Here is a 144,179-nt window from a genome sequence, read left to right on the forward strand (position 1 = left end):
TGTTTGAGTCGGACCTAACCTCTGTTAATGCCCAAGAACACGGGTCGGATTGAATTACCCGGCTGCAGCACGGAAGCCGTAACACAATACCTGCAAAGAATTCACCAAAACTGCTGACAAAGCAAAGTTGTGAGCGAAGCTGGAGTACAAAATAAACCCTGCCCTCTGAAGGAGAGTTACATAAGGTGACCAGACACAGTCTTATGCAACTTGCTCTGCTGAATTTGTAATAAAGTTTTCTCCTCTGTCAAATTATGGCGTAGAAAACAAAAGTTCTGTTTTATGTACTCCCAAATCAGAGGAGTATCCAGAGCAAGAAATTCAGTATTTTTATCCACAGTTTATTTATTTGATATTTTCTTAGACCTTTAATTATGGCTGCCTTGTACAATTTACATAAAAAGCTATTTCGGAGTTGGGCTGTGCACAAGCAGGGAGCGGCTGGTTTTAGATTTGCTGAGTTTCGACTCCTCTCAGCTTGTAAATATGTAAAACTGAAGAGTGTTTTTTTATCGAGGAAGCTTCAGTCAATATGGACTAACCCACACACAAGAAAAGCAGCCGAGTCAAGATATATGAAACGTGTCAGAGGTGCTGAGTGGACGTAATGGTGAAGTGCACGGGTTTGATGCCTGTTGCACTGTTGAACTCCTTTTTCAGAAGCCAGGTCTTGGTGTTAAGAGCTTTTGGCTGTAGCCTCCCAGGCGAGCTGTGCCGTGGGTCCAGGGGAAGTGGGAACACGAGGCAGAACATCAGCTCCGACTCAGAACACACACTCAAATTGGCATTATGCATGACACAAGGTTGTGGAGAAGGGCAAACGACCCTCATGAATTTCAAAGCCCTCAAATTTGCCTAAATACATCTGTACTCGTGTCTCCGATTTAATCAGGATTCAAAAACATGAACGTGGACTCGCCCTCAGATCCTTGTGCCACAGTGCTGCAGTGTCCGTGAACATATTCATGAAGCATGAAACTGAATATTGGTATTTCATGTTACTAGACAAGTGTTCAACTGAACCTCTTGTATTCATTGTGTCACTTTGAACCATGAGGTAAATATGAATTAATATCGTTTTATTCTGCTTTATTCCTAATGTTTATAAGTAGAAGGCTGCACAGTTATTCTGCTTTTCCTTCCTATTTGTCTCTCACCTGTGACCTCACCAGACCTTTGACAGACAAAAAGGAAAGCGAAATACCCCAAAAGGCATAACAGACGTGATGTTTAGCAGACAAAGGACAGTTTCATGTTCTGTTCAGTTGACGCTCTCTCATCCTTTAGGATTATAAATGATCTCCAGGTCTTCATGAAAGCTTGTAGGCAGAGTGCTTTCTGTTTTCTGTTTGGAAATATGATGTTTTTTTCTAAGAACACAGGCCCGGCTAGCTCAGTCGGTGGAGCATGAGACTCTTAATCTCAGGGTCGTGGATTCGAGCCCCACGTTGGGCGATGGAAGCTTTTAAGACAGAATTTAAGTGAAAACAGAAGTTGATTGTACCATATTTAACAAGAAAACCTCAATCTGAGCTGATTAAAGGGATAGTTCACCCAAAAATCCCCTCATCATCTACTCACCACTATGCCGATGGAGGGGTGGGTGAAGTGTTTGAGTCCACAAAACACTTCTCAGGGCTAAACAGTGTTGCAGCCAAATCCAATACAATTGAAGTATGAAATCAATTATTAAAACAACAGAAAAAACACAACATGCCTCCATACTGCTCCTGTGGTGTCATCCAAGTGTCGGTAAACCCTGACATTCAACACCATCATCGACACAGTGTGATTTTAGACTAAATGTCCTCTTTTACACTCCTCTGGAGCCACGTTCATGTTGATTTTTCATTTTTCTTCTTTCTTTAGTGTGTGTGCTGCATGCATGCATTAGAACACTCGTGTGTGTGTGTGTCCCCCCGGTTCATGTGAGGAGAGTTTCCTACAAGCCTTTGTCTCCCATCTCCTCCATCTCATATTTATCACTGCAATTAGTCGCACTGCTGAGCATGTAGGCCCACACTGGGCCCACATTTCTCCTCCACTGGAGCCCTGTTTACCTAAGAGCCTGCTGTGTGCACGCTTGTGTATGAGAGACAGAGGCAGAGGAAGACTGAGAAGATGTTGATTGTCATGTTCTCCTGCCTTTTGTTGCATCCTGGATCAAGAAGTCACCAGGTTTCCTTTGTACGAATTGTAGTCTTTTGTCCTCGCCGCGTCTGCGCTCATGTAGAGCGAGCGAGGATATCGCTGACAGAGGGAGCCAGCTGAGACAGGAAGAGAAGGATTGGGGAAGTGAGGGAGGGAGGGGGGACAAAAGAATGCAAAGAACAGGTGGAAAGATGACTGAGGTTGAAACAAAATGGAAGCACAGGAGAGATGTGCCAAAGCCATTTAACAAAGCATCAGCGAGACAAGACAAGCGCAGCGTGTCGCATTGCCTCACTTCAAACTCCACTGGAGAAAAGAGGAGAAAAGGTCCATATTTAGCTTTTGAACATATGTTGTGTATCCACAGGAGCCAAGGAAGTGAAAGTGAAGCCAACGCCCCGTGCACAGGATGTATCCATATGAAGGTGAGCGTTAAGGGTACAGGGGGTGAAGGAAGGGGAAGAGGGCAAAGGGAGGAAAGGTTGAGAGAGATAATAAGATGGGGGAGAGGGGAAAGAGAGGAGATGACAAGAAATACAGAGAAAGAGAAGAAAGAACCAGATAAACTATTAGGAAAAAAGGAATAAGCATTTAAATAGAACAAATGATTATATAATACATTCATTACTGCAAAGCACTGACACTGACTTGCTCGGTCAATAAGTACGTGTATCGGCAGGATCTTGATACCGTGGCTCCGCCCCCTGATCGCTAATGCACAAACTCCGGCTCCAGACGAGGTCATTGACACAAGATGGCAGCGTTTGAATCAGAGATATTCTGGCTTCATTTCTGGGTAGTGAGAGGAAGTGGCAAAAGAAATGACTAATTGTTTTTGTGGTTTGTTGTTGTGTTTTTTGTGTGTTGTTGTTGTATTTTTTGTGATTTGTGATTATGTTTTTTGTGTTTAGTTGCTGTGTTTTTTTATTTGTCGTTGTGTTTTGTGAATTGTTGTTTTGTTTTTGGTTGTTTGTTGTGTTTTGTGATTTGTTGTATAAAGATGTTCTGTGCAAACACACTCCCAGTTTATTAAATGATACAAGTACCAGATACTTTTACATTACAATTCAAAATGTCAAATTACACATGGATGAAAACTATTGCTGTGCACGCACACACACACACACAAAGACACACACACACACACACACACACACACACACACAAAGACACACACACACACACACACACACACACACACACACACACACACACACACACACACACACACACATACATTAACACACACATACCCCTTGTCATTCCCAGCATTATCACCTGTGAATACAGAGCGGAGGCGCAGCAAATAGACGTGTACTTTACTTTTACGTGACTGCATAACATATGTTCAGGAGAGAGAACATCTGCCACAGAACAGGGAGGAAACACACGCACACAAGTCCAACACGTAGCATGATACAAACCCCTGAGAGAGTACAACACAGTGACACTACACATTCCCAGCTCTTATTAAACTAATAAACCAAGGAAATCAGCTCACAGTGTCCCTTGAAACCGTGTGACTAATAAAATATCTCCGAATATTGGGTGTCCGAAAACACCCAATATTCTACGTTCAAATATGAATAAATCCATTCAGGCGGCCAAATTGGATTTTATTTTGAGTGTAATCGTTTCAAATTCAAGTAAATTGCCTTTTTATGGCAGAAGTCAGTTTTCCCATTTTATTTTCTTACCAGAGGTTATGTATGTTTTATAATACAACACATAAAACCCATCAACATCAAATTGTAGCAAAAGATAAACAATTTACAAGAAGTAATTACTTGCTGTCAGGATGTTGTTCGGATCGTTTTGTCTTGTCAAAACTCTACATCCTTTAATTTCCTCTATCGCTCTTTCTTTTTGATAGAGGAAGTTGCTCTAGAGGCCACTTAATGGTTTTTAGTAATACAGGGAATAATAGTTGTGGTTGCAGATTCTGCAGTAGCTGCTTCAAACGGACCAAAAGGGTCTGACGACTGATAAACTCCATTATAACTTCATAGATTTTCCATTATGAAAACCTGTAAATAAAGGAGGAAAAATGTCTGTAACGATTTGGACGATAAAATCTTAAGTCAAGGTTCAATTAAAACACTTAATGGAGTTTTCTCAGATTTCTCTCTTGGCTCAATTTGTTCCACTAGTAGAACCGACAAGATCTACTCTAACCGACTGTAGAGTAGATCTGTTCTTCTCTTACACAATCCTAAAGATGTCGGCTACCTTCATCCATTTTGTCTTATCTAACTGACTAGAGCTAGAACGACATGAGTTTGAGTCTGGATGGATATTTCAGGGCTCTTCCATCCATCGTAGGTGGGGCTTTGTTGATGGGAAGAGAGGTGGGAGGGTTGGAGTATTCGGAGGTAGGTGGTTGAGAGAGAGAGAGAGAGAGAGAGAGAGAGAGAGAGAGAGAGAGAGAGAGACTATTTTGGGGTTCAGGTCTTTTACCTCTGCGAGAATTAATCTTGACTGAGAGTATGTTAAGGTTCCTATATTGGCCAGCGAAGACAGATGGTTGGAAAGAGGTGTGAAAGAAGTCATCCTTTTCAAAATCCCTCAACAGAGGAGGTGGTTTAAGGAACCAACTATCATTCCCTTACCCAGAGAGCTTATCCACAACTCATTTGACCCCATTAAGTCACACAATAGAAAGGTGGGAATACGACTTATAGCCATTCACACCTTGACCAAGGGGACCCCAATGACCCACTAGTTGGCGGGGGGGGGGGAGGAACGACCTACATGTTGAACACAACGACTTACAACATAGACCCACAGAGGTTAAATACCTGAAACCTCCCACTAGTCAGTTCAAACTGAGGAGCTGAAACATCTGCAAGAAACACAACCGAGTCCATGTGCACATGTGCAATAACCTGAAGATACCACAATCTTCACAGATTGTTAGTTGTTAACCATATCCTCTAACCACTCCTCATCAGTTAGACAAACTTATACCTCAAGGTGTGAATTTAAATACTCGATGGTGTTCTTAAAGTAAGAGTTGATTGAAGAAGAAAGCCGACCGAACAGAAAACATACAGACGAGAAAAAAAAGAAACTCTCCAGAAGCTCCTTCACAGACCTCGATACAAGCCGTTTGATAAATTCATCTCCTTGAAGCGTCCCGGCGTCAGCTCCTCTTCTCTGCCCATTAGCATCTGCCCTCACCTCCCACCACACGAGCATCAAAGCCACAGACATCAAAAGTGTTACACAGCCACTCATTTGAATGCACCATGTTTGATTTGAGTCATGTCATCGCCCCTAAAGTGGCTGAACTCCTAAAATCTGTCAGGACCACACCAGATCAGTGGACATCAGCAGTCTACAAGCACAAGTGCATTCACTTACACACATTCAACTTAAAGGTCTTATCCTCCAGTGTGGTGGTGGAGACTTTAACTAAAGAGACACCAAGCATAGACAATTCATTCAAATCAAACATACAACAGCAAATCAAAAGCACAACGACAAATCACAAAACAAAACGACAAATCAAAGAATACAACAACAAACCCAAAAATACAACAACAAATCACAAAACACAACAAATCACCAAACACAGCAAATCAAAAAACACAAAACACAACAGATGTTGCTCCGTAGGTGAAGCATATAACCTCATTGTCCTGTGGTTTTTCTGCAGGCTGCTGTGGAGCCTCTCCGCCAGTTGAGGGTTCTCATTTACACGCAGAGACATGAATCTACGCCACTTTCACTCCAGCCTGTGTGTTTACATTCACCACAGAAATGGATTAGTCACGTCACAGGATTGGTCACGTCAAGTGGAAAATAATGTCACGGACCAATCAGCAGGGAGCGTTTGGTTCATGACGTGACTCATTTCCTCTCAAATCCCTGCGATTAGTGTATTTGTCCCATCAGGTGCAGAACGGATTGATGTCTGAGAGAAATTAATGATGTTGACATTAAAAAACTCTGCTCTGTTCTGTGAAGTGGTAACAAACATGTGCTTTAACCTGAACTCAGAGTTTTATCATGTGGGTGTGCGCGCGCGTGTGTGTGTGTGTGTGCGTGCGTGCGTGCGTGTGCTTGTGTGAGAGTCTCATAAAGTGGACCTGCTCTTCGTTTGAGGTGAGAGTCAGGTGTTTGTCAGTCTGTGCTGTATTTTCCACTTCAGTACACATCAGTGCAAATGCCATTACTCATCAACTTCATCCCCGAAAACACACACACACACACACACACTTGAACACAACACAGTTGCAACCCCCTGCACTCGTGGTCACAGATCCTCCAATGCACATACTCTGTGTACCTTCATGTAATGTAGCTGTTTACTCGGGTGAAACCACTGTGTTAATGCAGAAAGAGAGAACGACATTTAAAAATTCCATCAATCGATCCAATTGTATTAGCTCATATTCACAAATCACAATTCTGCCTTTAATCCTCAGCAACAATGAGGGACAAAAACCATAGAAATTGCAATTTGATTGATTGATTAGTACAGTTTTCTACAAAATAAAAAGTCTGTCAGATATGAAGGGAGCAGCTATTACTATTGTACTGATAGAGGTTTTGCTAATAATATTAGTATATGTGAGCAGCCATATTGTATATCTAATCAAACTAGTTGTAATCTAATCCACGATCAGCTGCCACCACGATTACGATTCGCAATTCGCCATCAAAAATGAATCTGAATACACACAGAATACTGTGTTAACACTAAATTGTGCATCAACTTTACTGGTATTTCTATCTACGGCCAATTTCCCCCTCTGCTCATTACATCCACGCTCCCTCGCCCTTCTTTGTATCTCTCCCTGCCTGTCATCCTTTACATTAGTGCTGCGGAGAGTAAATCAGTGGGGAACTGGAGGTCGGCCTCGCTCAGTGTCCGGCATCGCCTGTGATGTCTTTGCCGGGATTGAGCACGGTGCTGATTTGCATGATTACACACAGCAGCAGCACCAGACAGCCGCCGCTCCATTAGTCACTGGGAACGCACACACACAGGATGGGAAAAGTGAAGACACATAAACGTGGACAAAAACACCTACACGGAGACACGCTTGAGTGCAGACAAATACTGAAGAGTAATGTCGTCTGACACGAGGATGACGACACACACCCGGACACACGAACGTGCATTGTCCCGGTGGTCTGAACCCTTGAATCTTCTGTCACTCGGAGCCACGTTGTCCGTTCGCATAGGGGCCCACCTCGTTGAACCTCACCGGCTCGTCCGTATAATCCCTCTGCTGGGTAAGCATAAAAGACAGTGCTGCGGGCCGCAGAGCGTCAGTGGACAGGTACATGACTGATCTCTGTACAAGGAAAGAGGGACGATCGATACCGAGCAACTGAAGCTCCTGATCAATGAAAGGCCAAAGGATTCACGATGCAGAGGCCACCTCCCAACACCCTCCCATTGCCTTACAGTGTGAGCGCTGCACATAAAGCTTCTAAGATGTGTGTATAGGGATCTGCACAGATATAGATAGACATACACTGATATCCTTGCTGTCATTGGAGAGCGTGAGCGTGTGTGTGTGTGTTTTACTGCCTCCAAGGTGCCAGGGCAGCCCACCTTTGTGAGCACAGCCCGGATCAATAACTGCTGGGCAAATTTATTGCACACATGGCTCGTTGGGCTGGGGACGGGGGCTTGTGGTCCTCCAGGAATTATAGGTTTGCGTGAGATTTACACCTTTGGGTCACTTGGTGTAAAACATGTGACGTTGTGAAGCGCTGTGCAGCCAAAGGCCTGGACTCATATGGTCTAATCTGATAGGTCCAGTGAAAATGAGATAGGGTGCCAAAAACCTGGAGCACCAAGAGGCAAGTTGATGCATGAGGGCGTCACGTGTACATGTGTGTGATCGTGTGCGACGTCCCAGGTTTGCATATCCTGTTGGAGCCCCTCACGAGCAGTCTTTGAAATCAGCAGATTGTGCATCACTCCACTTCTATTCGAGCCGTTCTGCTTTTGAAGTCCAACAAGAGGCTTTTATCTTGTTATCTTGTTATTTCATTGTATCCCCCCGCGCCGCGCCGCGCTTCGGCCCGAGGGGCGCAGCAAAATCCCAAGGCCCTCCCTCTCGTCCGTGACACACACAGCAGAAAACAACAGCAGGAGAGAGGAGGAAAGGAGGAAAGGAGGAAAACTAAAAGGGCCATTTTATGTTTGAATCAGAACAGAGAAGGGGGGTTCCAGTTGACCATAGACTGTGATGAGGAGCCTAATTAATCACATACATAATTAATGGGATGGAAACATGAGGAAGGGGGAGAGGAGATAACACTGCATCATCAGCACTTCCTTGTTGGGAAGTTAAGAGGAGAACGCTGGTGTGTGTGTTTGTAACAATCCTATTGTGTTTGACCCACACACACACAAAGCACGAGTTTCAATAACGAAATTGAAACGATCTGTCAACTGATGAACTTCATAATATGACAAAACATGCCATATTTTATCATTACATAATTTATCATCATCCTTTTCTTTCCCCTTTTTGCTTTTTATTGAAATAAACATGTACACGAAATAGTTGTGAATAAATATATACACCGGGCAAGAAAAGCAAAAGAAAAGACAAAGGGGATATTATGAAAATCTACTGGCCGCCATGACATTTTGTGGCTGATCCACAGATGGCAAATCAGATTTTATATAATTCCTTTAACCTTATTCTTCTATTCCTTAAGAATAACCATCACAAGTTTCCTATGCTCTGTTTTTTCAGAACAAACTCGACCCCAGTGGACTCAACAAAAATGACATCAAGTTGTCTTTTAACCCCTTTGAGCTGAGACACCACCCTGATGGAGCCCATATATTAACGTCTGGCAACGTTAAATCAAATATATAGACATGTAACTAAATTCATCTATAAGTAGCTCCTCACTGTAAAAGCACTGATGATAACGAAATAATCTATGAAACGTCTCTGGGTCTGTAACGCATCAGAGCGTGATCAATAATGCTTCAGCTCTGATGGACAACAGATGAATCGATCTGATGTCAATCGACCAACAACAAGTTGTCGATACCAATGAACCTTAGAGAACAATTATCCCTAGATTTAAAAAAAAGAAGAGCATCATAGATTCAGTCTGTAATGAGATCTGGGATCAATAACTAAATATAGGGGATGTTAATGGTCTTCCAATGATGCTGGAGCTCATCACGCAGGGTCACAGGAAGAGTCTCAACATGCAGCTCAAAGGAAGCACATGTTGGTTTGTTATCTTTGGCTTTACCTTCAGTGGTCATTGAAAACGAGTGTCTTCTACAATGATGCTCTTTTCATTGTTCAGCCAGACTTTGGTGGGAACCGTCATTTGTTCTGCTCCAGGTCTCTCTCCCCTGCTGCCTGTGTGCCGGCACACACAAAGGCAGCATTACTTTCATTTCACCTGGTGCATATTTCAGTGTGCGGCGCGACCGCCGGTTGTTATGGTACAAATTAGGCAAGGTCAGCTTGAGCCGTTGCCATGGAGACAGGGTTACATCAGGGGATGAGAATATGTGTCAGTGAGCGCGTTCTTGGCGGAGCTGAGTTGAAATAGATCCTCATCCACACATCACATCCTCATATCACTGTTTATCTAAAGATTCTTTTAATCGCAGAACATCCTTCAGAAGTATGCGCTCATTATTTTCTACAAACATGTTCCAAACTCTGGGCATTCTATCAGCTTCTAAAAAATAATGCAAATCATTTTGCAAAAGCATTCTTCCCACGTTTTTTCGTTTTTTTTTTAATCCTCGTCATTCTCTCTGCTTTCAGAGCTTTCAGCGAGGGGGACGGTACAGGGGGACAGGCTTGTCCTCACTCCAACGCCCACAAAAAGGCTTTTGATGCTCAGGTGGGAGGACTGAAAACACTCACTGGCTGCCACCCTGGTTCCTGGCTGCAGGTGGCTGAACTCGGGCCAGAACCGCCAGCCCCGCAGGAAATGAACAGGGGAAAGAAAAAGAGAACATGAAGGAAGAGATGGTCGGAGAGAAAGACAGAGATAAAGCTGCCCGGGCTGTTAATCATCGATTCGGAAGCCCATTCCTGTGGTGGAGCCATCTGCTGAGGGAAGGAGAGAGACAAACAATGATCCACCCTGGCTCCATCGCCACTACTGAGAGTTTTGATTGTATAGGTGAAACTGCTGAATGCCTCACTGAACCCAGACAGTCTAAAAATACACAGGAGCCGAATCATAGAAGCGAACGTGTAATGCAATGCAACCTGCAACAAATCGCACCTTTGTGAAACCGATACTGTTCAACTTCAGTGGAAACTGTATTAAACTAGAATTGAGCGCACACGTCCACCAACGGTCCCACTTACATCCAATCAAGCTGAACCATATGCACACCCTTATAAATACCAGTGCCCTTCTTCCCATCAAGGTCAGTGAATTATTCCCTGAGAAATCAGTGAAAATGTTGAAATATTCCTGGATTCGCCCGTTCCAACAAGTTTCATGGGAATCTGTCCATCACTGTTTGTGCAGTGGTGAAAACATAATCTCCCTGGTGGAGGTACACAGGAGACGAATCAACTCTGTGGTACTATTAGAGGTGTAGTTCCTGGTGCAGTTGCATTGATCATAATCAAGTAAAGGCCGTTTGTCCTCATTGTGCTTCGCCGATAACCTTCATCATGCCAAACAACCTCAAAGACAGACTGTCCAGTTTGTAAATTGGCCATTCAGAAGACGGAACAGATGGACACAGGCGTCCTGTATGAAGAACTGCCATATGAACAACTTCATCAGATACTAATTGGAATGAAACCAGGGGATCACACTCAAAACTCTGCATATGGCAGGCTGCTGAAGAACAACAATAATTGGATCTGTGTGAATATGACACTTGTTTATTTTGTGGCGAAAGCAGCAACGGCTGAATTGTGAAATCCACTTTGTGAATTTACTCCACATCCATTGTCTTAAAATAAAACCTAAAGCGAATCAGTCTGCATTTATCTGCTGTGCATACATTAGTGCGAGTGATTTATTCTGCATGAAAATCTTCTCCTCCACTTTATTAAATCCTTGCAGCCACCTGAAGGCAGCACGGCACGTTAATAAATCTGCAGCCTCGGAATTGAGCAGCCCGCCGCTACACACAGCTGTCCACTTTGTTTATCTTTATTAAATCACGTACCCTGTTAAAAAGTTACACCACACAATGCTACACACATCAGACGGGTCCGTGTGCAGACTGTTTTGGTTTTAAGTGGGGGCCGTTGATTACAGCAGCTCGTTAATTCGGTGCATCATTGAATCATTTGTTACTTTACTGTTTGCAAAGGCGGATTTACAGGTTTTATTCTTGCGATGTGCAAATTCTGTTGTGACACAAATTTACAGTGTGAAGTGAGATACAGTGGAACTAAAACAGGGCTGGATTGATGTGGTCATACAAACAGCCTCATCAAAACGTTTATATTTACATAAAACATATATTATTGAAGACCCACACAATCTGTCTCCGGCTGCAGATTTGAGCTGATTGTGCTGCTCTGATTTGCTCAGAGTGGATGTATTCATCACCACACCCTCTCCTTTATCTTATCCAGCCCGGTTTTACACTTTGCACCGCTGCACCTTCATGAACCAAAACAGCAGGTGAACTTGGAGAGGTCTGCGGTCAAGGCCCTGCAGCCGTTGAGCCTTTGCTGTTAAAGTGCTTCAGTAGCAACACATTCTGAGTGTGAAGGGAAATCTTCCCGTGTAAAGGAATGAAGTATTTCCTGGAAAACAGATGATATCTTAAGTATTTACTCTCAATACCGGATGCATTAGGGAAACCAGGCTGATGAGCAGAAAATTTACAAGTACAGCCGTCAGCAAATCTGTGATGTCCTTGCAAAAAGCAGTATTATAATCTCGCCAGGTCACAGTGACGCACGTACCATTAGTCTTCATGTAGAGCGACTCTAATGGACAGACATATTTAAACCTTGTCTCATCTCGCCATCGGTCTGTCTCCAGGGAAGCCTGAGCGGCCTCTCAGAGATAACATGCACCTTTCTCCAGTTGTTATCTTTCAAGCTTCCCAACTCAACCCTGCTCCTAAAATGTCCATAACAATGAGTAGGAATATGTGTGGTAACACCATCATGTACGTGTCCATTTTGCTGTAACTTATATCTTTTATTTTTTACAGCCGTTTCCAACATGATTGATATGATTCTGCTGTGAAATATTTGTTTTCAGTGCATCTACCTTCCTCACACAAACAATGGTGACACTGAAGTGGAACATTTGTGCTGACGTCCATGACCAGAACGAACTGGTCACAATAAGACGCTCGTGTCCGGCCACACAAGCCGGTGGAACGCTGCTACCGCCTCTGGGTATAACGGGACAGATTTAGTAATTAGTACTGCATGTGAATGGTGGTGGTGGAGGATGTTCAAGCCAAATACGCTGACGGGTACTGGCTGCACCTGATAGATTGAATTAAGATTAAAAACTTAGTTGGATTTGTATCAGTGTAACTAACGCAATGCTGCAGTTTGAGCATTTCTACAACGCCAAGGATTTCTAGTATCACTACATCACCTGTAATAACATAGAGAAATACACCGGAGGATGGAGAATTAGAGCCACAGCTGTGCAAGGAGCACTCAATAGGCACCAGCTCAGCACAAATGGCAGATGCCTTTAGGGGAAATTATACACCCCCCTCAGAACATGACTGACAGCTGACACAAGCTGTGTGTGTTGGAGTTTGGATCATTAATCAGACAGCACGTCGACAGCACTGATGAATTGCCTTCTCCACTGCATAATCTACACGCAGCCTTCCCTCTCCAGCTCCTCTCGAGATCGACTGCGAGTCTGTGTGAAAGAGAGTATAAGTAGAGACAATCTGTCTCCATTATTCTTTCTCACCCTGGTTGTTTAGCGTCACATCAGACTGACTCCCTCCATCTCTCCCGTTGTCTCCTACTCTATCACTTTTTCATTCAACCCCCCCTCTTTCTCTTCAGCTCACTGTCTTCCTGTTGTTTCTTCCTTCTGTTGCTCCGCTCCCTGCGACTGCTACCCTGGGGAGATGCTCTCCTAATGACATGCTGCAGAGTGCGTGCTGCAGAGGGAACGGGATGCTAACGTTGACACTGTTTTAAGTCATTACTCTCTGGGTGTCGTCCAGGCTCCCGTGTGTGAACGAGCACACAATGACAGGCTCAGCGTCTCAGGAAATACTGTATCTGCACTGGTGTGCACTCACTATGGGGATTTGGAGTGTCGCTCAAACGTTGGTACACACTGCCTCCTGCTGCTCAGTGCTGCAAGACAACGTTAATGTAGCCCACTGACACCACATCCTGCTCCTTAACAAGCATGTCTGCTGCTACCTGGTGCCAATGTATCTGCCCAATTGATGCATGAGTTTCCAACCCGGGGGCCTGCACTTCACGGTTCATTGTTCCATATTTCAACATCAATCCTTGAAATTAACAGACCGTCTGAGGCCCACCTGCCACATAGGTGCTCTGGGACAGAGGGGGGGGCAAATCATTTTCACGGGAGGCAAATCTAGGGCAAAGACAGAGCAGGGGTCACAGCTGGGCCACTCCACCTGCACAATCAAGCATGGTTATGTGCAACTGACGGATGATTTGCTTGTGGGAGTACACAAATACACACAACTGAACTCCTCTGTTGACAACAGTGTGTGGAGCAAAAATGTGCCACACAAGTCCAGAAGCAGATTGTTTTAATTTCAGGCATTTTCAGGAGAGGAAATGTGACAAAATGAAGCCGTGTCTGCAGAGGTCCTGAATCAAGTGGGATAATTACATCAGTGGGAGAGAAAAAGGTTTTGCATGTGTCCCTCGTGGTGAATCCTGTGCAGGGTGTTAAGTTGGAAACCTTCGCTTAGGGCGGCGAAGGCTAAGGAGGTAGGTCGTCCACTGACCAGGTCAGCGGTTTGATTTTCAGCTTCTCCAGTGTGTATTGTGAAGTGTCCTCGGGCAAGATACTGAACTCCAAATTGCCCGACAGCTGAGCCGAGTGCATGAATGCTGTGTGATAGAGAAGGAGCTGCATATAAAAAGTGCTGTATGTGGTCGATTAAACTGGAAAAGCACAACATAAATACAAACCATTTACATTAGCCAGAGTGCGTATTCTGGAAAGGTCTGTACCAAGGTACAAACATCTGCCTCTGGTATGTCCACAGAGTTTATGTTTGGATGAGAATGAAAAGAAAAAAAACTTGTGTTAAATTAAGAATTCAATTAATTAAGTGTCTTAGTGACAGACCAAGATGTCAGTCAGGTGTCAAACGTTATTTTGGCAAAGTGTAAACCAATGAGCCAGAAAAACCTGTTAGGTGGCGTTCACTCTTCACTACGATTGTTTCTCCTGTGTCAGGCATTGTTGGCACCAAGGGAAATAGAAATGTTTTTGAGCAGACGTGAATTAGTTATATACTATTACCTTTTTCAGCATGACAGCAGATTGCATTCAGAAAGTCTGGAAGCATAACCACGACTTTGCTATTGCTTAATTGAGGAGTTTGATGATTATATATCCGTCAAGGCAGGAGGCTTTGAGCCAGGATACAGTTCACCTTTAGCATCCACGTCTCAATGTCTGCAGTAATACGATACTGTCACAGGGCGCCAGGAATGAGAGCTGCTGCATCATTTTTTACTTCTGCTGTGATAACCACAGACCTGTAACTAGGCTTTTTTTCAAGTAAAAACAAAAGCCATTGTTGAGCAAAATGCCAAAATGGCTCTTAGTCAAGTTTACAGTTTGAATAAAAGGTATCGGTCTGCAAAAAGGGCAGGAAATGCTTTTCTTGTTTCCCTTTTGATATTCTCTATATCTATGATGAATAAGCATCAATCAAATCCCAACGAGTTGCACTATTTAGTTGTAGATTAGTACAGTGGTATAAATTTGTTTGATTTATTCCAATGTGATAAAACTGTAATTATTATACTAAACTATAATTATACTCATGAGGCCAGAATACAGAGTGTAAAAGAGAATATTTAGTTTATCATCAATAATGAAAATCAAGAATGCTGAAGTCATCAGCAGACAGTACATGTATCGACCCCACATCTTTACAAGTACTTGATCTTGGGAGGAAAACTATTGCAACATGCTCATTGTGGGAAACTTGAAAAGAGCAAACGCACAACATACTGAGCTGATCTCTTGTAGACAGTCCCACTGAGGGGGGAAATAAATAAACACCACTTTGACAATTTTTTTCTTTTTATTCATCAAGACAAGATGGACATTAAAAGCAGAACAAAATTAAACAGATCTTCAGTCTTCAAAACCCTTTGATCAAAATTCAATCAGTATATTTTACAGTAAGGGGACAAGAGCAATCAATGTGAGCTCTAAAGTGGAGGAAAGGAGACACGCCCTATCGTCGTCTAACACTGTACATGCGCTTTCTGTTAAAGACGAGGTCAAGTGAAATGGAACCTGACAAACCAAAAGAAACTCACAAGCACGATTTTATTTCATTACCACTAAATGCCAAGAAACAAGGAGGATGTGTCAAGATTTCCAAAATAAGAAAAAGAAAACAAAAAAAAAAACCACACTGAGCTTCTCCTCTAAGTTTGGTTTTTAACTAAGTGATGTCGGGCTGGTGTCTAGACCAAAATACATCAGATGAACCACAACTACCCTCATTCAGCCAAAAGATGCGTAAGGTAACATAAAAGTTTATGTAATTCTTTTACTCTCTTCTCATTTACACGTGTGTGTTTATGGTTTGGGATAAGCCACTACACATCTGTGGTTCACCTTGTTTTTAAGCAGCGAAGTGTCAGGTTCAGGGTAAGGATGGATGCGCTCTTCCACTTCTTCCTCCACCAGATATCCCAGCTTCCCCTGTCGAGCAAAAAAAATGTTCACAAAATGCGATGTTAGCAAAGGACCCGCAACATGTGTTTGTAGCAACAACTGCTGCTTCTGGAGCAACAATAACATCGACATGACTACTAGTCAAATAGGTCCCTTAGTTAAGTAACAGGGGAGAGAGCAGAACATACACAAGAGACACTGCTAATGATGCACAAGTACAATCTATTCACTAGCACAGTGGACTTCTGAAGAGCTGACTGCATTTGGCCAGGATATCCTGCTGTCTTCTAAATATGTTGCTGTATATTTTACTTTGATTGAAAGTTTGAACAATACTCAAAGTTCTGGTCACTACCATATTTATACAAATTTGTGACAGAACTGTTTGATATTCACTTTTCCAATCTGAAAGTGCACATGATGTGTTTTATTATTGTATCTAGTTTACAATTAAATATATTACCACATTATCCTATCAACTGAAAAAATGTGACATTGAAATATCCTTGAAAAGGTTTAAGCCCTGAACAAGACACTGTGGAGAAATGAACACATCAGTGACAATTTCAGCTGTTGGCGCAGGTATATCAAGCAGGCTGTCTGTGCATCTCAGCGTTTTAAAAATGTGTCTCTCACATTTCTATCAAATGACATTTTTCCCCCAAACTTAACAAAACTGTTTATAAAAAATATACACAATCAAGTTGCCACGTTCATGTTTTGGAGAAGTAAAGAATTGTGTTTCTTTTCTGACAGGCAACAGCATTCAGAAATGGATGTGGGTAGAGAAAGGAGTACCTGGGGTGAGTACCTGCACAGTTTGACAGTCAGAGTATCCATGATTTTTAATTTGCCCTTTTCTCATGTGGTCTCGCTCACAACACCAACGCTGTGTGAGGTATGGAAGTCAGCTGCAATTCATTCGATAAACCCTACCCTCCAGTTAGTTAGTGACGTTAGGCCCCCCCGGTGCTATAACACCCCACACCCCCAAACACACACTGCATGGCATGATCAGGCACAATAAGCTGGACAAAAAAAAATCCATCGCATTGAAGTTAAGATTCAGCAAAAGAAATTGCTTGTTTTTCCACATACACCTTGGAAAAAGGCTAAAAAAGTATGTCTGAGTTTACATATGAGAAAGCCCAAACCCCATGATATATGTGGAGATGTATAAAAAATATATATCATATATATATATATATAAACAAACATGTATAAACACCCTGGTTTAACCTTCTCCCTATCAAGTAAATATTACTACATTTTCCTACTTAAAAGGTGTAAAAAAAAAAGACAACAAAATAAATAAAAACAGGTAAATACAGGCAGGAACTTTTGATTAGATATGTTAATACTTTCTTTTTGCTGCCATTTTGTCCAAAGACAAATATACATCTATAAGGATTAAAAAAACCGATACAAAACGAGGGGTACCTCCGGGCATGTTTGCTCAGGACTACACTGGCCTTTCCCTCTTGGCTTTGTGTGAATGTTTGCTACCTTCTTCTCATTCATCGGGCCTAGTCCTTCATCTTCAGTGCATACTTATGATGCACTATTTGAAAACAGGATAAAGATATATGCACATAGTACATAAGATAAAATCATAGGCATTGAACTGAACGTACACAGGGTGGGAGAGAGGGGGTGGGTAGGGGAGATGGGAGAGGTAAGGGGGAGTGGGGGTGGGAGGGTGGTGGGTTTGGGTTGAGAGCCAGAAGGAAGCGAGGAGGAGGACGCACTTACCTGAGCCTGATCTGAGGTCCTATCAGATCAGTTTTAATTGGACTGAGTGTCACCTTCAGAATGGAAGAGTTCTTGCTGGCCATTGAGCAGAGGGGAGGAGGCAGAGGCGGCCGCCTCGGCCTCCATGGGTTCCGCTTCTGATGAAGCCTTGATGGCAGCTGCATTGCCGTCAGAGTGCTTGTCTTTCTTAGAGCTGCTCCTCTCCTCTGTTGCCTTACGGTCTGAGAAAACACCACAACAGTATTTTTCTCCTTGATGGACAACTGTTAAGGATTTGGCTGTAATAGCTACAGCTGTTACAAACTAATAATTAGGAATCTGTACTTATTCTAAGACATGAAAACATAAAAATATCCAAAGGCCCCACCTTTGTCTTTCGATGACCGATCTCTGTCCCTGTCCCTCTCCTTCTCCCTGTCCTTGCTGCGGCTGCGGTGACGGTGAGATTTGCGCTCGGGGCTGCGTGACCTCTTCCTGTCACGACTGCGGGAGCGACGCTTCCTGTCTGGCCGCTCACGGCTGCGCCTCCTCTCCCTGTCTCTATCCCGGCTCCTACAGGAAGAATGGAAAATGTATTTAATAAAAAGAAAAAAAAGAAATGCATGGTCAAGTGATAAAAGAAATAAAATGAACATGTGAATATCCTGTATGATGAGGAACTGAGGGTGTTGGTAGCTCTTGACTGTATGATTACATCATAAATCATCTTTTGTCACCTAAATCCATTTCACTTGATTATTTCCATTACAAAATCAAGCCAAGAGTGATTTCACACACTAATATTTAGTTTCGTTTGTAGATAAACAGCCATACCTGCTGCGTTTGCGTTCCCTCTCCCTCTCCTTGTCTCTGCTTCTGGACCGTCTGCGATCACGGGATCTGCTCCTTTTCCTGTCCGATGCCCGACTGGAGTGGCGGCTGTTGGAGTGGCTTCGACGGGCCCTCCTGTCCCTCTCCCTGTCTCTATCTCTGTCCCGTTCTCTGTCTCTCTCCCTCTCCTTCTCCCGCTCTCTCTCTCGTTCCTTCTCCTTCTCGCGCTCCTTTTCCTTCTCCTTCTCACGCTCCTTTTCCTTCTCTTCCTCCTCTTTGCGCTTTTTCTCCCTTTCCTCCCTCTCACGCTCGCGGTCTTCTCTGTCCTTCTTGACCACTGGGTTTTCACCTGGAGGCTCTTCTGAGCGGCGACGCAGCTTCTCCTAGGCGTACAAGAATGATACAATAATGAGCTTAAACAAACACGCTGTCCTGGTAGAATAACCTGTCGTGCATTATTTGTACATGGGATAGAAACGATGTAGCACTGTGTTCTCTTGCAACATTGCCAATACTCGGACGTAAACAGTTCATGGATTCAACTTAATGTGACATTAGATTGGACTTTTGAAGTCTGTTCACCAAATACATATATAATTTCTCGCTCTTTTTGAGTCCAAAAAATTCTAAACAAGAATCCTCAAAATTAGCCACAATTCTGTCACTATTAAATTGGCTTTTTTTCTTTTTCTGGTCTCAAAAAAGATCCAACAACTTATAGTATACAAAATTTATACATAATTCACATCATCATCTTTTGAGAGGTCATCCTGTTACCTTGAGCTCCTCTACAGTGGATTTGATCTTGGCATAGCCCATGTGCTGCTTGCCCATCAAGTGGTCGTCCACTCGGGACTGGGCATCACCCACAATGAGGAATGCCCCGCACACCTCACACACCTCCATCTGCTTCTCCTGGGCTGCAAAGCTTTCAATGGTCTGGAAATAAAAAAACACAGAAATGATATCAGACATCTTGCTTGTCCACACATTATTCTTTTGGGACAAATCTGAATTATGATTTTTAAGAAAAATATTTCAGCAAGCCATGCTGAATGTTAGTTCCAGCCAGCTTTGATCATGAAGCTTGTTTATCGACATGTAGACTTCATGACCTACTCTCCCGATCATTGTCTGTGGGCAGATTTGCCTGAAGTTAGGTGACTCACCGAGGGACTGGAGCTGAGCAGCTCCCTCTCCTCCTTCAGCTGCTCCACCAGCTTCATCATCCCCTGGGCCTCCTCCACTCGGCCCTCTGACCCCAGCTCCTCAATCTGTGCAACGGCAAAACAGACCAGTGAAATCACAATTTTAAATCACAAAGGAATATATTAACATTGATAACTAGACAATGATGATTTCGATTGATGTTTTATAAGATCATCACACACGATGTGATAATGTGTGACAAATGTTCAAATTGCATTGTGGTCTTGCTTCGATATATTCCAAGTTATCAATCTAATGTGCACTTAACAATAATAATAAAAAAAATAATATAAAATCTATGCACCATTTTCAAATTTACTACAAACCTGTGCAACCAAGTCTTCAATCTTCTCTGTTAGAACCAGACTCTTCTCGTCATTCTTCCCTGATGGACCAGGACCCTGCAGGAATACACTCACTTTATCTCAAGTACCACCACGTAAAACAAAACAATTCCACTTCGAGCTTACATCATAAAAACTGATCTGAGTACATTGAAAATTAGTTTTTTCCATCTTACAAGAAAAACTCAGTTATAAGAACAAGTGACAAATCAATGTCCTAAAACCAAAGCACTGACCCCTGCGTTCTGCTGAGCCTGGGAAAGTGCCAGTCGTGCATGCCCTCTCCGAATCCGCCGTTCCACCTCTGCCAGGAGCGACTGCAGATAGCGCAGGAAGTCCCGTTCGTAGCCCTCCTTCATGAACCGAGAGCTCTTCTCATACCTGGATGTGTTGGGTTAGGAACATGTTACAAAGAGGAAATATCAATTCATACACACAGGATTTCTTAACCCACAACCCAAACTTACGTTTTTCTGAGATTTTCATCGTGGATCTTCTCACAAGGACCTGGAGAAATGATTTGAACGTTTTTTTAATCTTCAAAACACCACAGGTGCATCTGTCAGCTCCGGCTTTATTAAAGATCTTTATAGTTGTTTACTTACCCAAGTCAGAGCGGGTGTTGGTGAACAGCTCTGCCGGACAGAACCCACACAGATAGTATCGACAAACCTGATGAGAGAGAGAAGATAATCTTGACGTTACAAATAATATTTCTACCTTTAAAAAATATCTCTAAACTTAGTGTTGCGATAGATCTGCACATAAGGCACAATCCCACCCCTGGCGCTTATAGAATCTTGTACATTTAATTTTTGTTTCCTATTTTCTATATTTCTACTTGCACAAGTACCCCACAGCATTTATGTCGGTTAGGGTGTGTTATGTGTGAACCCGCTCGGCAATAAACCACGATTCTGATCACATTCCAAACTTCCGCTAATTGCTAAATTAACTTTTTAACGCAACTGAATTTAACAGCAACATGTTCACGTGTAAATGTCAAATTAGCAAATAGATACTAGCTCCACAACCCAAAGCACGAGACAAATATATCCAACAACAGCTGTAACTCAATGTGCATCAGAGCAACAGCCACAACGCTTCAAACCTCATTGTGAGCCAATTAAACATTAGCATTAGCTAAACTGACACTAGCACGAGTGTCAAAAAGTCGGAAAAATAACAGCTTGCGTTAAAAATGTGAGTTATTAAGAAAGTAAAGCACAACACACTCAGGCGCATTGAGCCTCGCGTCCCTATATAGTTTCACTTTGAGCATCTTTAACCGGCTAACCGTTATGCTATCCCACGAAGCTATGCTAGGCTAACGTTAGCTCGGACGCCGACTTACGCTCTCGTCGTCCCATCGCACGTTTGATCGCTTCTCGTCCGGGGCCAAGTTTCGATCTCGGCCCATCAACTCGTCGAGTAGCTGGGCTGCTGAGAGCATGTTTGGGGCCGGGGAGAGTCGCCTGGGTGGTGAAGTGAAGCGGTTGTTTCCCGAGGAGCCGGATCACACCATCTACTGCGCGCTAAGCAGCTCTGGTCAAAATGGCAGACGCCGTGACAACAACGCCCCGCGCATGGCTCCCCGCGAGACCTCTGAACCGGAAGTACAGCGCGCGACCACGCGGACAGGTTCACGTCATAGACTGTATATAAAACCAGTTATCAGTTTTTATTAATACTATGAATCCAGAACCCAGCTCAGGTATTTGGTCCTGACTAAAACAATCTGTTCACATTCAATGACGTGGTTCCCCACAGTTGATTGTCTTTTGATTGATTGTTTTTGTTTTATTCAGTCACCAACAACACATTGTAGAATAAGCATACACAACAATTTAAACACACCTCATGTGGTGACAGAAAAGAATATGCAAAGAACATTATTCTAATTAGTACACAATGCAATAATTTTGTAAATCGGAAAGTGAATCACACTTTTTCAAATAAATATATGCATTTCTCCAAAATTTCAGCCCCGGACAAGACATGACATGGGCAAAAATAAAAAAAAACGTCAAAGGCATCACGACAAAGGAACTGAGGCATAAATTAAATACATCAGTGTAGCGGAATGAGAATAAACTTGAAGTAAAACATAATAAAACATATATAAAGGCAGGCAGTGGCAGGCATTTCTCTAAAAAGTTTTTTTTTTAATCATACCAGTTTTATTGGTGCATTGAATAGACTCTTAAAATCCCAAAACATGAAAAAATCCAGAGGATGGGTGAGACTTTAAGATCCTTGCTTTATGTGTGTGGGAAGTTTATTGGTACGTTTGACTTCATTATGGTAATTAGGGGAAACAAAAATGCGGAGCGGGGTGAGAGGGGGGAACGAACGTTTGGGACGCACGGTTGTTACATGTAAAGATGTCCCCCTGGTGAGGCAGAGGCAGCAGCTCGCCGACGGAGCTCTGACACCGCGGAACAGCCGTGAGTGAGGGTCGGCAGCGGGACCAACAACACAAATAAACGGCGACGACGGAACCTGCCGCATAAAACACACCAGACTCCGACCAGCAACACGAACAAGTTCCGTCAGCAGAAGCTCTCCCCCCCCTTCTGCTATCCTCCCCTCAAGCTAGCTAAGGGCTGAGGTTAGCCGGGCAGCTAATGTTAGCGAACCACTTCCACCGGACCCGTGTTCCATCGACTCGCCGGGGGCTGATTCGCCGTGACAGCCTAATCCGAGAGGCTTCCGTGCATCCTATGATCTCACGGCGTTAGTCTCCTGCGCCAAAATGTCCACCGCTTCGTTGGATCGGGAGTTACAGGAGCGGCTGAGAGAGGCGTCCGCCATCGGGGACATCGACGAAGTGCGGTCGCTGGTGGAGAGCGGAGCGAACGTCAACTCGCAGAACGAAATAAACGGATGGTGAGTGTTTGTTTGTTTGTTTGTTTGTTTGTTTGTTTGTTTGTTTTGAAATGAGCAAACGTGGGCTCCACTGCGCAAGTCAACAAGTGCTGGTGTCTGATTTGTGAATATTCAGTAGTATCCTATTAACCGGAACAAGGCACCGTCTCTACTCCTTATCCAAATAGCAAATACATGCCCAGTTTGATTGTGTTTAGGGAATTGAACAAGTTTCAAATGTCATTTTACAAGGTGACTTGATTATCATCTGACAATCATACATTTATTTTACACGTTATTTAAACTTTAGCTCAAACAGTGTTCCACATGCAGCACATCGCACGAGCGCTAAATTCGAAATATGTGATCAACTATGTCATGGGCCAAACCTTCCAGGTAAATGTGTAACGTATCTTGTCTGTGCTCATTACCAGGCGAGTTAAAATAGTTTGGCTTAGTTCTTCAGATCTTTAAATGCTGAAGTGACTATAAGTCTTTTATTCTGCATGAAAGTGCCACAGATGCAGGTGCTGACTGACTCCAGGATAGTTTAATACACATCCTATGTGATGATGGGTGGACCCATGGAAATGTCATGTTCAAAATCATTCAAAAAACGTTTAAATATTACACAGTTGAACTTAAATATGTTTAGGTAGATCTTAATTATGTTAACATTCATGCTTAAAACATTATTTTAAGTGAAATGTTTTAGTGGCATGAATAGTCTGTTTTCCCGCGATATTAGATGTTAGCATGCTGTAATTAAACTATAAACAAGACTAACGTGGAACTTATAACTGATGATCTAAATCTTAGCTTGTTGAAATCTGCAGAACCCTGTTATAGATAATTAGAGTTACAGTCATTTTATATAAACATATGTTGCGACGTTTGGGTTATTAAACTGAGTTCTCTCTTCAATAATCCCATTAGGACATGCCTGCACTGGGCATGCAAGAGGAACCATAAGCACATAGTGTCCTACTTACTCAGCTGTGGAGCGGATAAAGAAATCCTCACGGCTAAGGAGGAGCTGGCCTCACAGCTCACATCCAAGCCAGAGATCAAACGACTGCTAGGAGGTAAACTGCACATCTCTCACAGCCTTGTAACAACTTTGTAATACTTTGACATGTAATGTTCCGGTGGGTGTTGATGCTTTATCTTTGTTTATAGCTGTTTGCAGCTTTTGCAGAGTCCCAAAAAGTTTTTTTGTTATTGCCTTGGATTGTTTCTAAAGAAATAATCCTCTTGTTTCCCCTGCACATTATCGCCACAGTTGAAGTTGAGGTGGAGGAAGTGCCTGAAGTCAAGGAGTCTGACTTGCCAATCATTCCCCACTACCTGTCTGACCCGCCCTTCATGTTCTCCAAGATGGATAACAAATCAGAGGTCCTTTTAGCACAACAGATTTTACAGAATGGTTCTGAAGAACATGCTGAGGACACACACAGTGATTCAGCCTCCCTCTCTCCAACCCATGAGCCTCAGAAATCCCAGAGTCAATTCTCTGACGACTCTCTTCCTCCTTCAAACCTCGCCGCCCACAGCCAAGCCCTGACCGGGGAATTCATTCCTGTGACTGAGCAAAATGGCGTGTCACCCAGTGCGGCCTCATCCCACAACCACACTGTCGTGAACTGCAGGGTGCCCATGGACCTGTCAGTCGAGCCACACCTTGTCAACCACGCTGACCACCCGCATGCTGTGGGACACAATGGCACTATGTGCTCACCTCCGCTGGCCTCACCCAGCCCCAGCTTGGCCAGTAACGGCGGGGTCCAGGCCCCAGTGGCCAGCGCGAACCCAACCATGAGCAGGCAGCAGTCGATCCCACAGCAACTGAGCTACGGCCAGGCCGGTGGGACCATGCCAGCTTTCCAGCCTTTCTTCTTCACTAGCACCTTCCCTGTCAACGTGCAAGGTGAGAGAGAAATCCTATGTTTTATTATCTCTAACCCCCTGTCCACACATACAGACTGTAGACTGACAGGATACCATTCACTGTGAATTTAATCCTTGCACGACGGTGCCACTTAAAATCCATATGCATGTACAGTGGTAAAGCTTCTGGTAGACTCCGCAATTCAGCCTTTTATCTGTCACATCTAAGCAGTTACTTTTCCTCAGGTTAGCGACTGATAGAATCACACGAATGCCAACACTCTTGTTAGCCTGTGCGTTTGCAGCCAACTCGTCAAACCTGAAAAGGTTGTTAGTTGCCTAGATACAGCACTTCTCACTACAATGACTTAAATGTCACAGACTCACAGGCAGAGACAGAAAAAGTCTGTACAATCAAACAGTATCACAGTTGAGAATGGTCCAAGCAGGGAGGGGTAGATCAAGTTTTACAAAAATAATGACACAAAACAAGTATTTGTTTTGGAACGTGCATAAAGGTGGAGAAACATCATTCATGCCTGAGTTATCTTGTGTATTAGACATGTCCTTCATAAGCATTAAACGATTATCATTCCTCTTCACTCTTCTTCTTCTCCCTAGAATTGGTGTTGAAAGTGCGAATCCAGAATCCCAGTGCACGGGAGAACGACTTCATTGAGGTGGAGCTGGACCGCCAGGAGCTCACCTACCGCTCCCTTCTGAGGGTCTGCTGCCGCGAGCTGGACATCAGCGCCGAGCATGTGGAGAAGATCCGCAAGCTGCCGAACACCATGTTGAGAAAGGTATGGGAGAGAAGAATGCATCCCTGACATAGGTTGTTGGTCAGTGACATGAATACACAAGGTAACATTCAGTGTACTAACAACTTATAAATGCAAAATAGGTTACAAAAGGCATAACTTAAAATATATCGATCTTTCAGATGAAAGTTTTAATCTGAGTCGTAGGTCAGTGAGATCTGAACTCACAGACTTGATACACTTAGATTCCATGTGACTAACTGACGGTATATATATTTATTCATCATCATTACCATTGTCCATTGTTATAAATGCAAATAAACGTGCATGACAGCTGACTCCATGGAAACATACTTCCTCTTGAGATCCTCCCAAATCTTATGGGAGCTATATTTTTAGGGACAGGATTGTCTTTTAGTGAGACAGAGGATAACATAGCTTTGTGTAAAAACACTGTGTCCTTAAGGGTTTAAAGTTATTCAGTCTCTGTCTGACTCATGCATGAACACTGACCCAGCTCTATAATTAAGTTGTTTGCGACTCACTTTACCATAACACTGAAATCTCCTCTTCCCTCTGTGTACACTGCGTTTGTGTCATTATCCACGGTGACTGACAAAACAAGACAAAACTGAAAGCATAAAGTCTGACCGCATGAGAATAATTGTAAAGGGGAGTTTTTTTGTGTTAATACTGCAATTAACGATCACTTTCAGTTGATTGATCGGTCTGTGTAATGTCAAACAAGTGCCAAATTATAAAGCAACACGATTGAGTGAGTCAGTGAAGGTGTTTTGGTCGATAAGATAGATAAAATATAAGACACTGCTTCAACATTCCTTCTCTTTTCAATGTGCCATAAAAGAGTGAGACTGTGTATCATTTTAAATGGACACTCTATGCTGTTGATTTTAAACTAATGGTTAGTTCAATCTTTTTCCCTCCCGTGTCCAGGACAAGGACGTGGCTCGGCTTCAGGACTTTCAGGAGCTGGAGGTTGTGTTGGAGAAAGCAGAGGGCCTGTCCCTTTTCTCTGGGGCCGGGGGCCTAACAGACAGACCCTGCTACAACATGAAGGCCTCCCGCCTCACCTACTAGAGCTGCCGCAGAGCCCGAGGTCTCTCTCCTGTAGCTCCCCACAAGCAACTGGTTGCCTGCCCACGTCCCTTGTTACAGCTTTGTTTAGGTTAGGTGTTTTGCCTATTTTCTAACTAGGATTTATTTTTGTTTCCCAAGTTCTGTAGCTATTGTCCACCTCCTGTCCTCCTCTGGCCCTCCTGCCGCTTTAGTGTACCCAAACAGTTCTAAGCGATTACTGATGCATGGTATACTCGATTATGTGCGAAAGTATTTGGGCCCCTCTCTTTATCTCCTCCTACTGCCCGCTTGGTGCCAAGGCTCTAATGGGACAACAGAGGGGGACATTGGCCTTCCTTCCGTATGGACTGAACTTGAATGGGATTTTGCAATAGCCTTACATGGACACATCCCTATACTGGCTGTGATCTATGGTCACAGTGGAAATTGGCCTGTCGAGGATCGGGAGCAGAGGACGACCGGGAAGGATTTACATAAACTCTTATTGATAAGCTCTTCATCAGTCCACAGAACAGGACGGGTGGCAGCACAGTGGACTTGCACAAGGCGACTTGGATTTCTAAGAAACTGACATGTAGAGTTATCAGATATTCCTGCTGGCGAACACACGCTTTCATACAAGCTCTAGGCATAACCCTCAGTGTCTTTGCCTGCAGGGGGCATCCGTTGCTGGCTTAGTTGTTAGGGTGGAGGGAATCTTTGGACTTATAGTACTTTAATTTGCTGACCACACATACAGAATGCTTTAACCTGTACCCACACGCGAATGGAAACATTTGAATAGGAATATTGATTCCCCTACATATTGAAGTACTTCAGTCGTACACTGTGTGAAAGGAATAATTAGTTTTTGTTAGAATTATTCCCTTGTGTCTTTTCATGCAAGCCATTTTGTTTAAATAGTTATAAAGCACCTCTGCTTTGCAGGGTTCGTTACTAAATTCAGTCAACATAACATTTTAACTGTCACCTGTGAAGTATTTCGTTTCAATTTTTGAGTCATGTTGATTCTTTCGTATAGAGGGCCCATACATTTGTTCTCCAGAGTAACAAAGGTTCAAGCTCCCAGCGAAGGTCGTGTACGAGGCTCACACTTAATTTATTATATAAATTAAGCTCTGCGTCGTATATTTTTGTCTTGTCTGTGTTAACTGTAATTATAATCAAAACCAAAAACTAACTTAGCCAGCAAAGATACTAACAGCAGAAAAATACTATGACTGCTTCAGAAAAGAAAGCAGCCTTAATAAGATTGCCTTTTCTTTTTTCAGCGAAGAGGAAAGAAAAACGAAAGGATCTTGGTTTTACGATTGAGTGCTTCCTTTTTTCCTCTCAACACTAATATACATTACTTTCTCTGACATGTTCACGTCCGCTGCACTGAGTCACTGAAGGCGACATCAGTATATATGGCTTCAGTTTGTTTGTCGAGGCCACTCTAGTTCTAATATCTTCTTGTTTTTATTAAAGAAATAATTAGTTTGAGTTCTGTCAATGTTTTCTATGTATTACTTAAATCGGAGGCGTTGCTGTTCGTCTTAGATGGAGACTGACAACGTGAATATTTACACCCACGAAAAGAAAAAAACATTCTTCTACTATATATTAAGAATTGAACAGCTGGTTATGTTGTTTATGCTGCTTCCATCATCACGTTCTATTCCTTTAACTCTCAGTGCTGGGTCTCATTCACTTTTAAGCAGTGCACTAGGCGCTCAGAATACATCATACAATCAAAAAGTTTCTTACCCAGTGGTAACTGTTTACTGTTCAAATGTATACCTGATGCTCTTACTGTATTTGTATTTTTTCTGATATGTTTTTTATTAATTTGTATAATTTTTCTTAACCAGCTTAGGCCTGTTGTGTTTTGTGTCAAATAATACTGTCATACAAGCAAGAGTTTAACAATGGGGTGAAAAGTAAAGTGGTGAGATGCTATTGTTGAAGCCAAGTGCAATGTAGAGGGGGGGGCGTGTTTGCAGGAAGTTGCTGTGAGGTGAAACGACTTATTTTATGTCCCCAACTATTTTAAATGCTTTAAGAGAAGTTGAGCCACATGTTCAAGGTAGGGGCTCGGTTGGAAGGAGTGAGTGGATGTGGGGGAAAAATGCCCCCCCCACCCACAGGCCGTGTGGTGCCCTGGGTGAGCGAGAGCAGCACGTTTGAAATCGTTTTTTATAGGATCATGTTTTGATCGTGTGGAAAGCAGATGACTAACATTGTATTTATGGGGTTGCTTACTGTTCTAGAACAAGCAGAATACAGTTTGACTTAACCTATGCATTCAGAGTCTGATATTTTTATATACAGTACGTCCTGTGTACTTGCAGAACTAATCCAAGGCACTGTTTGAGTTGTGTGTTTTTGTTCTGGAGACCTGTATCTGTTCTTTGATAAAGCATGGTGAACGACTTGATCTCTTTCCTCTCCTTCTCTCAAACGGGCCTCGAGTCCTGTAAAAACTTACGTTCATCAGACTTATGGATCCATGTGAACAGTGTCTGGCTTTGAATGAAGGCTTCTGTGTCACGTCATCCCTGCTGGTGGTGATCTGAAATATGTGTTACAGCTGATGGCCACTAGAGAGAGCAGAAGAGCAAATATTGGCATTAGGTGAGCCGTGTACTACAGTACCAGAAGTTACTTACCATTTAAATAAGAAGATAGTTTTATTCTGCTTGGCTTTAATTGAACTACTAACAAATGTTCTAATATTTGCTCGTCTCATCTTTATACTGAAATGCACCAGTGTCTCGGTGCCTTGGTCCTTGCTGTGCAAGATGATGCACCTTCAGCACTCAGCTCATTAGAGTATATAGGATCTTTCAGAGTAAGCAAACATGAGGCCTCGGTTGTCAAGTCGCCGACTCAGGTTTCAGGACTAACTGACGATGCAAAACTCTTAATCAAATTCGAACAATTCATGTGCAATCATAAAATAAAAGTATTTTTCTCCAGTTGTTGAGGGGGATGATCTTCATTTGTGTGTCAACATCTGTTTGAAAGTGATTTTTCCCTGTTTTGAATGAATCATTTCAAAACTAAAGTGTAGCATTCAAAGGCTGATGACATATTTACATTAGATCCTAACTATACAATGATTCTAATAAACTCCTCAATAATAAACGTTGCCCTTGACTAAACTTTCTGCCCTTGATTCCACTGCCGATGGGATATGTTGTTGTATATCTGCTATAATGCCTACAATTCCTCCGGGATAAATGAAAAGGCAAACTCCTTAATTTATTAACTCAAATTAATAAAGTCACACAGTAGATATCGACATATCACTTAACCATACACTGCATTTTTCTCTTTTGCCACCGTGTATCAACGAGGACGTCACCCCAGTGCTTTTAGTTTGAAAATCAAATATCCTTCAGTGTTTGTTCCAGCGGGATTTTACCTGTTTGATAAAAAAAAAAATACCTTAAACCAGGTAAAATAAAGTTGATATTGTTAAATACATTCAAATATATCTGTAACTGCTGGAAAATCAACCTTTACTTACTGATACATGTGTTCGGCGGTTGATTTAGACTTCCTTTCAACTATTTATTAAACGTGCCAGTTTGTTTGCTGCATTAATAACACACACGAAAGAAATCTGGAATCGTTCCACATTTCGAGGCTCAGTATTGTTGTCCGGTCCAGCTGTAGTTGTGTCTTTGTCTTGCACAGCGAGCCGATGTCGTACATCCTGTGATGAACTTAACTAACACGGCCTGTTGTTATGTTCCAGTTCTGATTTAAAGAACATAAACAACACCTAAGTTATGGTCATACTGAGCTTTTCCGTCTATCTGTGAAATCCACAACCTCTTCGGTGAAATGAGTGTTCATGTGGTGAGCAGATGTTCAGCTGCAATCTGGAGCGCACAAATATTGCATAATCTGTGCAGAACAGCGTTGAGAAGGTTAAACGTGTGTGTATGTGTAATCTAAACATGGGGGCAGAGGAATGTATGGCAATCAGGATATATGCATTTTGCTGGAGGCCTGTGAATCCGGGCATGTATGCCTGCATGTCTGTCCACCGGCATGTTGGCTTGTGTGTCTAGACGGGGGCTGAAGAATCAGCTTAGGGCCCTGCTGTGGCTGGACGTGTCGCTCTCCTTTGTTCAGGAGTGAGACACTCATAATAAGCTTAGTATGAACAGTCATAACACGTCCATTGTTCCGAACCAGCTCCGCCAGCTTCCCAGGCCTCAGGCGTGGGCCAGAGAAGCTGTGGACCTGCATGGTCAGGAACCTCTAAGAGCATTTTAGCAATGGAGGCAGAAGGCGACGTTCCCCGCAGGTACGTGCCTCGGCCGATGGGCTTGGACTATGGCCCGCGGTGCAGTTTGTGCCCCTCTCCAACAGGCATAATGCACAAAGCCAATATACAGAGCTACTTATTTACAACACGAATGCATGCATGGCACCGTAAAGCCACAAAGATTAATGCTGAAGTAAGATGTAGCTTTAACGTATAGACCCGGACAACCCGTGATTGATTCGTACTGTGCTGTTAGTCTGGAGTATGAATAAAGGAAGGAAAGAATCCATTAGATGATGCAGTGAAGCTAAAGGCTTGTTGAGTCAAATTTAAGGATATTTAGGACCAAACTAAATACCGGGGTCATACAGATGTAACGTACATAGGGGAAGCATTTCAGGTCCTTGAACTCTAAGTTGGCAGAAAGTCACTTGTGTTTTTAAACCCACATTGATGTTTTCACTGTCTCATCACACATACACGGAAGAAGTTTCCACATGGGTGACAACAGACTTTAGGGAGTGACACCTATTTCCTATTTAAAATCCTGTTTTGTCCAAAGGAAAGAAGTGACACAGGACCTGAGAGACAGATTAGGTCACTTTGTTCCTTGTCCCTATAACACATTTCTTCCAGGATGTGAGGGCAACAGTCGGAATATTTTATGATTTATCTTTATCCATAAACTCTCTGTTTCCTGTTGCACTTTTCTTTACATCTCATGTCTTGTGGCCTTTTGTTTCTTTTATCACACCTTCCATGCTTTAAATAAAAATGCCTTGTTTAACTTAGTTGAATGATGTTGTGTTTTAGGAATGAATATTATATGAGACACTAAACCCGGCTTTATTTTTATGAAAACCTCTTAAACTTGAGAGAATATGCCGAACCAGAAAGTCTGCACATAAAGTGAAATGCCACACAAACTTCTTCCATCCTCATAGATTTTTTTATCATTACAGTAAATGTCCTCACAAGTTGTAAACATGAAAAACATCCATATTGCACGGTAAATAAACATAAATGGAGACGTCACGGGAGCTCCATAGTTGTTTTGGACAGTGCTCAGAAAGATGGCGGGCGAGGGGGCACAGAGGAGGTCAAAGTCAAGGTCTGTTTTTCAGACAATACACGTCCTGAAGGCAGATTGAGCGTCGGAGCACCCTGCGTGGGGTCCTCCGCGTGGCTTTATTCAACATGGGACGTGCCCTGTGGCCCCAGCGTCGGCTATGCTGGGAATGCAGGGTCTCGAGGGGTGAAGGTTAAGGGTGGAGGGCCAGAGGGGGCGAGTGGGAGAGCAGACACTGAAAACACAGCTTGACTATGTTTGTGCATTTGCATACATTTGAGATCTTGCACTTTGTGTGTGTGTGTGAGAGAGAGAGAGGGAGAGAAAGATGATGGATATAACCTGTACCACCAGTATCTGTCTTACTTTATACTTATACTTAAGTACTTTATATAGATGCAGGTACATGAAGAATACCCGTGTGTGTATGTGTGTGTTTTCAGAGAGGGCTCACAGACAGCAGACCAGACTGGGACTGCTGGGTTCGGCCTAGAGAGCAGGGCCTCTTTGGTCTCAGCAGGGACTCAGCTTGGGAAGCACAGACTCCATATCAACACACACACACACACACACACACACACACACACACACACACACACACACACACACACACACACACACACACACACACACACACACACACACACACACACACATTACCATTGACAATGCTTTGAAGATTAGGATTTTTTTCAGTTAGCGTGGCATTTGTGTCGTAGACTGAAAAATGCGAAATACTGACTTTCTGGAAATTGTCAATCAGATGGCTACACCTGTACTGATGACAACTCACTGTCCTATCACAGTGTATGTTGCGTTTTTGTGCATATTTCCATTATGGCTTCTAATCCGGGACATTTGACAACGCGTTCCGTACCACGTGCAACAAACTGAATGGCTATTGCATCCAGTGTGGCAGATTTAAAAGTGTTTCAAAGGCACTCTGAAGGAAAATGTTTGGGTTTCCACAAGAGACAACTCAGATAATAGAGGTTGGACGGTAGCAGGGTTTTTGTGGGACAGACACTTGGAGGAAGGTGGAAGAGGAAAAAGAACAAGCAGAAGTAGTACGTAGAAGTCTAAAGTGTACGAGTACAAAAACCTTCACAAAGCATATACAGACTCATAATGTAAACATGTACAGTTTTATATAATAATAGAATGATATAGATTGAACTTTTAGAAGACGCCAAATCCGAACAGGGTCATCGAGTAGAGGGACTGCACTGAGTTTGGCGCCATCTTCTGGACACTGAGAGTTCTGATAAACAGCAGATTGTACAGTAACCAACGTGTAATTTTTACGCATCATACAGCACAATACAAACATCCACATAACAATAATTACATCATATTATAATCCATTATAATATCATGATTATATTATTGTAATAGTGTTAATAATTATTATTATGAGCTGGAATGTAAACTGAGGTTTGTAAATATTGATAAGTGAGAATAAGGAGCTGGGTAGAAAGTGTGACTAAGCTTTATAATACAAATTGTCTTTTAATTTATAGGCAGTAGTCAGTAGCCTTATTTTCGAATGTGCTAAAGAAACTATTCTAAGAGGTTACGTCTAAATTGTAGTTATAGTAAAATTATCTTCTATATGTTTCATTATGGCAAAACATGTATAACATTCCCCACAGCATCTTTGCAAGCTAAGGGTTAAGGCAGCAGAGCTTTACGCACAGGTGTCCCCGACTCTTTTTTTTTCTTTTTTTTTCTTCCTCCTTTAATTAAGTTGATCATAACTGTAACCCAGCTGGGATTTGCTGTGTGACGAGACAGGTCACTGTAATTCATGTAGTTAGATCTTACGTGGGTTTGCACAGCGCAACCTTAATCTCTTGCTACTATTAAACGTAGGGGCGACCGACCTGGAGAGCTCTGCACAGCCACACGGCTCCTGCGCGCTCCCTCTCTCCGCTCCCTCCGCTCCCTCCGCTCCCAAATGTACTTTGGCTCAACTGCAAAGACTTTTCCACAACTTTAATTTCGTGTTAAACTAATCTGCCTCTCGTTGGATTTGTTTTTTTGTTTCCCCCCCCCCTCGGGATTTCCTTCGCGCTGGTTCTTTTACGCGCGCCGGATATGTGGTGGATGCTGTTTCCCCGATGGATTTGGTTTCTCCTGGGACACTGGTACACTCTCCTGCTGCATATGGACAGCCGCTGCGTGGGAGCGATGCCGATGCCCATGTCCGCGGCGAAGGTGGTGTACTCTCATGCGGGCCTGTGCCCCAACGAGCTGAACCCCAACCTGTGGGTGGACGCGATGAGCACCTGTATGCGCGAGTGTGAATCTGACCAGGTGAGTTCTGCTGCTGGTGCTGACGGAGCCTGCTGGGAGTGACGTGAAGTCCACATAGGGCTGATCTCTTCACGACCTCAGGCAGAATTATTTGATTTGATTTGAGAAAAGTGTTTCACAAAAGGGTTAAAATAAAAAAGTCAGACTGTATATCTCAATTTTTTTTCTAAAAGACATTTTAAAACAATGTCTAGCGATGGTTAAATATCCGATTTTGTCTCTTGCAGAGAATTTTTGCACAACTTTCCCGACACTACTGAATATGGAGGTTTTTAATATGGCAATTATTGAATATTTGTCAAGGTTGAACAAACAACCAAAATAATGGGCAACATGAATATTCAGCTCCAACTCCTGTGTGTAATCCTAACGATTTATATGAGGCTCCACTGGAAAATAAAGAGTTCAGATTCCCCTGAATGTTGAACAGCAAAATAACCAAATCACCATCTCCCAATTATTCCTGTTTTTCATTGCTCTGTGCATAAATTACTGCCTGGTGGGATAAATCTTATCCCCTGGGGGGAGGGGGGGTTAAAGGAAAAACACAAGAGGAAACCAAACCAAACAAAAAAAGTCTTAATAGTAATGCAATGTTATATGTTTTAACTTGTTCATATTGTGTCATCGTGGAACCATCCACACTGAGAGCATGCATGTAAAGGACCCTCTTATCCAAATTGAATCAAATATGTGGTACAAAAAGTTTTGTTCCTTTTCCATCCTCATAGGACTGTGAGTCGTTTGAAAAGTGCTGCCCTAATGTATGTGGAAACAAGAGCTGCGTGGCCGCACGCTACATACACATCAAGGGCAACAAGGGCCCCATTGGAATGCCGAAGGGTGCCACCTGCGACAAGTTCATGTGCTCTCAGCAAGGGTCCGAGTGCGACATCTGGGACAGCCAGCCTGTTTGTAAGTGCCGCGACCGCTGCGAGAGGGAGCCCCACTTCACGTGTGCATCTGACGGCATGACATATTATAACAAGTGCTACATGGATGCAGAGGCCTGTTCCAAGGGTATCTCTATCTCTGAGGTCACCTGCAGGTAACATGTTAAGTATTTTAGACCTCTACTTTTTGTTTTTGGTGTGATAAGGTAAAGTTGTATTTTTTTTTCCAGTCATCACAATTAAGAAATTTGAAAACTCTAATTTGTCCGGTGTAAAAAAAACTGTGTGTATACTGTGTACAGATTGTCAGCATAGTATAGTTTTCTGTGTCATGTCAACAGGAGCCTTTGACTCTGATTAATTCCTTTCTTATTCAACCTACCCACAGGTATCACCTGACCTGGCCGAACACCAGCCCAATCCCTGCGGAGACCACCCTCCATCCCACCACTGCCCTCCAGACCACCCTCCCAGCTGACATCCAACTCCCTGCCATACACAGCGGCCCCACCCAGCTGGCTGTTTTTGTCGGAGAGACGGCCAGTTTCCTGTGTGACGTGTCGGGGAAGCCGCATCCGGAAATCACCTGGGAGAAGCAGCTGAAGGGCAAAGAGAACATCGTAATGAGACCTAATCACGTACAAGGGAACGTTGTGGTTACTAACATCGGCCAGCTGGTCATATACAATGCACAGCTTCAGGATGCCGGCATCTATACATGCACAGCCAAAAATGTTGGGGGGAGAGTATCATCGCACTTTCCCTTGGTGGTGATCAGGAGAGAAGTGAAAGGTAAGAGCGCAGACGGGAACAGTACAAACCTGCCTTTTCCAGCCGAGGAGTGCCTGAAGAGCCCGGACACAGACGACTGCGGTGAGGAGAGCATGAGCTGGTATTATGAACCAAAGAGGAACAACTGCTTCACCTTCACTTACAGCCAGTGCAACAAAAACCGCAATCATTTCGACACCTACGAAACCTGCATGCTGTCGTGTGGAGGAGATCTGGCGGCTCCCTGTAGCCTCCCGAGCCTCCAAGGGCCTTGCAAGGCTTATGAGCCTCGCTGGGCCTACAGCACTGACCTGAAGAAGTGCCAGTCCTTCGTCTACGGAGGCTGCGGTGGCAACGAGAACAACTTTGAGTCCAAAGAGGCCTGTGAAGAGATGTGCCCGTTTCCGAAGAACCACAACTGCAAGATGTGTAAACCTCGAGGCAAGATGCTCGCCAGCTTCTGCAAGAGTGACTTTGTGATCCTGGGGCGTGTGACGGACCTGACGGAGGAGCAAGAGTCAGGCCACGCCCTGGTGACCGTGGAGGAGATCCTGAAGGATGAGAAGATGGGTCTGAGGTTCTTCGGCAAGGAACCGTTGGAGGTGACTCTTCTGAACATGGATTGGAACTGTCCCTGCCCCAACATCACCGTGGCCAACGGGCAGCTCATCATCATGGGAGACGTTCAAAACGGGATGGCCGTCCTGCAGCCCGACAGCTTCGTGGGCTCCTCCAGCACTCGCAGAATCAGGAAGCTCCGCGAGGTCGTCCACAAGAAAACATGCGATTTTCTCAAAGATTTCTCTGCCGTCCAGTAGAGTCTTTTAAAAATCTCACAACCGCTGAAAGTCAGTTTCGTTGTTTTCAGATTATTATAAGCTCCAGTGACCTCACCAGCGCGACCGGCTGCAATCACTCATCTGTAACATCAGAGGTTCTGTTGCCTGATTCAGATGCTTTTCTTTCCCTCGTTTGCTCCTTGACAAAGTCTCATAATCACGTGTCATAGTTGATCATCAGTCGTTTTCATCCATGATTTCCTCTCAGACGCTGTGTCAGAACTGTCCTTTCTTATTAGAATCACACCGAGACAGTTTTGCTGTCAACGCCCGAGACACACTGAAAAAGGCAAGTAGAATATAAACATATACCATGTATAAAGTATTTAATCTTCATAACTGTTTTATTAAATGACATTATAGTTTTCCTCTCCTGATGTAATTTCCTGCAATGTCGTCCATTTAGCAGTACGTTTTAAATCAATTAGGTTGTTTGCTTTCTCTTTATCTGGGATCACCCATAATAGACATTGTATAACAACTATTCTGAGCCCTTGAGCTCATGATAATGCAATGAAGCCTCAGTTCATCGACCAGAATCAAATAAGCTTGTTGGTTCCATTTTCTTGGAATCTATTTTGTTTTAATTTACAGAATATGTATGTGTACTTCTCTGCGTCATATTTATTTTTCTTGATCTATTTCTCATTCTTTGAGAGACATATTTTTATTTTATCAATTATATGCTAGTGTTCGGTAAAACCTGTATGGAATAATATGATGGCAACTTAAATAAAAGTAATTTAGAAAATATGACATTGTCCTTGCTTTCTGGTGCTTTGTTGTTGAGGTTTGTCACTGCTCGGGACCAAATTCCTCAAAGACTCATGTGGGCAGTGGATGTTCCACTCTGAAGCCGAGGTTCCTCCATCCATGTCCTCCTCTTTCCACTTGTATTCCACACACACACACACACACACACACACACACACACACACACACACACACACACACACACACACACACACACACACACACACACACACACACACACACACACACACACACACACACGGGGGCCTAGTCTGGCATTAAAATCTGAAGCAGGTCACATTCCAGCCCAGCTGTGGTGGCCTGCAGAGCTGTGTGTTGTGTTGTGTCTGGGTCTGGGGCCCTCGCATAACACACACCCCACCGGCCCTCCATTGGCCTTGTGCGGCCCCTTTCATGTGCAAGAGGCCGGGGTGAAGGGGAAGAGGAGGAGGAGTGGGATGTCGGTTGATTCTCTCTCTTTCCTTCCCAGAGTTGTACACATCTGTGCTTAAGAGCCATAGTAGAGAACAGAGAGAGGGATGGAAGGCGAAGGTCAAGTAGAAATAAGGGGATGTAAACCTCATGTAAAGTCACGTTATAGCTTGACTTTTTAATTTTCTTCATCAACAGTATTAAAAGTATTTTGTAGAGTTTCTAGCTAAGATTGTGGGGGAATCCTGGCTAGTGAAAAAATGAGAACGTGCATGAGTATAAACGTGCACACAGGTGCAATGTCATGTGAGGAGTAAGTCTGGGCTTAACTAAACCATAGGGTGCCTTCAGAATTAAATGCACCAGGACCAGCAGGATGTACAGGAAACAAAACGTAAGGAGTCAACTCACCAGTGAATGTTTTCCCCCTTCCCCCTCTGCCCTCACATCCCCTTCTTTATCCCCCTTCCTCCGCCGTCTTCCTCAACTGTCTGACAACGCAGACTGACATACAGCCAGCCTTCGGCGGCGACCTCTGACCCCCCTAATGAAAAAGAGGCCACCAAGGAATAGGCCACTTTCATTAGAGCTGTTGACAAGTGTTAAGTGACTGGCTGAGCTCCAGACCAGCTCCACGCGGCCCCCTTGATGCTCTGCTCATCACAGCTGGCTGCTGATTCCAGTAACAAGTTCACTGAGAGACCACCAGCCAGGCAGCCTGCCAGACAGACCATAATAATAAGCCAGACACACACACAGGTACAAGAGGGAGGGGGCAACGTCCTCAGTGACACAGTGTCGGTGAAGAACTCGGTGTGGGTTGGTTGGTTTCTCTGAAGAAAACTAAAGCACCTCAGAAATCCAGAATAATTTACATGGTTTCTCAGTAAAACTTCAGCTACAACCATCATCACAGCAGCTTCTCCCCATAATTCTACTGAGCAAGTTTCCAGTTAGTCATAGTAAATGGACGAATGTGCTAAGATTCGCTGAGCATCAAGTAAAAGTGAAAGAGTGTTGGATTTTACAGTTCTTGTGCTGTTGTTTTTCTGTGTGTAGTGCAATCAATGCAGCTGTCCACTAGGGGGCAGCACAATATTTAGCACAGTAGGTTTATAAAAGTAATATTATAAGTGTGTAAGAATACACAGAATAACATAATCATATGTCAGTTTAACTCCCAGTTAAGACACAATCCTGCACATGAATATAAAAATATAACCTCAATACAGTTTTGAGTTTTGAGTGCAAATTATTGTCATAGATGAACACGACTTGCATCAAAAAAAATAATGTCATTAATTCTAAGGCCTAAGAATAAAAACAAATTAGTTTTTTTAAGCTAACATTGTGTTTACAGGACATATGTCCTTCTACTGTGTACTGAATATTGCCGGTTGGAAGAAGAATATATGCAATTTCCTGTTCATTGTTCACACACACACACACACACACACACACACACACACACACACACACACACACACACACACACACACACACACACACACACACACACACACACACACACACACACACACACACAAACACAAACACACAAACACAGTGTCACTCGCCCTACAAATGCCTCCACAAGCAGTCAGCCAGATGGGTTGGTAGATTGCGCCTGATGCACTGGATGTATACTTGCACTTGACGTGTGCACCTTCACACACAGATGCACACACAGTGTCAGTAGCAGCTCTCCAGAGCACAGCTGGTCTGTGTGTTGAGTTAGAATACAAAATTTGCCAGATGGGAAGGGAACAGGCGGAGGGACGAAAATATTGACACTCATAAATTACTATGATAGAATGAGAAATATACCAGCATTAGTGTAGTATGTAAATTCACATACAAACAGGCAGTGGCAAGGGAATGTAATGTGGAAGTTTTTGGTACTACAAAGAAAAACATCCAAACACTGACTGATTTTCTTCTTTAAATCTTACACACAACATCACCATTGCTGTATTACACTCCTCGTATGGAGGACAGGTGAAGGAAGATGATTGGGGAACATAAGGTCTGTATGCTTGCAAGCAGGACACAGTATGAAGGAGATGAGACATAAATCAAGAGGAAAAATGAAAGCAGGAGAGAAGAGAACAAAGTGCAGGAGAAGGACAAAGTGTCGAGAGGGGAAACCGAGAAAGGTAAGGGCACAGTACAAAGGAGAAGTGGACAGAGGGAGGACTTCCATGAGTGAACGATGAAGAGGGAAAGGTCATCGTAGCATAAGAGGTTGTAAATTGTCCAGAAAAGGAAGCTGCTGCTGTCAACTCCCAGGGAATCTGTTTCCCCCTTTATCTTCCTGCTTTCTAAAAATAGTACCTTCTCAATGTAGGGGAAACTAGGACACTGTTACCACATGTCTCTCTGTTACATCTATACCTACTGCTTTACATCTGGATAAATACAGCTGCATAGGTAGGTAGGTAAGGAGGTAAGATAGCTGCGCAGGTGGGAAGGTAGGTAGTTAGGATATCTGTGTAGGTGGGTAGGGAGGAGATCAGGTGTTAGGAGGTTCAAAGTTCAATGTATAAATCGATTTGCAGCCAGGATCGTACAAACAGACAAAACCACAAACTGTAAACAAAACGCCCACACACATAAAACACTAACACATTGGTGGACAACCGATAGAGACATCAGGACATATAGTTTACCATGTGAATGGCAATCGGGACGAAGGAAACCTTATATCTCTTGTTTCTCATAACAGGCACCTTGAGACGGTGACCTGAGGGGGTGATCTTTAATGAAGTAGCCTTCCTAACTGGGTAGGTTGGCGGGTCAGTAGGTCAGTAGGTAGGTTAATAGGAAGGTATTTATCTATGAGGAGGAGGAAGGACAAAAAATGTGGCAGTTCCATAACAACCATTCATTTATAACATTGTCCACACCCTCTTTAGCACGAATAATAAACATGACAGATGACAGTTTCTTGCATTGACGAGGCTGGAACTAAAAATATCTCTTTAAATGTCAACATGCAGTTACACATGCCTTGACATGCAACTGAACGCAAACGCGGTATGATTTCCTTAAGGCTTGTATGAATTCCCACCACTGATAATCAGTACAGGAAATACAGGCAGAACTGCACTTAAAACAAACGACTGTGGAAACCGTTACTGAATTCTCTCAGTCTGTTGAGATCACTCCCACAAATTCAGATTGTTTTTTGCATCTGCTCCATTTGAATGTGTCGTTAAAAACTAGTCTTCATCCAACGTGAGACATATTAATACACATATTCACAAGCTCCCACACATAAATACACAGGAGTATGTATGCATCAAGTAAAATATGTGTATCTTACACACCTACACCTAAATTGTCTGTTAGTTTTAAATTGTTGTGTGTGTTCAAGTGTTAGTTTCAGTCTCTCTTCTTTTAAAGGGGAATGATAGAGAGAGAGAGCATAACATAGAATTTCAAAAATCCAAACAGACACCGGAGAGAGAGAGAGGAAGCGAGGGCGGGGAGTGGCCAAAAAAAAAAAGAGACGGGGGGAGGGGGTGGGGATGCTCGGGACAAAATGTTCTAATCCCAAACCAGCATCACAGAGAGTTACGCAGAGTTCATGCTGTTTCTGTTTATGGGGACGAGGACCTTCATCCTAATGTGACCCAGCAGCGTAGGTCAGCTGCTCTCAGTGACTGTAGATGTGACTCATCCCCATCACCTGTAACTTGGAAAAGAAGGGAGGCTCATGAGAGACAGAAAAGTGTGCAGTACAGTAATGTGTGACTTACAATTTAAAATTTTTGCAAAGACATCACAGGGTCACGGGCTGGAGGTGTGACACATTTAGCCAGGAAGAGGAAGAGGAGGAGGAGGAGGAGGAGGAGGAGGAGGAGGAGGAGGAGGAGGAGGAGGAGGAGGAGGAGGAATGTTCCTCCTGGTAACTCCAACCTTGACTTATGTACATGCCGTGTGTATATCTGGCATCCTTACATTAACCAGTAGAAGCAATGTTATAGGAATCACCTGCTTTGTTCAGAGTTGGACTTCCCTGTGAGGATGGGACTTCAAGTGGTCAAGAGGAAACTGATGTGGAAGAGGGAGAATGGAAGTTGCAGCTTAAATTGTTAGAATCAGGTCTAACGAGTTCAAGACTAACGTTAAACTGTGGCTCTGTTAAAAAGACTTAGACGTCATTAAAAACCAGCATTTATGGTTCAGGAGGGATCATGAGGAATATTTACGTGTTCAGTTGTGTTGTAATTGAGGTCAAGAGATTGATAGGCCTTGTTTTCTTAGCCTTCCTGCAGCAGCCGCAGGTTCGGTTCCGACCCTTTGCTGCGTGTCTTCCCCGCTCTCGCTCACCATTGCACATTTTCGCCGTCCTATCAATAAAGACGAAATGCCCAAAAATATAGAAATCAGACACGGAGTCCAAAAGAATGAATCACCATGTGTGGCTGCAGAGGGCGCTGTTGCTTAGTGAAAGTGTTGCTTTAAGTTGGCTCTTGATTGACCAAAAATACCTTCAAACAGGCTCCTTGTTAAATCTTGTGTTTTTCTTTTTCTACAAGCTTTAAATCCAGAATGTGAACCAAGAGGGTTTGGAGGCTTTCAAGCTGTTATTACATAAGTGAAGTAATGTTTTTGTGATTAATAATAAAGTAATGTTTCTATATAAATGACGTATATATTGCCTGTAGACATAAACTCCTCAGGCATCAAATAACCTGTAGTTCTGATGTGACCACAAAGTGAAACAAAGTCCAGTGCTGCTCCTGAGCACATGCATCAAGTCAACTCTTCTTTCACTGTGTAATAAATTAATAAGTAATAAACATTTATTAGAAAATATACATTTACATACAAAAATAAGACCAATGGACATGCTGTACGATTATAGCCTTATATGCTCAGAATGAACATATCAAACATCTATTTTCTCAGCTCATGTGCTCCAGAGAAGTTTGAACCAGACACCAACCTGTTGTTGTTCATGTGGAAAATATACCAGGCCTCTCTCATTGACACAGATCTCATTTCTAAACAGGCACTGTAAATAGCACTCGTCCTGCTCACGGCCACAATGACTTCACAGCCCCCCCCCCGCCTTGCTGTGGCACCAGAGGGGCCAATGGATGCGGGTCTCTGCTGAAGTGCTATACAGCACTGCAGACACTGGAGGGAGTGTGAGACTGCTGACAGGGGAAACGTTGGTTTGACGGATGGTTTGATGTTTGAGCCGCTGCTCTGAGGTCAGTTTCACGTTGTTCTCTGTGGAGACAAGTGAGTCAGAAGCAGCGATGCTGAATATGTCAAACTTCTTTACTTAAGAATGCAGGTAAAATACCCCTGATGATTCCCTTTATCAAATCCATCACTACCTGTGTCTGCATGCCGTAGTGTGCAGATGCACGGTGCTGCTATAAACCAGACTATGACCTACTATCAGTGGGAGGGAACCGAACAGAACAGTTTAGGGCCACAGAACGAAAACAATGACCTGAAACTCAGTGTAAAGCAGAAGGGAAAAGCAGATTCAGGTAATAATTTTGCTTTAACAGCATTTAGATTGTCACACATGCAGTCATTTAATACATTGACGTGATAAAAACATATAAATCTGATAAAATCCATCTATGAATAAAGTTAAAGCTGAATGTAAGATGCTAGACACATGTTTGGGACTATAGATGTATCTCTTCAAAGAGCGTTCAATGTTTTTTATGTGTATATCTATACACTACAATTATTTCTGCATGATTTTAAACCCACAATCTTTACATCAAGGTTCACTATATAAAAGGAAATGACTTGGTTGATGATTGTTCACATTAAAAGTAGCTTTTATCAATAAGTCAATCAAGATATAATAATTAATCATAACTCAATGGGCACTCAGAGAGCGCATACCTCTACCAAAGGCTAAAGTCCTGGCTCAACCTGTTAAAGAAACTATTCCTGGATCCACCAGTTTAACCAGATTCGCACCAAAAAGTAACGTGTTGCTTCAGAAAATTTCTTGGAAATCGGTTCGTAACTCAACAGACAGACAGACAGACAGAAAGACAACAGCTACTTCAATTAAAAAAAAACCTTAAGCAACCTTTTGCACAAACTAATCGACTGTCTATTTTTCAGTTAACTATAACCCCCCCTAACACACACACACACAAACACAGAAACCCCAGACCAGCTCTCCCTGTTTGTTACCATCTTAGCATTTGTAGCATCTGACTAATGGCCGGCCCTAAGTCCCACACCAAGAACCTAGTTTAGAACAGAGGGTCCTCGGGGTGGTTGAGAAATATGCACATCAGATAGTTTCCATGGTCGGTCATCGTTTTCCTGAAGACCGTTCCACAGTTGTATTGAATTGTATATGTTTACAATCCATTTCTGATTAATCACTGATGTTCGTCCAACCTACTCTTCAAACTGGGACTTGGTCAAGCATTGTTCATGGTGAGAACATCAGTGTACAGAGACCACTGAGGTGTTGCAGTGGCTCCTTCTCACCCACATTAATGTATCTTAAAAGGCTTAGGTGTCTGACCTTATTTCAAAGGGAAACATTACATAAGTGTTCAGTGCTTGAAATGGAAGGAAAAGCCTGAGCCTGTCAGGGAGACAGAGAACGAGAGAGAGAAGTTACGCTCTAACTATTTTTAGATTGCAGTCAGGTTCCTTTCTCCACAGTTTGTGCCTCTCCTCCGCTGCGAGAGAGTATGAATATTAATCAATGCTTTTATCATTTGTTATGGAGAGGCTCCCTCTGTGTGTGTGTGAATGGCAGGAGAGCCATAAACCTATTTTCCCCGCCGCCGTATTACCATATGAGTCGAAAACATTTCTCACGATAAGAGAGCAGGGGGCTTGTTTGAACATAAAAGCCGCCGTGTGGAAGGGAAGCTGGGCTGCACGGGTGCATAATTTGTCCTTTCAGTTTTGTTTGGAGACGGGATGATTAGTAATCAACAGGTAGAAAGCAAGATAAATGACGTCTGCCACAGATGGGCCTTTGTCAGGCAGGAGTGCATGTGGTTGTGAGGATAAATGTGTGTGTTTACTTTACATGTGTGTGCGCTGGCTGCGAAGAAAACGCTTCTAAGCAGACTTCAGTGGAAATCCTCACGTGCAGCTCTCATCTAATCAAGGCCTGTGTGTGTGAGTGTTTGTGTACCTTTAAGTCCTCAACTTCTGACACACTCAACGAGCTGTTTAAAGGTTAAGTCTTGGTTTATGGGCCATGTTAGAATAAGCCTTAGGTCAGGGTAAGGGTCAGGCATTTAGTTTTGATGTTGATGTGGGTGTAAGCGGCCTCTATAAGTAGATTATGCATGTGAATATGCAGCATCTGTAGATGAGGGACGGGATTTTGTGTCAATTTATAGTTTAACCACTCATGTTTGAGCAGGCTTTGGTCGCCCGCTGGTAAACAGTCCACGTGGAGAGCAAAAGAAGCAGAATTACTTATGTGATCTGGACCTAAAACACCTACAAAAAGTATTGTTGTTTGTGTTTTGTAAGGGGAAACGTTCGTTGTAAACAGTGTACGGCCAATGAAAGATAGAGTCTTGGCCTGGATATCTGCTCTCTACACCAGAAGCCCCAAAATGTTCGCCGTTGACCCCAGAGGCTGATTCATCATCAGCTGATCCTCAATAGCCTCCGAGATTGGGCTACAAGGGGCTGGGAAATGCATTATGTCATAAATATTAAAGTACGAACATGCCGGGGCAGAGAGAAACTGAAACACTGAGCAAATCTTGTCCTAAAACAGCAAAGAGAGGGGAAGAGAGAAGAAAAACCAACAGACCGGAATAAAATAATAAGCTAAGACAATTAGATGATGGCTGCTTGAATAAGATCGGCACAGGCCAGGGAGGGATCGCACAGAAAGTTTGACCTGGGATGTGACTATACGCCTGAAGTGTTGCTATGACAACTAGAGCTCCAGCTGAAGTGGGATGAAAAAGTTTTGTGGAAGAGTCGAGAAATAATCGGAGAAAATCATTTCACTTCTTTTCTTTTGCACTTTCTGCAGAGTGTCTCACGACTGCATGTATACTGCAGTGATATAGTGGCTCTTATTCTGTTCTTATATCTTCATCCTGGTAATGGACCACAATTGTCTCCTTTCCAAAGACATGTAGACTAGTATTAGGCTAATTGGAGACCCTGCAATGTGCTGCCGGCCTGTCTAGGGTGTACAGATAATGGAGGGATGGATGTTTGATTCCCATGCCTTAAAAATGTGGCCGTGCGTATGCATGTATATCCTGACATGTACAGGTGATATGATTTTGTCCTTGAGCCTCTCTCCCAGATGCCGTGCGTCAGCTCTAATATCTTTCCTAATGTCAGCTCAGATCCCAAATTTGTCTTCCTGAGCAGACATTAGTTTCCACCTCCGGCTACAGTCGACTTTGATGTGCATTTGGCGCTGGGGAGGGTGGGGGGGCTAACGTGCGCGGAGGGAGGCGATATGTGTTTGTATACAACACTTATGAGGTGCACAGCAGCAGATGGCATGTGCTGTCGTCTGCCAGAGCTTCCAGCTTTCAGTGTGACTGACACACACACACACACACACACACACACACACACACACACACACACACACACACACACACACACACACACACACACACACACACACACTCGCAGCATCTCCGATTATCCCCCTTGAAGTCTCATCTGCTCAGGATATTGTCTCGGGACAGAACAGGAGCTGAAAATGCAGCAGCAGCTTTGCTTTTGCAGTTATTGTAAACACTCTTAAAAAATCTATTAAAGGGTTGCTTTGTCTTTTGGTACCAAAGTATTTTGCAATGCCTTTATATAACTTTGAGTATTTAATGTATTCCTGGAGTTGTTTTGGATGAATAAACACAGGAGGTGGCTGTTGCCTGATTGCACCGTGGCTGGTTTTTTCTCGAGCTCATTTCTTGACCACGAACACTGAAAACCACCATGAACACACCGATGTTTATGTGTTGATATACATAACATGAGAATCCATACCTCCGCCAAGGTCCTACAGTCCTTTTTAATTCAACAAACCTGCACCAAATTACACTCATAGATAATAGTTTCTTAAATGTGACCGATTTGTTGCTGAAAAATCGTGCAATGTTAAAGGAAGTGAAAAAAATATTCCTGGATCTGCCTCCTGATCCGGATCCTTACCAAAACGTACCGGGTTCTTTCCTGCACCACACCTTCCTCCAGTTTTCATGAAAATCTACTGAGCTGTTTTGGTCTAATGTGGCTTGATAAACAAAAACACATATCAGCCAAACAAAGAAATGGACAGGGCTGAAAACAAAACCTCCTTGGAGAGGTAATTATGGAGTATATTCTATTTTGTTGTGTATGATTCAGTAATGATAGTAGAAATATTAGGGTGGGTGTTTTGAGCTGTTAGTGATCGAGGCCCATGGTGACAGGTGCAGAGTGTATTATGGGGTCGGTGAGTCAGTCTGTCTGTGGCCTTTATCACTCTGCTGCATTCATGTAACACTTGTTATGTAATAGAGAAAACACTTGGCTTGGCTTGAAGATACATTGCACAAAGAAAACAGACGGGCATGCACGTCCCTCATCAGCCTCACACATGCTACACATTCACCTCTTAAACACACACTTCTACACTCACACAATGCAACAACACGTGTCCATCAACGCAGGGGCAACAGTCTGGCGCTCGTGCCACCTGCTCCTCGCCGCAGCGCACCTCCACCAGGGTTTATTGTGATACACACCACACACCTGCTGCACTTTTTGCACTTGCACAGTTGCTGTACATTAAGTCTGACGTATGGGCTGTTTATAGCTGATGACCAGTCCCCCTTGAGCAAACCAGGCCAGGTCATAACATAACGTGCATGTGTGTCAAACACGTGTGTGTGTGTGTATATAAATACACACTACCATCACTGCAGAAATATGTTCACGCACACGCACAACACACGCACACGTAAGCAAAATGATAAGAACCAGATTATCAAACCACATGTAACCTCAAAATTAAACAAACATGTAAAAATGCAGATGAGGTATGAGGTGGAACTTTTTCCTGCTAATCAATACAAGTTGCCTCTCTCTCTCTCTCTCTCTCTTCCTTGCTGTCTCCCCCCCTCTCTCTCTCTCTCTCTCTCTCTCTCTCTCTCTTCCTCTCACAGATCCATTGTAATGCAGCACAGAGCACTCCACACATGGCCATGACAAAGGCTGCTTGTACTCTAGTAGACCTTGGGCTGGGCGCCTTTGTAGTGAAAGTCTGTGACCTCACTCATTCCTATTTATTGCACGGACACATAAACACACAAACACACGGCGTCCAGAGGAAAAGCACACAGAGGTGGATGCATTTAGAAAAAGACATCGGCTGAGATGTAATATTGTTCTATTTACAAATGGAAGCTCATGCCCCTTGAGCTGCCAACACACACACACACACACACACACACACACACACACACACACACACACACACACACACACACACACACACAGACAAATACACAAACACAAGCTCACTGTGTCCCAATCTAGCTTTTCACAATGCTAATGGCCTTGGTGCTATGAAAGCTCAGAGCAATATACACAATGCCGGCCCACTCGGCATGTGAGTGAGTAGGCTGTGAGTTGTGTGATGAATGGATCTGTGTGTGTGTGTGTGTGTGTGTGTGTGTGTGTGTGTGTGTGTGTGTGTGTGTGTGTGTGTGTGTGTGTGTGTGTGTGTGTGTGTGTGTGTGTGTGTGTGTGTGTGTGTGTGTATAAAGGAGCCAGGATTTGACACAGCCCTCCACACCGAGCTTCCAGAAAAGGCCATGTTTCAGTATGGTTTTGAAAGGACCTTGCAACCGGGGCTCAAAGCAGACAAACGGTGAACTACAGCTCAGTTCACATCATGTTTAGTTTTTTTATTCAGTGTGTTAAATATAACAAACTAGTAGGGACGTGGTGTCATTTGCAAACGGTGTCAGTTTGTTGATCTATTGGCCCTTTGGTCAATATTTAAATATCTCAACCGCTATTGGATGGATCTTTGTCATTCAGACCCTGTATTTTCATCTGTCAAAAACATTGACTATAATTCCTCCTCAGGATAATAAAAATGATGATAATAATAATAACAACAACAACAACAATAATAACATGCGATGCTCAAATTCCCCCTGGATATCAATTAAAATCGTACAAAACTAATGACATTCCCATCCATCTTGTGTTGAGAGCTAATTAAAATGTCATGTACTAATTAACAATATTTAGAGCATGCAACTTTCATTGTAAGTTGTATATCATTTTACATTTTCAGTTTTTTACGTGTCAAGCAGGGCTCAATTCACCAGAACCTTTCCAGTTCCTGTGGCAAATACCGACATGGTGCTTCAGTGCCATCATTAGTACGGAGCAGTCGACTGTTTTGACGTAACATCGCAATCATGCAGATCAGGGATTCCTCTTGGTTTATCTTTTGGTTTGGTGACACAATGGCTACCTGCACTTTCACTGCAAAGCGTTTTTTGAAAAAGCTTTGTTCTTTGTTCTTTGCCGGTGGAAAATGCCGGCTGGTTGTGGGTCGAGGGCAAAAGCTAAAAACAAAAGATGTGTTTTCAATCCATCCACTCTGGGGCGGACATGACCTTCACTCTAAGTACCAGAGTCCCACACTGTCAAAAAGACAACCACACCAGGTCTGTGTCTATCTCCCTTGGTCAAACACTGACATGCAAAGCAGCTGTGCTGGCAATTGTCAGTGTAGTAACCAGAGAGAGGAACAGAGCAGAACAGGACTTCAGCAATAATGCCCCAGTGGATCTGTCTGTGTGTGTGTGTGTGTGAGGGAGAGAGAGAAACAGAGGTAGAGCCTGCTGAGCCAGGCCTCTCATTATGTGGGATGTAATCTGAGCTTTCGGGGCCCGGACCGGCCCTCCGACTGCGCTGAATGGGGGCTGAGCACTGGCCCCCACTGTCTTTCCTGTGCTTTCACTCTGCTTAGCTCGGCAACTCTGATTATAAACCCGAGAGGGTGGGGTGGGCGTTCTGGGCAGGGGGGCGGGGTGGATCAGGGCTGGTGAAGTTTAGGGATGGTATAGGTTTGATGGTTAGCTCCAGTTTGTGGGTTGTCTGAGTCCGTCTTGCCCGAGCTGTGTAGTTAAGTGCCCAGAGTTTGCAATTTGCGGTTTTATCTGCACAAAAAGAGAATAAAAGTAAATTCCACTTTCCATCAAACTACACGTCTCTGTCATTTCCTGCCATTGGTTATAAATTAAGGATGAAATAAACAAAACCTCAGAAAATAAAATGAGATTCATAAACTGTTGGACTGGCACATGGGCCTTGTGAATCCAATGAAAACCAATTTGCTTTTACAAAGGGACAAAGTCAGTGTGTGTGTGTGTGTGTGTGTGTGTGTGTGTGTGTGTGTGTGTGTGTGTGTGTGTGTGTGTGTGTGTGTGTGTGTGTGTGTGTGTGTGTATCAAGGTGTGATGCTGCAGCCGGGTCTACCACAGCAGGACACATAGATAACCTTGGGTCACCTCACACTAAATGGCTGCACCTGCACAATGAAGATGATTAATGTTCACCTTTATTCTTTTTGCACACACACAAGCACACGTGTCAGGTCACATGCACTGTGTGCAACTGTCTACGTGTGTGGGCGCGTGTGTTGTTAGGGTGACAACCTTGTCCCTGGGAGCTAATGAGGCCTTGCGACCATGACTCCCATGGCGTGATCTGAACTTGATGCAAGGGTTTAGCTAAACACAGCAAGCACACCATTCATTTCCCTTGGTACGTACTCATCATAGGACTACGTATTATACATTTACTTTAACCATTATAACAACTATTTACACACAAATAGTCTGAGAAATAACTATAGTCAACTAAAAGCACATCACCTTCACTGCAAACATAAATAAAAAAGGATGCCAAATAAAACAGCCTCGATGAAGAAGGTTCAAAAAAACAAACCCTGTGAGTTGAACCTGTTTCTCAGTGGCACAAGTGGGTCTCTGTAATGCAGAATGAGTGCAGCTGCGGGTTGTTGTGTGATATGTCATGTATACGTGTGTCTTTGTGTGAACAGAGGGTGGTGGTTTACCCCAGGAGAGCTCCCTGCTACCTTTATCTGCTGCTGTGTTTACTCTCTACCCATTATAATTGGAGGAGTGACTCAGTACCGGTGCTCTCCGGGGAGCAAATTATTAATTTGTAGCCACTTCTGCCAGAAGACAGTTTCAGTAAAGACAAACAGACGCAGAGAGAAGAGAAAGGACTATTCGGGCGAGTGCCTGAGTTATATTAGATATTATACTTATATAAATTCTTTAACTTGTTTCAAAGTGTTTACTGGTCTAGAATAGGAGATTATATGGAGTCAATAGAAGAATTCATCTTCCGATCCTGTTCTCTTATAGTTCTGTATTCTACCTTTGCACTTCAGTGTGTGTGTGTGTGTGTGTGTGTGTGTGTGTGTGTGTGTGTGTGTGTGTGTGTGTGTGTGTGTGTGTGTGTGTGTGTGTGTGTATGAAGGGAGGAGGGTGGTAGTTGGCAACACCCACTGCCTGTGAGTCAGCTGAATCACTAACACTTGGCACAGCATGTCATTTGAGAGAGAGAGAGAGAGAGAGAGAGAGAGAGAGAGAGAAGCTCAAAACACATGGCGCAATACTGGGCGAGCGGGGGGGGAGCTGGAGAAATACGTGTTCCCAAAATCTGATGGGTGTAGCTGGTGAAAAGATTGATGCGGCAGCAGGTGCAGATGTTACCGAGTCTCTAACTACACTCCCACGAGAAACTAGGTTGTTTAGGGGAAATTAAGGATAAAGTGGACCTTTCTATATTTTTAGACTTGGACTCCACTAAGGTGGCTTCACATTGACTCACTATTCATAAAAAAAAGTCTTAATTTATCTCAAATGCTCAGTTATGCTGCTCCTGAGTCGAAACTCTGAATGGAACAGGCAATAATATTCTAACTGACTTAAGCATCATCCTTTTTCCAGTGTAGAGGTGTAAGCCACTGAAAAATGACATTGTGTTAGATTTAGTCTTTCAGTCCCAGTTTTCTATGTTCGTTCATGTCTATAATTGAATGTGGAAAATGTGCTAAAATGCAGACTGAAGTGGAAACTGTCAGGGTCACGGACGGTATTAAAAGATGGACGACGCGTCTCCACTTTTATCCCACTATTCAGAAATGAAGCCAAAATATCCCGGATACAAACTCAGCCATCTAACACCGAAGGCGCCATTTGGAACCAGAGTCTGCACAGAAGCAGTTCAGGATTGAGCCGCTGTTTGAGTCCAACAGATACACGTCAGACCAAAGGCGAGTCAGTTTCAGCTATCAATGAAGACCCCCCCCCATTTATAGCATCAAATGAGTAACTAAAATCAAATTTCCCCCCAAAAATAGAACTACTATAACAAGAACTACTTAAAGTGACAACTAAATTGAAAATTATTTTGACTTTTTAGTTTGGCCCATGTCCCATCCACTAACATAGATGAGATGGGGTTAATGACATGTACTGCAGCCAACCACCATGGGGCGATCAAGACGCTTTGGCTTCACTTTTGATTTATATACTCTTTATATACAGATGGACAAAAGCTAACATTGTCGGTTAAATGTTATTCTGCTGTCGCCAAACAACTGTAGGCGACAGTAAACCTGCACCACTGGTTATTTGTGTGCTGGAGTACATTAACATAGCTGTCGTAAAATATAAAACTCCAAACCTCCTGCAGCTTGGGAGAAAACTGTAGTAGTAGTAGTAGTTGTAATAGTAGTTTGGGTTAATATATGAATGAAATTACATACTTGGCACATGTCTCGCACATGTCATAATGTGATGATAAAGAAAATCTTGGAGAGGGGAGTTTACTGTAGCAGCCGCATCTATGGTGGACATACGGGAAAGTGACAGTGAGATCGTGCATGAGAGCAGACTCCCAGCAGAGAAAGGAAAACATGCAAACACGTGTCGACTTTCACATGCACATGCAGGGATCATGTGTGTTTTCACATCCTCCCGGTGTGCGAGTGTCTGTGTGAGCGTGTTTGCATAAGGCTGATTGTGTCCAACAGCCCACATTCAACCTCTGAGGAGACGCTGTCTGCTCACATTTATTCTCTTGGATTTCTCTCAGGCCTCAAACCAGAACTGATCCAAACCACAGAGGAGAGAAGGAGAGAAGGAAAGTGAGAGTGGACACACACGGCAAGAGAGAATATGTGTGTGAAAAAGAGAGGGACAGGCCTGAAGGACAAGAGAAACGTGGTGTACGAGGGAAAATGTTTATATGTCTGTGTGTCTGTGGGTGGTTGTGTGATTGTACATTCCTGTGTGTCCACCTTTGGCCACCATGTCTTAGAAAATAACAGTCCTGTCGCCTTTTACACCTCCACCCAGTGTTTCACCCTCTCCAACAATACGATTGCTGTTGATTTGCGTGTTTCTATCTTTAGTCTCTGCTGATCAGTGGATGTGAAAGGAGACCGGAGCTGCGGGAGTGAGAAGGTGGGCGTGGCGGGGCTCCAGTGTGTCTTTGGGGATTTTGTGGACGGTCTCAGATGAGCTTGACCTGCTTTTTTTTTGGGAGAAGGTTGTGCAATGCCTTGTAAAATCTGCTCCTGACAGAGAGGTTGTTTTCTGGAAGACCAGGAGTAGAACCATCTCGCTGTGGAAAGAGGGGGTCGGGTGAAATCTCATGATACACAGACTGAAGGCAGGTGTGTCCTTGCTTTTTTGGGGATTCCTGAAACACTTCAAAAGTCCTGTGGGCATGAAAGTTGTTTTCATGCCAGAAGCAAACAAACTGAACAAATGGAAATCTGTATTTAGGCTTCAGGGTCATAAAACCATAAAATGATCTGACATTACATACAATATCATAAGCTCACAGACCAAATGTACAGTATACGTTTGGAAAACAAAAAAGTAAGTGGCACGCAGGTACTTGACTAACTTTTCTCTCTTCCCTCAGTGAAATGTCTCTGACAGGAGCTTGTCCCCTCAAATTAGGAACAGCACTGTTGACTCATGTCCTTATTCTTAGCACACTGCATCAGATGTCCTCTTAGTACAGCTTGGCTGGTGCACTATCTATTTCAGTCGTCCCGTATGGACAAACACAGTGTTAGTGGGAAGGAGGAGGGGTGAGGGGTAAAGGGAGAGGAAAAAGAGTGCAAGAGAGGAAGGGCTGAACGCCAGCGAGAAGCCACATCGGGAAACCAAAGTTGTGGCTTTTCAAATGGTTTCACACTTTACGACCAAACTCCTACAGGGGTGGATAAAGATGAGAGGGATGAATGCAGTTTAACTGGACTGGGAGTAAAGAGTAAAAAAAAGAAAAGGATTAAAATAGTTATAGAGTATAAACAAAAGAATCACAACTTAGACAAACTCAGCTATTCACAATCGGCTGTACACAGATTAAAGGACAAGTTCTCTGGGAGAGAGCGAAATGAGAAGATTGATATAAAATACATGGCAGAAGCAAACAGCCACTTGGCTAAACGTAGCTTAGCATAAAGACTGTGAATGGTGGGAAACAGGTAGTCTGGCCCTATACACAGGTAGGTAACCAAATCTGCCAACCAGAACCTCTAAAGCCCCAAAACCAAATGTAAAACCAATTTATTGTGGTTCATGGGAAGTTACACAACTGGTTAAACATTTTTAAACGTCCCCAATTTTTCCAATTATTATTTCCAAATGGAAAGAAACATTCAACAGGTTTTATTGTCTTTATAGGTAAAATCGGCCCTGTTAGTGTAAAGCTAATGCTAATATTTCCCATGTTTTCAATTTATATAGGTCAATTTCACATATCAGCCATGGAAGTTCCTGTATTTTACTCGCTGCAGTGATGGAAAAGGCATTGCAGCCCAAAACTGCAAAAAAAGGACCAACCTGTCTGTCGGCCCGAAGCCAAAGAAGTACAACCACAGGAGATTAAGAGTCGAGTACCTTTGCCACTTGGCCACAGTCACATCTATAATCAAGATTGATATTCTCGGGTCCAACTCTCAGACTCCATATTGACTTAAATCAATGGGTGAGGGCTTGAGTCCCTGAAACTTCATTACAACAAATAGATCTGCATTTTATCAGGAAGCCTCACATAAGCCCCTTTCACGCTGGAAAAAAAACCCCACTAACACACACTAAAATGTGGCTTTTGACTTCAGTGGGAAAGGGTACAATTACTTTTCATTCCCAGGTCAAATCACAGTGCTGCAGTACAGTAGACGGGTATTTATCACACCCGAGCTAAATTCACATTGTTTTTTTAACAGTGTGAGAACAAGGTGCAATGGAAATGTTGTTCTTCTACGCAACATTGGGAGCTAGATAGAATGAAAAGAAGTAATGGGGCTAACCATCATCTGATATAATGGTGAACAACTCAATTTTGCTCCACCCACTGGTTCTCCACCCTCTATTTGACTCTATTGTGAATCTCTATCATACCGCCGCCACAATGAGGGTCAAGTTAAATGATTCAGCTCACAGCGATGTAGCCATTTTCCCCAAGATCACTGATCATCTATGATTACTGTAAATTCCCAACGACAAAGCAATAATATCACCGTACAGAAAAGGACGTATGTGGGCAGTGCCGGTTACATCGGACGCATCTCTTTCCGTACGTAAAGGCAGCTTTAGGTTTCACTAATGATCACCATGGTCAGAAAAAACTCTTCTCAGATGCTAAAAGTCTTATCAATGTGAATCACCTGCACGGCATTAAACCCTTTAACTGTAACAGCAGATGTGAACTCTTCATGTCAACAATCTTCTCTAATTAGTATATTTCATAGAAGCAGTGTTTACGCTGACTGTATTCCAAGCTTATCTCTTTCTGCACATGCTTTCAGAACTAAATTAAATAAAGACGCTCTTCTGGGAAGACTCACCATTCTCGTAATTTACGAGCGCTCTCTGCCTTCGTCAGAGCGGTGCATGTTTCTCGGGAGAGCCATCTCGAACGGGCGATATTATCATTATTGGGGACATAAACAGAAGGCTCAGCCTCTGCTCAGAAGCAGAAGTTTCCTCTGATAAAACCCTTGGTTGAGTACAATAGAGCAGAGGACCGATAGTGGACATTCACACAGGTCCTTTTGCAAGTTTGCTCGTGATGACGCGTATTTGAAATGTGAGCAGGGCTGCCATTTTCGTTTCTTATTGTGATATGAAAATTTGATGTGATGTTATTTGTTAAATTTACTATAAATTCTTGTCTGATGTTTCTCTCTCTCTCTCTCGCGATTTCTCTCTCTCTCACACACACACACACACACACACACACACACACACACACACACACACACACACACACACACACACACACACACACACACACACACACACACACACACACACACACACACACACACACAAACAAATAGTATATAATCAGTGTCTGCAGTTTCCTGTGGAGGGGAAGGCAGGAGTCTAAATGATGATCTTTATGTTGTGGTTTCAGTGTAGGTCTGCATATGTTTCTATTTTGTGAGTGTGTGTGTGTGTGTGTGACAGAATGTACCCAACCATTACCATGTCTGTTGTGTGTGCCTGTCAAGCCACCATGACTACGACTGGCGCGTCAATTGCAGAGTGGGAGCTTATGGCTTTGGGACAACATTATATTTTCATCTCTGGCTTGACAACAGCATTTACATCCACAGTGTGAAGAAGAGAGGGCAGAGAGAAGCTGTTCGGTTTTATGCGACTCTTCTGTGAATCACCCCGTCCATCGAAGGTCATCAATCCTGACCTCACTGCTGCTGTTTAAAATGCTATTACCCTCATCATAATGACTACTGCTTATAGTCATAGTCATCCAGACAATCACTATGATCACTGTTGTCATCTGTTACATCACCATTATCACCATCATCGTCACCATTAGTATCACTGCATCTACAACACCAGTTGTTCTGCACATCTGCTCCACATATTTCCAACCCAGTGCTCCTCCTTTCCATCTCCTCTTCCCTTTCTCTTATAAGCTACCTGTAGCACAGACCCCTGCAGGGTTTTGCTGATAATAATTTCTCCTGAGACAGCCCGAGCTATTGCCTTCAATAACGACTGCCATCCTGCTGGGAACTTAGCTGGATCATTGCTGTCTTCTATCACATGGGGTTACAGCGCTGCGCTGCCAACTGTCAGCCCACACATGACTGTTTGCCTGGTGATGACACATACACTGCACACCACTGATTCAACACTGTGTGTGTGTCTGTTTGGCTGAAGTCGCTGGGGACGATGCACCGGGCTGTCATGGAGGTCATGGGTGTGGTTTGTACATTCAGAAGTGAGGATTTGTATTTGAATGGACGGCATTGATTTATTCATCTATTTAGAAGTAAAGTTAGTATTTTTTGTTGACTGAAACTTGAAGTCCCCCTCCAGTGAAAACGTTTGGTGTGTATATGGACACTGACGGAGCCTCCTGTCTGTACTTCATGAAGGTTTGCTTATTTTGCTTCTCATAGCTAGATGAGGGGATTGATACCTTTCAAGTTGAGGTGTGTCACATAAACACATGTAAGTACTGACCTATACTGGCTGTTCTCCCTGTTTGCTGTCTTTCTGCTAAGCCAAGCTAACGAGCCGCTGTCTCCAGACACATATTTGCCGTAGAGCAATATTCATCTTCTCAGCAAAGACAGCAAAAAAAAGCTAATTTCCCTAAAATTCAAGAACATAAAGCTCATGTCACCATGGCTATAAAACAGAGATGACAGGGTTAATAGTCTTTTAGTTTTTTTACGAGATCCTAAAATGATGAAAAATAATTTCCGATTGAATGATAATGATACTACATCTGCAGTAACAGTCAATCACAGAATGAATGCTTTGCCTCCTAATTGGTTATTTCAGAGTTCTGTGAAAGAATATGATTTTAGTTTTTTTATTGACAAAGCTTATAAGCCAAAATGTCATCCTCGAGAATATTGGTCAAATTCTGTTTATCAGTGTAGTGCATATTTTCTTTATCGCCTTCTGTCTATATTTGGTCTGTGATGAAAGTCATTTTTTCTGGCAAAGCTGTAATTTCTCACTCGCATTTTTTTCTCTCTTTCTGTCGTCTCAAAGCTCTGCCTATCACTCTTCACTATTTCAGTCCCTCTTCCTCCATCCTCCCCTCTCCCTCTCGTTTCTTCATCCATCCACGTCTCTGGTAACCTCTCCATCATGTCGCCAGTCTATTCTCTCTTTTCTGCCTCTAACTTTCCATCTCTCTTTCCCTCCATCTGCTCTCCTCACTGCTGCTGACGTCTGCAGTAGCCATGGAGCGCGGCCAAGAACGGCCTTAAATCAAACCGATTGCTAATGAAATGCACGCACGCACACATGCACGCACACATGCACACACACACACACACACACAGGCCAAGATATGTGCCAGGCGTACACTGGAGTGTGTGTGCACCCTGATGCATGCACATGCAAATACCACACATACCAGTAATCTTCACAAGCACACATCTACACGCACAGAAATTCAATGAAATATAAGAAAGAGAGAAAGAAAGAAAGGAAGGAGTCACACTGCATGTCTGACAATTCAGTGCTACATATTTGATGAAGGCTCCTGGTGAGCCGCAGCAATATTTTCCTAGCTGAGCTCACACAGAGAAATTTATTCTATTTTAACTCCCCCCTTCTGTAGCAATGTCAAGACAACTGCTATATCACAGGTAAACATATCTCTCTTTGGAGCACCGAGGATATTACACTTTGTCGTAATCTCCCTTGAGAAAGCTCTTTGCTGTGGGAACATCAGATTACACAGAATAACTTTATTACAAAAAGCAAATGCATCCCAATGTGTATTAAATCTAGATTTCTGTCTCCAAATATAGACATCAAGTCATAACAACACTGTTTACTAAAATAGTCTCATACTGGAGGGATTCAGCTCACCTGCTGCTCTTTCATAGAATCTGGAAACTGTCCACTTGGTTGGCTCAGGCTTCAATACTGTACACAGAAAATTACCGTCTGTTCCATATTATATTTTTTTTACCCTCGCATTCTACTCCACTGGCTGCAAAAATCTGTTACCTGACCCACATTTTATATTAAAAAAAATCTAGAATTTTCGAGACACTAGTGCAGTGCCTGTTTCAAACCTGCCTGTTTGGATTGGGCGGTTTTCTCGGCCTGAGGTGAAGCTGGTTAGAATTTTACTTTCTGAAACCGTGAAAGTAAAGTCCAGCTGCAGAACCGTGAAGCCTCGCCCCCCGCTGCAGCACAAAAAGCTGTTCACACCTGTGTGTTCAAAGTTCGGGGAAGCTGGACTCAGTGCGGAGAAGCCTGAACTGGAGAGTAAGGTTGTTATTGCCGAGATGTGCTGGCCAGAGACAGAGTTGGCAAATTTACAGGTGAATTTTCAGTAGCAGAGTGCTGCTGTCCCTGTAGGTCAGGGACGCAGAAGAAGACTTCGCTCCGCAGACTTCTTTTTTAGGCACACTGCCCCACCCCCACCGACTGCAAGTGACTATTCGCCTGTTTATTCCAATGGATGAGCGGTTCTTGAGATATGCGTTCCCCTTTCCAGACAGATTTCTGGAATTAGAAGATATTCATCGCAATGATTTATCCAGATTTAACGACCACAACTGTGCAGTCACTCTCTACCTTTATGCTTTTATACCTTCTGTTTTAATTTTGTTCTTTTATCGTTGCACACGTTAAAGGAACCACTTTAAGAGTCTGTTGAATCGGGACCTACAGATCACATCTCAGTGACGTGACCTGACTGAACCCCTCTGCAGCTTCACCACTTCCATTTCCTCCTGCTCGTTTCGCTGCTGCTGCTGCCGGCTGCCAGAAAAGTCACAAAACTGCCAGTGATCCTTGGCGACGGCTGACAGCACAGCAGGCACTCTATCACACGATGGGATTGGCGTTTTATAGGCCTACCGTGGACTGCCATCAGCCCGAGGAAGGGAGACACACGACCAAGGGACCAAGTATAAATCAGCACTGAAATGTGGCCACTGTTAAACTCCGCTGCGCCACGTAAAGGAGGAGTACGCCTGTGGGGCTCTGCCAAGCAAACATTCCCCGATCATGTGGAGGAGTGTGTTTGGGTTTTACTGCTGAGCTGCTGAGGCCGCTAACATTTCACCACCTCACCGTGCCATGCAACAGCGCTCCTGACTTAAAACTAATTTGAACCATACCCTGGATTTAGTGCAAATCATCAGATAAGTGCACTTGTTTTCCTTTACTTCTTTCCCCTCCCCTAATCATTTAATCCTCCATGAGATAAAAACAATCTTTCTTCCCTCCTTCCTTCCAGGCAAACTTACCGTTCAGCCATTGAGCAAAAAAGAGACAGAGACACCGTATGACCTCCGATTAATCCTGAAGTTCTCCGGTTGTAGCTCTCTGTAACACCGTCATACATCAGCACAGACACAGCTAGTTCTCACTTTTGGACATATACTGAAAATATCCTATAAAGGGTTGGAGAGCAGACATGTTGAGGGTCATTACTTGCAATGATGAATATAGTTAATGTCATTTGGGGTAGACAGAGTTATATTCTCCACCTGTGTGCAAGTGTTAACGTGCCTAAATAGTTGGCAACAGAAGACTGACAATTGGCCTGAAGGGGCAAACTGTTTGCTTGCACCTATATAAACAGTAATTACCTGACATCACTGACAAAAGATTGACGTTGACCTACTGAAGAAGATTTGATTTGATTGGACATGAAATGATTCGGAGGAAAGGGAATTCAGACGGAGGGATGATGACGTTTCTCTATTCTATGATAGTTTTCTTCTCTCTCATTGATCACCATTTTATATTGAACTATATGATAATTGTGTCATGTAGTTTAGTGTGTGATGGGTTCATGTTGGGTGCAGTCCCTGTGTGCTCCACTATATGATACAGATGGAGACAGAGAATGGGACTGTAGATATCAAGCGACAGAATTTTTCTTTTTTTGTCTAACCTTGCTTCAGCTCTGACGTTCTCATGCAACACCACCCACTGAGGCCCCATCAGCACCTCCCACACACGCACTTGTACGCGCACAGCCGGCCTACACACAGGGAGTAGCCTTGAGCATCTTTATTCTGTGTGGGAGAGGCTTGACATCACTGGGTCCACCTGTGTGTACAAAACAAACACTGCAGCATAAACACAGTTCAGTCTCAATCAGAGATGTTAATCTACCCAACAAGCTTTTCAACCTGTAGGACCACCTGGGACGTTTAACTCCACCCCGACATACTGGGTGCATCACTGGTGGGTGTCCCTTACCCTCATTGCCACGGAAACAATAATAAACATCCGACTAGGTTTGGGGAAGATTGCAGTTTTGGCGTTAGACTAAAGCTGTGGGGTCATCTTCTTCAGAGGCTGCATTTGAAGAGTGATTGCGTCACAGTCTGTCTCATTTCAAAGGCTCCGACAAAATGCGACCTGCAAATGCGTCCGTTCATCCCCTAGCAACGAAGGCTTCAACTCATCCCAGAGTGTGCTTCAGTGGCAAGCTGTGTTTCGAATTGATAATGGCGCTGGCAATCTACAAGACCAAGATATCAGATGCTTACAATTTCAAATGTAAGTATCAGGCTTAAACTCATTTTCTCATTGTGTCCAACCGCAGTTCTGCTGGGAGGTGTCAGCGGTAAGGGTGGGACAATGAAGAGCGTCTCATTTCGGTTTGGCCTTTGCAGTCCACGTAGCCCCCAAAGGCAGCGTCCTTCGTAGAGCGCGAAGATCCACGTCCTCAGAAGGAAGTGGCCCCTGAATTGGGACACAGCTTTTGTCACCTGACTTCCTCCTTTGCGCCCCTCATAATCACCATGAAGTTGCTGGAAGTAAAGTATGGGTTGTAATAAGCTGCTTGTACCAGCCACCTATGGGGGTAATTGAGTCCTAATCTCCTGTGTGTGCAAACAATGTCCAGACTTACAACCATATAGACCAAACTTCTCATATTAACACTCGATGTCAACTTTCCAATCAATGTCAACGGGAATTAGACAGAAGAATACACACAAAAGAACACAATCACGTACTATACAACCAATACTTCTACACATTATGTGCGATTAAATAACATAGTATATTGTGCCTATATTTACAGTATATTATATTAGCAGCATCTTGACAAATATAGTAGTAAATACACTGGATGAATAATCTGTTTTATACTATCTGGAAATTAATTCTTATTTTCTATGTAATCCACAATTCATTCCATGCCAGGGGTGAGTGTAAAAATCATTGATTAAATTGATATAAAACAGCGCAGGTATAAAGGACAACAATACTTGTCTTCATACAAGGCAGTGTGTGTTGTAATGTCTGAAGTTTAACAGGCTTTCTATGGGAAACTCAGGCAATAATCTGGTATTTAGCGACATATGATAAAGTGCACAAAGCCGCACTGGCCCAAAAGGACAACCTGTAATACTGAAACATATGACCACAAACAGACCACTCATTCACACAGAGTACACAGTATTAGGCTGTAGATGTATTATGCATCCGAATCAACTATTGCTCTGTAATGTAATGTGTCACTGAGCCTTTTTTTTGGTCACAGTGCTGCCATTTCTTTGAGAGTATTATGTTGATCGGATCATAATGATTGGTGGAAGTGGGGATGTGTGTGTGTGTGTGTGTGTGTGTGTGTGTGTGTGCGCGTTGTGTGTGTGAGATAGAGAGCCGGCAGCACAATGCCATCGACTGAGTGTAACACAGTACATGTATCTGACGGTTGCTTTTTTTGTTTCCCCAAATTGATCCATGCAGCAGCAACAAAGACGTTATCATGATAATTCAAGCTACGTGTGTGTTTATGTAACATGTGATTGATAATGCACTAATGCACTAGTTCTCATATCACTGCCGAGAGCACATGAATTACCAGAAACCAGATTGATTCAGACATTTTTTGGGATGCGGCCTCTGCCCATAATTGATATAACAGCAGGTCAACAGCCTCCTATGACTCATTCTCTCTATTTATTTGTGTTATATGATATTTTTGCATGTGGCAAATGATGGTTTAAGGTAGTTTCATAAGCGAGCACGTCTCACACAATTCAATCAATTTAATGTCTTTAGGGGACTGATTCAAGGACTGTGAAGAAAGGCAGAAACTAAAAATATGTTTGAGGTAATTGAAGAGGCTGTCTTCTAGTATATTTTTAAAAATATGTTTACACACTAAAAGCTGCTGGGTTATTTGTAACCCAGGTATTTTTATAGTGCACCATGTAACTTGACCTGTCCTGACTTATGTAACTTGTCCTCATCGGTGTGCGTCCACATGCATTTGATTACTGGAAAGAGATGATGTTTCATCTTGAAAAGTGATCCCAGAACATAAGAGATGATATCATTGTGACTGATCCTCAATACAATAAGTGTATAAACTATATAACAGGATTGCAAATGACCCCTAAAAGCATTTAAAGTTATAAATAATCTTCACACAGTCAACTTTTCCTCTTGAAAGTCACTTCATGAATGACTTTCTCAGTATTGTTCTACCTAAAACCTCTAAATACATTATTAATGATGGAGAGGAAAAAATAAGAGATTGTTATACAGAGGAATCTCTATCATATCCACCAAGTCTGGCTACATCAAGGCTCTGCACGCAGGGCTCCTGGCTGACAGGTGTGTGCTACATTCCCCAGATCACTGCACAAACTGGGCCATACCACTGTGAGGACACTGGGGGAGGCTGAGGTACAGTCAAATGTGTGAAAAGCAGATGCATATTTCCACCTGACTCGCAGACCTAAGTCTGTTCATTCCATCATCACTGTGTCTGACGCAAAGGAAGACAACTGAGGGACAACAGTGTCTCAGTTTTCAAAGAAAGAGAAAGGACGGCAGATTCTTTTTTCCAGTGGAGGGCGGCCAAAACATCTGCTTGACAGTGGTGGTGAACTTTGAGAACAGCTGCAGGCACTGAAGAGCACATTTTTTGGAGTCCAATGGAAACAAAACTATCAGGCATATTGTGTTTGGACTTATTCCATTTCACTCAAACATTCAAACATATTTAGCACATTTACCTTCTTAGGATATATGATGTCAGCCGCTTCAGATAGCTGTGATAACCACTGATCTCACTGCATTGCACTTTAAGGTTAATGTGTTTGAGCGCACGTCAGAGCTGTGGGAAGCAAACGCTCTCAGGGAAAACTGAAATGTAAATTAACCAGACACGGAGGTTAAGCTGCTTATTGAAGACGTTTTGAAATTTACCAATGCAAATAACGTGTCGTGTAAATGCATGTAAATAAGAGCAGTTTCATTTGCATAGAGGCGCACACCCAACCCAACAGGCTATGACAACTTAGCAACCCAGTCCTCAAGTGAAATTAACCTAAATTGATAAAAGCAGGATTAAATAAGTGTCTTTGTTGGGTCAACGAAACAAAGCCCAGATTCCCGCAACTGGCTTAAAATATTTTTAATTGGGCTCCCAGCTTACTGTTTATCTGACTGAAAGAATTTGTTGTGGGGAAACAGGAGAATTTCTGTTTTGTCATCATTAAGTTTGCAGAGGTTTTGAAAGCTCAGTTTAAATCAGAAAAGCATTTTGTAAATTGAGTTAGTGTGCTACATTTCGTTGAAGACAGTTAAAGAACACATTACTGCTGAAACTTTACATTATGTTTACTGACGATCTGAGCTGGAGGCAGCATGTCAATGAAAAACAGGAACAGACCGAGGATTGACCCTTGAGGGACTCCACGACCAAAAGGGGGAACTGAAGATTGGGAGTTTCTATAGCAACAATTGAGAAAGTTCTATTTGACAGATGCAGTAGTTACAGACTAAGAGCAGACACTTTTAGATCAACCCAGGTTTAGAGATGCTGGAACAGGAGAGAGTGGTCAACTGCATCAGAGTCTGTCAGAATGAGATCAGAGCTGTTATCTGCAGGAAGGAGTCGGTCATTTGTTAAGCAAGGCTGTCTCAGTATCATGTAAAGCTCTGAAGCCAGACAGGAGTTATCAAAAAGGATTTTTGGCACTCGGATGAGAAGCAATAACTTTCTCTAACACCGTGGATAAGTAAGACATTCTCGAAAGAAGTCGGTAATTGCTTCGAGTGAGTGGCTGCAGATCAGGTCTGTGGTGAAGATGCCTCACAGACTTGTTTTACCTTATATTTAAAGCAGTAATGTCAGAGGGAGTGAAAGTGGGGGAGTGTGTGTTCAGGCCTCTGCACGTGAGTGCCCTATGCAGCCTTATTAGTGGGATGGTTGGAATTCCAGAGTCCTGAGTCAGTCAGCGCTGTTCCAGCTGTGGAGACATTTCCTGGCGATGTCAGAACAGGTTCTCTCAGACCGGAGAGGCCCGCTAACCTCAGCTCTCAGCTGCTGTCAAGCGAAAACACTCCTCTTGAGAAGATGCTAAATTCTCGAGTTATTACTTGCAATCACATGCACCATTTCCCCCAGTTTCTTACTTTGCTTCTCTTTTGCAGCACAACACTGACATAGAAATGTGTTAACTTCCCTGCAGCCAGTAAATGATACAGAAATGTATTTTTCGCTGCATGTTTTCACTTCCTGTCCCGTTGATCCTCATGAGCCCGAGCTGTATTTGCCAACAATCCCAACTCCTCGTATTTTAAACAGACGGGGGCTTTACTTTTAGAGCTGGAGAATTCATGAACGCTGTGGACAAAATATTTTATTCCTGCACACACAAAGTATGGGAACAAAGTGTGCGACTCATGACTTGAAGGTACAAGTCGGATGCTGCGTGGCCATTCATCACCAGGGTTTTTTCTTTAATATGTGTAAATGTTATTCATGAAAGTGTTCTGAGGTATAAGTCAGGTAAATCCAGCCTGAATCTAAGTAGACAGAAAATGTGTTTAGAAAGCAATAGCTATTTATTTTTCTTGGTAACAGAGACATGTAGGCTAAAGATAATATGGATTAACTAGTTACTTTAATTTTAATATGTGCTCCAAGGAGTACTATGGCCTCTCTACTGCTTTTTAGATAGCATTGTTTTATTCTTCTAAATTTAGAGCGTGCATCATTTTCTGTTTGTGTGCACGGATAAATGTGTTTGCAGTAATTTGTGTGTGCATGGTTTTCCTCTCTGGTCTTTCCTAGCATGCCCCCGCACCTCTCCTCACTCTTCTTCTAACAAATCAGCCTCTTCTTGGCATGAATACTCTCAGAGACACCAGAAGATTCCCTTGTTGCTATAGTGCCCTTCCTCACTTTCTTTATCACTTGAACACACAACTAGGAAAGTGATGAATAGCAGGTGTCCACCCCCACCACCTCCAAACCTTCCCCAATTTACTCCCCACCATCACTACCAATGCCACAGATCTGCAGATTGCACAGCACAGATTAATCTCCACTCGACAAGATGAGTCTGATTCATGTCGCTTGGACACTATTGAAAGAAGCCCAAGTCCTCACAACTACAGAGGAAAGTGTGTGTGTGTGTGTGTGTGTGTATCATCAGAGAATCATGCATGGTTTAAATGTAACAAATATGTCCCTTACCCCGAGACAAATGAAGAGTAATTTTGGGATGCTGTTTGTTCCTAAAGATAAACCACTGCTGCTAATTTCATTCTTATCTCTAAATGCAGCACATTTAGAAATGTGACTTGTGGTAATAGAACTTTGACCTTGACTATCTTTTCAAATCATGCAGCAGCGAAGAGACGTGATCAGAACTAAATCCCCGACAAAACAAAAGCATATCAGACGTGAGATAAATCGTTATTCCCCCTGATAAGGCAGAACACGTGGACCTAGAAAGCCGACCAAGATAACCAATAACAGCGCAGCCATTGTTGATCACTCCCTGGCAAGGATTAAACTTTGAATATTTTCTGTGTGGCAGGCAAAGGTTAGAGAGTGGTGTGATAGACTGCCCTGGAAACTGAAGCGCCCGAGAGGCGTGGGGAGGGAGGGGAGGCCCGGGACCCATGTGTTTGCTTTTGGGTTCCCTCTGCAGATAAGAGCAGCTGCCGTTTAAAGGGCTGGGCGCGCGAGTGTCTGCTGAGGATATCAGTGTAAAAAGCAAACCGGACAACTCCCACAATTCATCGGAAATTCGGAATGTAGTTCACAGTGTGTGTGGAAGTGTGTACACAAGAAGGGAGGAGTTGTAACAAGGATCCCCAGGCATGCAATGTATCAAATCCTGATCCACAATACTATGTCTACCTACCAATTCCACAAATGTCTGTGGATCGCATTTCTCGCAAACCGTTTATTTACACTTTCAAGTCTATTATAAGTGCAGTGCAGCGTTTTGACACATGTTCAATATTAATAAAAAGCCGACCAGCGCTTTATAGAGGTCAGTATGCGTGTGTGTGTGTGTGTGTGTGTGTGTGTGTGTGTGTGTGTGTGTGTGTGTGTGTGTGTGTGTGTGTGTGTGTGTGTGTGTCTTCGGACAGAGTTGAACTTGTTGTCTTCTATGTCCTCTGATCAACGACAGCAGTGGTCGACAACTGGTCAAACTTTGGGTCAAGATCATCACCAGATTATTTAGATAATTTTATCAATTTGATTTCACCATATTGAACTGAGAGAACAGGCGCTGATCCCCGTCATGGCAACAACTTTCAGAGAATCACTTCCTGATTGGCAATTTAGAAAAGTTGTAAACTTCATGGGTCTGAAGATTGTGTCGGTAACTGAAATAACACCGGTTAAATAAATCATTCAAACTTACACGTGTGAACAGCATTAAGGCAAATTCAGTTTCATTTTATGAAAGACAAGATCTTCACTGCAGATAAACCCTGTTTGATAAACACAAAGTTATCTCACTTCACTTTGCGCCATAGACTGTTAAAAAGCTCTGCACACAACATCCCGGCACATACACAATAAAAAGTGACAGTATATTGCAGAACTGTTCGAGGAGGACTCACTAAGGACAAGGAATAAGTGCACTCTGGAGCATTATCAAAGGCCAAGAAAACAGTCCAATCCAAACAGCCAGGTTTATAATGGGCACAGCACTGTACCGCCAGTCTAGAGCTACAGCTACAGGGTGTATTAACGGAGCACAAGAATATATTTTAATAAATGTGAACTGCTTTTCGTCTGCCTACCAGCAACAGCTCGTGTGTTCCAAATGGGTGTGAGCAACTGTTGAAAGCAACTGTGTCAATACCCTCGACAGTCACTTAAGCCTCGACTGCGAGTCCAGTCAACAAATGTTACCGTTCACCTTAATGTGCGCTAGAGGCGAGCCGCTAAAGGAGTCGGATCTGTCGTACTTGTTGAACTCCTCTAAAATCCTCAAGGCATCGGAAAGGCGTGTAGATTCTTCCACGCTGGGTCGAGATCCGCTGCTTTCCACCGTGAGATACACATGAGGTGTAGTGAAGCAATGTTCAGAGCAAAGCACAGTCCCCCGGCTTATCATTGCTCAATCAGCGCCAGCATGCTTCCAGAAATAGATGGGGGTGAGGGGTGGAAGGAAGGCAAGGGACTGAAAAGCCATTAACTGTATTTTTATTTTTTTTTGCTGAGGAAGGCAACATTACCATACGGCCTTGGCGGCTGGCGAGGACCACAAGCTGAGCTGAACACCACCTGTTTTGATGACAGGCGAAGGGGGTACCGGGGTGGGGTGGGCCAAGGGGTGTGCTTGGCACCGGATTAGTACCAATAATGGCACTGGCAGTGTTTCACTCTCTCTCGGCCCTCACATAACTGCACGCTTACCCCATTCCCTCTCTCTTTGTATCTACTTTGCAGATCCCACTCTCAGTTTACTACTTACTTAGGTATTCTCAGTGCTGTATTTTAATGGCATCCTCCACATCACACTTTCACACACTCTATTTTTATCACTATCTGCCCTCCACTCACACCTTGGGATGTTTGCGTGTTTGGGAAGTAGAGGAATATATATTATGTTATAACATTTTATATTTTAAAATGAAAATTGTATTCTTAAAGGTAGAGTGGGTAGGTTGTTTCTTAAACCCTTTTATATCTTATTTGTTGAATACATCTTCACATACCGATAGCCATCTGGCCCTTGCAGGACTGTAATAAACACAATCATTTCATCCACTGACGTACCTGTCTGTCACTAACCAACTTGCCCGCCTGCACCTCTACAAGCCGCAGAGACGCACGCCGCTGAAGCAGAGACGATAGCCAGAAGTTAGCGCGCCAGTCACAGAGAAGTCGGCTTATAACTGTTGTCAGGCAATGTGCGTTTATGTGGGCAAATAGGAAGGGATGGGATGTATCGGTTGCTTGTTTTCAAAGTGTATTGGGCTCTTGCTAGCTCTTCTAGGATTACCAACCCCAGCTTTAGTGATTCACATGTATTGTAGGTAAGGGTCATTTTGCCTTGAACTTACTTCAAAGCAAATTGGTGATGACAACATACATTCAGATAAAATTCAAATTTAAATGAATTAACGACAAAGGATTTCACCGATATGTTGTATTGATTCTCAGCCTGTGCAGAGCAACAAAACCTGCAGCTGCTCTTCTGCCTCTAACACCATCTTGGATAGTCTAGTACCGAGTTGTGATGTAAACAGTGTGTGGGGCTGAATTAGCTGAGGGTTACAGCCATGACAGGTCAGCAGTCTTTCACAGGGCTGACGTATAACGCAAAAACAAATATTCACATTCACACTAAAGAAGAAAATGAAATCACAACCCATCATCTGTTCCGCACAAACATCCACCTGGGTGATCATACATGCACACGCGCTGTGCCACAGACCAAGATAAACAAAACACGCCCCCCACCACCAGACTCTGTAACACACACGGACGGTGACAGCAGCTGAGATAAACCCCTCGGAAACGCACTGAACTTTACACAGCCCATCGAGCGCAGAGTGTATCAGGGGACACGCAGACAGACAGGCGATGATGAGCCAGCCCCAGTGGGAACATGATATGCCAGCAGGGTCAGGGTGATTTCAGTCAACCGGCTCTGGCACGACACAGTCCAACAGCCTCTCATCAGTAACACAACACAGGTCTGAACTTCAGCACTGGAAGTTCAGACGCTGGGCGTCCAAAAAATGCATTTTACTCTCATGCAGCAGAGTGACATTTTTGCTAAATTCATACTTTCAAAAACTACGACTGAACAGTTATGTCTGCTACCACAAACCCTATCTGGATTTTCAACTTTGCTATCAAGCTAATTATTAGTATTAATCATTACATCATTATTACGCAACAATGTAAATGGCTAATAGTGTGTGTCAAGTTTTGAATGAATGCTTTTAGAAAGAGCTTATTTTAATGAATCAGATTCAGACTTAGCTTCACAGTTTGAACCAGTTCAGCTCAGCTAACTTTCTTTTACTTTCCCACCCCAGTGCATTACAGCTCTCTCTTATTATCTACATGTGTGGATCTCCTTCTACCCTGCATAGTTATCCATTAACAGGCCATATCCTTGAGGACACTGGGTGAAATGTAAGTGGCCAGCTTGGCATTCAGTTACACACTCCAGAACATGTTCCAACACTGTTTTCCACTACTGCGTGATCTGTTTTATTACTACAGTTAATTATGACTCTGCTGACTCCCTGCAGGGAAGATTTCTATTCTGGTCTCCTCTCGAGAGGTCAGAGGTCAGAGGAACTGCACCCTGGAGCTGGGAGGGATTCAGTATATTGCTTACAAGCACTTCGGCATTCTGTTTTTCATCGGAGCAGGTGTCTGCCTAACCTGTCACTCACACATTGTCATGGGCTGGTGATGCAGGGAAAGTTACTAAAAAGCAATTTTTGTTTTTTCACACTCCCCTGAACAAGATGGCATTTTACTGGTACAGAACCAGATCTGTGTTTTCATCAAACAGGAGTTTTCTATAAATGCTTCTGCCTGCAGTACAAGCTTTCTGCCCGTGTGTCTTGTCCTGTGTGCCTCTGAACTGTATGTGATAGCAGAGCAGTCGAGTCATGCATCTGACACTGTCACACTCCCTGTATCCATATGTGTAATGACACTTGGCCCAAGGGCAACTGTTAACCAACGCAGGCTGCACGGCATGAACAAGTGTTGCTGCGGGCTCATGGTGACGCCTGTGAACAAATGTATCTAGGTTACTGGTGGAGGATATTAAATGTGTCGCGGCTTTAGTTCTGCATAAGACTTATTAACATAAGAAAGTAATGTGTAGGACTCTGTGCTAAAGATATCTCAATGAAGCCAAACAGGTGATTAATAATGGATGTGGGTGTATTTAGAGAAAACCTGATTCTCCTGACTTCAGGGGATTTGCCCTGACATGTTAGAAAACCCTTAAATACTCTGATATAATGTCCCTTAAGACCTTTCGCAATCACTTAAACCACAACAACCAATGACAAACTGGAGAAGCATAATTATTTTCAAGCGTTTTAATACAAACTTAATAAACTATCAGTCCCTCTTAACATGTAAGACACTGACTCAGAATACTTTGTTATACCGTTTGTTTTATCAAGTATTGCACAATGTAGGTACAAAATTAATATACGATTACATTTTGTCCATAATATAGCAAAATTCTTTAAACTCTTAACAGAAAATACAACTCTTATGTTTTTTTTTCCAAAAAAAGCAAATATTCTTAAATCCCACCACTACGGAATATTCTGTACACAATCTTTAGAATAGTCAATGTTTTTTTTTTAAAGATGATTCATTTTATAATTTCAATAAAAAAAGAAAACATAAAGTTGCTGCAGCCATCACAGATCACTGGAGTAGTAAAAAGATATAAATGCAATACCATGTCGTAGAAACAATAGATACTCTGATATTTTACAAACTCTGTACTAAATTAAATTATACAATTAGAAAAAAGACCAGGAAATCCCACTTATTTATGCCAATTCCTTGAAAAACTGGCAGCGTCCAGTTATGTTTAAATACTGAAAGAGGCCATGACTTGTGGTGTGTGTTTATATTTTTTGTCTTTTTTTAATATCTTAAAACAGTCACATAAAAAAAATATTTTGTGCTTGGTTGGCAAAAGAAATGACAATGATGCATGTTGAAGTTTAGGTAACCAAGCTTGGACATCTTGTACTACAAGCTTCATCGTTTAAGGAAAACAAAATAAAAAATAAAGTATAACTCAAGGGGGCAAAGTAATTCACCCTCGGGCTCAAGCTCTTATAGACTCGTAACACAGATCTTACAGTTGACAAGTCACTTTTTCCTTTTATCCATGACATTCTGTTCTTGTTTACACTTTTTTAGACTTTTCTTTTTTTAAATGTGCATTTTTGTTTTGTTTCCTCCCCTCACATTATCTCTGGTCGTTTCTGTGTGAAGTAGTAGCTTAGGTAGTACCTTTACGTGTACTAGTTGGCCATAACTGGCTGGAATTGCTGGTTAGAATACTGCATGTTGTTCAAGCTGAAATTCAAGCCATCCATGAGGGACTTGTCGTTAAGGCCACCGTAGGCCGCAAACATGTCAAAGGCATTGCTGTACTGCAACGGGCTGAGGCTGAGCGAGCTGTCCCCGGGAAACAGAGCGCTCTGGCTGCCCTGGCCCTGCAGGCTGGGGAACACAAACTCCTTGGCATTGGGCGACAGGGCCGAGGGCTTCTGATGCTGCTGCTGTGCTCCGAGGCCCAACCCGTACAGAGAGTGCATGGAGGTGGAGATGGCTTTCTGTTTCAGGAGACTGTTCACATTCAGGCCCAGATTGGTGGGAGAGGTGCGTGCCACTTTGTTCGCTGTACTGCTGCCGCCGTTGTTGTTGTTGTTGCGTCCGCTGCTCTTCATCTTAGTGGAGCCAAACTTGGTGGCGGCGAAGGTGGCTGTTGTGAAGGTTAAGGGCTGCGTGGAGCGGGGCATAAATGTGGGGCTGACTGCTGCCGAGTGGCCGAAAGGGGGAGAGGGCGAGCTGGAGCCCGGGGAGGTTCCATTCACAGGCTCGTTGATGGGCATGAAGACCTGTGCATCGGGATTGAAACTGTTCTTGATTTCCTTGTCCAGATCAAGTCCCCCGCTACTAGCTCCACTTTCGTTGCTGTCATCAACGTACAAGACTTTGACGGGCCCTTTCTCCCCGATCTGATAGGACACCTCAAAGGGGTCAATCCACACGCTGAGGTCCTGGGGCAGGTTGTTGCGGACATCTTCGATGTCCAGTCCGCTCTCTTTGGCTGCCTTCTCCACCACAGGGTCCACCTTCTCCCCCACGTGAATGCATCTGAATCCTGAGCCCTTGTATGGCTTGTCAGGGTACCAGTGTCCCTCGTATTTCTGCTTCAGCTGGCGCTCCAGCTCCTCGCCGAAAATGTTGACCCGTCGCCTTGGCAGTTTGTTGTACAGGTACGAGATGATGAAGTTGAGAGCTACTTGGATTTCAAGCTGCATAGCTAACTGCTGAAGTTTACCGGGTGTGTGAAGAACAGGTGTGTCTGACCTTGAGTGTGTCCACTGGTTCTGCTTTGTTTATCCGTGGTTGGCAACACAGATGCTCTCCGTGGCAGGATGGCAAAAAGCAACCGGGACAAAACAGGTTTAAAAGCAAAAGTGCTGGTTTTGTAGAAGTGGTGTCCTTCCACGGGGTGAGATATTATTTTTTTCCTGCAACAATTGGGAGAGAAAAGAAAAAACGTTTAATCATTTGCTTCGAGAGTTTAACATAACTTCACAAGTAGATGCACATTTTAAATCTCCACAACAGATCCCTACAGATCATCTAATCTTTTGAACACTTTAAGCCTTTCATTATTAGGTGTCTGTTTGGAGTTCCAGTGATCGTTGCCATTTTGACTGCTGTGAGCTCACATATCATAAGCCCTCACACAACAGACAGACTCACAGCAAACCTCGGACAAGAAATAAACACGCAGCTGTTGACCAAATAATAAAAGATCAACCTTCTTCCTCGTCTGTCACTGGGCTGTGCACATGTTGTTTATCTGTCAAAAAGTAAGGAGGCACATCCACCTCACACCCGGACTCTGGAATCCTGTTACATAACAACACTGGTGAGCACCGATACAGCAGGAAAACTAATGTGAGGTTGTTGCATTTAATTAAGGAAAGACAAACTGAGGGAGTGCTTTTCTGTGCTGGAAATAATTTGGGGAGGAGATCACTGCTGACAATCTGGGGCTGGTTACACAGCAGCACATTAGTCAGATCCCTTGCTACATTAAAAAAGCAATGTCGAAATAAGGAATATGGCAACACCCATATGTTTGGTATTCTTGCACAGACGAGGAGGAAATACTGAAATGAAATATGGCAAACTGCACGGTGACATTCAAAGACACAGACTGTTAAAGAATCGGAGCTGAAGGAGAGGATTCAGACTCTTTGAATACGTGAATGTGGATGTTTTAAATTTCTATTCGAGCTGCACAGGAACAATAACCGCAACGTCCATCTCCTCCCTCCTGGAAACAGTCGCCTGTAGCAGATTCATCACAGTTGTGACATGGCTACTGGTCTTAATTCGTTTAATTAAAATAAGCAGCAATGTTGCTTCCTGTCAGAAAAAAAAAAAGGTGCAACACGGTGGAGGGACACGTTGTAAATTCAGCAGCACAGGTTCGAGTCCGATGGGAAGAGTGTTTTTTGAAAAATAATATTTTTTAAAAAAGGTGTAAAACTATACACTTTTATCACACGTGCACGCGCCAGTGTGCACGCTCTCTCACACACACACCCCTCCCTATCTGACGCAGCAAATCAGCTTAGTGTGAACAGAACCACAGTAAACACATTAAAACACAACGAACACAAGAGGATACTCACTTTTTGTAAAAAATAAGGATTCTCAGTAGTTCTGAAGTACCGTTAGTGAGTGCAAATAGAAAAAAAAGCTAAGTATAAATACTTTCTTCACATAGAGGATATTATCAACAATAGAAAAAGAGTATTCCAGTACGTGTAGATTTCGGAGGATTGACGGTTTGCTTCGGTTGCTGTTTTCTTTTTTTTAATTCTTTTCTTATTTTAAGGTTATTTGGCGTCGCTCTTCCTCGCTCCTCTTCCTCGGTGTGCAGGCTCGCGCAGCGGCTCCCTCCTACTCGGGAGTTTTGCAACTTCGTCCCACTCCACGCGCGGCGCTGCCTGTATTTATAGCCTCCCTCCGCCGTGGGCACGAGGTGGGCGGTGATGCGGTCCCGGAGGTCAAAACAATACGAGCGACCGCGATTGGTCCCGAAGCGCGAGTCCCGCCCTCGACGCCGCCCTCTGATTGGCCGAGGAGCGCCGTCCATCAGACACATGTGATTCTGAGAACCAGGGGGAGGGACGGCTGTGATGAGCGCTGACGTCACAGATAACTTAGGTCTGTGCTGACAGCAGAAATAATGAATGTTCAGACGGAGATTATTTATTTATAAATATGTTCCGGTTTGAGTTGTGTTGAAATAAACTTTTTAATAATCCTGCACCGTGTTGTTATGTTGAATTGTATGTGTTTTACTGACTAAACCTTATTATCCAGGAACATATCAGCTGCTCTAACACAAGCATTTAAGCACATTTTAAAGTATGCACCATATTACCGACACTAAGATCAATAACGCACTTCATCCATTACAGCCACACTTATATCAAATGTGTATTATTCGTGTGTAACATGCAGGGTGTTGAGTATATTATAAAAAACGTGTTGTGGTTTTAGGTGGACGCACAAACAGGAGATTCCCCACAGCGGAACAATACAGCTGGCAGCCGTGTGGGTGGTGCGGAATGCTGTGCGGACAACACGGGCGCTGATTGGTCCAGAGCGGGGCAGGAGCCCTGCGGTGAGTGGTGGGTCCGTATCCAAGGTGCTGATGCAGGCCGCGCACGTCATCGCTCGGCTGAACGCACGCTGTTGCCAAATTTAAAGTGCAAGGAAACACACCGAGGTATAAATGTATGTATGTGTGTGTGTGCATGATGTGAAGTCACCGCTGCACAATGTCAGTGCAACTTTACATGTGTGTTGGGGGGGGGGTGCGTGTGTGAGGATATGGAAAGAAAAGGTTCAGCACTATGTATATTGTATGAAAAAGCAGCAGCTGTCCCATTATTAATGTTGTAGTTTAATGTAAGAGAGAATAAAGTGAGTGTTATCTTAATTATAATACTATATATGAGATGGAGCGAGAGAGAGGGGGGGTAGATATATAGATAGATAGATAGATAGATAGACAGACAGACAGACAGACAGACAGACAGACAGACAGACAGACAGATAGACAGATAGCCAAGGCCCAACATTTGTATTTTTCCAACAAGATCCATGAACTATTCTCTGATAAATCAACAACAGATCTCGCGATGTTAAAGGATCCGCACCAAAACCTAATGGGTTCTTTCCTCACCAGAACTGCACCCTTCCTCCCAGTTTCACGATACCCAGTCCAGTAGTTTTTCTCTAATCCTGCTGACTGACACTCAAACAAGCGCAGACGAAAACATAACTTCCTTGGCGGTGGTGACAGGAAGGCTTAAGAAAACGTTTTTAAAAAAGTAGATTAAAGCAAATCCATATAAGAAAAAGAACTAATCATAAAGTCTAAAGATAGGACTTTAAAAAAATAGATGGGGATGCTTAATGCCACAGTGTTTTGCATCCATCAGTGTGGAGCCTTATTTTTGTCCTCACAGCAGGTGGTCTTGTATGGGAAAGCAGGCCTGTTGCTGTGGGTATATATCCGCTGACAGCGTGGACCTCCAGACATTCTTCATGCACTTAAAGGCTTGCCAGGCGCAGTCATGTGCTCGCTTGTGAGCTGTAAAATGTGTGCGAAAGGGCTCCCACGGAAAACGCACTGGGGATCGAATGTACATGGGAAAGACGGCACATCCAGGCGAGGGGCAGGGTAGAGGAGAGATTAAATGTTTTGACGTCTCAGACTGAAAGTGGGAGTGGGGGGGGGGAGCCAGCTGGCTGCCAACAACAGAGCCACTTCCACAGTCCTGGCGAGGCCTCGTGGGCTGTTTTCCCTGTAAACAGCTCAGTGCAAGCTGACTGTGTCCTCCAGGACCACAGCCCTATAGACGCTCTCTGATAGCTGCTGTTTACGGTGGCTGGAAACTGTGCACGGCTCTTATGCTCCGTCAGTGTGCACATTGTGGTGTCTGTATTTCCAAGTGGTCACCTGACAGAGCAAGGTCAGCAGCCGTAATGAGCCACGCTAAGACGGCTGCGTTGTCTTAGGGTGTAATCCTCTAATGCATCCTGCGCTCGCTGCCACTTCTGTCACTATCTCTAATCCCCCCCGCCTCCCATCGGTCGTCAGTGGTTTGAATGTGGGCAGTGGGAGAAATTAAGGGAAATGAGAAATTTTACCAAACGCTGTGGCTCATCTTCAGGTTTTATGAAAACCAAACTCAGGAGGGGCGAGCTGTTTCAAGGATTGTTTACACTCAGGGAGTATGACACCGAGGAGGTGTTGGATATCCTGGTATTTAAAGATACACCTCCAAGACATCGTATTGCATAAGCAGCATTTGTCAGAAGACCTCAATCTAACATCCCTGTGACGAAAACAAACTTGACTCCCTGACTCCCCCCCCCGCCCCGACAGCACAGACTGTCCTCCTCCACTGTTGCTCTATGACATAAACATACAGGCTCCTGTGATAGGTCCAGATACATAACTCTGCTCAGCAGCAGATATGTGACGAGGCATAATCGACCTCTTCTGCTTTCTCTCTGAAGCAGCAGGGGAGGGAGAATAAAACATGATAATTGGCAAGGAAAAATTCGAGAAGGAAGAGAAATCACATCGGTCTCTAAGGCTCACACACGGCTGCTTCATGTCTGCCTCGCCCCCTCCTCCCCGTGCGTTTTATCCCTTTCACGCCCCCTCGCCCTCCCTCTCTCCAGCTCGGGCGGAGAGCCTTTGACGTCACTGGTTGTTATTACTTAACACAACTCTGCAGAGCGCCCCAGGCACCTCGTAATAGACAGATGCTTCGCTCTCGCTTTGAAGAGTAAATGAGGTGGCGGGTAAGACACGCAGCGAAGGGGACTCAGAATGGGAGACGAACGCTGTGGGTGCTGCTCTGCCAACCAGTCTCAGTGTAATTTGCTTTTGATCTGTTGAATGACGTATTTGCGAGAGGGATTCGTTGGAAATTAAGATGCTCACGAAAAACTGCGATGTCACTTCAAAGAAAATGTCCAGAAAAAAGTTGAAGGAACCCAAAATCCGATTCTCTGTCTAGCCCTCAATATAAACTGATCATGTTATTATGTATGCTACTATTTGGGCGTTTTCACACCTGAACGTCTTCATATCTGTTACAGTGATCACGTTCGATCCGGTTTGTTTTGGTTTTGCATTACAATACATTTAAGACATTGATTGTTTGTAGACGTGTGGCTGACGTCGGCGTATTGTCACTTCAGCTGGTGCATAAGCTAATGTTTATGATTAAAGTGTAAAGAAAATAAGTAATATTTCATTATGAAACAAGAACATGAATGATCCTGTTCACAGGTTACAAATTATCGCATCAAATTTAAATAAATACATTTAATACAGTCTAAAATCAAGATGGAGGATTTTGGATAAGTAATAACATTAAAGGTTTTCTCTTACAATCGTTGATCTCTGACAAATTGACCCAGTCCGTCCTGTGGACCCAGTGACCACAGAATGAAAAGGCTAATTGTCTCAGTACGGACGTAGATATCGATTCAGCGGGGGAAACAGTAGACTGCAGTTAGTTATGTTACCATGGCAACGCAACACAACACCCAGATATCATCAGCATCACTTCACCACAGCATTACCTGCTAAAACCTCACTGGAGCTTCAGCAGCAGACGGCAGTGAGTGTGCTTCATTGTCCTGCAGCCTTCATTCATTGTACATGCTGATATTAAATGTGAAAAAAGAAACAATCCTTTTCTCTAACCTTCAAATCAGTCAATACCTCATTATTCTGTCTCTGGTACATGACTTGACCGCCCTGATAGAAAATCTCATCCACTCAACTTCACGAGTGACTGAGCTCTTCCTGGTGTCACCGGGGGAATGACAAATTGTACTAGTTCTTTACCCAGTCAGTTGTGGCGCTGTGTAGTTAGCGGCATGCAGCGAGTCAAACGCAGCATACATTCACATGGTGGATTTACATGGCAAAGTACTGTATATGTAAATATGGAGGTTATGTTACCAGTTGTCACGGCAGCAGAGAAGCACCGTGTCTCCTGCTCGGCCGCCTTCGTAGCCCACTAAGGCTGTTGCATAATTCATCCTGTGGCAGCCCACCGGGACAACATCCATGGATCCATGCATGAGAGTATCCTAATATTACCCACCCCGAGCTGTGTAAGATGTCTCACTATTGATTCACGGTTACTTTCAGAAACATGAAATATTTTTATAACGTTGTGTTTTCATTCATCCTGCGTAGGGCTGTGTTACTCGTTGAGCCATAGTTTAAAAGTGACGCTATCAAACGAGATATAGTATGAAGTTGAATCGACAGCATCTGTACTTATGTTGCCCTTGGATAACAGGCTGCTTGAGAGACCTACAGTACATATGGAACTTTTCTATAACATGGTACCCTTTTGTTTATGTTGCATAAATAACCATAGGAACTGCATTCAGCTGCTTCTGTACATTCTTCATCTAATTTCCACCTCACTTTGACCTTGTAGCATTAATGTAATACCCTCTCAGACATGAATAACACAGCAGAAGATTCTCTGCTCAGAAGTGCCCACAACAACTCAGAAATCTCCAGAGCATTCAGGTGAGGGGTGGTGCAGCAGGCAGAGCCAGGAGGTAAGGCATTGATTCCGCTGAGGAGATTTTCACGTGTTTTTGTTTACAGGACATCGACAACCGCGTTGGCAATTATCCCCAAAAACTCCCCTGATATCTCAATCGGTGTCTTCTGTGTGTGTGGCACTGCTCTGTGACCTGGATATGTTTGAGCTCTTTTATTTATTTTTTATTTTTTTGCATCAGTCGCACGTTAGAAATGTCGGCTCACCCCGTGGAGAATCCTGAAAATGATTTCCTGCTGTGCTCTCACATTGGCTCCTCCGGACTTTCTGCAGACTCATTACTCAGGGGCTGGCAGGAGATAGTCCGCAGAATGTCCGGAGGCTCTCACTGGAACATTTGCGTTCACAAAACTCTGGAGTTCAGTGCATGTCTGAAAGCAGCTTGTCAGACACAGACACCCACACACGAATGAACAGGTCGGTACAAGTCAGCTGTCCCAACGTCCCTCAGTGTTGTACGTTCTCATGAATGTGTTGACACCTAGTTTTTTTATAAAGCTGATTCTTCTTCATCCTACATTTCTCCTGCTTTTGTTGCTCCACCATCCACCACGCTGTGACATTATGATGTAAAAGGGAGACAGACGTAGGGAGGGAATCAATAATATGCCTGCATGTGCTCTATACAACTCAGTGCAAGCACACACACACACACACACACATGTACACACCTTAGCCCCCAGCTCTCTTTGCCCATAAACTGTCCCAAATGATAGAGCGACACCTCCTGTGCCTCAAGGACACAGAGGATCAATGTAGCGATGAGACGTGGATAGTCTATGGGCAGATAAGGGAAATGTGCCGAGGTATTTTTTGATTCGTCTGTGCCAGTGAAAAGTAACAGCACATTATGTTGACGACTTGGCATCTTTTATTTTCTCCACCCAATTACTCATGACTTTTTAATGCAGCGTCCTCCATTAAGAGGACAAAACAGCAGGACAGGATGTGACATGGTGTAGTCTGTGGTCCTGTGCATGTTCCAAAGCCCCTGAATGAGACTTGAATAGTTGGTGATCTAAATAAAAGAGAGAGAGAGGCAGTAGACCCTCTGCTTTGTTTTCCAGAGCACATTGTGTTATTAATTATTGACAGTACCCACTTACCACAGCAACAGTATAAACAACGCGTTATTATTGTTGTGGATCCGCACTTACCAAGTAAAAGTGTAATATAGTAAAAGTTTATAAAGAAAAAGGGATAACTACAGAAAAGTTACTTTTTTTCAGCACCTTTACATCTTTGTTAGTGTTGTTTTGTTTTCATGTGTTTTTCTTTTTCTTTGATTGGTGTTTTCTGGTGGTTAGGCGGGTCGTCCACTGTGACCGTTTGATCCCAGGCTCCTCCAGTCCAAATGCCAAAGTGTTCTTGAGCAAGACACTGTACAATTGCCCCCAACGACTGTGGACAGTAGCGCTGCAGCACATAGTAGCGCTGTCTGAAGGTGTGTGAATGGGAGCATGTGACTTAAAGCACTGTGAGTGGTTGATAATACTAGAAAACTGCTGTATGAACACAGTCCCTTCACCATTCTGCCTCGTTTCAATGCAAGAACCAAAACTACACAGGAAGAGTTCATTTGTTTTTTTATGCCCTGGCACATTTTTTATTTGTTTATCAAGGATGAGATGGATTATTCAATTTCCAATATAGTTGCAGTCTCCTTTCAACAGCCTTAAGAGTGCTCCTTGCAGATTCCCCTGTTACTTCGCCTGTAATCATTTATTATTGCATTGAAATATATCCAGACATATCAGTCTGTCACACATCAGAGTGGCTCAAATGTCTCCTAAGTGCTCTCCCTTCTCTGCTCAGTGTGCAGATAAGCACACACGTCACATTTATGAAAACCCAGCTCTCTCTCATATACTCTCAGCATTTGGCATTTTTGGCCTCTGCGAAACATCCCGACATGTACGAGCAAACGTGAGCCCTTCACTGTGGAGAGGACACGTTTGCATTCACATTACACTACGTTTACAGCCAGATGTGTCCTTGACCGCCTCCAAATGTGGCCTGAGGAAACCAGTGAGTCCCAGTAGGTGCATTCACACCTGCATACTCAGCTGTTTACCGGTGATTGGCTCAATCCGGACACGTTTTTTAGGGTCGGCGTGACTCTTCGAGGTGTTTGGGGAAGCAATCGTCTCCTGGTTTAAAGAGTGCATGAGGTGAAAGAATGGAAGGAGTGTGGAAAGGAGGGGAAATGCAGAGGTTTAAAGGACAGCTGCGATGATATGAAGGAAGTAGGAGGGGAGAGGAGACAGTTGTGCCTCCAGGTGCTGAGGGTGACCTCTTAGAGAGAGAGAGAGAGAGAGAGAGAGAGAGAGAGAGAGAGAGAGAGAGAGAGAGAGAGAGAGATATGAAAGAGAAAAGAAATGAAGAGGGAGCTGGTGTAGATGGACTTGAGGCAAGAAAAAAGGCAGTGGAAGAAAATCAAATAGTGAGAGTAAGTCCTGTTCGTCAGCAGCGGTGCAGCCACCACTGGCCCCCAACACATGCATTGATTGCTGAATTGACTGTCTGACCTCTGACCTTGCAAATCTATGCATTTACAATGAATAGGTACTTACAGCTGATTTATGCTCCCGACTGAAAGTCTTGTTTGATGGAGCGACGAGCAATGGTCATCACAATTGTTTGATTCAAAACTGGTGACAGCAGCAGAGGCCCCTCCCACGGTGAGAGAAGTGGGACAGTGAAAATGTCTGAAAGCATCTACCCATCCAGTGCTGAAGTATATAGCAATGTTATGTAATGTAATATTTACCAAATGATGAACATTAATGACAAAACCCTTTCGTAGACACTCTTGTTAAAGTTGTCAACAGGCTTCTAGGTTGTATCTGTAAGGCCACAGGGGAAATTGAATGTAGCCTTCATCTCGTAAGTAAAGATAAGGCTAAAAAACAACATTTAAAATGATATTATAATTTTATTATTCATTCTTTAAACGTGTATTTGGTTTTGGAATTTGCCCGTCTGTGTGAGATTTTGTTTTATGACTAATAGACTCAACGCAAAGTTGCTTGTGCAACGTTAGTTTGACAGAAAACGAGGACATGTCGTTCACAGGCACTGCTGATTTATGTTTTATTAATGGTTATGTTCTCCTGTTTTAAGATGCCGTGAGATCATAATGTGCTGGTTGTGAATGTTTTTTTTCTCTCTGACTAATGTGAAACCTAAGGAAAACTCTCTCTGCTCTCAATCATTGATGAAGCATGAATCAGCCCTTTATAAATGACTGATAAGATATCTGAGGTTAAAATGGTTTAACTTTCTAAGAATACTTCGCTCACTATCCACTGCAAGGCACGGCCCCCAAACTTGCCTCGCTTACGGCCCCCAGATGTACATCCACTCTCCACTGGTCATCGGCGGAAAACAAAACTATTTCTGTTTTTTATTTCCTATAAAGCACAGTCAGCAAAAGCGAGGCCCGATGGCGAGAACACTTCAGACGGTTTTGGGGGCGGTGGCTGGTGGCTGCAGAATCTCAAGTACTTGTCATAATTCTGATTAGGACTGACCCTGAAACGACGCAGCGTGCAATTAGGACTCACAGAGGGAAAAATTAAAAGTAAACAGCAGGGGATCGCTGCCGAGACGTGTGCCTGATAGATGAGAGGAGAAACAACAGAGGAGGAGGAGGACGGAGGATGAAAGAGTAAAAGATGGGGAATAACAATCTCACTGTTGTGTTAAAGGAGCGAGGGAGGGAGGGAAGCTACTCTGTATTCATGGCTGAGGAAAAATACTTTGTTGAATTTGTGTGTTTAACTCCCCCCCCCCACACACACACACACACACACACACACACACACACACACACACACACACTCATAGATCTCTCAGCAGGCCAGTTCCCAACATTCCCTGAATATGTAATCACATCCCATCTGTACACCATTCGTGTGTATGTCTATTTCAGACGCGCATGTGCACTCAGAAATCGATGGAGATGAAGTGGTCATGCACCAGCAGAAATCTCATCAAACTTCAAATGAGATTCTGCTTCTTTAGATCGCTTTATAAACCGTCTCTATTATCTTGAAATGTTCCCATTGTGCTTTTTTTTCCCCATGAGGTTATTCAACTTGTTATAATCCACCCTGTCACACAAGCAAATTACATCTTGAAGCTTTTACAATAATAATTTAAATATCCAGCACAAACATATTAAATAAAAGATGTGCGATGCTGAAGTGGTTTTTCCATTTAGTCGGGAAGGTCACACACTTTGCTCGCATGACACTTGTGGTTCCCCAGTGCACGGCTGTGTTGAATATGCAGATTTGATCCCTACGTATGTGTTTCATGTGTGTGAATACTGTATTACGCTGATATATATTTACATTCGTCCCTATGAGGCACGACATCGAATTATCAGGTTATGTTTTCATGCATTTGTTTGTGTGTCTGTTGGTTAACAGGATTACGCAAAAACGATTAAACCAATTTCCACTTCATTTTGTGGAGGAGTGAAACATGAATCTATTCCATTTTGGTGCAGATCAGGATCAACATCTTCTCTAATCACTCAGAGATTAATTCATGGATCGATTGATTTCTATGTAATTTGAAAAAGGAGAGTAAAGGTCTCAAAACCTTTCTCTTTCTGAGAGCTTTTAGAAATGTTTGATTTGCATTTATGCATAGCCTTGTTAGTTTTATTTATTTTTTTAATTAATTTGTTACTGCTTTAGCTCTGCTGCTTTATCTCTCTCTCTGTGGCTCATTTACTTTTATTCAACAGTCTCGTTAGTTTTAAAACTTTTGTCTTGACTTCATCTTGTTAAGCACTTAATAACATTGTTAATAAAACTACTATAAAAAATATATTATGATGCTGATGCTGATGCTGATGATGATGATGATAATAATGAGAGTATACAAACAAAATGTTATATGGCAGTTTTATACGGCCAGCTCATATAATGTTTTCAATGCTGGAAAGTAAAATAAATATAAAAACAAACAGAACTTTTTTTTTGTAACTAAAAATCTGAAGAATGATTTTTATCAAATTATATAAATGTCATCATCAACACACTGTCTGATGGTCCCTGATATCCCAGTTCCTTTGCCCCTGAGCCTGAATCACGCAGCCATAGCACGAGAGATAAGACTGAGAGCAGTCTGCCTCTGCTGCACCCTGACATCATCTACAATCGTTTCCCTCCTCTCCCAGAACACAAGATGACAGACGGACCCGAGACGGTGCATCTCCTTATCTCACAGAACATGTTCCAGTGTGTCCCTGTAATGCAATGTAAAGCCGCAGCTGGAATCACTCATCCAGCTTCACACACTGACATGTCCCATCTTTACTGTCATTCTGTCTGCTTACTGTTTATTCAGCCAACAATGCTTTAACAACAATTCATCCTTTGTGCTCATGAAAGAAATATTCAATGTTCAAAACTACTATTTGTGGACTTACATGACTGGTATATCACATTCTGTTAATGGCTAAAACAAGTAAATGATTTCTGATGCGTGTTTTGAGGACTGGTTATGCATTGAAGGAGATGGTGGTGGATAACTGTGGCTCTGGGTCTATAACTCTTTACACAAGTCTTTATCTCGGGCTGGAGACTGACAAATACTTACCCTGTGGTGCATCTGGTTGGAGCAGACACAGTGTAGCACATTCATAGTCCTTGAACTGGGCTGGACTGCTGCAGGGTTTCCAGACATCCTGCTCCCGTGGCTCAGCACGACAGGTGTGCATGTGACACACACAGACACACAGGCACACACACGCGTGCTCATGCATGTTAGTGAGGACATTCATTGGCATAATGCACTCCCTAGTCCCTGACCCTCCCCTTAACCATCAAGACGAAATGCCTAACCCGTTTTCTATCTCAACCTGAACTTAATTCTAACCCCTAAAAAAAGTCTCAACCCTCAAACAACCCATTAAAAGTGCGGACCAGCCAAAATGTCCTCACTTTCCCAGAATGCCTTCACTCTGTCGGTTGTAGGCTCAAAATGGTTATCATGAAGATATCTGTTCAAGTACACACACACACACACACACACACACACACACACACACACACACACACACACACACACACACGATGCATGCATAAACTGAGCACAGCACATTAGCATTTCCTTTATTCAGCCTCTGTCCTGTGGAGCCAGTGTTGTGGACACTGAATTGGAGTGAACCAATAATCAGCTGGCAAACTAACTGGTCATGAATGAGAATCAGCAGGCAAACAGAGCTGGATTGTACGACGCAGCAGCAGTGTGTGAATATTTGAATTTTGTACGATGAAGAACTTTATAGTATGGGGGATGTAGTACAGAAACTGGGGGACATATGGACAGTTAAAATGTTTAAAAATGTGCGACTAATTTGTTTGCCTCGTCAAAACCTGGTGCCCACATTACCCACAATGCAGTTCAACCCCTGACAGTTCAGTGCCTCTAGCCTCAAGCAGAGAGAGGAATAATCTCACCACACCCACGGAGATATGTTATATTTTCACACTTGCAGTGACATCACATTAGGTGTTTTATCAGACTTCACACGGCTCGCTCTGAAACCACAACAAGGATTTATGCAACTTTTCACATTTCCATTCGCTCTCCCCAAGATCCTTGTAGCAGACGCTGTTTGGAATTGGTGGCGTTTCTCTTTAAACCTTTTTTCCGTCACCTATGTTCCCTTTTGTCTTATTTGTCTTCTAATGCAGCTGTGCTACAAGATGCACTGTGTGAGCAAGAATAAAAGATCCATCCGTTCCCACATCTTGCTGCTAATTGCGATTTAAAAAGCCAACTTTGGAGTGTGCTCCTCCAAAAAATACCTCCATTCATCAAACTCTGCGTTTACTTCACTTTTGTGTTTTGATGTTGCGACAGAAACAAGGAGCTCTGACCCAACACTCCCACTACAACACTCTGCCTCCTAAATATTCACACCTGCTACCGAGAGGAAGCGCCCAGCTGCTGAGCTTCACACTCACAGGTTTGCATTAGTCCTCTGAAATTACACTTCAGAGACCAGAGGTGCTGCTCGACTCACCGAGTCACTTACAAATGCCCTTTGATCCGGGGGGACACGCATATGGTGTCACTGCCCCTCCCGAGTGTCGGCCACGTCAGTTAGCACACGACAGAGGCAAAAATAAAAAAAAACCCAAAGAAAACAAATATCTCAAAAAGCGGTGTCACACACGAAGAAGACACTGACGAAGATGTCAAGAGAGTTAGTGATGATGAGAGCTGACACCGGTCTGTGTGTGTTGTCACTTCCTGCCTCTGCCTGCTGCCCCCGGCTGCTCCACCTTTCACCTGAATAACGCGGAGGATTTGTTGCTGTTGTGAACGCGTCTGTGCAGAAAGCCTCCTGCTGTGTTGTGCATGTGGGAAAGGAAAAATTTGGGTAAACTCTGTAGCCGATTCTCCAGATTATACCCACAGGTCATATTTGAAAACGGCTTAGGACAGTCGAGTCGTGTCTGTTGTCCTGACCTTTGCTCTATATCACACACACACACACACACACACACACACACACACACACACACACACACACACACACACACACACACACACACACACACACACACACACACACACACACACACACACACACACACACACACACACACACAAATCTTATTTTGACGTAATGGTGCCAGAGATGATATCTTTGGAATACAACTGGTGTCTTCTGTGGGGAAGGTGAGAAGGACTCTGCGAACATGTGACTCATGTCTTGATTACTGAGGGAAGTCACATGAGGTTGATTTGCAGGACTAATGTTGGACTGGTTAAAGTCCAAAGTCTGTTTTGTCCAGCCTCCACCATATGTTGCACAGCTGTTTCTGCGACCGTTCACGTGAGAACAACTGAGAACAGCAACTTAAATTGCCTCTAACTCCTATCAGAAGTCCACCACTAGTACATTTACTTGTGCATGTGTGTTCTTTTGAATTCTTGTATGTTGTGTCACATGATGTTTATTTAATTTCTACCACAAATGAACATCTGACTAAACAATGCTGCTCACAAATCTTTCAAATAGCACTCCAAGAGCCATCCCCCGGAAGGTCCATCACAAAATTGTCATTTCACGTCAACATCCCCGTGTAGGACACATAAAAGCAACTCCAAACTACCTCTGCCGGGTAAATAGGCCCCCAGTGAGGAGAAAATGGCTGCAATTACAGACTATGGGAATAGAATCTAGGAGGTCGATCATCACAGGTATTAAGTGTGAAAGTCTTTTGTGTGCTTTTCTATTTTTCTCCAAATAAAATGTGCCCGTGTGCAGGTATATGCATGCGTTTGTTACGTCTTCTGCATCCGCTTGAACCTCTACTTCCAGCTCAGAAAGCAACAAATGTGAAAACTGCTGGGTTATTCTTTTTTCTTGTAAGATTTCAGCAAATCTAACTCTAGTTTTGCTCTAATTTCAGTTGCACTTTTCCACTCTTTCCACCGGTCATCCATAGTCGCCCGACTCCGGACGTGTTCCGACGAGTTTCCGTGGCCAGCCCCAAACTCCAGATGATGTCTGAATGAGCCCATGAAAGAAAACAGCCGGAGATTCTCAAGAAGATTCACCAGGAGCGAGTAGGTGTGTTGATGACGTTTCTGACAAAAAAGTAACAAACATAAAGAATGCAAGTGTCTCAGGACAAGAAAAGCGGAGCCATACTCATGGAAGACACTGATGATGATATCAAGAGAGCTTTTTGGGATATGGGCTGATGCCGGAGTCGATGTGCTGTAAACAAAAACACGTGGTCTCTGCAGACGCATAACTATGCTACGTCCAGCTGCCTCTGCCTGCTGCATTACTCCTCTGAACGATTCCAACACATCTGCGTTGTTCATGTGTGAAAGGCAAACTCTAAAGAAAGTCCGTACTCAATTGGGGGGACATTCTCCGGAGTTCACGTCCAAAAACAGCTCCAGTTGATGTGATCACAAGTGGACAGCTCTGAGGTGTGAACGTACCCAGGACACACTGAGGATGCATTTGAGATCTGATCAAATTCAGAGGTCTAAAATCAACAGAAATGACAAATGTGTGTATTTTACATTTCATTTTAATACCAGGTATGAACAGGGCCTCAGCTAAATCTGATGAGTTCTTATGTAACAACCCTGCAGCAAAACATCTTCACCAAAGTTCTTTCAAATTTCCTGGGCGTTTTGTTTTGACATTGTAGATTACAGAATTATATTTTATTACACTATTTAGAGGCGACTTCAATGTGTTTTCCCCTTTCACTACTGTAAATCGAGAGGATGCCTCGGTACTGTAACAGAGTGATACCGGCAGTGCAGCGTCTCCCTCTGTCTGTGTCCCTCAGATTTATAACTCAATTACAAAAATGACTGAGCCGACTGGAACATGCAATTCACCTCCACACGGCCGCCCTGTGTCATAAGCGTGTTGACGTAACCGATCGGTTACAGCAGCCGCCCACGACGGAGAGATACGGAGGGATGGGAGAGGCAGGAGCGCAGAGAGAGAGAGAGAGAGAGAGAGAGAGAGAGAGAGAGAGAGAGAGAGAGAGAGAGAGAGAGAGAGAGAGAGAGAGAGAAAGCCCTATTATCCTGATTGCCCCTCAGTATCCAGGAACTCTGAGAGCCACATTTCTGTCACTTAAATTTCACAAAGTGCCTCGCCTCCGTCGTCTAGGGCACATTGTTTGCCGTCACCTCTGCACAAACAAAACTCCCATTGAGGCAGAGCGAGCGCAGGCCTCCGGTGATGTCACAGTCGCCATGGTAACTATTCTCACGGTGCCCCCCCCCTCTCCTCCTCCCCTTTCCTTTCACCCTCTTTGATCCTTTAAATCTCCTCTGAGTGAGAGTGCCATTCCATCTGTCTGTCGCGCTAATGCCTTCTCCTGCAAACATGCAGGCTGCAGTGTGCGACTCTGATGTCGCCGATTCACGAAATCTCCGGGACGCGGCAGAGGTGGAAGAGGGCTGCGTCACTGCGATAGGTTTGAAATGCTGAAAAATGTTTACACAAAACATACGTCACACACGTGAAAAAGCCCGTCACACCCCTGACATCTTAATGTGAAATTCATTTAATAGTTAGAGTTGGGAGGAGGATCAAATAAAGAGAGCAGGCTGCTGTTTGGTATGCATGTGTCTGTTGATTTACGAGGGAGAGCTGTGGAAGGGGACGCTGGACTCAGAGATGGATGAGATAGATGGGTGGTGGTGATTGATGACGGACTCAGCGGTGATGAACACTGCACAAAGGCAACAAGAGAGAGAGAGAGAGAGAGAGAAGGGAGGGGGCAGATACACACTTAAAAACCAATGGCACTATTTTTGTTTTTCTCCTGTTCAGCATCTGAGACGTGATCCACATAACTGCCCCTCCGGCCTGAGGAGGAAGACAGTGACTCAGAGAGGTTTAATTCCAGAAGAAACTGCAGAGAGGGCGGCCCGAAATACTTCAAGGTGTACACTACTCTTTCACTTCATACAAAGATGGTAACCTGGTATATTTGTGCATATAAGGAACGCCAGTGCCCTCAGAAACCCAAGTAACTCCCAGTTCCCAGTTCAGGAAAGTCTGACGGACAAGTGAGTTTTTCCACTGAAGTTATAGCAGAGACCGGCAAAGTCACTGGTAAAGCAAATACGACCCAATTAACAGGCGACCAAAATGAAACATCCTCTCTGGGTTTGAACACAGTTAGAAACCATGTGGGTGATGTAAATAGTATTAACAAAATAGATGTAGTCGCTATAGACATTTAAGTGAAGAGTTACATATTATATCTTTAAGTACTTTTACTTACCACTGGTGCGATAATAACTGTGGTATTGTGGTTGAAGCACACAGAGGTCATTTTCTTTATTATTTCAATATAAGAATTAGAATTAAACAGCTTTACTGTCCACAGTCATTATTCACACATAAATAAAAGTAAGAGAGATTTTTAAAAAGCTGTTTAGTAAGAGCATTGATAATATCGTATCATAAGCATTGTAATGGAAACTTAAAAAAATATTGCATGAGTATAACCAGTGGATTGCACTTCAAGATACAGTTGAAACTGACTTATAAAAAGTCAGATGTATTGATATATACACATTAATATTAATAAAACAGCATTTAAAAGAAGGGCTTGAACCCTCATCAGATAGATCAGCCAAAAAAAAAGAAGGTATTTATCTTGCTGGGTTTTGTTTAATCTAAAAAGTCAGTGTGGCCTCTGAAGCTTGTCGGGGGGGTCACGTCCCACAGCAGCTGATAGTAACGTGTGGACCTGCTGCCGTTGATCACTCTTGATCTCACAGAGACCTGGTTATTATGTAAAAACAAAGATTTATTTTTAGCCCCCCCAGCCCCTCCCAACCCCAGGCTCGGACCCGGTTGTGCTGGTTCCATCATGAGAACATATGGATTACAGGCTGTGTTGCATTACGCAGTGTGAGGTGTGGGTCGGTGGCGTAATATGTTTTTTATATATACACACACACACACACACACACATATAAAATGGTATTATTTACATTTTATCACATGTGGAGTGCAGCACTGTATGAGGGGCAGTTGATAAAATAACTGATATGTAAAGATAATAAGCCAAAGTAAATAAACTAAAACTAAACAATACAAGAGAAATGTTGCAATTAATCTTTGTTTGTTTAGTTTTTTCTGTGAGTGTGAGTTTTATTTTGCTTTAATCGAAGCCTCGGCCGTGTTGACCACACAGCGGTCATTCAGAGGCCAGGTCTCAGTAGCCGCGGTCACATCCAGCTCATGGGTTATGCAACGTGAACATACAATGACCTGGTTAACACTGTTGTACTACAACAAACAATTTTCCTACTGTATTTACACAGAGGTCTATGCAGCATGTGCAAGAAACTGGCTGCGTTGAAATCAGACGCGTGGAAAATGAATGTTCTTCATGAGAGCAGACAGAATAAGAGACAAACAGATAGAATGACAAACAACCGGGGAGGATCTTGCAGTAAAAAAAAAAAAAAGCAGATGGCGAAAAGCAGCACAAAAAGACAAAGCGATGAAGAGAGGGTGCACGGGAATAATAAGGCATGATGTAAACATGGTGAGAGGGGGGGGGGAATCTGAACACACACAGGCAGAAAATTGAGGTGGCGGTCAGCCAAGGGTCGTGTGAACCGAATTTCAAATCTAGACATGAAAAACCTCTGCTGCATTTAAATGAAATACAGAAGTTAATTCCTCACAAGTATTTAATCACCCGGGGCTTTCAACCTGTCGTAGAGTGATGCCTTTGGATTAAGAAACCGGGCGCTACATCCATTAGCTCCACATCCCTCTTATACAATTACATCCACCTTGGAAAACTAGTGATGGGAACGGGATCCAGATTTTTACACATGCCCGCAGTTGAGTTCAGCGATGCATGTGTCCCATTAGCGCCCATTCTGCAGCCAGTGTTTCAGACAAAGTCTCACAGGCTTTGATCAGCCCAATGTCAAATGTGAGACGGAATGCCAGGACGGCCCAGCTGCCCCTCCTCCTACCAGGCCGCTCAATGGTCTCCTTGTTCGGAGCCAGTGCCCTAGAAGTGAGGCTTCGTGGAGGCAGCAGTTAAATTTGTTCCTTTGTGCATAAATAAAAAACATGGATGGATGTAGGGGGGGGGATGAAAGGTAACGAGGACAGGTCGCTGGTGTGTAAGGTCCTTGTGAATAATCAGCGCCGCATACAAACACTGCAGAGCGCAGCCACCGGAGATGGGACGAGGAACAGGAGAGGGCGGGGGACAGGGGGGCAAGTGGAAAAATCATTATCTGAGCACTGAGGGCTGTTTCAGGTCAGATTATTACTGGCAAGGACAAGTGAAGCGGCAGCATGGGGAAAGACGGACAGTGGAAGAGTGTGGAAAGAGCGGTTGACCTTTGTTGCAATGTTTGTTTGTTAAGCAGGGTTTGTTTTGTGGGGAACTGGACGGCCACTAAGGGAAGAGCAGCATTTTTTTTTTACAAGTCTCCTGCCTGAGCTGACAGGCAGGAGAAGGGAAGGAAGGGGAAGCGTCAGACAGGAGGAAGAGCTCTGTTGCCTGTCAAACCGTGGAACAGCTTTGGATTGGAGAGGGACAATGACAGGAGGGGGAGAGAGGACAAACATTGGAGGGGGGAAATTGTCTCGGTATCTGTGACGCTGGTGATGCCAGGTATCTCCGTGCCTTTGGGATCAGCAGCGATCATTATGCCGTTTCTATTCTTGCACATCATGCATCCTGTGTTCAAGGATCCTATCATTATCCTGTTTGCGTGCGTGTGTGTGTGGTTACCTCTCACCTAATGAGTCTGTTTGGAGACGCTCTGATGCAGAAAGTGCGCATGGCCACCCAAACACACAATGAAGTCCTCTCACACGTAGCAAGAGACTGTCCGGGTCAGACGTGTTCTCAACAACAAGAAGATGTTGAGAACACTCAGGCGAGAGGTGGAGGAGGCAGGACATGATGTCTAAATTCTGCTGCAGAAATCTAAGTGTTTTTGTGAACAGGGGTTACCTGCCCCTTATCCTTATCTCCAAAAGCTCTCGAATCCCGTTGTCTTTCCAAGTTGACATCTCCATATGCGCCGCGTGCCAGAAACATCGTAAACATTTCCAATCGCTCAATTTTTTCCGAATATTTTCCTGCTGGGCTCACGCCGACATTTGCCGGACATTTTACTATAGGGGCCTGCCAGAAAATGCCCGGCGCAACTGACTCAAACATTTTCATTCTCACATACAGCCCCTTCTGGAAAGGTTCAGGAAGATGTCCAGACTTCAGTGTAAGCAAAAGAAAAATGTGTATATCAACATTTCAAGAAGAAAGAAAAATCCAATTTGTATTTCTTTCCCCTTTTGCATTTCACCTCTGACACGACGTCCAGCTCAGAAGTATTCAGCCGTAGTATCGGACGTATTCAAGGTTTCAGGCTTTGATGGCCTCAGGCTGGAACACGAGCAGCATGTAATGACAGAGCACGCTCAAGGACAATGGAGGGCCAAAAAAATTGTGGCTTACCTCCAAGGTGCTCACGCAAACCCCCCGAGCAGATACAATCAATATAAAATGGAACTTGGAGCTAAAAATATGTGTGTGGCCGAGCAGCTGCGCGGTGAAATATGAGCGCTGGAAATTAGAAAAGGGTCAACAATAAAGGCAACATTTAGTGATCTGACAGCACTATCTCACATTACTGATGAACCACGGCTCCATTTACTTCTTGATATGCAGTGCATGAAAGCTCTTGATGCACCACTGAAATAAGAGACTCACATTTCCTAGTATATGTCAGATGAACTGGTATATCTACTGAGTGCCATCAACCTGCAGCCATGGGAAACATTATAAAAATAAATTGAGATTTATTATAAAGGTAATTGGAGATGTTGATCTATCTTAGCCTTTTACAGGCCACATTCCCCCGTGTCTTATTTGGTGCACGGTTCGGACCAAAAGAAGTGGTCTTGGTCTTTCACCAATACGTCAGCAGGGATTGGCTGTAGCCACTGGACATTCGACATTGGGAAAGAGGTGGTGTGCATGTTGCCAGCGTATTGTGGGGCTGAAATACAGAGATTAACCTTTCATACCTACAGTCAATTTAGAGTCTGCAATTAACCTAACGGAAACCAGCAACTGTGGGAGGAAACTGGTGTACCCGGGGGAAAAAGCCACGCAGACGCAGGGAGAACATGCAAGCTCGACACAGAAAGACCCCAGCCTGAACCTGGATGGTAAATAAACATCTGTTCTAATTCCATACACAGTAAAAACACTAAACAACCTTTCAGTACTTTGGGAAAAATCAGTGCAGCAAGTGTTTGTTTTTTTTACTCTTGGAGGACTCCTCCCGCAAGCTCAACATAATTCAGTACTCAAAACTCAATAGTGTTTTCCATCAGCAGTTCTGCTCTCTGCCTTGTTCCACTTTCTTGTTTCTTTGGCCCCCTGAGTATTTCCTCCAGCCCCCACAGCTCAGCCAGGATGCTGCATCCTCCTTGACGAATAACAAAAAAAGGGGGGCAACTAAAGAGAAAAGTTAAAGTTAAATATGATCAAAAAATGTGTGTATTCTTAGATTTAAAGATGAAAATGTAACAATACTTCATTAAAACAACTAGAGCTATGTTATATATTTTGTTGACTTTATCCAACATGTTTCCAACAATGTTCAAACGCAGAAAAATCACAGATAACACAATTGCAGATGTAACACAATTGCCCTTTCAATTGTGTTCCACCGCTTTACCCATGACTTTGCTCGTTTCCAGGGCAACAACATATGACAAAGTAAAAATACACTGCTCGCCTGTATTGGTCCCTCGTTATGAGTCAGTATCGTTCATTGTCTTTGTGAATGATGTGAACAAAACTGGAACACATTACCTGAGTTGTGAGTGTCATGGCAGATTTTATTTGGCAATGGTGGTGATGCCAATAACTCCCATGATCCCACGCTGCTTCACAATGTCATTCTACTTGGTCTTTTGTTGCTGTTTTCACTAAGAGACCCTGAACTTTCGTTTCCCATCTTATTTTGAAAGGGAAATGAATCCATTAATCATTATCAGCTCTTCATCCGCAATCGTTATATTATAACACAACATCATCATAATCCATATATGCAACACCATCACTATAAAATATTATATATATATTCTTAATTAATCAATTAAAAACAGATTTTCCATCATTTGTAAGAATAATGTTCTTTTCTAAGTGACACCAGCCTTTGGATGCTCCTGGATGATATAAATGAAACTGAAGTCAGACAGCTCAAATGAAGGATGTACTTTTTCATTCTGGTGAAAGGAAGAGACTGTCAATAACACTCAGGAAAGCCTCGGCTACAGCGACAGGTCTCACGTTACCTTGAGATGGGGGAACAAATGTGTCTTTTTTCATTGGGCTCATATCTGTAACGGCTGAATGGTTTGGACGAACGCCACATATGTAAAACAGCCCGAGGCTCTGAAAAGACAGCAACAGGCTCAAGGAGAAATAATTCATGCAGCGAGAAAGAAAATGCTCCTGTCAAATCTATTCATTCTTTCCCCTTTTTCACTGTGTTTTCTCACGAGAAGAGCAAATCTAAATATGAGTGTATTTCATGCTGGTGATTCCGGGGATGTAAAACAACAGATAATAAGGTGTTGTCTCCGAGGAACTACAACCGACCAGCTCTTTTTTTTTTTTATTAGAAAAACCTTACAATGCCAACTTACTACACACCTTTCCAACACATGCTTTGGGCCAGTTTTCATCCATCTCTTTATACACACACACACACACACACACACACACACACACACACACACACACACACACACACACACACACACACACACACACACACACACACACACACACACACACACACACACACACACACACACACACACACAGTACCACAGGCCCGATAATAGCTGATGAAAGCAATGTTTGATGATGTTTAATACCAACAGCCTGGGAGGGAGGATACTTGAAGTTCAAATAATCAGCCCTGCCGTCCACTACTTCATTCATCCTGGAGACAATTTCATTTATCGCCGCAGCCCAGATACATCACCTATTACATCAGAGTCCACCTCATCTCCAAGGACACACTAACGACCCCATTAAATAAGGATGAGGAATCCTGCGGTGCGTTGCCGCTGCCTCCCAAGTGTGTTTCATTACTCCACGTGTGCGCCCGCATCAGTGTTTGCATGGGCCACGAGACGGCTCCCACAGCAGCACTTAAGTCTTCACACACATTATTACACTTTTCTGTCATCCCAACACTTGTATTTGTTTTCTTCCCACAGTGAACAGCAGCAGTGTCAACAGCCTTTGCACAGAGCGACGAGGATTCCCCCGCTGTTAAAACCCACAGTGAGTGTCTGAAGGAGTAAAGAGAAAGATGTTATGTTGTCATAGACGTGGTCCAACATGGGCCAGGGGATGTGCCTAAAAAGCTGAGTCATTGTTGTCCTCTGACTTCTGAACATATAATCAATACCTCGGGGCATCGGACAGCACACTGGAATTGGAGGCCATTTTCTTGCTCTGTTAAAGTGCCTGCAAGGCACCTGAGGAGTGGCATCAGTTCTGACACCGCGGTGCCAGGGTTTTTCAAGCAGCCGCTGCAAAGCACTTGTGTTGGTCAGCATGAAAAAGAGGAAAGACGAGGGCTTATTTAATTACAGTATCTTTTTACAAACCACGTAAACAAGGATGCAAACGTATAGATTTACTGTATTTTTTATTCGCACTGTGGCAACATTGCAGTTTTCTTGGTTTTCCAGCAAATTCTGACAAATTCACACATCACATTCGACTGCCATCCTGCCACTTGTTACACATTCATAAGGAAATTGAATCAACACGTCTGCTAAGATCAACCACAGAGATGGACTGAATAGTAAAAGAGGCTGCGCTTGCATAAATAGCCCAAACTCCTTCCCTCTTCCCCTGTAACAAAGACAGGCATTCACCATCTTTGGTAGACACTGGTTCTTTCAGACCAGTTCTGGTCATGTTGCCATTCTTACTGAGAGAAAAATGCATTGTAAAAAGACGCAAATGAACCAGGACCGTGCGTGCTGTGTTTTCCACTGTGGGGAAATATTCTTTTCACAGTGAAAGCAGAAGCGCCTATTTTATTTCTCCCCGTGCAGATATGCTGCGGGATTCAAAATGATCCTTCAGTCATTTCTGACCTACACTGTCAGTTGTACACACTCTTGCTGTAGGGCAATGCAAAGTACTGCCCTGACTACATGCTATGCTGATAACAAGTCAGTGAGCAAGCCCGGACCTTGACTCAGATCTTATGGGCGTTAGCCAGCAGAGAGCTGCTTTCAATGCTGGAGTCATCGTCCTCTGGTTGCCTTCTAATGCTCAGATAATAAAGACGATGAGACGTGTCAGAGAAAACAAAAAAAAAACGTAATTTTCATGGTGCCAGATTTCTCTGTGGTCTTCTTCGTAGTGCACATTTATGAATGAACTGATGCAGGCACAAATCAAGGACACATCTGTGTCTGTACTTGGAGGCATTTTTAGGAAGTGACCCTCTACCACACATCCTGTCGACAGAAATATTCTCTGTGGAGGATTGAGCTGAAGCTTGGGCCGATGTTGTGTTTGGACAAGGAGGAAAAAGCCTGTGGCCTCCACATTCACACAATAGAGTCTTTGAAATCCTGCAACACCTTAGACAGGGCGGGACCTGTTTTTTTAATCCTCACGTCCTCATTAGAAACACTAGGAGCTCCACAGCTGTTTATATATAGCCAGCATCTGAGAGACTCTTTTGTCCTAAATAAGTAATTGGATGGCACGAATGCTCTCATTTCCATAAATTAAGCCACAAAGTTTTACAAGTTTGGCAAAGACCCCCTGCCACGCACTCAGCGTTTGAGCATTTTGAAGCAATGTTGTGGTCCAATTAATGTTGGGCTGCACAAACACTGCTGCTGCTGCTGCAAACTCTGAGCCCTGAGGTGGCAATTTGTCTGATATCTTCTCTTATTTCTCATACACAGTCTGTCTGAGCCACTCCAGCCTGCAGCTGCTCTGCTCTTATATATTTTCAGTTGATGACTTCTTGTAAAACTTGTATCTGGACACTTGACGGATTAATCAAAGGCCACAGCACTCTCCCGAAAAGTGTTGGTGATGATGGGATTCCTCCGAGGAGGCAGTGGCAGGTTACTTTCCAGCAAACTAATCTGCATATAGAGGAAGTCGGGGTGGCTGGATTGGTCAGTCAAACTTCAGTGTCAATGTTTTTGTAATCATGACCGAGGTCATTCTCTAACAAACCACAATGTTTTCCTAAACCCAACAAAGAGCTTTCAACACATTCAAATCAAAATTCTTAATTATTCCTGAAGATAAATATGAAAGAACAGCAAAAGGAGTAGTGAGCGAGCAGTGTTGAACAGGCCCTTGCGCTGCCATGCATGTCGAGGGAACAGACAGGAAGCGTATTGACACATCTGTGTGCTGTCGCTACCATCGGATAATATGCAAATGAGTTTGATGTCATTTCTTTCTCATGTGTGTGGCGTGAGAGACATAAAATGCATATTGTGTATCAATTCCCAGGTCTAATATTTGGTCCTAGAGAGCATGCACCAATGTTACAGACCAGACCAATGTAATTGGAATGGTGATTGTGACATGACGGCTGCCTTCTGTTGCCAGTAGGTGGCGCTATGACTGAGTTTTGGCATGCAGATGACTTCTGGCCGGGACTCTTATCAAACATATTCAATTTGGAGCACATTAGACAGTGTATATGTGAGTAGAAACAATTTCCTTAGTGCTGACGAAACATCGAGTCGCCACAGAGGAGCCGTTTGATGAAAACACAATTTTCACAATGACTCATCATCATCGTCTCGAGGTTTTTCTGACAAACATTACAGCAGAAAGTCAAAGATTCATCTGTCGGTGATGCCACAGTCAACTGAGACTCTTCCTGTCGAGGGATTGTTTAGATTTTGTTTTTGCCGCCAGTGTGCAAAGTAGCTGCTGAGTGAGCGCTCTTGGCTTTCGCACTGAACCCCCGGGATAAAATCACTCCATTGCGTCAAGTTGTTCTGTCCACTTGGTGAGGACGTCTGCAACAGCTGCAGGCAGCTGCAGACCCGGACCACGGGTGAGTCTGAGTGAGATGGAGGCAGCTGCCGGGAGGAACAGAGGCCGTGCACTGTCCAGCTCCCAGATAACGTAATGTTCTGCATAGAAGCGGTGAATATACAGCTCACAGCAACAGTCTCTGGCTTTTGTTTGATAGCTAGATATTCACACCAAATTCCAGTCACATACACAACAGGCATGTATGGTGAGAAAAGACTTGTTTGCTAAATTAAAATGAAAGTACATGGAAATCAATGTAAGCACAACCAGCTCTAGTAATGTTTCTCCTTGCAACACAGGCACGTCCATCATTCTCAAGTTAGTATTTTGAGCCATTTCATTTCTCTTCTGCTCCCTGCTACTCTTTCATTGTATGCATCTGCTCCATCAGAGTGTCTTAATACCACTGATTGATCTAAAAGCCACTGTGTGATGCTACTGACGTTTTTGCTGAGACAACAAAGTGGAAAGTAATAACTTTGTGGCAGCATTAAAACAATTCTGAGTACTGTTTTTTTTTTGTAGTAATGATTGTCCCTTAAACAAATCCTGGTGCTGATGAAGTGTGATTGCCTTGCTGCAGAATAATGGAATAGCGTGAAAGGTAGGGGGTGGAAAAACATAATTTGCTAAATGTGCAGTGTGTAGATTGTATATTCTTTGTGTGTGTGTGCTCAGCAATCTCCGTAATTGCATGATTGGTAATGTCACCGCTGTCACCCTCGCTCAGTGATTTACAGTTGCAGCATTAAGAAAGGTGTCAACGACTACAAACAAATGGTCCAGAAGTTAATATGCCTTCGTGCACAACATGCGAGCCATATTTTCACGAACAAATGCTCCGCGTGAAGTAAAACTCTCTTTAATGTGCGAATATCTGCCGAGAAGAGAGTGAGCACGATGGAAAAGTTCAGAATTATAATTGAAACCCCGCAGCAGTGATGAAATTATACCAAAAGGTGCATTGGGCTGTGGTGACTCCTGATAACGGATGTGAGGTTTGGACTGAACTGGTGATGAAGGCAAATAGAAAGACAGATATTTCTTGATTTCAGCACTTTCATTTGTGCATAAATGTGCAGTAGCTGGGCAGCCACACACACACACGGACACACGGACACACACACACACACACACACACACACACACGGACACACACCAACATTTTACTCGAGACTCTCGAGCTCTCCTCTTGTCTCGGATCCAGCTGTAGTTTGTTTGGCAGTAACAAAGGTTGAGGAGTGTTAATGTTTCACTCACTCTGCCAGTCTATCTGCCAAGTTCCTAAAAATGCACTGTAGGGCCTCTTGGAGAGGGGGAGGGGACTGCTTGAGCAAACACAACCTCTCTCTCCCTCCTCTCTCTCTTTTCCTTCCTGACATTTTCGATAACTGCCCGTCATGTGCAGCAATAAGCACTTTTGCCGCCTCGTATTCTCCTCTCCCTCTTTGCTGTGTCAACGCAGCTGACGCATAGCACGCCCGAAAACGTTGAAGCCAATTTTCAGCAGCTCCTCTCAAGCACAAACGCTGGTCACAGATTCAGGAGAGTGATTTTCTAAGTGAGTGAGTTCTCACCCCCCCCTCTCCTCGAGTCTAAACATCAGACCATTCAACATGCACAATGACTGATGTGGTGACACAGGGCCAAACTGAGTTCCTCTCAGGCCCAAGGCTGTTCTGTCAGCCCACCTGAGTCCGACTGAGCAATGGGAGACCCTCTAGGTCTGTTGCCGGGTAGAAGCACATCTCCTCCCCTCGCTGTGATTGGCTGATGCCGTGCTGACGGCCCGGCCTCTTGGATCGCTGGTGTCTTCTCTGAGCTCAGCCGGCTGTCACAAACAGGCAGCGGAGAGCAAACCCTAACAACTGCTCTGGGGCCAGGTATTTGTGATCGGTTGGCTGCTAAAGATAGAGAACAGAGGCCTAGGTCATCTGATCCAACATCTGTCGGTGTGCAACTCCACTCAACTAAGTTTCAAAAGCCAAGTTTACTTTGCCAAAGTAAAAAGTCCACCCTCCCCCCATCTCTATCTTATCTCTGTATAAGTTGACAGATCCTTTTTCCCCTGAGGACAGACCCTTGAATGCACCACAGCCAGAAAGACAGACTCACTGAGGCACATGACAGTGACGGAGATACAGAGCTGTTACGTGTGTTAATCATCCGTGGGAACTTAAACGTCTTTCAGTTATAGCTGCTGTCACGACACAACTGTCCGAGTCAGTTGCTGCGAACATGTCAGCTGCAGAAAGATTCACAGGAGTGGGAGATGTTTCAACATGTGACTGACATGAAACTACAAGAATACAAATATCTCAGGATGAAAAAAATAGCTGCCGGGCACATGGAACATGCCGAGAACGACGATAAGGTCAAAGAGCTTTTGGTGATAAGGGCCGACGCTGGCGTAAAAGTGCCACAAACAAAAAACATGTGATTTCCACAGTGAAATTAATTTGTCATGATCTGCCTACTGCCGCCTGAATGTTCCCTTTATTTTTCTGTTATTATGAAAGAGTCACAGCAGAAATCTCCCGCTGCTTTCTTCGTATGTGAAAGGCGAACTCTGGAAAATGTCCAGGCCCGATTATACGGACTTTTTCTGGAGTTCATGCCTGAAAACTGCTGACGTTTGAATTTCCGTGGCTCTCTCTTAATGGAATACAATTTTTAAGATTGGCAATATCTAAATAACAATAAAGGATGTTGTGACAAACATACACACACATACACACACACTCAAATGAAAGAGTGGATGGCCTGTTAATATATAGTAAGTATATACAGGGATATTCACTTAAATGTTGTGGAAGGTTTCACACTCGTCACAGTAAAAGTAAGAATAGATATTATTTATCATACAGAGACACTCCTCTGTGAGTGTTTTGAATAATACATGTTATTACTGAATATATAACTTGTTGCATGTAAGTTGCCTGTGAGTCATGGTGCTTTATTGGTTACTTTGAAAGCACAGCACTGCATCATATTCAACAGATGCATGTGAAACATTCATCTGTAAAGTAACTGAAGCTGTCAGATAAATGTAGTGCAGACACTTTGTCTTGTCATAACAGGGAAAGTGTAACTAATAACATCAGCGACGCCTCTCGATCCATTCAGGTTCACCCATTACCCAGCATGCACAGCAGGGCGCCAGCTCTGGCCCCCGCTGATTGAAACGCAGTCATTATCAATGCTTTTAATAAGATCAGCGTTTGACAGATCAGAAGATGTATTACTCGACAAACTCTGAGATGTGGGCGTGATTCAGAGGGTCTGAAACCAGGCTATCTGCTCCCTGGCTTCCCCATCGGCTCGGATGTTCAGCATCAGCACTATGTGGTTACGTAATGTAATCCTCCCTCACACTGCTGGACTCTCAGGCCTCAACAGAGAGGGACGGGTTTCTGTGAAGGAGATGTTTCTGGATGTAAACTCTTCACGGCTGCTGCCACCTGCTCCTCCGTCACGACACGCAGCCCACCTCACCTCAGATACTCTCTTTCCTCCTAATCCCTCCTCCTCAATCTCTAATTAGTTGGCATGGGTAACCCTGCAGTCCGTGTCGTAACACAGATGAAAACAGATGTTGTTGTGCTGAGTTTTTAATCTCTCAACATCAGCGTTGTTTCAGACGACTGATAATCACGTTACATCACGCGGTAAATGGATGGAACACATTTTTTTTCCCTCTTCAACATAAACCTCTTCTCACAAAACAGAAATGTCATTTTGGGAACAAATGCTGTAACCTCGTATTTCTTTGTTCTTTAAGTTTTTATATTAATTTTACTGTAAGTATCATTGTTTGTCGTTGTTTCTGTCACGTGGGCCCCGACGAGCTCAGTGAAAATCGTCTTCTTCAACAGGCATATGGTCTCAATGCTGATAGAGTTGTTTGGCTCATGCATTAATAAACAGTGTCATTGCACATGTACATGCCCCACAGCCATCAACAGCTCTGCAAATAGTGAAAGTAAAAATCAAATATTAGAAATGCTGGGAGGGATGCCCGATCTGTGATACACACAGGGAGAGGCGGCTTTGAACAAATGTCACAAAGCATAAAGTAGAAACTGGCAGAGTGTCATGTGCACATGTTGTTGTAGTCTTTGAAATGGGAACCTACAATGTTAAGGCCCCTGAACATGTTGATTCCGTTACACTTTTAAAAATGTCAAACCTACAACATGAGGCGTTTGCATGAATAATTGTCAAATAGATAAATATGGTCATCTTGCCTCTGGGTAAATAACAGAAATTGGCCCAGTTGGCCCTTGCCATGTAAGTGGAGGCTGTTCCCTGCTGATACATCGTCTGTCCCCCTCTACGGGCCTGCTTCCAAAGGGCGCTGCATCGCTCAGCCTGCCACTGGCATGGTCTTCCCCTTAAACTAACACACACACCCACCCACACACACACCTACCTGTGCACACACCACCCACACACACACACACACACACACACACACAGAGAGCAAGGCTGCCAAAGCCGGGAGCGTGGGTTGAAAGTACGAAAGAGGGAGGAGCTGCATCGCCAGGTTGTGGCAGCCTGTGGAACCGAGGCATCCACCTGACTTCCTCACCTCGCTGCACGAGAACAGGCTAAATGAACTCCTTTCGGAAGATTCATCTTTACACAGACACAATTTTACACTTTGACCAATTATACTAAATTGACCAAAGCAGCCACTGTAACCAGGAGGAGAGCATGAGCAAGACGGGTTGAACGATGCAAATGGGAGCTGGTTTGTTCAGACAGTGCGTGTCTGTATTTGTGTGCTCAAGCTGTCTGCACGGCTATCTGATGTCCTTCCAGATACATCAGTTGATCCCAAAAAAGGAGCAGAGGAGGAGGGCCGGGGGAGGAGCAGGCAGAGGAGGTGGGCAGTGGAAAATTTTTCCTCCAACGGCGTCAGTAAAGACAGACGTCCGGACAAAACGCTGCCATGTTTAATGTGCAAGCAATGCATTAAGCCGAGCGGCGTAATGCAGAAGTAAAGCATCTGATCTTTGGTTCACTGGGAGATAAAGCAGCAGTCAGAAATAGTTATGACACTGCTCTCATGTTTTATTCATGGTGGTGTGCGTGCTGTTGCTTTATAAGATGAGACAAGAGAGAGTGTTGTAAAATAAACTCTTTTCATTTTCATACTCACTGAGAGAAACAGCTGCCCTTGTCTTTTAATGGCAGCCCTGTGAGATTAGGAAAAGCATAAAATCTGAGAGCATAATGAGAAAAGGAGGACGAGCAAAGGAAAAAACAAAAATAAAAAAACAACATCAGGTGCTTTCTCAGTCCATCCACCTCCAGCAAGGTCAAAGACGTGGAAAAGTACACATCATTTTCCTTGGCAGCTCGGGGAGGGGTCACCGTTTGTCTTATCAGGTCGGAGCAGACTGCACCGCTGTGCTGTGACCACAGGAGTACACCTTCTCCTCTTCAGCGATACATACATTCACACACACACACACACACACACCCCTGCCCTGAACGTACACTGTCCATCACCTGACCACCTGGCATCAGGCAGCATCTGCTCTTATTCTCAAGCTGAGGAAACACTGAGGGACAGATGGAGGGGTACGGGAAAAAAAAAAAAAACAGGAGAAGGAAAAGTAAACAGCACAGGTGAACGCAGCTGACTATCTTTAATCCATTTTAGATTAAGCCGGAGTAAAGCACATGTGATAAAAAGCACTAATTATTAACCAATGTTTTTGCTCTGAGGGAAGGTCTGACATTTGCACGTCAACGGCCCTGCTCTTAACGTCCGAATGAAACCTTTGAATCATCGTTATTGGAGACGTCCTGCGTTGGAAAGGTCAAGAGAACATGTTGAAGCCGCCAACATGCTGATGGACTGGTGCTTTTTCTTATTGATTCAGATTAAAAGCACCTTTCCTATTGGACATCCATCTGTCATTTGTTACGACCAGAAAGTGGCTTTTCATTTAAAAATGTCAAGGTCTTGACCAGATTGTTGTGTCCGCGACAGAGCATGTTGATGGGACTGTTATTGGAAATTATATAGGAAATTATACGTGCGATCAGCGTGTGTGCTTTTGTGTGTTTGCGTTATGTTGTCAGACATATGGAGCTTAACTGATGTGCACTTGATGAATGGGTAACAGGTGGCAGAGAACATGAGGTTGAAATAAACAACATGCTTCAAGGGCACAACATGTACTGACAATTGTTTACCATGATCAGTAAGTGACTGTGTGTACGTGTGTGTGTGTACGTGTGTGTGTGTACGTGTTTGTGTGTGTGTGAAGGCAGAATGAGAAATTAGGGCTGCTGCCTGCCTCTGATGTCAGAGACACAACCTGGCACTTTAATGTTTCAATTAAAATGTGCAGTACAAGTGATCCATGCAGGAACACTATGCCGCACTGGTTTGTTGCCCCTCACATTCATATCCCCCCAGCAGCCATAGAGATGTAAATCAGTGTAGGTGTAAATACATACACAGGCCGCACATCAAGGGATTCTGAATTCGCATATTTGAATGGACTGTCTGAGGTTCAATTTTCCATGTTGGTGCGATGATCAAAAGATAACAAGATCCGTGGAGAAAAAAGGGGGCTTTCAAACTTTGGTTTTAGCATAATGAAATTATTTAGTGCAGCCTGTTTGGCCTCAGCACAGTGGGAGCATATCACTCTAATTGAGTGCAGGGGGCGGAAAGGCCAGGTCAGGCCACTTAGAGGATAAGACACGAGTTCATCGCTGAGGAAACACAAGCACGTGGTTACAATGCAGGTGAGATGAGGCTCATATTTTAGTCTCAAAAATCGACATCCCACAGTCTCTTCAATAATCCCAAGGCTTAACACTGCAGAGCGTCTTCTGTCCGTCACTGGATGACTGTTAGTCCTAATTGCCTCCTGCCTCTTTGGCTTCTGCAGAATGTTTTCCAGTCAAAGTTTTGCAGAGCCAGATGTGACACGAGCACCCACGTCAGGAGACAGATGCAGCGACACTTAAGGGCTAGTTCAGGACGCCAACTCGAGCCGCGCTGCTCCAATCATGTGACATACATATACCTCACACTACACAATCCTCTATAATACACACCCACCCAATTTGATGGCCTATTTAAGCTGCAAAACTTTCCCATCACTCCCTTTGCTTGCCCCCGCTGCAGCGTCAGTATAGCTGCCAGTTGATATGCGGCCACTGGGCAGCGTTTTCCCAGTGATCACTTGTTACACAGTGTTACCACCAGGGTTGTGTTTTGATTCACTGGACTGTCGGCAGGTCCCCAAAGCCCCAAACAAACAAACAGCGTGCACTTATACTGAGACTGGTAAGGCCACAATAAATAATGGAACACCAGGGGACTGCAAAGTACAGTAACACCACAAACACAGTGCAAATATATTAGGCTTAGCAACATTATTACTACCTATCTGTTAAAGTTAGAGGCTAAGACCAAATGTTACATCCACTGATAACAGCATCATACTGGCCCGCTGCAGTCACTCCTAACCAGGCTTCATGGAAACCAGAACTGTGCAGCTGGGGTACGTGGAAGCTCAAAGCCGAAACTGTAAACCTAAAAGCAGAAGAGTAGCTTTTAGCAATGTTTGTTTGTTTTATGCTTAAATCGTTATTTTATTTGTTGTTTTCTATTTTTTGATTTTGTATGATATCCTTTTCTGTCTTTGATTTGAAATGCTATTGTATTATTTTGCTTGTTGCATTTGATGTTTTGTATTCTCATTCTTTTTTCTCTGCATGAAGCCCTTTGGAACGTGGTAAATAAATAAAATTATTATTTTGATTATGACCATTATGATTGTTATTAACCTTAAGTAAAAGGTTGACAGCTGGTGTACAAGTTGAACAAACCAGTATAGTAATGGAAAAATGATTGATTGAAAATGAAAAAATATGAATATAAATAATGGTTGAAACATCCAGCTCCCGCCACTGCAAGTAGGTTGATACAAACGCAACCTTGAAAATCAACCAACAATGACAATGTAATTGCATTAAAATCAGTGTAACAATGTCCACTTCGGTATAATTAATAGTGTTGAATAAAACTCTGTTTATGGTCCCTCCATAAAAGCATAATTGAACATAAAAAATGTTGTTAAATGTCGAGATAACCAGAGTTCATTTGGTCGCACTGGGCTGGTGCTTCACAGAGGAAAGGTTGTGGAACCAGCTTCACTGATGCTGCCTCAGCTGGATTATAGGAGCGTCAGAGTCGACTGTATAGAAAGATGGCCGACATGACAGCTCCCAGCAATGTCTAAGTCACCCACTACTGGCTGGCTGCAGTACTGGCCATAAAACTTGGCCTCCTCCATGTTAGTGAATGGGAAATTGGCCAAACTAAAATGTCAAAATTTATGTCAAATAAAATCAGAAAAACAGTTTATGGTAGTTCTCAGCACACTGATGTTTGTTCTATTGCTCAAATTCCCTGATAATTCGTTTTGATTTAGTTATTAGATCCTATAAAAACCAGGTGAAACCTCACGATTGACACCTGAGACTGAGTCGTGATTGGCCGAGCGCGTGTATCGGCAGGACCTCGCTACCACAGCTCCACCCCCCTCAGATTTTGGTTCAAAAAGTGAAAGATGGCAGTGTACATATCCAGAATATTTTGGGCTTGTGGAGACGTTTCATCCATCTTTATATATATATATATATATATATATATATATATGTCGTTTCAGATTCAGTAAGATCCAGACAGCCGGTCTGATTGGATGCTGGAGCGTTTCCTCCGTTTCCTGAATAACCCTCAGCACGATCGATCCGGTGACTCATGATCGGTGGACATGCAACAGGGAGGTGGAGCACAGCGACCACAGCCGTCAAAGCATTTACATCAGCTGCTGAATCAGAGGCAAGAGAATTATATGAATTCACTGTGACCTTTAGCATTAAAGTTAGTGTGACATAATAGGTTATGACCATCTGCTTGAATGTGGAGACCCATTTAGGATTGCTATGCATCAGACACAGCTGTGGTTGTTCGGTGTAAATTCATACAAAACATATGGGAGACATAACTATATATTGTAATATTGAATAATTGTGTAACTGTGAAAATATTAGTTAAAATCATTAAAAGCATAAAAGTAGATACGACATGGAGTAAACCAATGGCTCTGCAAGTCTTTATCCAGCATTTGACTGTATGCGTATGATGTAAACATATTATAGTAAAAAACACTTTCAATCAAATTAAACTTGTTACTCTCTGTATAAAGAATTAAAATAAGTTGAGGGATAAAAATAATAGATATTTATCACCCAAAATAGAAATGTTAATTTATGAACTTATTCATATCTGTAATAATTCAAATTTGATGAAGTATACAATTATAAAGCTAAAGTCTTTATATGTTTAGCTCTTACATTTTTTGCCATCCATAAACACACTGATCTCAGACAGCAGGGGCAGAGTGATGGGCTCGCTAGAGGAGAACCAGGACACATATTACACTCCCTATGCTCTCTGCACTCCAGCTCTGATTGATATTAGTGCCATAAAGCACAGGGCCAGGGCACTTTTTGACACGGGCGGCATAAATCCCACAGTATTGAGCTGATGAAAATAATTTTTTTTAAAAAACACTGCTCGCTTAAACACAATCCACCTCTCAACACTGAAAACAGGCTCTTTTTGCTGGTTTAGTCGTTTCTCTCTCGAATAACAGTTTCCGGCATTATTCTATCAGACTTCTGTTCATTTCTGTTTCTCTTTTACATTAGACTTCTGTACATCGACGCCTGTTTCCAACATGGTGACCTTCAAGGTATTAAGGCGTGTCCATCCAATCTTTCAGCCTCTCCTGAAAAGTCATAAAGCACTGCTCCGACACCTCAGGGTGCAATGTGTAGAGGCGAGAGTTATGTGCCGTAAAATAAAAAAAACACATCTAAACATGACTGACTGGACTGGGAGCCCAGCGTGCATGTTTACATTCTATTTCATGCAGGCTTCACACTCCGACAGTGTTTTAAAGTCGTCAGGCACAGACGTCATCACATCGGCGTGCACAGACAATTACAGTTCAGTTAAAATCATATGTTGCAGTATAAACTGAAAAATTATGAAATATCCCTCTTTTAGTATTGTTATTTTAGTGTCCCATCACCCGTCTCTTCGACTGAGACACCGCTTGTGTTTCTCCAGCTTTTGCTCAGCTATCGATGTAAAACAAGTCATTTCTTTAGTCAAACATGCTGTTTGAGGAAGAGTGAGATGGGGCCTGCTTCCTCCGTCAAGATGTCCAACAATGTTTACCCAGTAAAGTCAGTCACATTTTAATCCATTTAGCTAATGTTTGCTCAGCATCACTCAGAATACATAAAACGCTCTGTGTTTAGATTGGAAGGGACGGCGTCAGCAAAGCGCTGAAATCTGCCGTGCAAAATGAAAAGAAATCACTTGCCTTGTTTTTGAGCTGTGTCAAAACAGACAAATATAGGGATTTTTTTTGTGTTGGTGAATATTAATGCACATACGGTAAAAACACATAATTAAAAAAAATAACAAAATGTTTTTAACCTTTATATCATTGTATTTGGGCATTTATTTACTCATGAGCAGAATAGTTCAGCCGCCTGGGAGGTTACGTTTTCATCTGATCGTTAGCAGAATTTTATAAAAACTACTTAAACGATTTCCATGAAACTTGGTGGAAGGATGGGGAATGGATCAGGGAAGAACCTGTAAAATGTTGGCATGGATCCGGGTCAGGGGGGCGGATCAAGGATGTTTTTCAACATTTTTGTAGATTTCTCAGAGAAGTCATAAAAAGTCATAAAAAAATCTGGCCCATTTAGGGAACCGAGATTTGTAAGTGTGTTTGGTGCAGATCCAAATAAAAGTCTAGATCTAAGTGAATTTAAATGTGGTTTTTCAAGGGGACTGTTGGGCCTTGGAGGAGGTTGGCACTCTACTGGGTTCTAGTTTTGCATCAGTGCTGACTTTCTTTAGCACCAGAGAAACAGACATAATCACAGCTAATATGAACAGAATCAAGAGTGCAACCTGGTCGTGGCATTTACTGATGCGGTGGCCGGCCTCCCTCTCCTGTTTACTTTGTCAACACTGCAGACGGTCTGCAGGGATGAAAATACTGTAAGTACACAGAGCTGCAGAAGCCAATGTTCTTCATGGTGATTAATCAACAGTCATTTCTCTGAAAATGTGAGATGCTCACAGTACTTTTCAGATGGATGGTCATGGCTTTGCAGCATTTGTGTTTCACATTCGTTTGGTGTTTCACAAATTTGCTAAGTGCTGATAAAATTACTCTCGCATTACCACTTATTCACAGAACTGCTGCCTGCTTCCATTCAGCATATAACTATAATAAAAGGGGACAGAGAGAATGAGAGAGAGATATCACTTCCGGGGGCTGAATGTTTGCTTGTTTTGAGAGCAAGGGCAGCCTGCAGCTTTCCCCTAAAAGGTTTATTTTGTCCAAAAAGGAAATGAGAAGAGAATGAAGAGAGACACAGGGGGGGAAAGAAAACAGTAACAGAGACTTTTTATGTGCAAAGTTTGGAAAAAAAATTTAGGATATGTGAAAGAGAAATGGAGAAGGAAATCAAAAAGGTAGGATGCTGGAGAGGGGAGAGAGGGAGGAACCATAAAGAAAGGAAGATAGAAGCCGAGAAAGAGAGGAATAAATATGATGTAGCTGTCAGAAGAGAAAGCCACCACTCTCCCTGCTGTTGATGATTTGGCAAGCACCGTGGAGCGCTGCTAAACCGAGGATGGATGGAGCGTAGTTATACCTCCGCTCTGCTGACGCCTACGAGTGTGTAGTGACCCGGCACATGCGCAGATCAAACTGATTCCGTCCAAAACACTGTCGCTATCCTTACAAATTAACCAGGGAGTTATAGGAATAATATATCAGTGGTTTGCAAACGTGTGTGAGCTGAAATCTTCCACAGCAGAGCAAGAAAAGGATTTTTTTTATTTCCAATTTTTGCTCAGGCTGCATTGGTTGAATATGAATCACAGAAAGTGAATGAATTAGAGGCAGAGCCGAGTGAAACTGGCAGGAGAGCCAACTGGTTTCCACTTTAAACTTGGCTTCAATTTCTCTTCTGTTGTGTTTTTTTTTCTTACTCCACTTTCTGTTATTTCAATTCCGGTCAGTTCTCAGATCCACAAACAGCCTCTGAGGTGTCTCTCATTATTACTTTAAACGACATTTGGTGTTTTGCAAAAGTGTAAAAAGCTTGAGGTACCTATTATTGCGGGGCTGAGACGATTTCAAAGATTTTCTGCAGGGTGCTCTGTGACCTACACACCCTTCATGAATTTTAACAGCCCCTTTTACGTATGAGAAATATTGACAGGGAGAGTCAATACAGAATGAAATATTTATGGACAGTGACTGGGTAGAAGGCTTGAGAGGCAGCGCCACCGTATCAGGTGCAGAATGACAGGATTCAATTAGAGCCAACATGTTTCTCAAGTTGAGAGGTGATCATTGAAGGTCACATGCTGTTAGGATTTCTTCGATCCTGAAGGAACTGAGCACCGACGGGTAACGATTGTTTTACTGCGCGTATTGATATTCACTGCAGGTTCATCACGAGAGAGACTTTTCACTTTGCAGGAGCACGTTTTGAGTGGGTTTTTTAACCTGAAATGAAAGCTGCATTTTGACACAAGAGCCAAGTAGTCACCTGACAGGATGCTCGCGGTGAAGGTTTAAATCTTTAAACTGTAAACAACACGCAAAAACAGACAGAAATCCAGCTTGCCATGTTGTCCTTTGTAGATGAAAGACAATATGATCCTCACTGAGCACAGGAGACTGTCGTTCACATTAAATCACACACATCATGTACCCTATTGAAATACACTGCAGTGTGTTCCTGAATGCAGAGCCACAGGAAACTATTACAACAAGGCAGTGCTCTTAATACTAATCCAGTCAATGTTAAAGCTGTTCCTTGTGTGTCTCTGGGATTTGGACTGTTCCTGCAGTTTAACCATTATATAAAGTTACACTTTCTGCAAACTCACAATAGGATAATTGAACAACTCTTTTCTCCGTCTGCCTGGTACATGCACTATAATAGCTTCCAGTGCTCCTTATTCCCCTTGTATAAGCTTGAGCTAGCTTTGGTGGCAGAAAGCATCGAGCTGACCTCAATCCCCTCCCACTGTGGGTCACTGTCTTCCCTGGCAGAGCGGCTCTCTGACTTGTGACACGAAGCAGCAATCCGGCATATTATTAGCCCTGCAGCTAGCTGGTTCCCATGGCCTGGGGCGATTAGCCTTGCTATTCATACCCAACCAAAGCTACTCTCTGGGTCCTTCTCAGTCGCTCTCCTCAAGGATGTGACTGGTCAGATTCTCTGTGCTGCAACTCTAGCTAAGCGGCTGATTAGCACAATTCCGTCAGAGAAGAGTTTACGTGTCCTTATGGGGGTCAACAGTGCACCTGATGTGTTTTTAGTTTGAGTTTTCCTGTTGATATGGTAAACAGCCAGTTAGCTTAGCTTAGACTGGAAACCGCTAGCATGGCCCTGTCTAAAGGTGCAACCACCGAATGAAAATCAAAAGTCAGTGGCAGCACAAAAACAGACGTAAAAACTGCTTCTAACCTGGTTCTACACCAAACAGTTTCACAAATATATATTAAAATAAAACGTAAAATAGGACTTACATTATTACTTATTAATCCCGAAGGAAATTCTTGTTTCAAGATTACAGTACAGAACAATATATAGTAGAATAAATACAGTGAAAAGAATATAAAATGTAAATGAAGGTCTCATTAAGTCTATACCAAGTAATGCAGAATCAGTCCCTATTATACAGTAGATATCAGTACAAATGAGAATAAGCATAGGCAAAGTCACATTGGACAGAGAAACTAATATTTAACTAAAGTGGCAGTATGTAGAAATGAAATGATAAAGGAGTAAGTGATATGTGAATCACACGAGAGCTTTGCTCTATGTCAAAATAGTTTACACAACCAGATAGTGATAAGGCTTTTAGCTGTGGGAGGACAAGCAAAGTGACATTGTGTAGATGTGTAGAAATAACCTGTTTCTGTTGTGCAAGATTTGTGTGATTATGTAAATGCAATTTTCATCAAACTAAACCTGAACTTTCCAGTCCAGGGAGTTTTGCATGATTTCACACGCAAATTGTATACATTTTATCATTTCAATCTTCACCAATTATTATTAGGTTTCACACCGTTTATCAAAATTACAACACATGAAATGAAACCGGACTATTCTCAGCCCCAAACACCCGAACAGCACATCTGACACCATGGTGCATTGATTTTCAATCTATCATCAATCTCTTCCTATATCACATAAAAAGAGGATGCTGCTGCACGCTGAAATCCTATCCTCCCCTTTGGGCTAAGATGTACTGGTTCTTCACCTCAGCTTGTCATGAAGGAGACTGATGCTCCTGCGAGGCATCCCAGAGGTCAGGCTGCACGGCTGCAGCTCAACCTTGGCAGATAAATTAGTAAATTTAATTCCCCCTCTGCCCTGCTGTATGTCTTTTAGTCGTGCAGTTGCGTGTGTGCGTGTGCGTGTGTGTGTGTCCATGATTCTTCCCGCTGTATTTCATGTGTCGGCGAGAGAAAGCAGCAGACACAGATGAGGCAAGAGCGGCCAGAGATTAATTTAGTTTGACATATATGAAATAGAGGTTCACATCCCTGAAGGGAAGGTTTATAAACTGGAGTTTCAGCTACACTGTATCTCAAAAATTGCAGCTTTGAAGATGCATGTGGTCTTGCAGGAGTTGTGTTTTAAAAGACAAAGGAATAAGAAATACTTAATACAAGATATTTTTGAGGCCTGCAAATCATTAACAGACACGAGAGTTTGCACTTCCATGTAACTGAGATTTGAAGACTGAGAGGGAGCAGCTTGAAAAGTGTGGATCACAGAGGTTCAAGGTAGATACAGTACGTGGGAGGCTTCTTCCACAGACATGTCACAACATGGCATATTTCACAAGACGACACAATACCACCAACTGTGACCTATTTGCTAATCAAACTGTAGATGATAATCTCATTGAGGCAAACGGTCGCGTCAGTACACACTAACTTGTTTTCCCAGTTGCTTGCGTAAAATGTTAATTATATTAAGGCTCCTGTGAATTCTCAATGATTTCAATGAGGAAATTCTTGTAGCATAGCAACACTTGTAGAAGTCCTTGAAACATTTGGAAACGCTAGGAAAAAAAGGGTGGTTGGGGTTCATTTGGATTCGTGTTGATGGGGAAATCTGGTACTTGCGAAAAAATATATATGAATACAAATAATACATACAGTATATAGACATAATAATGAGAGCTTGTGTACTAAAAACTCTATAGTGGCAATACCAGTGATCACCTTTCACCCGCACATGTATGTTCATGTTTCAATTTGCTTTACTCGAAATTGCTTCCACTCTCATCCGCTGTCCATTACTTGTCCGTCACTCTCTTTCACACAAACACACTTGGATCTTCCCCGACACTTCATGCTGCTAATGCCGGATGGACGTTGTCATGGGAACTCGTCTTTGACAGTTTCCACAGCTCACACTGAGCAGCAAAGACACAGAAACTCACTCAGGAGGCATGGAAGGTGTCAGGCGTCAGAAAGATATATATATAAAAAAATAATAGTTAAAAGCAGAAGGGCCGAGCGTGACGGGCAGCAGAGCAGGACGGATGAAATCATCGTGACACCGTGACCGAATGATTCATCTGTAGGCTTTGTACTGTCGACAGAATTATTGTTGGCAGTGACAGATTGCAAAATAAGGATTTAGCAGATTTCAAATACGTTAATATGACACATTTTAACATATATGCACATTTCAAATGACTGTGTTGAGGGACCTTTCCTGCATCAGTAAAAAAAACTACAAAAATGACTTCAAGTACAATCTTAAGGAAACAGTTTAAGATTCCTAAGATAAGGTGAAATATCTCTTTCTTGCTGAGAGCTGAATGAGTAGATTGATACCACACTCGTGATAGTTTAGAAGCTGCAGCAGTTGATTAGTTTAGCCTAGCTTAGCATATGGAACAGGGCAAACGGTTATAATAAATACCAACTTAGCAAACAAGATAAAACATGCTAACTAGTGAGCTTTAAAGACGCTGGTAGGTGGAGTTTGGTGCTGTTGGACAGAGCCAGGCTAGCGGTCTCTTCTTCTGCTTCTCGGGTTTATGCTAAGCTAACCACGCACATGGTAGCTTCACATTTATTGCAGCTGGGCAAGAAACCGAATTTCTCAATGAGTCAAAATATTCCCTTAAATCTCATTTATGCAAATAATGTAACCATCGCTTCCCACATACTTGCGTGTGTTCTTTACGATCCCACGATTATTATCCAATACATCCACTAGAGGGCAGCACAGAGACAACAGTTTCTGACAACAATAACCATGGCAACAGTGTAGGAGGTTGTGATAATGTACCTCCCCATGCAGATGCCTGTAATTTCGAACCAACTCCAAAGTCTCTTCCACCATAGCTGAAATTTCTTCATCTATGGTCGTCTCGCTTGAAATATTGGCTACACTGCCCCCACCCCCCACCCATGATTTCTGGTGGCACTGCTCCATTTCGTCCATATCCGTTAGCTTTTTGAAGATGATGTGCGCGGGTATGGATCCAGAGTACGCCCGAAGGACGTCCAACATTGAGTATGAATGAGCCTGAAGACCAAAAATGCCAATGCTCCGACTCAAACCTCTGCACTTTGTAGATTTGTTTGCCTAAAAAAAAAAACAATCTAAAAAGCCTTGAATGGAAAATCAACACCAAATGTTAACTGCTCCTGTCTGACAGCACATTAAAAATCATCTCACTGCCAGAGGACATGTGGTGTTCTCACAGTAAAGGTTTTGCAGATTCAGTCTCCCTGCTGCAGATTTATGACTCCATCTCACCACACGCCTGCAACTGCACCTAGAGATGCTCAGTAATCACATCGTGGTGAAAGAAGCCAAAACATTTGCATGCATGTGTGTATTGTTTGTGTGTGTGTTGTTTGTGTGTGTCTGAGCAATGCACACATTTCGATCCACATCCCAGTGTACACCTTCCTCCTCAATGTGTTGTTAATGAAAACCATGAGTGGGCATAATGGAGCTGGCAGTGGCAAGTTATTTTTCTAGTCTGGCTTCATCATCTTTTTTACAATGCATACGGCATGTTGAATTGCTTTTATAGATGAAATATGATCCTGTCTTAATTTTTTTTTTTTAAAACATGTGGTCAGCAATATTCGGTGTTTCAGGCAGTTTTTCAGAAACACAATGTAGGATATAGTGAAGTGAGGATTTCTTTACTCAGACTTTTTTTTCTTTATCTTTTTATTCCATTTGGTCCCGAGGCGTCCGAGGCACAAACTGTCATAATCTAGTTTTCTCAGCCATCCCAGAGTTCAGGCACAGCAGCAACTGTGGAGCAGAGCATCTGTGCCTGTGGCCTTCAGGTAAAGACGAACCATAATACACAGGAGGACGTCATAAATAAGTTAACAGGGAGATAGTGGGAGACACGTCTGTATTACAGAGTCTGTCAGGAGGGAGGGAGGGAGGGAGGTGAATCCAGGGATACGTTGGCATATGATGCTTCACCACGAAATAACTTCATGTAACATGTTGTGACTTCTTATTGAAAATCATAATTTGGATTAGCAAATGTTGCACAAACACATTATATGAAAAACCTCGTCAAGCGACCAAACTGTCTTTGTTCATTTTGTTTTTTGTACAAGACAAAACAAGCGTTAGTAGGCAAATTTCATTACCTAGGTAGAACCATGCTACCCCCCCTGTTCACAGTCTTTATGCTAAGCTAACTAGCTTCATGGTAGAATCAATAAGAAAACTGAATACACATGAGAGGCACTTTGTGCACGCATAAAAAGAAAACATCTCAGCATCTGAGCTGCACAATAAGACGACCCCTGGAATCTAAGACCCCAATCACAGTAATAATACTGATAAACACTTTTATATTGAAACAGACGGTATAAAATATAGTAGGCACTGTTCTCCGCACGCCTTTACGTTACCTTGACATTAAAGTCACAACTAACCTTGTCACATCAGGGTTCGCTCATCTCCGTGGTCTAGCAAGGACATGGATGTAGTTTCTGGGGGCACATGTGATTTGCAGAGGATGATTGACTTCAGACATCAGACATCAACATGAAACTGTTCTGTAAACCAGAGACTACTATTATTATTATTAATTATAACTTGAAGTGCATTTAGCCTGACCCACAGCGGCTCCATGTTTGCCATTTAAAAACAGCAGCCACAAGAGCTGCTGACACGAAAGGCTCCGTGACAGAAGTCACATTCAAGGACAGACATTATATTAGTTGTTCTTATAAATGAACACATTTGCATTTTAATGAGCCATCCCATAACTGTAACTCATGAAATTGATCGTGTGGAGGAATATAGAACATCTATCACATTTCATTTCTCATGTGGCCCCGCAGGAAGACATGTGGGCTGCGTTATGCATTCGTGAGCGGCGTAATTGCATAAGATTGTTAAATGGCCAGCGCTCGATAATATTCACTAAACAGCGTGCCATTTTTAATGTGCTCATTTTCACTGCTGACCTATAAATCCGATGCCCTCGTACATGCATGCACTGTAAAACTGTGTCTGTCTTCCAATATGTTTTGGCTAACAAGCAGAAAGTATGATTGCAGATGTTCAGTTGAAGGAAATGTGTGAGTAATCTTTCAGTCGCTCATATGATTGAAGCTTTTCGTTGAAACCAGATTCGAATTCTCTGCTTAATCAGTGTTTCTGCGGACTCTGAAAAATTAAAAAAAAGGCAAACATTTAATAACCTGAGGTCTAAGAGTATGTTTGAATGGATCTTAATCATTTAACTATTCTGTCCTCGACACGTTTGCCTGTTCACGAATCGACAGATAGGGAACAGGTGTCAAGAGAAAGTCAGAGTATAGATTCTTTACTGTTTTCTGCTAAACTGAAATATACAAAAGGTCATAACAACTACTGACTGCTCTAAAACAACACAATATATGCACAAACATTAAGCATATAAATAACAGCTACAACATACAAATACCACGTTCAAGTTGTGTGTTAATAGCTGCACATAACATGTGAATAATACACATGAAGTTCACCAGCTTATAGAAATAATACATACAGCAAAAAGCTACCAAAAGACGATTATACGAGAAAACGCCATAATTACCTTAGGCTCAATAACATTAGCAATATTATGTATATATGTATATAAACTACCAACCAAGTACAAGTGTTAATCATACCTAATTGTAAACTGTATATGTACTTACAAACGACAGACACAAACAAAAGATGGAAATGATAAGGTGGCTGGAGCTGCACACTGACCACATGCCACTTGGTAACTACTTCCTGTTTGGAATCTCTGAACTCCGACCTGGCTGTGTCACGTGACTAAAACAACCAATGAAAAGAAAGAAGAAACTAAATAATAGTGCTCTACTCACAAACAACCACCAGGGTAAAACTAAATGCAACTTTTTGAAAGAGGTTTTAGAGATAACGTTACGTTCCAAAGGATTTTCTCTACAAAGCGACTTCACATTACCTTCAACTAGAGGGAAGTGTAACCAATCCTGTGACTGCGATCTCTCGTCATATGTCGTACTTGACAGAAGTCTTAGATTTCGTCCATTATGGTCCTAAAAAGTCTTAAATTTCACCTGTTGCACTCGTGTTTTCTGTCATTTTGCATGTTGCATCCCAAGCTGAGACACACATGCCATCAATGTACCAGAAATAATACGTTTTATTTTACTAATTTAGCCATTTTAGCCCTACACAGGTTAGTGGCATTAATCTAACTGCCCTCTCCCCCAGAGTGATGATGGATACTCCAGAGTCGAGAGCCTCAGGATCCAGGAGGACAGCACCTCACTGAGATCTAGACTGATCGGTATTAACCGACAGACAACTTCAAGACTGAAATGAAGAAAAACAGCAATATAAACAATGACACACAGATTCACAATGCATTTCATTGATTTTCTGTAGACTTACTCTAAGCGTAACCATAATTACTACTTGCCTTACCCCAACAAAACCTTAAAAAATGTCTTCACTTAGAAATGTCATGATTTTGGCAAAAGGGACATGCTTTTTGTAACTGTGTCACCTGCCTCTCTCTCACACACACACACACACACACACACACACACACACACACACACACACACACACACACACACACACACACACACACACACAGAGAGAGAGAGAGATGTCAGCTTGTTGCTGCTTTTGATGATGGAAGAGTTCAATATTTCCACCAGCCTCTCCCCAGAGGTTTCTCCAGATGAACGTGACATAGGAGGGCCCCTGGGAAAGGTCAGCACAGCTCAGGGCCCTGGTGGGGCCACATCAGATAAAACAGTGAGGGATCAGGAGCTATATGTAGCCCACCACCACTGCGACTTTGCTGAGGGGCATCAAGGAGGACTGAGCCCTAGAGAGGTGGAGGATGGAGAGATGACAAGAAGACGGGAGTAGCACGGTAGGAGAGGTTGAGAGGGAAGGGGAGGAGACGGGGGTAAGAGGGAGGAGAGAGGTGGCAGGGTGAGGCTGCAATGGAGCAATGGATGGAGCCCAAGTGTGTCAGCGATCATATCCAGGATATTTTGGCTTCATGACTGGATATTGGGAGGTAATGGAGAGATAAAGCGTATTTTACAATAAGATCTCTTGATTTAATGTGTAAATTTTTTAGTAAACATTGTTTGGATTTTACAAGAGCTGATGAGACATTAACTCTGAGGTTTATGTTAGTGGTCACACACTGTGGGAGGGGTCAGATGTCATACTGAGGTGATGAGGGTAAACAAGGGAAGAAATTAGACAACTGAGGGATTGTTGGCTCCGGATTTTTATTTGAATTGGCACTTAATTACATTTAATTACACAGACACAAAAACACTCACAATGTTAAAGAGAAAATTCAATAGCCCTGGATAAATGGCTTTCCTGACCCATAATGCATCCTTCAAGTTTCATGGTAATCCATGTGGTAGTTTTTGTGTAATGAATCGAAACAACAGACAAAAACGTAACCTCTATGTTGGAGGTAATAGTGTTTTCAGTATAAGATTGTCGATGAACAAATCCTTGAATCCTTCATAAATCCTCAGCAGGACCACAGAAGCCCATAAATCCATTTCCAGACAAGTCACATTGAATTTTCTTGTGTTGTGTTTCAGACAAATTGTATCGTATAGTTTAGACACCATTTACTTTACTGAAAATAAATATGATTTGAACTTTTCTGGGCCTAATGTAGCATAAATCACATTTACTAATAAAAATCACTTTTTATTAGCAGCTGTTTTTCACCACGAGACGTTGCGAAGCTCAATCGCAGAAGGAGAATGGTTGTCAGAAAGAGAGCAGAGCGCCTGAAAGCCTAAAGTGCCTCTTCAGAGAGAAAACAACTGCCGGCTGCATGAATCATAGAATTCGAAAGGCTGAGAGAGAGAGAGAGAGAGAGTGACGCATAAGGCTAAATCCATCCAGTTGCTGAATGCATACAACACACACACAATAGTGCAAAAATGAAAAGGAGCGATAAGAGCATTATGTCTACGTCATCGGTGAAAGAGTAACCAGACCCGCGGGGCAGAGCGGATAAATAAAGCAGCGAGGAGTGTGGGTAATATTACCCACATTTCCCTGCTGCTTGTGGCCTTGCTGCCTGTCATGCTCTGCTGGTCAGTGATGTCACAGAGACTGCAGAGGGGTTCACTGGCCCTGCCCCTCACTGACATACACAAACATGACAGGAGTATGTAAATACACGCACGCACACGCACACACGCACACACACACACAGCAGATGCTTGACTATTAAACACGCAGCCTGTAAATTGAAACACACATGCACATGACTCCTCGTCAATATCTGTCTGCTCAATAATTCATGGTACAGTGTCAATGCAGCGACGGCCAACAGCTTTCACACACACACACAGACAGACAAACACACACCAGATAACCAAAGCTGGACTTTTGCTTTGCTCCACACACACACACACACGTTTTTCTTCGTCTTTGGCTGAGCTGTGACTGAAAACCTTTGGAGTCTTGCTTCAACACTTACAGACAGAAACTGGCGGCAGCAGGGTGGATAGGTATCAAGACTCTGGGCTCTTTTCCACAAACAAGGTTACACCACACACTTGTGTACTTCAGAGGCTCTCACTAAATATAGGACGGGAGGAGCAGGAGGAGAGAGAAGGAGGATGAGGAGCTGACTGGTTTGCACCCATATATGACCTCCGCCTCACTGCCTGCCAGCACATGGTGTCACACTAAACTCCCAGTCCCCTCAGCCTTTGACTTATTTATTATAAATAGACGTACACACAGACAATCACCACAGCCACCAATTCATTATGTGAATCTACTGTTTTCCCAGTTAAAACAGATTCCAGCTGTTTCACCTGCAGGCTTGTGTTGGGTTCTTGTTGTGCTCTCTACCAATGCTGTGTTGTGTTACTGTACTGGCTCAGAAAATGCTTAGAGCCCATTTCAGTGAAATACTGCGCACCTCCACAGGAGGCCAAGGGCACTCTCAACGGGACCGAGGGAGGCTTTTAAATCACATTGGATCACATATCCACACACACACACTCACACACACACACATGCACGGGGAGGGACAGTCCACAGCACATACGGTCCTGCAGTCAGGGGAACAGGAAACATATACGGTAATAGACTGTAAGTTCTCTCCGTATATGAAATGATTCATTCTCTCTTCATGGCAGCTCAACCTGCTGCCTGTGCTATAAACAGCAGAGGACTTCTTCCGAATGTACACACAGGGGGAAAAGTGTGTACTCCAGTCAAACTGTGTGTGGGGGGGGGGGATTAACTGCATATGTGTAACATTGTCAAGCAATTACATGTGTATTTACTAGTTCTTACTTCCCCCCCACACAAGATGTCTAACTATCCCTTGAAATTTCAGAAGAACACAAATGCTCTTTGTCGCCACCTGATGGAGCCAAAGAGCGCTGATGTTTTTCCATCAGATGAGACGAGGCTTGACTTTATCATCGAGAAAATCAAGATACATTGACGTGAACTGACAAAATTCCTGAAGGATAAGGTAAACAGGCAGAAACAATACAAATAGTTGTGTGGTCAACTATCGCTGCAACGATATATTCATCAACTAAAATAATTTACCTGAACCTCTGGTTGTGTCCTGTTGATGCTTATGAGTCAACAACGGTTGGCGAGTGACCTCCTGTGATCTCAAGTGTGAGGAAGCCGCCAAAACAGCTGGAAACGCAAACAAGCGCTCACGCGGCTGCTCTCAAATCCACGCCTGCATGTGACCTCTCAAATGTTGACTTTGCAGATTGAGTTTAGCACTCCGGATTTGTTTTGCGGCTCTGAAATCTTTTTTCACCGCGAGACTTCCATGGCAGAAATTCTCTGGCACAGAGCGGAGATGATTGACTTGATTGATGCCTCAGATGTTGTTTGAAATGAAGAGCGGATCCTAAAATGACAAAATGGTCACTTGTACCAACATGTCTTCAGACGCCAGATCCAGGCAGGTGTCAGAGCAGTTGCTAGAGGAAATGTCATGTTTGAACCTCAAAGATTTTGAGTATTTGTCTTTCTCCATCCAGGGGAACAGAAGCACAGGCCTGCAGAGAGCATCGTGCACTGGGATCAAGCTACTGGCAGAGGGGGAGAGTCCTGATGGTAATTATGGGATGCAGCTCTTCCTCTCTCTTCACCACTGCCACTAGTCTTTCAGGAAACTCTCCTCTTCCCTCTCTCTCCCTTCTCTCCCCCATCCTCTCTGTCTTTCCAGACTTTGTGGATTTCTCATCCTCCTTTCTTTGCTTCCATCCACTCCACCGCCTGCATGGCCAAGAACGACCTTAATTTTGAAATTACATAACACGGCCATCTTTTCAGAAGGAGCTTCCAATCCCACCCGAACACGTCATCGGAAGAAAGCTTTCATAAGCGGTTGCAAAGATGAGAAATTCAATATTATAAAAGCAGTTACTTGTTATTTATTTTCTATTCCACTCTAGATGCAAGTGTCTTCGCTTGTTTCAAACAAAAGCAGTTGCCATTTTCCTGTCCGGCGTCCATGTTTGAATTGCAAATGCACCTGCAGCCATCTGACATCTTGAGTGATGACATGATTGAGCAAAGAGGGGAAGCAGACAGAGACAGGAAGTAAAGTAAGAGAGACACACAAGGAAAGAGGCTTCAAAGTAAAACAGGAAGATTGCAAACCAAGGTATAAAAATACAAAAATACAAAACCAAAGTCCAAACACAAGATCAAAAGATCTTCATATTCTTCATACGTCTGATCCTCTTATTGTGCAAATATTAGAAAGAGTTTCAAAGTTTTGTTCCAATGCTCTGAACACATAAAATACAACACATTTTGTTTACGACACAACTGGGGAAATGGGACATTCCTAGGAGCACGTAAATGCACATGAAGTAAAACCCTTTTGAGTCATGTAGCTGGTTTTGTGACAATGTCTTCTACCTCTGAACTGTGACAGGTGGATTTGAACACACACCCGCTAGATGCAATTGCGCTCCAGACCAAGCACTTAGATCATAAAGGGCCCTGAAGGTCTCCCAGTGAAGTTCTTAAGGGCTTGTTCTCACACAACGTGATCACACCATTGATTTCGCAGCCCGTGTGGCCTGTTGTAAGTGAAGGTGTCGACTTTCAGATAAAAACCCAAACTACCAAAAAAAAGAACACAAGAAGGGAACCTATAGCTTTTAGCTAAGGATTGACTTTCTGCGATCGCCAATAAATAGAGAACGAGGCAGAACAACAGGGTTTAACCTTTGACAGGAGAATGACCTTCATGGGGCAGAGGAGAGAGACGATGAGGAGGCAGCTGTTATATAACAGAGAAATCATGCATTCTTAATTATTAATCTTTATATGAATCAAGTCAAGCCCCATAACAAGAGAACACGTTGGATTTCAGGTGTGCAACAGTTTTACATGCATCTCTCCCTGAGCATTTCTTTACTCGTGTGTTGACAGTACATTCTGTCCCAGCCCCCGTATACTTAGCATCAAACTCTGACCTTTTTATTTACAGTCTACACGGCTCCGACACAGGAAGTTGGGATCACTTCTCCTTTTGCAGCATCCCATATGTAATGCAGCACAGCACAAGCCAGGCGTGTCACATCCTCAGAGTTCCCTGTCTGAGACCACAACACACGGCGTGACGTCAGAAACCTCTTTGTGCGCAGGCCTCGCTGTCGGCCCCCGCATGGCTTAAGAGGAGGAGGGGTGGGTGAGGTGGGACAGAGAGGGAGAGAGGGAGAGAGGGACATGGAGGCGGGAGGAGGGCTTTCCGCTGTGATGTAATTTCATGGAAATTATTATGTGGTGATGATGCGTTCGACAGGAGCTTGGAGCAGGGCGGCCTCCTACTGGCCGAGGAGAACACCGCACAGCAGAGCTTCTGACTGTAAACACATGATCCTCGTGTTGCCTCCTCACATCTCGAGCATCAGCAAACACTCCCTCTTTGAGACGTCCACGTACACGTGACCCTGAAACCAATTCTGAGAGTATAGTCATATTTTCATTGTGCTGATTCTTGGGTTGCTTTGCTTTAATCTTTAAACTCACCAGCAGTTTGCAAAGGCAGCAGAAAAGATGATAAAATAAAAACAGTAGGTCACTGACATGTAGTGCTGGTTTTAAACAGTATATTACTTAAGTATTTTGAAAACTATAGATTATTATTATTATTATTATAATAATATGAGACAGTAGAATAGAGGACGCTTTTTTAAAAGAACAAACACACAGCACCCTCTGGTGGTACAGTGTTTTTCAGTTGTGTCATGTGTTGGTCATTACTAACTTTTGAAACTTGAATATCTTCTTCATTTGACCTTGTTAATATCAGAAGTGACTTTTCATTGCTGCGTCGTAGAAACATTTCTACAGAGGGAAACAGTTCACAGATAACGTAGTGCAAAGTGAAATAGTGGAAGTTCTGGTTCCAATGAGCAAATGTCAGTGTTTACATGTCAAACCAGTCCACTGCTAGGGTATGTTTTATTTTTCTTAAATATCGGTATTCATTATTTATCACTCAAAAACTAAGTGTATCTGCTGGTTCTGTTATCTACTGTGTGAGGGTGTGTATTTTATGAGATTTGATTGACAGTGACATAAACTGTTTGTATAGATGGACGACACGTTCCTCATTCTATCCAGTAATGAAGCCAAAATATCCCGGAGACGAAAGCTGCTCTTTAGCACGTTAGGAGCCAGAGACAGCGGAGTAGTGAGTGGGGTAGCGAGGTCCTGGCGATAAATGCAATCGACGCAACCGTAAGTCAGTCTCAGTTGTCAATCATGATGTTTAAGCAAAATCTAATTATCGGAAAAATTGCACGTGTGTGTGTATATAAATATATGTTATTTTTTTAATCTATAAATCTTTCTATATCTATATCTATATAGATATAGATATATACACATATTTCACATAAATGTTTTGGGTTTCTTCCACATCCCATCCACTAACATGGATGAGGTGGGGTTTATGACCTATACTGCAGCCAGCCACTAGGGGACAATCCAGGGGCTTTGGTTAAGTACTGTATGTAATGGAGCCCCGCCCACCTCAAACCAATGAGAAGATAAATAAACACTTAAATACACACAACTCTTACACACAAATAAATCACGTGATAACAGCAACTTCTCCATGAAACTGATTTAATAGATTGTTAAAAATAAGGCTATGATGCTGTCTTAGCAAACACTGACCAGAGGAACCACCGTCATGGTGTCTATTGGGTTTTACAGATGGACACACAGTGAACACACACATTCACCACACGTTTCAACAAAGTCAATACACACACTGACAAATGTCATTCACTCCTACATGTTCACACACACACACACACACACACACACACACACACACACACACACACACACACACACACACACACACACACACACACACACACACACACACACACACACACACACACACACACACACACACACACACACACACACACACACACACACACACACACACACAAACATCCATCCCACCCAAAACGGTGGCAATTAACAGAGGTTTAGCCGCTAACTTTGCATTGGTCTCTTTAAAAAAAATCATGCATAGCTTAGAACATGAACGGGTTGTTTGAAAAGTTATTGTTTGCACACTTTGATCTTTGTCAAAAATTCCCAACAGGATAACATTGATTTCTTTTATTTAGCCATTATTAACAATCGTGTAAACGCATTGGACTATTCCGTTTACAATAGCCTCCTATTATACTTATGTAGAAAGTTACATTCTGAACCCAGATAGGCTCCATAACAAAGGAAATAAATACTGGAATGGCAGAAAAATAAAGCACAATATAAAGTTAATATTTTGAAATAGACTGAAGACCAACAGTGGTCCAAGTTTTCAGATATAAAAACAAATTAAAACACTTGCTCAATATTGGAATCCTTCGGTTATTTCAACAAAATAGTCTTCACTTAATGAAAGTGTCTCACAGATGAATACAAAACACGCACGATGCCCAAAGCAACAGAAAAATAATGACAAAATTTGCCTTCCAGGCCTCAAAATGTATTTTTAACAACAAAACAAGGAATGATGAGGCAATCAGGAGAGACACTCTTTAGTGCTGTGTGCATGTCCGTTAGAAGGTGCCACACGGAAATGTTACTTTTAGTCCAATTCCCTTATTCAAGCCTATTTTTCAACAAAACATACATTTAAAACCTTCAAATTATTACTCATGAGACGTTTAAAAGATGGAAAAAAACCAAAAAACAAATAGTTTCACGGTGCATCTTCTTTCGTCCTTTGGTTACTGGGGTGTCACCTCCCTATAAAGATTTGTCCGTTATGTTCCCTTTTACAAAAATGTTTATTAATGAGCATTGTTCCTGTTATTTTAAACCGAATAAATAAATAAATGTAGCACATGGCAGTGCAGTGTGCATCACCACGAGTGTTCTTCCAAATGTCACGCGAATAACATCTAACATCTTAAAGTGCCGATGAGCGGAAGCAAACAGGAAGCACGGGTGGATTCTTCTCGCGCAAATAGATGAGGGTTGAGCCGTAAAATGGCCGAGAAGGCGAACACACACACACACACACAAGGATACAGGATTCCCTTCATTCCGGTTAATGCTAACCTACAGTACAGTAAGCTGGGTCCTCTATTCACAGGAAACCTTACAGTACCCTAACTGCTTTGATATGATTAACATTCCTAAACATAATCCTGCGGCTCGGTTTCCTTTAATTAAATAAGACCTCTAAGATAATGTTTTATCGTACAGCTTTTACTCAATAAAAGTACATTTAGTTTAGAGGAAATGTTTGTTTGTGGATTGCTTGTTTGTGAAAACTGGTTTTCTACTTAGCAGACCGACCAGTATCAGCCTGTCTGCATGAATGTATTCTGACCTGTAGGTGTCACATTTACACACCCAGCCCGAATAGTATGGATAATAAAAAAAAATGCTTAACACAGGATAGAATTCATGACTCCATTCTCACATGTGGTTTACAAATGTAAAAGTCTTATGTGTGTAACATAAAATATATTTCATTCAAATGAAAACTCCCTGGTCCCTTTTCAACGACTTCTCCTGAATCCTTCAAGTACTTTTTCCTTTTTGTCCTTCACATCTAAACCCGTTTTTGACGTTTTAGAAACAAACGATCACACTTACAGTATCTCGCACCTTCTCCTGAACTGACTTGAACTTTTTCCTGCGTGCACCTGCTTTTCCAACATGCGCCCCGGCAGAAGGAAACACTCGGACCGTGGACGTTTTCCTTAAACCGACATAATCCTCACTTTTTTCAAATTCATAAACAATAAACTGTACAAAACATGGACTAAAAATAATTGTTTTTGTTTTTTTACAAAGTAGTCAACTACTCAGGCATTAAGAACAATCAGTAATATCAAATGTAAAACTTAGAGGAGGACATGCAAGGATTGGAGGGAGGCCCTGACAACAGTATGTCAGTTGTTTTTTTTTCAATCATTAGAAGTTGTGACCTGCCAGACGATGAGGTGGCTCTGCTCAGCCTTGGTTGGTGCCGACTGCTGGTCGGCTGTCGGCTCTGATAAACCGTCCGACTCGCCACCTTCATCACCTGAGGAGGAGGAAGATGCAGAGTTAAACCAACACCAGGTGAGTCTCAGTGGAGATGTGGCTTGATTTAACCAGTTTTAACCAAGGACAGAATATACAGATGGACTTCTATTACTATAACTATTTTGTGTTGGAAACATGATGTTCTCACCCATTCTGAAGTCGATGTAGCCTTCACCTCCACTCATGACCAGGTGTGTTTTGGGCTCGGAGGTCGCTGTGTCAGAGGATTCAGACGGGGGCTCATCGGAGCCTGAATCTGCGCTACATGGAGGAGGCATTGCCTGACCTGTGACAAACACAATCACATAACCAATACTCTAAATCTGACTTTTGATACCCGATTATCAAAGGGTTCAGCGCATCATATCCTGACAACTTTCATTTAAAGTTTAGAGATTAAAAAAGTGATCATAATAAAGATACAACACAAGGCTGCAGGTAAAAAGTTCCACAAAAGGCATAGTTTTGTCTGAGCAACAGTTCGAAAGATATTCACTTTAATGTGATATTAAACCAAGGAAAGCAGCTAAACCTCAAATTTGCTGCAAACAACATTTTGCTTCAATAATAATAACTACAACCTATTAGTAATATCAACTACTAAGTCGATATTTATTGATTAACATCTGATAATTCTGCAGCATTTTTTCACACCACCACAAATTTCCTGTTGTGCCGTTTTCGCTTACCTGGCACGGTGACAAAAAACTTGACAGCATCTCGGTGTCCATGGAAACACAGCTGGGCGTGGGCCATGGAGCAGTATGGCACAAAGCTGCCTGGCATGGCACAGTCTAAACCGTCATCACCGTAAACCCGTACAGCGCTGCCGGGCCGATTTGGCACTATTCCCGTTGTCTTGTTGGCTGCAGATCGAGAAAAACAGAAATGAATAAAAGCTGCTGTTGATGTAGGTTTTGCGCAACAATGAAGATAGCTTGTGCAAATAATCAAATTTTATGGTCAAAATGATCAATTAACAAACAGATGAAAGGGTAAGAAATGAAACAAAACAAAGTAGAAGGACCCAGCTCTCCACCATTTCCACTGCTGTGCAGCATACACTTTCCAAACGGTGTCGTGTGAGCCACGCAGTCACTGTGAGACCTGTATCCATGGCAACCCAGTCGTCTCTTATTCAACAAGTAGCGTCAGGGAGGTAACAATTGCTGTCCTGTCTGAATGGGCCTCGAGAGAAACGTGAGAAGTGGCAGAAAAGGAAGTACGGCAGCCAGGACTGAGAGAGAGGTGAAGAGGTGAGGCTGTGTATGGTGTGATGCTGAATCATCCCAGAGGGACCGCAGGGATGCTGAGGTCTGTGGCCTTCGAAAGGCTAAAGGGGAGGTGGGATACGAAAGAACGCGTGGTGGAGGGCGTCGAGAGGGCAGAAAAGGGGGATACGAGTTTGAGTTGTTTCCGCTGTGCTCTGTTTCAAGCATCCATTTTAAGCCACACACTGTCAGAAATAGAACAGTTTGTCAAAGGCTGAAAAAAGTCTAAACTACACATTGTACAAGATACTTATTGTATCACTAGTGCTCCATCACTAAATGTTTTTCAGCAGTAAATACAGGGATTAGAAATAACTTCCTAAAGCCACATGAGATTTATATTCTCTCCAGCACGTTCTAGATCTACCTGGGGGTCTTCTACCAGTTGGACTACCAGAGGTGGAGCAGCAGCTCTACTCTTGCACACGTGATCTCATTCTTTTGGTCACGCTAGTCATAGGTGAAGGTTGGAAAGTATATTGAAAGTTTAGCCTTCCAACTCACTCCCTCTTTAACACCAGGGTCCAGGTCTCACATGTTTTCATTTAGCTGTGTCCATTACTGTGGTGGTGGCGGTAATACACAGTGGGCTGGTGATGCCGTGCACGAGTGTGATACCTTCAGACAACGGGATGGAGATGATGACACCGTTTCCTGTCCCCACCCACAGACGACTGCAGGACACCACAAGAGCTGTGATTCTCACGAAGGAGAAGCCCAGTTTACCAGTACCTGCAACACATACACATATACCATGTTTAAAAATCATCATTTACATCAACGTTATACAGGCGATTCCCTAACATTTTTTTATCTGTTGTGCTCAAACTACATAACTTCAGATTTAAGGGATCTCTGGGCAACTTAAGCCAACGAGCATTCCCCATAAAAAAAGAAATGTGGCCCGTTCAGATGAAGGGTCAGAGATTAGATTAGGTTTTCTGAGAGAGGGGGGAACAGTTACCAAGCATTTTGCTGACGTAGGGCTCGATGTCCACATCCTGGAGGTGCTGGTAGGTGTGGGCGTGGAACAAGCGAAGGGTGGAATCCAGTCGGATGGACACCCAGATACCGTCTCCAACCCAGGCCAGCTGCCGCACCTGGCTCTCCTTGCGAGGATGAGCGTCAAAGGACTTCTGCTTTGACACGGCAGAATGAGAGGAGGTGATGTTAGAATATTGTGAAAATGTTAAATGAAGACGTGTTTTATATAAAGGCAAGTTTAAACAAGTTTTGATGTTATTTCCCTTTAACCCATTAAAACCTAAGGTGCCAAATAAAAACGCACTCTCGAAGCACTATTTGAAAACAACCACCTAAATCCTGAGAGATTTCTGAAGAGCTGACAGAGTGTTTGCAACATAAAAAAATATATATATATATATAGTCTCATCTAGATTCCCTCCATCTTCCTCCTCCTCCTCAAACAAGCCTCTAACCGACTGAGCCTTGGTCAGTGGGTCAGAACGAACATTGTCTGGGTCTGAATCAGCTTCATCGTTATTTTCATAAATGTTTTTATCAGTGACACGCTGCTGTACTCTGCTTCAATATCACTCCTGTTGCTTTGCTCGTCAGCTGTTGTGTGAAAGGCTACTTTAAAAACTACTCTAAAAAGGGAGAGGCACGCAAATGTGGCACCCGGTCTTAATGAGTCAACAGTAACAACAGGCCGGACAGATGTTTGATTCACTGCAGTTGTACCTCTATCCTCATGGCCTTGGGCTGGACAATGTAGATCTTGTTCCTGTAGCCGCACCACACCTTGTCATGGACTACGGTCATACAGCGGATAGAGTGGTGGGGCCGGCCCAGATCCAACAGGTGATAGTTGGTTAGGTCCCACTGTCCGTCTGCTGGGGAGAGACACAGGCATGAACAATATACATATGAGGACAAGATGTCTTCATTTATTACATTAACATTAAATGAATGTAGCAGCCTGTAGGTTGACTGCTATGCCACACACTTACTAATGCTTCTGTGGAAAATTGCTAATGTCCCATCAGCCAACGCTACCAGGACTCTCCCTTTAACATGCCTGTAACACAACAAGATGCTGGTATAGGTAAAAATAAAACATATATATATATATATTCAATCACTACACAACCAACTTTGTACTCACACTATGCTGAGGATGGAGTCTTTGAGCTTGATGGCGTGCAGACACTTCCTCCATCGTGCCACGGACGAGTGGACATACAGACTTGAAAATGAAGAGATGGACAGAGAGGGAAAACGTTACTGGTGAAAGTATATGTGAAACTATTTGCACAAAATGACAACAACAGAACCACTATTAGGTGAACACAATAATAGCTCCCTCCAGTGGTCATTCTCATGCTCACCATCCATTCTGAGCTCCGAGCCACATGGTGGGGAGGGCGCTGCTCATCCTCAGGACATCCCCCTCCGACGGGTCCGAGTCTGGAGGCAAGGAATCCACTCCATCCTGCCCGGTGCCCCTGGATCACAGGAGACACAAGTTTCATCAGGCAGCAGTCTCACATTCATGATTCATAATGTGGCATCTCGATTTTGTACAGTCTACCAGGGGAAGAAATGATTTAAGACTGACATTTTTTAATAAATGTAGTCTATACACAATTCCTGTGGGACATGCGGGTTGGGAAAGTCAAGACAACTAGGGACACTACAGACGGCATTTTTGTTGTTGAGGGTGTGTGACACTGCAGAACTGCCTCTACCTAAATAGCGTGTTGGTTCTCAAACTTTTTTCTTCATCGTGCTAAAAATTAAGTAATGAAATCTCATTAACGTCTGAGGGCCTAAATGATCTCTCCCAGTCAGTTAATGGTCGGATTCAACTGAACATCTCTAAATTTTAGTTCTTATGTTCTCCTGCTATTGTGAATTTCACCATGAGAACTTAATAATTAAACAAAGTAACAAACAAACTTACTTCCACATATCTAAGCGTAAAAGAGTCAACAATTTCATAGGTTATGACCAAGAGTAACAGTCCTAACCTCTGTGCGTCAGTAGGCGAGGAGTCAGTGGGTCCCACCCCCAGCGGGTCGGTGAACACATGCTCTGTGTAGATTCCCGGCTGGTTGTGTTCTGCCCCCTGGTCCTCCTCTCCCTCTTCACCCACACCAGCGTTAGCTTCTGTTGCTTCTGTTGCCTCCTCCGCCGGAGGAATCCCATCTTCTGCTGGACTCGACTCTCTGGACAGCTCAACTGTGGGCGGTTTGAAATAATAGGGAGACGGAATGATAAAGGAACTGTTTTAGTGAGGGTTCAAACACACGAGGGAAATGAAAATCATTGAGGTGATTTCAAATTTTTTTTCCCTGCAGATAACTACCTGAGCCAGAGATGGCGCTGTGCTCAGCCTGCTGGTCTGTAATACCTGAGCTGGCTATCTGTGGGATTGCGGTGGTCCCTTCTGCTGCCATGGCTCCATCGCTGCCTGTAGACCCCACACTGGCCACACTGCCGGCCAGTGACACCACATCACCCTGGTTAGCGTCCACGTCCTGTGGTACCTCCTCACCTGTCGAAAAATCTGACTCCAACACCCCTGAAAAACAGACAAATAACGTCACTGTCAACATTCAATGCTGATTGAATCGATGTCAAATAGAAAGCAACCCACTAAACCAATGACCACAAAACAAAAAATGTCCCCATTCAGCGTACCAGGCACACTGGCAATGCAGACGACGTGGGTGTTGCAGGCATAGAAGCTGTCAAGTAGGTCAGATGGCTGACTTGCATCCAGCACCATAACCTTGGTGGAGGAGTGGGTGCTGGTACACACCCACACCCGACTGGACGTCTCATCCTGAAGTATCAGCTCCTTCTCCTGCTCCACTTTCTCCTGATCCTTACAGAGGGAAAACAAAGTTAGTCTACAGCTTTGACAGAATTTAAAGCAAAGTGTGAGAAACTCATCGAACCTACAAAGTGTGGCTCCGGTTCAAACATTTTAATAATACAAAGACCCACCTCTTACTTTAAGTACTTAGTCTTACCTTATTCTCTTGCTCCAGCTGGTCCAGGCTACTCTGAGAACCCTTCGTCTGCTTCGTGAGCTCTGATATCCCCCCCCCACACAGGTTGACCCCTGCAGCACACCACAGCTGGGAAACAGAGAGGGATCACACTTAATCTCATGCTTCTAGTTTGGGGTATAGAAGTTTCTTAAATTTACTACCTTCATAGAAGCATCTTTCTGATCGAGAGGTCTCAAGTACACCGGTACAGGTAAGTTCACTTTGTTCTCCACCTGTCCACCATTTGCCACCTGTATAAGTAGAACATGCAAAAGCCATTTAAAAAAAAGGTAACACAATCAACACCACTTAAAGCCAGCATTCTTGAAACAGACATGGAGTAGAACTACTGGGCTTATGCTGGAATTTGCTGAACCATTTTAAATGTGGGGCTTGGTATATTTGTTACTAACTACATAGACATGGACACATAACTTTGTATTTTTACAAATTACTAGTTTCAGAAAACATTCCCTTGGAAGAACAGCTCCAATAGATAAACAACACAAATGGAGCAGTAGTACCCATCGACACAGTAGAGAGAAATGTCAGTAACCATTCATACCTAAGTTAAATAAAAATGTAATATTAATCAAGTCAGTCAGAGCCTGGAAAACTGCACCTGAACCTTCAGAAAGTTATTTTTATGTCACTGTGGCCTCAGTGTGTGTGTCCAGCTCCATCTGCTGGATAGTTTAAAAAATATTTTATATTCAGTTCTGGCAGAGGAGCAAGGACATTTTACTCTTGTATTTCTGCTCTAATTCTGCGTGATCTTCAAATTGCTTTTACCTGTTGAATTCTAACTTGTAAAGCACCTTGTGAGCGTGTAAGGTGCTATATAAATAAAGTTTATCATATTATATATATATATATATCTTATTTGTTTTACTTTAACTCCTTATTCCCTTCCCACCTTGTATTTGCTGGGCAGGCTCCAGCCGTGCGCAGTGACTCGTCCATCCTCCTTCTGCATGTGGGCCTTGACCTGTCTGTACTGGGCTCGTTTCTGCTCTTTACGCGATGGTGAACTACACTGGTCCTTTCTACAAGAAAAGTAAAGACACATATACATTATACTGTACATGTTCATTGTCAGAGGGCATTATGGGAAATAAATTCATACAAATGTTGTAATGAGTCATGACGGACTTTAGGTTATGCAAGATTTTGTGTCTTTTTCTGAGTTTCACTGGGCATGTCCCGATTGATGAAATGCACCACACCCGCAGTGACTTGACTCTGTTACTCACTCTTCATTGAGGAAGTCAAAGGTCTTGGACTTCTCTGTGGGGAACTGGGAGAAGGTGCTGCTCCTCTTCACCATGCCGCCCGGGGCGTTGTACTTCACGTTGGACTGGGACTCCACCTTCTTCCCAGCGGGGGGACTGGAGGAGGAGCTAAACAGTCTGCTGAAGCTGCAGGTGGTGAAGTTACAGAAAGCCAAGAGGGAAAAACAGAGCAGACAGGAGTGCAGGGAAAAAGCAAGGGAGGGGAGGGGGGTCATCAACCAACCAGACACCCGAGGAACTTCCAACAACATTTACTGTACAGTGACATAGAGCATGCTGGGAGTTGTGGTTTAGCTGAGCACTTCCTATCGTGTTCCATTTGTGTCCTCACCAAGTATCAACAGCATCAACTGTAGATGTCATTGTACCAGTGTTAATAAATTCTGAAAGTCCCTATGACAAGCAGCATATATCCATGTATATATATATATATATATAAATAAATAAAAGATATGGAGAAATGGTTTAAATACTTTAAAAAAAATACACTGAAAACGGATGTGTTTCCAGCTATCTATATGATGTAATTTCCCACAACTGACTGGCTCTGGCTTATTTTTCGAGACGTCCACTAAATCTGAAGATAAAATGACTGATACCACCCGACTTAAGACAGAACATGAACATGTATCAAGGCTGCTGAGGAAGCTCTGTCCCTCTTTAGCTGCCTATGAGCAGACGGAGCAGGATAACATCAGAAGGCACACAGCAGGCAGGAGACAGGAGAGCCCAGGGGCACAGGGAGAGTTACGTCTGAGCAGTTTGTGATAACAAGAACTTATACACTGCACGGAGAGTAAACGATTATGGATAAAGACACACATCAGAGTTGGATCCGTTTGTAATGGAGGAGCAGTTCAGGGAGGAAGTTTATTACATCATCTTTACCCAATGCTGCCAAATCAAAAGCACATCGCGGAGGAGATGGGGAAAAAAAGTGCGTGTGAATGATTTGAGTGAGCGAGTTAACTTGCTAACTCAAAACTAAAGCCCTGACGAAAAGGTAGATAATGTTGTAGTTCATTTTAAAAGCACTCACAACTGCCAGATGCTGGACTTCTTCTTTTCTGTTAGTGTTGGATTTTCCCTCGAGGCCCTAAAGAAGAGATCATGTTAACTCAGTTTTAAAGTACAGGTGGGAAATAGTAACTTCCATTTGAATAAAGATGGGATTGTGAACATGTGTGAATTTGCAGCTTTTTGTTCTGCACCTGATCATCTCTGTCCACCGCACCGCTTCCTGTAGCTCCATCAGTCTCTCCTTGTACTGGTTTCTCTCCATCAGCACTCGGGCCATTTCCACTCTGGTGAAACGCTTCCTCTGGGCTGTAGGTACATCATTCTGTGGCAGCACACAATTACACCCACACATGACCACACAGATTCAGTATTTAAGGATTGAGCTAGGATCTCAAACATAAAAGGTGGGGAAGACTCACATCTTCTTCATCTTTAGTTTTGTGTTTCACTTCCTCCATCTCCACTCGCACTCTGGAAGAGACCATTTATCACAAATGTGAGATCATAGGAAACATTCTGGTATTTTACTACTCACAAGGGCTGCAGTAACGTATCTCAAACTTGCTGTTATCACCGTTACTCACTTTTTGAGTTCCTCCTCCAGGTCTTTGTTCTTGTCCTCCAGCTTGGCCTTGGCCTGCATCACAGCATCCATTTCTCCCTGCAACATCTCCTTCTCACAGGTCAACTCGTCCACCTTCAATATTAAGTCTTTATTCACCACGTTCAGGGCGTTCCTAGAGAGACAGAGGACATTTTAGGATAATAATTCAGTACGTTTATATTTATTTGTCCTCTGGGGACTGAGAAAAATAAAAGCCATTAAACAATAGACTGTTTATAAAGATGGATGGCATGACTGCTCCCCAAAGTGAAGCCATAAATCCAGCCTCCTCCATGCTAACATTAGTGATAGTGGATAGTGGTAGGAAGTGGAGACGTGTCGTCCATCTTTACATAAGCTCTATGCACTAAACAAAAACACGATGAATTTTGTTCTTACTTTGTCTCAAGCAGTTGTGAATTCTCCTGAATGAGATTTTCAACTTCCCGGCCCATACCTGACCAAAATGGAACATGACGTTAGAATATTCTTAAAAAACTGAAATCAATCTGACACCAAGCTGGATGAGTGGCTACATGGAACAAGGCACTACAAAGGTAAGATGTGAAATATCTCCTAGTGAGATATTTGTTACTGTACGTTTCACAGCACAAGAAACTACCACACAACACACAAACCCACAGCACGTCACAGGACAGGAGAAGGATGGATAGAGTGGGTGAGGTCTTACCAATCAAACTAAGGTCTGAGATAACCATGCAATCCAAGCCAGGCGGAAAGAATAAGGGAGAGAGAGAGAGAGAAATGCGGAAACAGTTTGAGACAGTGGAATGACCAAAACGATGGAGGAGCCAGAGCTGAACGTGTAGCTGTTGACTCCACAAGCAAAACAGGAAGGAGATGCTGCCGAATCTCTAAGACTAGTTGAATTCGACAGTCACAACAGTAGAGAGAAAGAAAAGAGGAAAACACAAGGGCCAAAAAATATTTTAAGCTGTAAAAAGAAAAGTTAGGCCAACAAAGGAAGCGTTAAACTCCCATCACTCATGCACCAAACTCTGTCAAAAGTATTCAATTGTAAAACTACAAACTGTGAACTACTACTAAAAGCTAAGCATTACCAAACATAATGAAGAGGAAGCTATGAGCTGTATCGATGGCGGATATGACAGAAAGTGAAAAATGAGTAGGGCTCAAAAGGGACTTTACAGAAAGAAATTTGAGTTAAGGAAAGGTTGGAGGTCATACACACCAGAGTACTCCACTGGGATTATGGACAAAAGCCAGAGGATGAGACACGGGGAGAGAGAGAGGTGATGTTACCATGGGCAGATTGCTAACACTATCACATCTGAACCAAAGCAAGCAGGTGTTGGAGGAACAGAGAGTTGTGAACTAGTGCCATCAGTAAGAAAACACGGCAGCAGAGCTTCAGTAAAACGTTTTGAAAACCCCGGAAAACCAGGAATACATAGAGAAGAAATATTCAGGGTTGTTATGTATTCATTTGTATGCATTGACCTCAAGAAACAGAAAATCACAGCCTGGTGTAAAGTAATCTTTGCTTCACAGAGTATTATTTTCTATAGCGGGACTCCTCAATGTGTATTATTACACCATGGCCACTTAGATTACAGCCTGTCACAACAACAATACAGATGAAATATATCTAAATTGAATGTCTATTATTGTTCCAATGAAGACAGATCTCACTCACCCAGCAGATCTGCCCCTTCATCCACATCCCCTATTATCCCAGTGCCCGCAGATGACAGCTCCTCAAACAGAGAGTCTGTATTGCGGTCGAAGGCCATGTTCTCAATGCCTTTGGTAGGAGTACTGGAACAGTAATAAGAACAGGGGTCGATGTTTTGCATTCCATTTGAAACTGAGTTTGGATTCTGCCCTACAGCAGGTTCTCTGTCGTACCTGCAGAGCTTGTATCCAGCGAGATCCATGTCCAGTTCAGGGGTGGACTCAATGATGTCCTGCACGTCTGAGCTGTCTTTGTTTTCAGGCAAACCTTCAGGAGACACAGAATGCGCCAGATTACCAAAGAGAAGGATGGACAAACAAAATGTGGAAAAAGTGCCCTTCTCTGTGGTGTTTATAGATTAAAGATTCTTCTACGACACCTTTACAGAGTTAACACAAACATTTATATCCACTATGGTAAAGAACAAAAGAGAGAAATGGAGGAAAGCCAGTTTCATGATGTTTGAACGTACCCACTGATATGGATCTGGTCCCTGGAGCCGCCTGCACCTCAGTGCTCTTACTGTTCCCATTTTCCCTCTCCATGTCAGAGGCGGTCGTGGACATTGGTGTGGCCGACTTGGAGCCGGTGAAGTCCGACAGCTCATCCTGGAAGCACGGGGGACGGGTTTATGGCAACTATTTACAGGTGGCTGCTCAAAGTCAAGGGTGAAGATGACACGTTAAATGAACCAGTGGCGCAATGAAGAAATAACCACATACTGAACATATTCGCAACACAAAGAAAACAACAACATAACACAGATGTTACACTTCGATGGGCTGTTGTAGGAACAGAGAAAGTGCTAATGGGCTGCAGATGTAAACTAGCTTTAAGCTAACTCTGGTACAAGGTAACAAATGGCAACATTTATGTATAATATTGTACATCGTCCCTTTATAAATAAAATACAAATAATAATAATTAAAACTAAAAAAGGCTGGAGATTCACTAAATATACTACACATGCAGTATCACAGAGGAGAGCTCCAAATGATGTCAAAGTGAAAGTCTACTTCTAAAATGGATCTTCTGATTTGGCTTTTGGCTCTCTGTAAAAATAAAATCTTATTGGACCAAGAAAAGCTAAATCTGAAATGCTAAGCTACTAATTTTGTAAAACATCACAGTAAATTAACACAAAAAAAAGGAACTTGAAACTCAATAAAGATGTGAACATATTGTCTCAAACATGAGCAACACAAACACAAAGTCCACACAGAGCCACACAGATTGGGGGGGTGGGAGAGGAGGCGTCACACAACATCGACTGAACATAAATCATGGCCACAATGAGAGCTGCCATTCTACCTCTAATACACAACACAACTGACACAGGATCCAGAAAGAAAGAGTGAAATTTCAAATGCACTATGTCTAATGTTACACAACTACAATGTTTAATGTCATGTTATTGTGCAATGAGTGATCAGCAAAGATCTACATGAGTGAAGCAAAGAAGCAGGTGAAATAAAAAACATGTATATTTTTAACTGAAATGAAAAGGCCAGATGCAACCATGCGGTTATTGAATCTGACAGATGAATAATTAACCAGGTCCATCTGTGACACAGCTGATTGTCGTGTGCACTTATTTTGAAAGAGCCCGACGTAGCCTACAGACATGGTTGCATGTAGCACACTCTAGCGCGGGTGGTCTATGAAGTGAGGGTCAATAAATGCACATGGTGAGAGGCGAGGCTTTTGAAAAGATGAAACAGCGGCGTGAAGGGGTCTACTGATGCGGGCACACACCGCTCATCCAACTACCTTGCAGTCGTCTGCCAGTGAATTTCCCCAAGTAGAGTCCTGCGCACTCTTACCCTCCCTGTCCCTTGGGGGGTCGACATAGTCCAACTGCTTGTGGGGGGGAGAGTAAGAATGAAGCTCAAATGAGCAGAAGCAGGAAAAGAGAATACCATACACCTCAAAGTGTGCATGTCTGTGACGTGAATGTAAAAGTCAAATTGTGTGTGGCAAAATATAAAGATGCGTGTGAGGCTGTGGGTTTTTAGCACGTGGCTAATTCATAGCAACAGATTATTTCTTAATATAGTTAACAGCTCTTTTCTTGACAATCATTTTCTGTATATAATGCAATGAATACCCTTTATAATTATTTTTACCAATGCTACCAAGTATATGAATAAATAAAATGAACGACGTGACAGCTCCCCAGAGCACCCCCCTGGTGGTCGGCTGCAGTATAGGTCATAATAGGCTGCGTCCGGACTTTGCCTTTCATTTCTGTACAGTGAGATAAGGTGGATACGCATCGTCTGCTTATAAGTTGACAGAAAACTCTTTTTGAGCAGAAATCTGCCTTTCTTTGACTTATGTGATGGAATTTGTTTGTTGTTGGTCAGAGAAAACAAGACATTTCATGACGTCATCTTGTAATCAACAGTGGCTGCTGCACTTAAACAAGTGAAACTATTACTCCATAGTGATGTTATGTGATATTTCAACTTTATATTTATTTAAATTATAGGTTAAAACCATACCGACTTGCCCATCTGCATAATAAAGGGTTAATGGTCCTCGATAATTTTGGGCACAAAGAGTTCACCTCCTAAAGCGAATTTAATGTAAGTGAATGCGGACAAAAGGCGCAGTCCTAAAAGTTCCTCAGAGTTTCAATTTCAGCATTTTATTTTTGAATTTCCCTCTTTATGTTAAGACAGTGTTTTGCTGCTGAGCCACAGAAACCCCAAGAGGGAGTTTGGTACTAAACACACATTTGGTCTCTTCTTGATCTGACTAATTGACTTAACATCTGAATGCAGTTTTACACATAAAGATGAGCGTGAAGTCGCCACAGCACTTACACTGAAATCATTTTATTTAGAGTGATCTCTTTGTGGCCAAGAAGAAGAGCAACCAAAAAATAACACATGGGCATGTAAGTATTGGTTTAAAATAAGACTTAAAAAATCTGAACTCATCCTTTATAGAGCAATTTCTTTGTCAAGGTCCCTTTTATTGAAACTAACTGTAATATATGTACTGTGTATATAATAATAATTATGCCAAATTTAAGGGCAATGAGATGGTTTTGAGTTATGACTCATATTGTGGATGGAAATTAGATCATGGCTGTCATGCGAGCTAATGCATGTCATTAACCTGTCGTTTTTTTTCTCACCCGCCAAGGCAACAACACCCACTCCTTAAAATAAATATGACATCTCATGTTCAACTCAGAGAGCTAGTCTGCATATCAAAGCCATTCGTGTTCAAAAGACCTCGGCTCAACAATAAACGTCCTGTAGCAGCTATTACATAAGAACCAATCACATTCCAGCTGGCCCCTTTTCTCCCTCAGTGACTGGCTGCGAGCCATACAGCGGCATCACTCCCATCATGCACTGTGCTGCTGAGCCGATGCCCCAGTTTAAACAAAAACGCAGCAGTGGTATGAACAAATATTGTCACCCTCCAGGTCATAACTGCCACCGACACAAACATGGCTCACATAACAGAGGTGTTTTGGAGAGCGTCACTTACATAGGAGCTGATGGAACAAATTGTTTTGTGCAGAGTTCAACTTGAGCTGAAATCACTTAAAATACACATCATAAGACAAAGCTCAGTATCATGAATTGCACCTGCATCAAAAAGAAAATTGTCACGATCGTGAATATTCATGAGATACATTTAATGATCTCTTTTGACTGCTGCCCTGGTGGAAGTTTGCATATTCATCAATGGCTAAAGAGGAGGATGTCTGAAAACAGAGATTGTCTTGTCAGATGCCTACTAAAATACACTTGTGCACGCCTGAGCCTTATCAAAGGCTCTCTATTTTTAAATGGACCCACAGCCAAACCTTCAAATCTCAGACAGGATAGCTGGAAACACTCAGTCAGGCAGTGCAATTACAGAGATTATCTCATTTTCCAGATTTAGATTTTTTGTATTCTATAGACAAAGAAAAGAAATGTGTTGTGAGTTAACTCTGAATATGAACTACTGTTAAAACGATGCTACTGTATACTCTTTTGAGTGTTTTCGTTCTAACTCCTCGTTATTTGTCATACATTTGGTAACTGCCATATGTCCACTTAAACTCCAATTTAGGACAGAATAATCCACATGCCTTAATTTGATTATTATTTATGAGTGTGTATGATACTGAGTATGACCTCATTCTGGTTCAGGCAATCAGAAAATGCTGTTTAAATGTCTTAATTGGACTATTGTTTTAATCTGATTGATATTGATGTTGGTGTCCATGTAAACGTGTCTATTTTGTTTGTTTCATTTACAATAAACATGATTTAGACAAGACAATTAGCATTTGACACTTCACCATATAAGACACGTTACTGATTAACAAATTATGAAGAAAAAATGAGAAGGACATGATCAAAAAAGACATGTTGGTCTTTGAGTCAGATCATTTCTAAATTCCCTATGTGAGTCATGAGGCTGATTTCATGTAGTCTGACCCTGACGTTTATTTTCTGCAGAAATAAAAAAGGCACACAGACACACCCACCTTGAGGCTAGTGTTGGACCGTGGTTGTGTTGAGTCAGTGAACCTCCAGCGGTCTGTGCCCGGCGTCTCCGCTTTGGCCTGCGGGTCTGGGATGAGTAGAGATGCCCCACCAGGCGAGGGGAAAATCCCCAAAGAAAGAGGCCGTTCTCTCCTGGAGTGGTAAAGAAAGATTTAAGAAAAAGCTTTCTAATCATGTTTTCTCAAACTTTCTCAGTTGATTCCGTCGTAACCACTTAAACCTGCAATATGTAATTCCGCTGCTAGGGGTCACTTAATCAAAAACAATAACAAAAGACCTAGTTTGACTCTGTTGTGAAGCAGTGTGGGATCATGGGAGTGGATGAAAATGTACCTGACGCTACTCACGCACATATTCACTGATGAGGTAATGTATCAAAGTTGGATTCACAATACGCAGCAAACGGCAATGAACAATCACGATCCATTACGAGTGACCAATACAAACACAGTGGAAGTTATAGCAGAGATGGACATACTTACGAGGCGACCAAAATGAAACATCCCGTTACCTTGAATACATTTGGGGATTTCTCTGGGTTTGAACATTGTTGAAAACGTTTTTGGGATAATGCAAATGCACAAGTCAACAAAATATATAACATAGGTCTAGCTGTTCTCAGGTTTGGTTCATGATATTTTTGTCAAGCAAGACATTCTTCTTCATGGAGCGCTCCACATTTGTTCCTTAACACAAAGGATCTTACCTGACTCGGCCGACCGCGCTCGATTCCAAAGTCTCGTTAATCTGCTGCATTTTGATCCTCTCTACATGCTCCATATAATTATGGATCATCTGCACAAGTCAAAGCAAAAAGACGCAGAGGACACTAGTCATGAATATCATTGAGGATCACAACTCGACAGCATTTCCTTCCTCCCTCACTCACTTACCTCTGAGTGTCTCTGATAGAGGGAGTTGTATTCCTTCTTGATCTCCAGCTCTCGTTCTTCCAACCTGCCGACTGAAACAGTATCGTGTGTGAATTA

At 43.1% G+C, this 144,179-nt stretch overlaps 5 protein-coding genes, 1 long non-coding RNA gene and 1 other non-coding gene across 28 annotated transcripts in view; 3 read left to right on the top strand and 4 right to left on the bottom strand.

The window, feature by feature from the left end:
- The first annotated feature begins 1,382 nt into the window (after positions 1-1,382).
- trnak-cuu lies at positions 1,383-1,455 on the top strand. Its single transcript has one exon. It is a non-coding gene; the product is annotated as a tRNA-Lys (tRNA).
- A 13,911-nt stretch (positions 1,456-15,366) lies between these two features.
- On the bottom strand, positions 15,367-21,685 carry luc7l3 (LUC7-like 3 pre-mRNA splicing factor). Its single transcript, XM_035180222.1, has 11 exons — positions 21,460-21,685; positions 20,711-20,777; positions 20,573-20,612; positions 20,342-20,486; positions 20,088-20,162; positions 19,722-19,826; positions 19,330-19,491; positions 18,556-18,935; positions 18,110-18,294; positions 17,743-17,963; positions 15,367-16,017 (listed from the first exon to the last, which is right to left on the bottom strand). Exons 1-10 carry the CDS (start codon positions 21,556-21,558, stop codon positions 17,776-17,778), a joined length of 1,446 nt encoding a protein of 481 aa, XP_035036113.1. The 5' UTR covers positions 21,559-21,685; the 3' UTR covers positions 15,367-16,017; positions 17,743-17,775.
- A 775-nt stretch (positions 21,686-22,460) lies between these two features.
- On the top strand, positions 22,461-29,138 carry ankrd40 (ankyrin repeat domain 40). The gene is made up of 5 exons (XM_035180223.2): positions 22,461-22,994; positions 23,910-24,058; positions 24,256-24,900; positions 25,482-25,663; positions 26,576-29,138. Exons 1-5 carry the CDS (start codon positions 22,861-22,863, stop codon positions 26,717-26,719), a joined length of 1,254 nt encoding a protein of 417 aa, XP_035036114.1. The 5' UTR covers positions 22,461-22,860; the 3' UTR covers positions 26,720-29,138.
- Positions 29,139-33,810: 4,672 nt separating this feature from the next.
- On the top strand, positions 33,811-37,601 carry wfikkn2a (info WAP, follistatin/kazal, immunoglobulin, kunitz and netrin domain containing 2a). Its single transcript, XM_035181893.2, has 3 exons — positions 33,811-34,368; positions 35,100-35,416; positions 35,650-37,601. The coding sequence occupies exons 1-3, from the start codon at positions 34,150-34,152 to the stop codon at positions 36,848-36,850; spliced, it is 1,737 nt and encodes a 578-aa protein (XP_035037784.1). The 5' UTR covers positions 33,811-34,149; the 3' UTR covers positions 36,851-37,601.
- A 2,380-nt stretch (positions 37,602-39,981) lies between these two features.
- Positions 39,982-68,446, bottom strand: LOC118123624. 5 transcript variants are annotated; one of them, XR_004698607.2, is made up of 5 exons: positions 58,999-60,037; positions 58,538-58,560; positions 42,271-42,411; positions 42,053-42,112; positions 39,982-41,753 (listed from the first exon to the last, which is right to left on the bottom strand). It is a non-coding gene; the product is annotated as an uncharacterized LOC118123624 (long non-coding RNA). The 5 variants fall into 5 exon arrangements; XR_007034898.1 differs by lacking the exons at positions 58,538-58,560; positions 58,999-60,037 and adding an exon at positions 68,298-68,446; XR_004698606.2 differs by lacking the exon at positions 58,538-58,560.
- A 2,999-nt stretch (positions 68,447-71,445) lies between these two features.
- Positions 71,446-75,138, bottom strand: tob1a (transducer of ERBB2, 1a). Its single transcript, XM_035180527.2, has 2 exons — positions 74,830-75,138; positions 71,446-73,650 (listed from the first exon to the last, which is right to left on the bottom strand). The coding sequence occupies exon 2, from the start codon at positions 73,435-73,437 to the stop codon at positions 72,412-72,414; it is 1,026 nt and encodes a 341-aa protein (XP_035036418.1). The 5' UTR covers positions 73,438-73,650; positions 74,830-75,138; the 3' UTR covers positions 71,446-72,411.
- A 51,662-nt stretch (positions 75,139-126,800) lies between these two features.
- spag9a (sperm associated antigen 9a) overlaps positions 126,801-144,179 on the bottom strand; it is a 23,490-nt gene continuing 6,111 nt past the window's right edge. Inside the window, exons 3-33 of one of the 18 annotated variants that reach the window (XM_035180460.2) lie at positions 144,084-144,154; positions 143,897-143,985; positions 143,172-143,322; positions 140,441-140,530; positions 139,143-139,278; positions 138,844-138,937; positions 138,632-138,753; positions 138,167-138,178; positions 137,645-137,659; positions 137,353-137,410; positions 136,934-137,086; positions 136,769-136,820; positions 136,541-136,671; positions 136,369-136,425; positions 136,218-136,223; positions 135,291-135,455; positions 134,954-135,083; positions 134,199-134,288; positions 134,017-134,124; positions 133,682-133,868; positions 133,392-133,562; positions 133,009-133,219; positions 132,367-132,483; positions 132,144-132,224; positions 131,989-132,056; positions 131,720-131,871; positions 130,980-131,154; positions 130,634-130,747; positions 129,434-129,610; positions 128,893-129,030; positions 126,801-128,742 (exon numbers count right to left, since the gene is read on the bottom strand). In XM_035180460.2, coding sequence (XP_035036351.2) covers positions 128,624-128,742; positions 128,893-129,030; positions 129,434-129,610; positions 130,634-130,747; positions 130,980-131,154; positions 131,720-131,871; positions 131,989-132,056; positions 132,144-132,224; positions 132,367-132,483; positions 133,009-133,219; positions 133,392-133,562; positions 133,682-133,868; positions 134,017-134,124; positions 134,199-134,288; positions 134,954-135,083; positions 135,291-135,455; positions 136,218-136,223; positions 136,369-136,425; positions 136,541-136,671; positions 136,769-136,820; positions 136,934-137,086; positions 137,353-137,410; positions 137,645-137,659; positions 138,167-138,178; positions 138,632-138,753; positions 138,844-138,937; positions 139,143-139,278; positions 140,441-140,530; positions 143,172-143,322; positions 143,897-143,985; positions 144,084-144,154 — 3,440 coding nt within the window. In that variant the 3' untranslated portion in view covers positions 126,801-128,623. Of the gene's footprint in view, positions 128,743-128,892; positions 129,031-129,433; positions 129,611-130,633; positions 130,748-130,979; positions 131,155-131,719; positions 131,872-131,988; positions 132,057-132,143; positions 132,225-132,366; positions 132,484-133,008; positions 133,220-133,346; positions 133,563-133,681; positions 133,869-134,016; positions 134,125-134,198; positions 134,289-134,953; positions 135,084-135,290; positions 135,456-136,217; positions 136,224-136,368; positions 136,426-136,540; positions 136,672-136,768; positions 136,821-136,933; positions 137,087-137,352; positions 137,411-137,644; positions 137,660-138,166; positions 138,179-138,631; positions 138,754-138,843; positions 138,938-139,142; positions 139,279-140,440; positions 140,531-143,171; positions 143,323-143,896; positions 143,986-144,083; positions 144,155-144,179 lie in introns of all 18 variants that reach the window. The other 17 variants (XM_035180453.2, XM_035180449.2, XM_035180451.2 and 14 more) reach the window with 17 other exon arrangements.

This window comes from Hippoglossus stenolepis, chromosome 16 (genome assembly GCF_022539355.2).
Source record: "Hippoglossus stenolepis isolate QCI-W04-F060 chromosome 16, HSTE1.2, whole genome shotgun sequence".
NCBI classification, from domain to species: Eukaryota; Metazoa; Chordata; class Actinopteri; order Pleuronectiformes; family Pleuronectidae; genus Hippoglossus; species Hippoglossus stenolepis.

What these genes read in the sequence shown, in the direction of transcription:
- wfikkn2a (XM_035181893.2), top strand. Translation starts at nt 34,150, where the DNA reads ATGTGGTGGATGCTGTTTCCCCGATGGATTTGGTTTCTCCTGGGACAC. An exon ending in GCGAGTGTGAATCTGACCAG is followed by an intron (nt 34,369 to 35,099) that starts GTGAGTTCTGCT and finishes CCATCCTCATAG; the next exon opens with GACTGTGAGTCGTTTGAAAA. An exon ending in ATCTCTGAGGTCACCTGCAG is followed by an intron (nt 35,417 to 35,649) that starts GTAACATGTTAA and finishes ACCTACCCACAG; the next exon opens with GTATCACCTGACCTGGCCGA.
- tob1a (XM_035180527.2), bottom strand. Translation starts at nt 73,437, where the DNA reads ATGCAGCTTGAAATCCAAGTAGCTCTCAACTTCATCATCTCGTACCTG.
- luc7l3 (XM_035180222.1), bottom strand. Translation starts at nt 21,558, where the DNA reads ATGCTCTCAGCAGCCCAGCTACTCGACGAGTTGATGGGCCGAGATCGA. An exon ending in AGGCTCAGCAGAACGCAGGG is followed by an intron (nt 20,163 to 20,341) that starts GTCAGTGCTTTG and finishes GTATTCCTGCAG; the next exon opens with GGTCCTGGTCCATCAGGGAA. An exon ending in TCGGTCATCGAAAGACAAAG is followed by an intron (nt 17,964 to 18,109) that starts GTGGGGCCTTTG and finishes GTGTTTTCTCAG; the next exon opens with ACCGTAAGGCAACAGAGGAG.
- ankrd40 (XM_035180223.2), top strand. Translation starts at nt 22,861, where the DNA reads ATGTCCACCGCTTCGTTGGATCGGGAGTTACAGGAGCGGCTGAGAGAG. An exon ending in CAGAACGAAATAAACGGATG is followed by an intron (nt 22,995 to 23,909) that starts GTGAGTGTTTGT and finishes TAATCCCATTAG; the next exon opens with GACATGCCTGCACTGGGCAT. An exon ending in GATCAAACGACTGCTAGGAG is followed by an intron (nt 24,059 to 24,255) that starts GTAAACTGCACA and finishes TTATCGCCACAG; the next exon opens with TTGAAGTTGAGGTGGAGGAA.